This window comes from Bos mutus, chromosome 22 (genome assembly GCF_027580195.1).
Source record: "Bos mutus isolate GX-2022 chromosome 22, NWIPB_WYAK_1.1, whole genome shotgun sequence".
NCBI lineage: Eukaryota > Metazoa > Chordata > Mammalia > Artiodactyla > Bovidae > Bos > Bos mutus.
In genome coordinates, this window is record NC_091638.1 from 71108521 (window position 1) to 71252699 (window position 144179).

At 46.7% G+C, this 144179-nt stretch overlaps 1 protein-coding gene and 1 long non-coding RNA gene across 6 annotated transcripts; one reads left to right on the top strand and one right to left on the bottom strand.

The window, feature by feature from the left end:
• Positions 1-40118: 40118 nt before the first annotated feature.
• Positions 40119-71808, bottom strand: INCENP (inner centromere protein). Of its 2 annotated transcripts, XM_070359185.1 has the most exons (19): positions 71654-71808; positions 68283-68433; positions 67770-67883; positions 66159-66943; positions 57391-57442; positions 56465-56522; positions 56288-56381; positions 54939-54990; positions 54395-54512; positions 53939-54073; positions 53477-53488; positions 47939-48048; positions 47748-47868; positions 47327-47449; positions 46107-46285; positions 44282-44360; positions 43989-44096; positions 42017-42167; positions 40119-40601 (listed from the first exon to the last, which is right to left on the bottom strand). In XM_070359185.1, exons 2-19 carry the CDS (start codon positions 68420-68422, stop codon positions 40387-40389), a joined length of 2646 nt encoding a protein of 881 aa, XP_070215286.1. In that variant the 5' UTR covers positions 68423-68433; positions 71654-71808; the 3' UTR covers positions 40119-40386. The 2 variants fall into 2 exon arrangements, with proteins under 2 accessions (XP_070215286.1, XP_070215287.1); XM_070359186.1 differs by lacking the exon at positions 53477-53488.
• An 11750-nt stretch (positions 71809-83558) lies between these two features.
• Positions 83559-98109, top strand: LOC138984660 (uncharacterized). Of its 4 annotated transcripts, none has more exons than XR_011461906.1 (4): positions 83559-83698; positions 84400-84515; positions 96190-96314; positions 97138-98109. It is a non-coding gene; the product is annotated as an uncharacterized lncRNA (long non-coding RNA). The 4 variants fall into 4 exon arrangements; XR_011461907.1 differs by lacking the exon at positions 83559-83698 and adding an exon at positions 83726-84085; XR_011461904.1 differs by lacking the exon at positions 83559-83698 and having other exon boundaries at positions 83726-84515.
• The last annotated feature ends 46070 nt before the right edge of the window (positions 98110-144179 follow it).

The following is a 144179-nucleotide window of genomic DNA, read 5'->3' on the forward strand; positions in this document are numbered from 1 at the left end:
AGCATTTACACTATACCACTAATTAAGCCACTCCAACTCTCCACTTCTATTTCTTTCTATATTCTCGTTGCCTTCTAATATACCATATAGTCTACTTCAGCTAGGAGATCTGGACAGCACAGACTTATCTGCGGTACAGCTGCTGGGCACAGGATGGGTTTTCAACCTCTTTTTCTCATTTTCATGTGATACTTAGAACTTACAAGTCAGTTGACTACTAACGGACATATCAGTCATTTTTGTTTTACCCTGATTTTAATGGAAGTACCTTTAGCACTCATTGTTTTAAAGTCATGTTCGCTGTTGACTTTGAAAACTGACTATATTGGTTCAAAAGTTTTCTTCCCTTCTTACTTTGTTTGCTGTTCAGTCGCCAAGTCGTGTCCAACTCTTCATGACCCCAAGGACTGCAGCATGCCAGGCTTCCCTGTCCATCACCATCTCCCAGAGTTTGCCCAAGTTCATGTCCATTGCATTGGTGATGCCATCCAACTATCTCATCCTCTGTTGCCCTCTTCTCCTTCTGCCTTCAATCTTTCCCAGCATCCAGGTCTTTTCCAATAAGTCGGCTCTTTGCATCAGGTGGCCAAAGGATTGGAGCTTCAGCTTCAGCATCAGAATTTCCAGTGAGTATTCAGGGTTGATTTCCTTTAGGATTGACTGGTTTGATCTCCTTGCTGTCCCAAGGACTCAAGAGCCTTCTCCGGCACCACAGCTGGAAAGCATCAATTCTTTGGCACTCTGTCTTCTTTATGGTCCAGCTCTCACAACTGTATGTGACTACTGGAAAGACCATATATGTAGCCTTGATTATACGGACCTTTGTTAGCAAAGTAATGTCTTTTCTTTTAACACACTGTCTAGGTTTGCCATAGTTTTCCTGCCAAGAAGCAATCCTTTTTTAATTTCATGGCTACAGTTACAATCCACAATGATTTTGGAGCCCAAGAAGAGAAAATCTGTCACTGCTTCCACATCTTCCCCTTCTATTTGCCATGAAGTGATGGGGCCGAATGCCAATCTGAGTTTGTTTTTTTTTTTGTAATGTTTAGTTTTAAGCCATCTTTTCCACTCTCCTCCTTCACCTTCATCAAGGAACTTCTTTAGTTCCTCTTCTTACTTACAGTTTTACTAAGAAAGGTCACCAGAATTTATCCATAACTTTAATCTATTCATGTAATTAAGATGTTTTCTCCATTGTTAATTAAAATTTTTGATGTTATTTCTGGAATCCCCTATATATGCTTAACCTTTTGAGCCAGGACTCCTCTCTGGCCTTCATTTCATTGGCATACAGAGGGAAAAAATTACTATATATACACATATATTTACATATCATAGCAATTCCAGGCATGTTTGAGGAGACTCTAAGTCTCTTTCAGGGGATCTGAGAGAACAAAACTGTTTTAAAAGTAATGCAGGGAACCTCCCTTTGGTCCAGTTATTAAGAATCTGCCTTGCAACACAGGGGATGTGGGTTTGACCCCTGGTCAGGGAACTAATATCCCACTAATATGCCTTTGGGGGCAACTAAGACCTGATGTAGTCAAATAAATAGATATAAAAAATAATACAGTAATGTTATCTGCTCATATCAGTCTCATTCTCTAGCAAGTGTTCAGTGGAACTCTCCAGAGTCTAATGACGGGTGATACACGTGATGTCGCAATAGAGTAAAGACTGAAGCAAATATGTGAATTCAACTGCCTTCTATTGAGTCAGACACCAAAGAAACGTGGGAAAGTGTAAACAGTTCTATTCTCATGGAGAAAGTCATTTGGGTAAAGGCTAAAGAAGTAAGAAAAATTGAAGAGAGATTAAAACAGGATTTAAGAATTGCTGCACTTTGCATATTCTTACACGTTAAAAATGCAACTAAAAATGATTTTTAAAAACATTATTCAGTTGTCGGACTGTGTGTTTTGGAAAATACACTGCTCAGAGAAAGGACCAGGTGGGTAATTTATTTGATTAGGTGGCATTAGTTTTTCCTGAGTCTCTGATCTCCTTCCTTGACCTCCAAAACACATACATACCCCCATCTTTTTACTTATTTTTTTTAATCTCAGTGGTTTTAAAAATAATGGATTTTTAAATATTATTATTACATCTCATTCCTCTGTGATTGGCCAGGACAAGGGAGAAGCTACAAGATGAGCTGAAGTTCTGAGGGTGGGGCAGCGAGAGTATTCCCACAGGAAGTGGGAAAAATGGAGTGCCCCATCTGTGGAGAATTTGTAAATGATCATAAAGTGGAATTAAAGGTCAATTGCCTTATATTCCCCTTGAGTTCGTTTTTCTAATGAGAATCACTGATTACATACTCCTCCCTGACGGACAGTCTAAATAATTATTATGATCACCTGCAGCAGATTGCGCCCAGGGGCCTATCCAGGACACACCCTGACCACGTGGGGATCATTCAGGGATCCAGGCTTCTTCCACTGAGTGACTCCAGCATCTCTAAGGGCCTTAGGGCTCTCCCAAATCTCTGCATCCAGTGGCAGACATTCTGAAACAGTCAAAACAATGGAGACGTTAAAAACATCAGTGGCTGCCAGGTGCTGGGAGAGGGTGGATGAAGAGGAAAGCACAGAGGGCAGTGAGACTTCTATACTGTCGTGGCAGGAGGTGGTTGCTTAGTCGCTCAGTCGTGTCCCACTCTTTTGCGACCCCATGGACAGTATGTAGCCCACCAGACTCCTCTGTCCATGGGATTTCCCAGGCAAGAATTCTGGAGTGAGTTGTCATTTCCTTCTCCAGGGGATCTTCTCCACCCAGGGATCAAACTCATGTCCCCTGCATTGACAGATGGAGTCTTAGCACTGAGCCACCAGGGAAGTCCCAAATAATTGTAGGTACTTGTCATTATACGTTGCACAAAATGCATAAAATGTACAACACCAAGAATGAACCCTAGTGTAAACTATGGACTGCGGGTGATGACGATGCGTCCCTGTAGTAACAATTAGATGCACCACTCTGGTTGATGCTGCTAGTGGGGGAGGTTGTCCATGCCTATGAGGAGGAGGTATAAGGGAATACTCAGGACTTCCCTTGTAGCTTAGTCAGTAAACAATCTGCCCGCAGTGCAGGAGGCCAGGGTTCGATCCCTGGGTCGGGAAGATTCACTGGAGAAGGAAATGGCAATCCACTCCAGTATTCTTGCCTGGAGAATCCCATGGACAGAGGAGTCTGGCAGGCTACAGTCCATGGGGTCGCAAGAGTTGGACACGACTGAGCAACTAAACCACCACCACCTGCACTTTTAGCTCAACTTTGCTGTGAACCCAAAACCATGGTAAAAATAAGTTACATTAAATAAGGGGGAAAAGAGGAAATCATGCTACTACAAACATTCTCTTCAAACAAGGGGAAAAGCACATATTTTAAAAAATGCCAATGAACTAGACACTATTTACAGAGAGCTGATCAATAACCAGGTAAATCTGAGAATCCACTGTGGGGCAGAGGAAGCTATTAGAACTGATAAGAATTCATGAAGTTAGCTGAATATATGGACAGCATACAAAAATGGATTCCTTTTCTATGAATCAACCATTACCATTACAGACCATCATGGAAAATATGATAATTAGCAAAAGAAACAATAGCAGCAGCATAAATATTGATATATATCTACCAGAGCTATGCACACATTTAAGTACAAAAATCATGAAACTGTTTTCACTGATATAAATGGGATCTGAACCACAGAGGCACACACTTTGTTCCTAAAGGAAATTTTGAAAAATTAAAAGGTATCAACTATTTTCAAATGATTCTTAAAAAATACTGTTTGGATCTCTCAAAGTTAGAACGTACTCACTTACTCAGCTGAGGGGAGGGTCCTGACTTTGGCCCCAGGCTACCTGGGTTTGAGGTGCAAGTTCCAGCTCTGACACTTTCTACTGGTGGGGACACCAGCAAGGTGCTCACCCTCCCAGCCTCCCACCTCCCACCCTCCCAGCCCAGCTGTCCCAGGCTCAAGTGGTAAAGAATCCACCTGCAATGCAGGAGACTTAGAAGACGTGGGTTTGACCCCTGGGTTGGGAAGATCCCCCGGAGGAGGAAATGGCAACCCACTCTAATATTTTTGCCTGGAGAATCCCATGGACAGAGGTGCCTGATGGGCTACAGTCCATGGGGTCGCAAAGAGTCGGACACGACTGAATGAGCACACAATATAAGGTCATAATATAACATAATTTGTCTTAGATAAGTGAATTGATACAGGAAAGTATATCCAGCACAGTGTCTGGCAGTAAATATCAGCTATTACATTTACAAAACAAAAGGGGAAAAATGTCAAGTATTAAGATAAACAACGGAGAAGGCAATGGCACCCCACTCCAGTACTCTTGCCTGGAAAATCCCATGGATGGGGGAGCCTGGTAGGCCGCAGTCCATGGGGTCGCTAGAATCTGACACGACTGAGCGACTTCACTTTCACTTTTCACTTTCATTCATTGGAGAAGGAAATGGCAACCCACTCCAGTGTTCTTGCCTGGAGAATCCCAGGGATGGGGGAGCCTGGTGGGCTGCCGTCTGTGGGGTCGCACAGAGTCGGAAATGACTGAAGCGACTTAGCAGCAGCAGCAGCAGCAAGATAAACAAAGTGAGTCACCTTATTCCCCAAATCCAATATCAAACTGAGTCTACCTGACTCTGCCAATGAGGAATGTTTATTTACGTTAAATGTGAACAAAGAGTGCTTCCAAATTTGGCCCTCTGGCTCCATGGGAATTTCTCCCAGTTGAGATGAGATGGCTTATTTTCTTGTTTTATGGCCACATCTAAGTGACTGTTGTTGTGATTTTAAAGTCCTAGACGTTGAATTTTGTAACTAAGGGTGTAGGAGGGTGGTGGATAGGGACTGCTTTTACCTACCCCAAGGCATGCAGGGTCTCTGGATTCCTGTTCTCAGCAGTGCACTCTGGCCACATCTGTCCCTTTTGCTTGAGGTTGAAACCCCAGGGCTCCTCTATGGATTTGGTCTTCTGACTCATCAACACATACGAAGAGGATGAAAACTCTTAAGAGGTCACTTCTGGATCGTAATAGCCACACATCCTTCTACCATACAGACATGTGTGGTCACACTGACTCTCATGTCCTGCCTCCTCTTTCACAGTCACCGTTGCTCCATTTTACCAAAGACAGAAGACATGCTGTCATCCATCAGAGTCTTCCCACAGACCATTGATTCAGAGGTACAAATCTCCAGACTTTACACACACACACACAGAAATTTACTTTGTGGTACAGACATTTTCTTCTATAGAAGGTGGTTTCTAAACCCTTGCTCTTCAGAAAATCAAAGGAGGACCCAGTTTAGCCTGGATGACAAATCATTAAGAATAAATGTGAGAGAATTCCCTGGTGGTCCAGTGGTTAAGAATCCACCTGCCAATTAAGGAGATGTGGATTCTATCCCTGGTCCGGGATCTAAGATCCCACATGCTCAGGGCAACTAAGCCAGCGAACCGAAACTACTGGAGCCCACCCGCCCTAGAGTCTGTGCTCCAAGACAAGAGAAGCCACCACAATGAGAAACCTGTGTGCCACAGCTAGAGAGTAGGCCCTGGGGCTGGGGCAACTAGAGAAAGCCCACAAGCCACAAGAGAGATCCAGTGAAGCCATTAATTAAAAAAGAATAAATTAAAATATTTGAGTGATATATTATGACATATTTAACCTATAGCTCAAAGAAATTAAAAAAAATAATGACATCACTACCACAAATTTATTCTTTTCACATCTGCACATTCACGTGACACACATTTTCAGAGTTTACATCTAAAAAAAAAATGAAAAACACGAATAAAATTGCCTCATTTAGCAATAATTGATATTATCCTTGGGTCCAACGTCGTGCTCATGCTCACGTGTGTCTGATGCTTTCTGACCCCGTGGACTCTAGCCCACCAGACTCCTCTGTCTATGTGATTTCCCAGGCAAGAATCCTGGAGTGGGTTGCCATTTCCTCTTCCAGGGGATCCTCTGATCCAGGGATTAAACTCACATCTCCTGTGTCTCCTGCATGGCAGGTAGATTCTTTAGCTGCTGAGCCATCAGGGAAGCCATTATTATCCATGGATATACAAAATCAAAGAAGGTCTTCTCTCTGCTCATTGAGAGGCACTTGATAATAACATTTTATGTCATATATTTAAGAAGTATCAAAAATATATATGCCGGGTCTGTATCCCAAGTTATAAACTTCTCTGCTGGTACACAAAACACCAAAATGTTTTACCTGGTAAACTCCTCAAAGCCGTTTTTCACTTCTTCCCTCGCCACTGTGCAAGGTTGTCCCTACAAGTTTTATGCCCTGAGGTTCATCAAGGAGATGTGTGTGCTGAGGTAGCCCTACCTACTACTCCCACAGAACCCTGCCAGCCACCCTCCTACACTTAGGGCATCTCAGACTTACTGCTACAAGCTGTGAGCTGCAGAGGGAGGCCCAGGATACAGAAAAGGCCACTGGGCATCAGAGATGTCTTCCTTCACCTTATTCACCAACTCTTACCTTGAAGTGTGGTGCTCTCATGCATCTCTTTTCTGTGTCCTTATAAGTAGAAGAAGGTAGGTAAATATCAGAAATGCCTGGTTTGCTCCTGAATTCTCCAAAACAGTTTCTCATTGTGTGCACTGTGCTCACTGTGGGCCTCAAAATGCTGAGAATCCGGTCCAGGTACCAGTGGGACACAATCCAGAGCGTGGGGACTCTTCATCGGCTTGTAAATTGACCTCATACACTGTCACCCATCAATGGGGTACTCTCATGACCTAGCTCTATCAAGTACTCTCTCTCGACAGTTTAAGGCCTCCTCTTTCAAGAAGGCCTAAGTTGTTTTCATCCCGATACATTTTGCCTCTGGAATAAAAATTTTAACTTCATATTTGGAAATAATTCCAAGTTTACAGAAATGTTGCAGTGATGAATATGCTACTAACAGAAGAGCATCTGTATTCCTTTACCAGGATCTTATTGTTGACATGTTACTCTATTTCAGTTTCAGTTCAGTTGCTCGGTTGTGTCCGACTCTTTGTGACCCCATGGACTGCAGCACGCCAGGCCTCTCTGTCCATCACCAACTCCCGGAGTTTACTCAAACTCATGTCCATTGAGTCGGTGATACCATCCAACCATCTCATCCTCTGTCATCCCCTTCTCCTGCCTTCAATCTTTCCCAGCATCAGGGTCTTTTCAAATGAGTCAGCTCTTCGCATCAGGTGGCCAAAATATTGGAGTTTCAGCTTCAACATCAGTCCTTCCAATGAATATTCAGGACTGATTTCCTTTAGGATGGAGTGGTTGGATCTCCTTGCAGTCCAAGGGACTCTCAAGAGTCTTCTTCAACACCACAGTTCAAAAGCATCAATTCTTTGGTGCTCAGCTTTATTTATCTAGAACTAATGAAGAAGGAAACAGACAGAACAGGTTCCATCTTGAAAGCAGGACTCCATCTTGGGCCGGACTGTGGACTTTGAGCTATATGCCCAGTATCTATGGAAATGACATACCAACTGGAAAACCAGACCACCCCTGCCCCCCACCCCCACCCCCCGCCATGGAAGAGCCCCAGGGCTTGTACCTAGACTCTCTGTAGCCTAAAAGAATACCCTAATTATCTGTGTAACCGAATAGAATCATAAATTCTATTATGCTTATTAGGGTATGACCACAGGCCTATTGATAATTGTCCACTGTTAACCACCTAGGCTTAAGACATACGAATCATGGGTTTAAAGCATACAAATCTCGGGTTAACCTTGACTGTATCTTTATTTTCCTTTGTTCAGACTAGTTCCAGAGAATTTGGGGAGGTGGGTTTGGGCACGTACACTTAGGGTATATAAAGTGAAAGTGAAGTCGCTCAGTCGTGTCCAACTCTTTGCAACCCCATGGACTGTAGCCTACCAGGCTCCTCCATCCATGGGATTCTCCAGGCAGGAATACTGGAGTGGGTTGCCATTTCCTTCTCCAGGGGATCTTTCCAACCCAGGGATCAAACCCGGGTCTCCCGCATTCCAGGCAGACGCTTTGACCTCTGCGCCACCAGGGAGTGGTATATAAGGTTTTCACAAAAACTGGTGGGGTCCTTGGCTAAAAGGAGACTCTGCCTTGGGCCCGCCGGTGTAATAAACTGCGCTCCAGTATCTGCATTGCCCTTCTGAGTGAGTTTGTTTCTCGGAACGCGTGGCTACAACATTTGGTGCATTGGCTGGGAAACTCCTCACTTTGAGAAGACAAGTTCCATTTAGGACTACTCTGAGGCCTTGCGGCTCGAATTTTCTAGAAGCGGGAAGGCGCCTCCCCCTTCTGGAAGGATTCTGCTTCTCAATGCCTGGACCTTTCACGTTAGCAGGTAGTGAACGGCAGCAGCGGGACTGAGCACTCAGGTGAGGAGGAACCCATCCGGCAGGGTGGAAGAGGGGGCCTGATCACCCCCTGGGAGGAACTAGAAGGGGCACGGACCCACAGGAGCCTGGAATAGGCAGGTGGCAGCGATTGCTTGGTACACAGGTCGACGAGCGTGTTAGGGCTTAGGAAGGACATTTGTGAAGGTCATTTAGGAGGTGGTGTCCATGCCATCTTGGAGAAAATTATTACCAAGCAGTTGCCAAGGTATTGTTAGAAGAAACTTGGTCTTTGTGTGCTCATACTCTGCCCTCCCCAAGGAGGTGTCCCATCTGCTGTGAAATTCTTGACCCCCTTGGAATTGTCAGGCTAGAAGGAGGGGGATACATAAGTGAGTACGAATTGGCTTTTCCAGAGACAGCCTGGGACATGGGATATTTAACCCATCTGTGTTTTCATCTGCACTTGATCAAGCCCACCAAGGCAGAACGGACTTTAAAAGTTAAGGGAGACACAGTCTTGGACCACGTGGTGTTCTGGCTTGGCCACGCTGACTGGCAGGTGAAGACAGATCCCCCTTCTCCCTCTGGGATCTGGGAGGTAAGGCTCTTCTCACCCCAATTAGGAAGGAGTCAGAATGGCAATTTAAGTGAGTGGAAATATGAGAAGTACACAGGGTACCGAGAACTTCATAGACAGAACGAAAAGGAAAAGTAGAAGAAGGTCCAAGAAGGTAAGCAAGATGGGGGAAAGTGAATCTAAGGCAACTGTATTGGAGTGCATGATTAAAAATTTAAAGAAGGGATTTGGAGGAGACTGTGCTGTGAAGATGATGCCTAACCGCCTCCACATACTCTGTGAGGTTGAATGCCCCGCTGTGGGAGTAGGGTGGCCATCAGAGAACACCATGGACTTAAAAATAGTGGAAGCAGTCTATACAGTAGTCACAGGAGAGCCAGGACAACCAGATCAATATCCATATATTGACTCTGGCTAGGGTTAGCTCAAGACCCTCCTACTCGGACAAGGTTCTGTATCCAGAAGGGAAAGGGAAAAATATTAATGGCATAAAAATTGACTGATGATAAAAAAGGAAATTCTACAGAATTTGGACGGGGATGACCTGACCCCTCCCCCATACTGGATGATGACGCGCCCGCCGCCCAGTGCTCCCCCAGGACCGGAGGCCGCCTTAATGCCCGATCCAGGGCCAGGGGAAGTTCCTGCAGCAGCCGCTGCTCCTCCGCCAGCTCTCCTGGAGATCGTAGAGCCACCGTTTTGGCAGGCTCCAATCCCAGCGATGGGGACCTCTGGTCAATGCCCCCAGAATTCCACCTCAGCTGGACCTCCAAGATTGTATCCACCTCTCCCGGTGCATACCCATGGGAAAGGGGAAGAAAACACAGGAATTAGACAGAGGCTGTGCTCTGCAGGGAACAGGGGGAAAGAACTCCACTACAGATGCCCCTCAGAGAGCTACAACAGCCTCCGGTTCAGAACACATGTGGGCACTACCATCAGCCCCCTGTAGCCGATTATTACCAGCCATTTTCCTCTACCGATATATTAAACTGGCAGAGACACGCTCCACTGTACTCGGGGGAGCCACAAGCCATGATTAGGCTAATGGAGACTCTTTTTTTAACCCACCGCCCTACATGGGATGACATAATCCACCTACTAGTCTCCCTTTTCAGTACTGAGGAAAGACACAGGATCCTAATTGAGGTCAGAAAATGGTTAAGAGCAATGGCACTGCAAACCTGCAGCGGTGGGCGGAACGAGCCACCCCCGATGAGAGGGAGGCCCAGCTGGGACTGTAACACAGAGGAAGGGAGGGGCCACCTGGAGAGATATCGGGAGGCTATTTTACAAGGTTTCAAGAAGGGGGCCCGAAAACCTATGAGGATGGCAAAACCCTCCGAAGTGATTCAAAGGGAAAGTGAATCGCCCTCTGAGTTCTACGAAAGACTGTGCGAGCTCTGTAGACTTTATACACCAATAGATCCAGAGGCTCCTGGGTCTCAGATGGTGATAAATGCAGCCTTTGTGTCTCTAGCCCACCCCCAAAATGTCAGATGGGGGTGACACCAAATGACTCATGAATTTTTATACATCCCTGAATGGCCGGTACCTTTGTTGGGAAGAGACTTGCTGTCTAAATTGTGGGCACAAGTGACCTTCCCCCCAACAAAAGACCCACTCTTTGAGTGGGCTCAACCACCTATTTATTCTTCCTCTCAGTAACCTCTCAAGATGAATGGAAGTTGCACCATCTCCCAGAAGGGAAAGCGGATGGGCTAAACAGTTGAGAGAGAGAGTTAACTCAACAATTCCCTGAGGTCTGGGCAGAAGACAACACCCCCACCCCGCCCCAGGCTTGCAAAACAAGTCCCAGTGGTACTAGAACTCAAACCCGGTACAATGACGTCAGCACCCACCTTGGGCCTGCCAGACCTTGCTAAGCCATTGATTGAAAAGGACGAGGTGGCTATGGGAGTGTTGTCCCAGACTACGGGGACATGGGACAGACCCGTGGCTTATTTCCAGAAATGGCTGGACAATGTTGCCACTGGGTGGCCAGAATGCTTACGGGCAGGTGCTACAGTTGCCTTACTGGTCCGGGAGGCAACCAAGCTGACTTTGGGCCAAGATTTGATGGTAAAAGTCCCACATGAGGTCAACACTCTCCTGCGAGGGGACCCCATAAATGGCTGTCAACATCCCAGATTACTCAATAGCAGGGACTGGTATGTGAGAACCCCCATGTTACTCTTGAGCCTCGTCAGGCCCTGAATCTGGCCACTCTCTTTCTTGTGGGAGAAGGTGGGCCCTCACATGATTGCAAGGAAATATGCCAGCAGCCCTGACTTGAGAGACCAGCCAATCCCGGACCCAGATTGGGTCCTGTACACCAAGGGCACCAGCCTGGTGAAACAAGGACAATGACTGTCGGGATTCGAAGTAGCCATGGAAGAACCATTGTTGAGGCTAGCTCTCTGTCATCACACTGGTCTGCTCAACAGGCCGAACTATGTGCTCTAATCTGGGCCCTCCAGCTGTCAAAAGGTAAGAAGACAAACACTTACACAGACTCCAGGTATGCTTTTGCCATACTACATGTACACAGGGCTCTGTATAACGAGAGAGGCCTTTTGACAGCTAGTAAAAAAAAATATTAAAAATAAGGAGGAAACTAAGACCCTATTAATGCTGCCTGGGCGGAGAAGGCAATGGCACCCCACTCCAGTACTCTTGCTTGGAAAATCCCATGGACGGAGGAGCCTGGTAGGCTGCAGTCCATGGGGTCGCTGAGGGTCGGACACGACTGAGCGACTTCCCTTTCACTTTTCACTTTCATGCATTGGAGAAGGAAATGGCAACCCACTCCAGTGTTCTTGCCTGGAGAATCCCAGGGACGGCAGAGCCTGGCGGGCTGCTGTCTGTGGGATCGCACAGAGTCGGACACGACTGAAGCGACTTGGCAGCAATGCTGCCTGGGAACCAGAAAGGGTTGTAGTTCTACACTACCGAGGACATCAAAAAGAGGATACCCCCCAGGCTTGGGGAAACAGACTGGCAGATAAGACCACTAAACAAGAAGCTGAGGGCTTGAGGGTGACAAGTGAAGCCCCTATTAAAGCTCTTGTATTGGCGGAACTGCCTGAGCTAATGCTGGACTCTCCAAAATACACTGAAGCCCCAAACCAACTAGCCAAAGCGGAAGGGGCCATCAAGACTGAAAAGGGATGGTGGGGATTGCCAAGTGGCAAATTATTGGTACCGGAGGAGCTGGCACCCATTCTGGTAAGCCAAACACACCAAGCGACTCACCTAGGCCATGATAAACTGGAAGAGCTAATTCGAAAATATTTCTTGGTTCCCCACCTCTCTTCGCTATGCAGGACAGAATCTCAGGACTGCACGGCCTGCTCACAGGTCAATGCTGCCTTTCGGCACAGACAGAAATCTCCGGGGATTCAGCTAAAAGGCACACTGCCCTTTGAACACCTGGAAGTGGACTTCACTGAAATAAAACCTCACCGACACTACCATTACCTGCTGATATTGGTATGTATGCTTTTGGGATGGGTAGAAGCTTTTCTTACTCCGACTGAAAGAGCATCAGAAGTAGGCCGGTGCCTGCTTAGGGAGATAGTTCCCAGATTTGGATCTCCTACCAGCAGTGGATCAGACAATGGCCTGGGTTTTGTAGCTGATTTAGTACAACGAGTAAGCAAAACTTTAAACACCAGGTGGAAATTACATACAGCATATAGGCCCCAGAGTTCTGGGATGGTGGAAGGAACCAATCGGACACTTAAAGAGACACTCTCCAAGTGGATCATAGAGACTGACTTCTCCTGGGTGGACCTGTTTCCGACGGCTCTGCTCAGACTCAGGATGACCCCATGATCCCATGGCTCTTCTCCATATGAAATTGTGTATGGGAGACCCCCTCCCATAATAAAACAGGTGTCAACAAATTGGCCTCAGGTAAGGGGAGATGAGATTTCACAGCAGATGGAACCACTGGGTAAGGTAATAAATCAGGTAACTAAGTTTGTACAAGAAAGGGTGCCGTTCCCCCTTGGGGAACAGATTCACGAATTTGTGCCCAGGGATCAGGTGTGGTTCAAGTACTGGAAACACAACTCCTTGGCCCCACATTGGAAGGGTCCATATATTATTGTTCTAACCACCCCTGTGGCAGTTAAAGTTGCAGGTGTCACTCCCTGGATCCACCACATGAGGATGAAGAGAACATACCACGCAGACCCAGAAAATGCTGAGTGGACTATGCTGAGGGTCCCCACTAACCCTCGGGAGACTAAGATCATGCTTAAGAAGAAGAAGAAAAAGAAGATCCGGGATGAGCCCCTTCAGGATGAAACCACATAATCAACTCCTGCTGCTTGGCCTCATCAACGTGATGTTGAATTAAACTTCTGTTTCAACTCAGGACAATGTTTTCATCTCATGGGCACATTCCTACGTGGACTTGCACAACACCTCCAACTGCTGGGTATGTGGGGCTATGCCTCTGTCTGTGATGGATGGACTTCCTTGGTGGGTGTCACTGCTCCACCAAGGAGATTTTAAATCACTCTGCTCTTTTCTGGGATGGCAGAAAGAGACTTTCCTTTCTCTTGTCAATCATAATCTCTCCCTGCCCTCTTGGTGTAAGTCAGACCTCCAGTCAATAGACTCGGGTCATGGGGTTACATTTGATGTAAACACCAGTTTCATAGAAGTAACAAAAACCCATACCTCATACTTAAAGAACAAAAAGGAAAAAAGCTCCCTGACTGGCAAGGAAGGACAGGATTCTAGGTATGTTGAACAATTCTACCAAGTCTGGGATGAATATTTCTGGATGACCCCAGAAAAGGGTCAATCAATTACTCCCACCACTATATGCTGGGAACAAGAAGAACCAAGAGTAGAGTTTGGTGACCGTCCATTAGACCCAAAAGAACTAAAATATATGGGGTACCTGTAAGGTATAGTTTGGGCTGAGGCAGAAAAAGGAAAGACGACCTCAACAGAAGGAGGTTACCTTTATCCAGGCAAGGAGGGGCGACAGTTGGCCTAACGACCAGGCTGAGCACGGAGAGGCATCAGGGAGGCTCCATATTTATAGGGAGGTTCGTGGAAGCGATAATGGAAACGTTAATCAGGCGAGATGTTTTGGGTATTCTTTAGTTGAGATGGCATTTGTAGTTGGGCAGGGGGTGATAAGTCTTTTGGGCAGGTATTAGGGGGTGGAAGGTTTCTGGACAGGGGGTGATAAGTCTTCTGGGCAGGTGTAGGGGTGGAAGGTTTCTGGACAGGGGGTGATAAGTCCCAGATAGATACAACCGGCCTGGAACATCAAGGCAGGACCTAAAGTTCTGTTTTGTTTTCTCCAAAGTTAGATGATTCAGCAAGAGCCTTTGAGACTGTTGTTTTCTTTTCTAGGCCCAAAGACTCCTTCAGTACCTATCCCCCGAACAATGTAAACGAATATTCGAAGTCACATACCACCCCAACCAGTCCATCCATTGGCCAGGTTCTGATTGAAAATATAACCCTGGAATCCGCTGGGCGGCACCCAATGGAACCCAATGGCTTTGTGGGCCTAACCTTTGGCCTTGGTTACCAATTGGCTGGGTAAGCCGCTGCACACTGGGATTCGCTTTTGCCCATGGCAGCATAAAGCCTAACCTACAAAAAGCCCCGGTAAATCTACCTTATTTACATGCTAGGTGGGCTACGTCTGTGTTTCAATGGTATGAATATGTTGCTGCCTTATTCATACCTTCTATAGGGACAACAGATATTATGATTAAAGTAGAAGCCTTGACTAGTTTCACTAAACAAGCCCTCCTAGATAGTGCTAGAGCCATCCAAGTCTTAAATAAAGAACAAATCCAAATGAGAAAAGTGGTAATTCAAAATAGAATGGCTTTGGACATGCTCACAGCTGCTCAAGGAGGGACTTATGCCATAATTAAGGTTAATGTATCAGCTGCTTTAGATGACATGAAAAACCAGGTAAAAGCAATGTCAAATGAAGACATTCCTTTCTGGACTTCGGTCCCATCTTGGGTGAAGGGTGATTGGTGGAAAACTATATTCACCATTGTTACAGTTGCCTTGATAGTTCTGCTTTGTGGACCCTGCATTTTACAATGTATTATGAACTTTGTAACCCAAAGGTTGGTGTCATTCTCCCAAATTGGCTGTCAGAGGCCAGGGTGCAATATGTCCCTATGAGTGATGCTCATACTATGAGTTAAGAGCATCAAAAGGGGGGAATGAAGGAGGAAGCAGCATTCAAGAGCAGCTTGAAAGCATCTTGAAAGCAGGTCTCCATCTTGAGCCGGACTGTGGACTTTGAGCTATATGCCCAGTATCTATGGAAATGACATACCAACTGGAAAATCAGATCCCCGCCCTCCCCACAATGGAAAAGCCCCAGGGCTCGTACCTAGACTTTCTGAAGCCTAAAAGAATACCCTAATTATTTGTGTAACCGAATAGAATCATAAATTCTATTATGCTTATTGAGGTATGACTACAGGCCTATTGATAATTGTCCACTGTTAACTACCTAGGCTTAAGGCATACGAATCACAGGTTAACTTTGATGGTATCTTTCTTTTCCTTTGTTCAGACTAGTTTCAGAGAATTTGGGGAGGTGGGTTTGAGCATGTACACTTAGGGTAGGTAAGGTTTTCACAAAAACTGGTCGGGGTCCTTGGCTAAGAGGAGACTCTGCCTTGGGCCCGCCGGTGTAATAAACTGCACTCCACTATCTGCATTGTCCTTCTGAGTGAGTTTGTTTCCTGGAATGCGTGGCTACAACAGTAACACCCCCAAAAGATGTCCTTTCATTATAGGGGAGTGGAATGCAAAAATACGAAATCAAGAAACACCTGGAGTAACAGGCAAATTTGGCCTTGGAGTACAGAATGAAGCAGGGCAAAGGCTAACAGAGTTCTGCAAAGAGAATGCACTGGTCATAGCAAACACCCTCTTCCAACAACATAAGAGAAGGCTCTATCCATGGACATCACCTGATGACCAACACCAAAATCAGATTGATTATATTCTTTGCAGCCAAAGATGAAGAAGCTCTATACAGTCAGCAAAAACAAGACCAGGAGCTGACTGTGGCTCAGATCATGAACTCCTTATTGCCAAATTCAGACCTAAATTGAAGAAAGTAGGGAAAACCACTAGACCATTCAGGTATGACCTAAATTAAATCCCTAACAATTATACAGTGGGAGTGAGAAATAGATTTAAGGGACTAGATCTGATAGACAGACTGCCTGATGAACTATGGATGGAGGTTCGTGACATTGTACAGGAGACAGGGAGCAAGACCATCCCCAAGAAAAAGAAATGCAAAAAAGCAAAATGGCTGTCTGAGGAGGCCTTTCAAATAGCTGTGAAAAGAAGAGAAGTGGAAAATAAAAGAGAAAAGGAAAGATATACCCATTTGAAGGCAAAGTTACTCTATTTACATCAGAATAAAATCTCTTTCGGAGAATTCTACTCAACAATGTGGTTCCGTGGTAAAGAATCATCCTGCAAGGCAGGAGACGCTTGTTCAGTCCCTGAGTGGGAAAGATTCCCTGGAAAAGGAAATGGCAACCCACCCCAGTATTCTTGTCTTCACTTCACAGGGTCACAAAAGAGTTGGACACGATGTAGCGACTAAACAACAAAAACTCAGCAATGACTTGAGCCAAAGGTCTCAATTTATGGGAGAAACTTTCCAATAGGTATGCAAAGTCTTAAACATTCAGTTACATCATATATCCCATGCCAACTCCAGAGCCTTGGCACAGTCCTGTACAAATCCAGTGGCAAAACAAGGGATGAGAAAATTACATAAATCCCTCTCTGTCACAATGAACACGCAGGCTATATTTGAATGAATCTGGGGCTCTCTCCATATGGAACTGTCATGAGACCATGAGATTTCCAGGTGGTTACTCCAGCAATTTCCTTCCACTACTAGAGGACACTTAGATGTCAAGGACTCCCCTTCCGGCCTAAACTTCTTTTCAGCAGGAGTCAAGACTCTCAATCTTTACAAATAACGAATGCTGGAGAGGGTGTGGAGAAAAGGGAACTCTCCTACAGTATTGGTGGGAATGTAAATTGGTGTAACCACTATGGAAATAGGGCTTCCCAGGTGGCGCTGGTGGTAAAGAACCGGCCTGCCAATGCCGGAGACATGAGACACAGGTTCAATCTCTGAGTTGGGAAGATCCCTGGAGAAGGGTACAGCAACCCACTCCAGTATGCTTGCCTGGAGAATCCCATGGACAGAGGAGCCTGGCGGGCTACAATCCATAGGGTTGCAAAGACCAGGATATGACTGAAGCGACTTAGCATGCACAGACTATGGAAAACAGTATGAAGTTTTCTCAAAAAACTAAAAATAGAGTTGCTATATGATCCAGCAATCCCACTCCCAGGCATATACCCAGACAAAACTGTAATTCAAAAGATACACGCACCCCTGCGTTCATAGCAGCACCACGAGTGAATAGCCAAGACGTGGAAGCAGCCTAGAAGTCCATTGACAGATCAATGGACAAAGTGGATGGAATGGGATACTACTGAGCCATAAAAAGAACCAAATAATGCCATTTGCAGCAACACAAATGGGCCTAGAGATGATCATACTCAGTGAAGTACATCAGAAAGAGAAAAATAAATACCGTATTATATCACTTAACATGTGAAATCGAAAATATGACACACGTGAACTTATCTACAAAGCAGAAACAGACTCACAGGCATAGAGAACAGACTCATGGTTGCCAAGGGGGAGAGGTGGGAGGAGAAGGGAAGGACTGGCGGAGTGTGGGGTTAGCAGGTGCAAATTATTACATATAGACTGGATAAATGACAAGATCCTGCTGTATAGCACAGGGAACCATATTCAGTACCTTGTGATAAAGCATAATAGAATAGAATATAAAAAAGAATGTGCATGTATAATTGAATTGCTTTTATAGCAGAAACTAATCAACATTGTAAATCAACTGCACGTCAGTAAAATAAATCTAAAAAAATATTGACAGATCAAGGTGGGAATTGTTCAAACACATCTGTTCTTCCTGGGGAATGGATGTTACCGGAAGCAATTCCAGAGGGCGAGCTGCCTTGCAGGAATGGAGCCAGGTGCTAATGACGCTTCCTGTCCCTCCCACTGTCAGTAAGGGGAGCTGGCTTGTCCTTGAGGTATATGTCCCTCATTGAACAGGTGCAGGAGACCCCTGGGGACAGCAAGTCACCACCCCATCACAGGTCCCTCCCAAACAAGGGAGTTTGAGCCCTCTGCAAACACAGGTGTTAGTCTAGGGAGGAAAGCAGTTACCCTGTGGCATCAGCAACAGGCTGAGTAAAGTTGTTTATGAGTTGGAAGAAACTATGAGAATGGGCCAAGAATCGATCCTCTTATTCATTAAATTTATTTATCACATTGTGGGCAACAAGCCATCAGATGCAAACTCTTCTGAGGAGAGACAAGTGGCCTCCAAGTGGCTGAAAACCAGACGAAGACCAGATGAAGACTCTGCAGGTAACAGTCGCGGTGTACCAGACAGGGTGTCTCTGTTTTCTCAGGTCCAGAGTTGTTTGGCCTGCTCATCACTCTGTTGCTACAACTGAAGTTGACGAGTTATATATACAGATTCTCTTACCAACTGCCCTCTTGAGAGCTTTTCCAGTGGAAGACACTGATGGGAGTTTGCAGGTCAGAAGAGGGAAGATGTAATTTTTTTTCCAGTTTTGACATCATATCTTGCAGTGGTTGTAGAAGCAGTGTGCATGGTACCCACAGCAAGAAAGCCATGGCCCCGTCTGCAGCAGTGGCCGCTCTCATGTATGGGCTCCTGGTTTCTTGCTCTGGTAGCTTGCTTTCAAGTGAGCCTCAGCTTCACTTACAGTCATGAGATCTGGCAACACCACTTTTCTTTTTCCCTTCCAGTTCTAGGGCTGGTACTGTCTTCTAAGCAATCATCAATCATTGAGCACCCTTGTATTCTTCCTCCCTCCTCCTTTTTTTTTGGTTTCTCCAGCTCTTCAAAAGCCTTTATTATCAATTGCTTGATGAAATTCTTCCTGTTCAATATACCTAGAGTGTTTTCTATTTCTTTTATTGGTCACTTACTGACAAACACCAGAAAAAGATACATATAGCTCAGATGATTGTTGTTCAGTCACTCAGTCATGTCTGACTCTTTGTGACCCCACGGACTGTAGCCTGCCAGACTCCTCTGTCCATGGGACTTCCAAGGCAAGAATACTGGAGTGGGTTGCCATTTCCTTCTCCAGGGGATCTTTCAGACACAGGGATTGAACTGGTGTCTCCAGCATTGCAGGCAGATTCTTGATCACTGAGCCAGCTGGGAAGCCCGCTCAGATGATTGTATGTGTGAAAATCACAGCTTGCAGAGTTACAAAAGGGAAGCAAGAAGCCTCATCATGGATGGGACTGTGGGTCACATTGACTGCCAGATAAAACAAGTAAAGTGTCAACAAACTGTAAGGCCCTATAGTTTTGCAATCTCTGAGTAAATACTCTGGCATCTTCAAAAGCATGCTATTACCACCATTACCAATACTTTAGAAAATTTGCTAATCTATGGCTCATTTGATACTTGATACAATATGATATCTTGTGATAGTGTATCAATTCAATCTCATCTGGCATCCTTGTAACTTAACGTTCACAAAGGAAATAAATCAGTTGTGTAATTGTTTACTACTGTCTTCTATGGTGAAACACAGTTTTAGTGCTCCTAATTGGTATTAATATTTTTCTTCTAGTTTTATTGAGACATAACTGACCTACAGCGCTGTGTAAGTTTAAGGTGTAGAGCAGAATGATTTGACTCACATACATCATGAAATGATGACCACAGTAAGTTTAGGGAACATCATTTATCTCATACAGATGCAACTTTCAGTTCAGTTCAGTTCGGTCACTCAGTCGTGTCCAGCTGTTTGCGACCCCATGAATCGCAGCACGCCAGGCCTCCCTGTCCATCACCAACTCCCAGAGTTCACCCAAACCCACGTCCATCGAGTCGGTCATGCCATCCAGCCATCTCATCCTCTGTCGTCCCCTTCTCTTCCTGCCCCCAGTCCCTCCCAGCATCAGAGTCTTTTCCAATGAGTCAACTCTTCGCATGAGGTGGCCAAAGTACTGGAGTTTCAGCTTTAGCATCATTCCTTCCAAAGAAATCCCAGGGCTGATCTCCTTCAGAATGGACTGGTTGGATCTCCTTGCAGTCCAAGGCGCTCTCAAGAATCTTCTCCAACACCACAGTTCAAAAGCATCAATTCTTCGGTGCTCAGCTTTCTTCACAGTCCAACTCTCACATCCATACATGACTACTGGAAAAAGCATAGTCTTGACTAGACAGACCTTTGTTGGCAAAGTAATGTCTCTGTTTTTCAATATGCTGTCCAGGTTGGTCACAACTTTCCTTCCAAGGAGTAACATTAAAGCAATAGAAAAAATTTTTTCCTTGTGATGAGAACTCAAGATTTCCTCTTTTAACCACTTTTGTATATAACGTTGTTGTTTGGTTGCTAAGCTGTGTCTGACTCTTTGTGACCACATGGAATGTAGCCCACCACACTCCTCTGTCCATGGGGTTTTCCATGCAGGAATACTGGATGGGTTGCCATTTCCTTCTCCAGGGGATCTTCCCAACCCAGGGACTGAACTCGTGTCTGTTGCATCTCCTGCGTTGGCAGGCTGATTTTTTACCAATGAGCCTCCAGGGAAGCCCTCATATATAACATACAACAATGCTAATTATGTTTACCATGCTTTACCTTACATCCCTGGCTCATATTTGTCTTGTAACTAGAAGTTTGTACCTTTTGACTACCTTCAACTCCCTCCCTCCCAACGCTGCTTCTGGTAACCACAAAGTAGATCTCTTTTCTATAAGTTTGCACGTTTGTTTTTGAAATATGATTGACCTGCAACTCCATGTTAGTTCCTGGCACACACACAGTGTTTCAGCATTTCTGTGCATTTCAAAATGATCACTGTGATAAGTCTGGTTGTTGATTGTCACCCTCCAAAGACACTACCTGATTAATGACTATATTCCCCACTGCACATTTCATACCCATGACTTGTTTATGCTGTAACTGAAAGTTTGTACCTCTTAGAGAACAAACGGGTGGTTGCCAGAGGGGAGGAGGGTATGGGACGGACAGACACACACGAGGGTGACTAAGAGACACAAACTTGCAGTTATCCAGCACCACATATCGAGCAAAGACAGAATGGGGTGGGTAGCTGTCCCATTCTGGTTATGTGGTGTTTCTACTTTCATCCTTCACTGTTCTCAGCTTTAATATTTATCATCCTACCCTAAACCTCGATTCCTGTTTTGTACCCCAAATTCCTGTCTCCAAAGGATTGTCTCCAGCACATGACTGGACTTCAGTTTCCTCTAGATTTGTCTCTCAGTAGATTTCATCCTATCTGTCCTCTGCCTACCAGGAAATCTTAAACACTTGTCATTGACGCTTTTTCTACTCCACTCTTGAGTTTACTGCTTTGTCCTTTTGTTGTTGTTTTAATATCATTTTTGTTATGCTTGGGGATTTCCAAGAAGGTTGAGTAGAGGTTAAACTTACACTCTGTGTTCTTGATCCAATCTCAGATGTTGTGTTTAATTTTTACTGTGTTCAGGTGCTTTGACTGATACATAACAGATATTTGTGAACTTGTGGAGCAAAATGAAGGTCAGTGTTCTTTTAAAGCAACTATAACTCCCTCTGAATCTCCTTTTGACAACTGTTTCTGTACTGAGATGACCTAATTTCATGTGAGTGATGGTAGTGAGAAAGGTAAAGATAGTTCCAGAGAAGGAACTGTAGCAATAGCAGGGACGTAATACCAGTATTGTTAAAGGTGAAAATCAAGGCCAGCTCTCCACATTCTAATTTTGAATTTGTCTATCAGTAGAGCTTCCCTGGTGGCTTAGATGGTAAAGAATCTACCTGCCGATGTAGAAGACCCTGGTTCGATCCTGGGGTCAGGAAGATCCCTTGGAGAAGGGCTTGGCAACCTACTAGTATCCTTGCCTGGAGAATCCCATGGACAGGGGAACCTGGTGGGTTAAGTCCATAGGGTTGCAAAGAGACAGCAACTAAGCATGGACACATGCATGCAGGACACCACTAATCTTTTACTCATTTAATAAATGGAGATGCACTTTATTAACAAGGAAATCCTAGGAATTAAATAGTAGTATATATGTGAAACACTCAGCACAGTGCCTCATTCAGATGATCACTTTAGTGAGAACCATAAATCCAGATAGTGTCGTGTGTGGGTGCTATGTAGCTTCAGTTGTGTCTGATTCTGTGCATCCCTATGGACTGTAGCCTGCCAGGCTCCTCTGTCCATGGTATTCTCCAGGCAAGAATACTGGGGTGGGTTGCCATTTCCTCCTCCAGGGGATCTTCCCGACACAGGGATCAAACCTGCATCTCTTAGGTCTCCTGTATGGGCAGGCAGGTTTTTTACCACTAGCGCCACCTGGGAAGCCCCCAGACAGTGGCAGTCCTCTGCAAGTGAGGCACTTTTGATCTTCACTTCCTCTTTAGCTTCACCACCAACGTGATCATTTATCTGCCTCTCTACCCTCAATAGTCAACTCTTAGGCTCTACTCTGTTGTGTCTCATGATTTCATCAACCCATGTAGCCCTCAATTTCTCATCTTCTGCTCCATGGGTGTGAAATCTGAAGAGACAGGCTTAAATACACCCGGCATGGTCATGCAGCGCTCTCGAGAAGAGCCGGTCAGTTGTTTTATTTTGGCTGCATTTGGTCTTCGTTGCTGTGCACGGGCTTTCTCTACTTGCGGTGAGAGAGATTCTCATTGCAGTGGCTTCTCTTGTTGTAGAACACGGGCTCTAGGACATTTGAGCTCAGTGGTTGCAGCTCCTGGACCCTAAAGCACAGGCTCCAAGGTCGTATGGCATGGGATTAGTTGCTCAGAGGCATATGGAATCTTCCTGGACCAGGGATCAAACCCGTGTTCCCTGCATTGGCGGGCAGATTCTTATCCCCTGGGACTCCAGGGAAGTTCTGGTCAGTTGTTTTGAACAAGTACAAATCCAAGTGAAAGTTTTACTTCCTTTTAGTGACTTTGACCATTGCATTCAGGAATGTAACATAAAGGCTCTTTCTGGTGACCAGCAGTATACACACGGCAAGTGTTCAGGGAGATCCCAGATTTTACGTGAAATGGCGCCACCTGGAGGTTCAAAGCTTACAGTTGCAGAGACAACGAATCTGCCATTTAGTTCTATTAATTTATCATTGTTCAGTTCGGTTCAGCTGCTCCGCTGTGTCTGATTCTTTGAGACCCCATAGACTGCAGCACACCAGGCTTTCCTGTCCATCACCAACTCCCGGAGCTTACTCAAGCTCATGTCCATGCAAGTCGATGATGCCATCCAACCATCTCATCCTCTGTCATCTCCTTCTCCTCACGCCTTCAATCTTTTCCAGCATCAAGGTCTTTCCAGGGTCTTTTCCAATGAGTCAGTTCTTTGCATCAGGTGGCCAAAGTATTGGAGTTTCAGCTTCAACATCAGTCCTTCCAATGAATGTTCAGGACTAATTTCCTTTAGGGTTGACAGCTTGGATCTCCTTGCAGTCCAAGGGACTCTCAAGAGTCTTCTCCAAACCACAATTTAAAAGCATCAATTCTTCGGCACTCAGCTTTCTATACACCCCAACTCTCAAATCCATATGTGACTACTGGAAAAACCATAGCTTTGATTAGATGGACCTTTGTTGGCAAAGTAATGTCTCTGCTTTTTAATATGCTGTCTAGGTTTGCTATAACTTTTCTTCCAAGGAGCAAGTGTCTTTTAATTTCATGGCTGTAGTCACCATCTGCAGTGATTTTGGAGCCCAAGAAAATAAAGTCTCTCACTGTTTCCATTGTTTCCCCATCTATTTGCCATGAAGTGATGGGACTGGATGCCATGATCTTTTTTTGAATGTTGAATTTACCTTTTTTTGTTGTTGTTGAATTTACAATTTTTGAATGTTGAATTTCTCATGGATTGAGCCTAGAAACTGTGCTCACAAGGCAACAAAGGGAGAAAAATATCAAGCTTGCTGTTCTCAAGATGTGCAGCTGGAAGAAGAGTTAAAGCAAATGACAGGAGGGAACGTTGTTAATATTGGATGTTGTTGTTTTATTAGTTGCTCAGTTGTGTCCAACTCTTGGGATCCCATGGATGGTAGCCTGCCAGGCTTTTCTGTCCGTGGAATTCTCCAGGTAAGAATACTGGAGTGGGTTGCCATTTCCTTCTCCAGGGGATCTTCCCAACTCAGGGATCAAACCTGGGTCTCCCGAATTGCAGGCAGATTCTTTACCACCTAAGCCACCAGGGAAGCCCCTAACCTTGTTTATTTTACTAACATTGGATATATTTTAGTAAAATAAATGAGGTTTAAACCAACACTAAGCCATTTGTTTGGAAGGTTGGGGATGACAGGGTCTTTAATAAAATGATCTCCCTTTTGGCCAGGCAAATGCTTTCAGAATGGAAAAGAATGTTCCATCAGTGGTTTACTGAGGTTCAAATAAGTTGATAAGTAGAAGCTGTGTCTTTAGTTTACCGAAGTCAGCCAAGCCCCAAGGCTGGGCTTGGGGCCAAACCCCAAGCCTTCCAGAAGGAGATGGCAAGTTGCCTTAGAGCAGACCTTCTCAAAATATAATCCTCACTCCAGCAACATCAGGATCATCCGATGTTTGAAATGCAGCTTCTTGGACCTCACCTCAGAGTTACTGATGAAAAATCCCAAGGGCAAGCTCAACAAACTGTTTCATCAAGATCTCTAGGTGATTCTGATGCAAATTGTGTTTGAGAAACACAGCCCTGGAGCATCTCCCATGTCCTGGCCAACAGAACTTAATTGATTGTTTCCTGGAACACTGGTTCCTGGCAAGAGTCAAGACAAGACATACTTATGTAAAAACTAAAGAGAACATCACAACCAGACCCTGGAGCGCTCCACCTGGCTTGCCCATTGACCAGACACCTCGGGCTCTGTCCCTCACCTCCTTCATTTGGGCTGAAACGTTTCCTCTTGGTGAGGCCTTTCCTGTACATCCTAATAGTTTTATTGAAGTAAGGGAATGGCAACCCACTCCAGTATTCTTGCCTGGAGAATTCCATGGACAGAGGAGCCTGGCGGGCCCCAGTTCATGGGGTTGCCAAAAGTCAGACACGACTGAGCAACTAACACTACACTATTGCTATAGCTGATTTACAAAAAAATATTAGTTTTGGGGGCTGTCCATCCTAATTAAACCACAAAACCACCCTACCTCCTGCCTTATTTTTTCTCTACGGTATTTATCACCTTGTACTTTAAATTTTACCTCTTTGGTTGGCTGATTGTTTTGTTCCTCTCAATAACACAGAAGCTTTGTGAAGACAAGGATTTTAGTTTGTTTTCTTTACTGATGTATCCACTGTAGCTTACATGAAACACATGTTCAACAAGAGATTTTATGCATAAATGCCTGTGACTGCAGGGCGGAACCAGTCAAAGGATGACTGATGAGGGAAGCGGGCTCCTGGGCAAGTCCAAGTAGGAAATGATGAGGAAGTAGCAATGGAATTGAAGAGAAGATGGGTTCCAGAGTCCAGGTTCAAGAAAAGAACCATCAACAAAGAAAAGGGAACTCCAGTGTGACCCAACTTTCCCTGCACCATGTATGTACTCTCTAGGAGCTAGATTTACTGTGAAATGGGGAGGCAAAAATCAGAAGCACTGAGGTTTGGAGGCAAAGAAGTGATTCCCATCCCTGGGGCACAAAGCCTTCTCTGTGAGGGGACCCAGCATTCCCGCTGACCTTGAGGTACATAGGAATACCACTCCCAGAAGAACATGTGTTGCAAGTTCACATTCTTGTTCTTGTGACACCTTGGGACTGGCCTCCACACCCTACCTGTCCCCAAGGCGTGTCCAGGCTGCCTGCAGGAGCCCAGATTGCTGTGGCAGGTGGGCTCAGATGCTGGGACATAAGCAGTAGACACCAGAGACTCTCTGCTCTGGCCTTTAAACACCGGCCGCTGACAGTCTGAGCACGCAGGTGATCTCGGCCTTCCTGATTCTCAGTCTCACCCTCCAGGTCAGACGTCTCCTGCCAGCAGAACATGGGTGACCTTGACCTTCTCAGCTCCATTTGATCTCTGGAACAATTTCCAGGGGCATCACCCCCAGGAAATCCCTTATTGGATATAGAAGATGTGCTGTGCTTAGTTGCTCAGTCGTGTCCGACTCTTTGTGACCCCATGGACTACTGCTCCTCTGTTCCTGGGGATTCTTCAGGCAAGAATACTGAAGAGGGTTGCCATGCCTCCTCGAGGGGATCTTCTCAACCCAGGGATCAAACCCAGGTCTCCGGAATTGAGGGTGGATTCTTTACTGTCTGAGTCACCAGGGAAGCCAGGAGACCAAATATTAACCATGTGCCTGGGCTTTAGGGACAGAGACCTGAACTGGAATGTGACTACATCATCTACTTGCTGTGCGATTTTTAACCCTAAGCCTGTTTACTACTCTGTAAAATGGGCATATTTAACCTATATGCAGAAAGGTTGCTGAAAGATTATTGCTGAGCCATGAAAGACACCAGGATTCTTGGCTTCTGGAGGAGAGGAATTCAATCCGGGGTCAGTGACGAGGCTTGATCACTCAGAGCTTTTGTGTAATAGTTTTATTAAACTATAAGAGACATAGAGAAAGCTTCTGACATAGACATCAGAAGGGGGCAGAAAGAATGCCCCCCTGCTAATCTTTAGCTGGATGTTATATAGCTACTAGCCGTCTGCTAATTAGAGAAAGGAAATGTCTCAAAACTCAGAGACTGGCACCAGGCCCCTCACCTACAACATGCATTTTGAGATAACATTGACACAAGGTCAGGATGCCAGGCTTCAACAGTACGTTAATTGTGAACTTCCAGATGTTCAAGCTGGATTTAGAAAAGGCAGAGGAACCAGAGATCAAATTGGATCATTGGAAAAGCAAGAGAGTTCCAGAAAAACATCTACTTTTCCTTTATTGACTACGCCAAAACCTTTGACTGTGTGGATCACAACAAACTGTGGGAAATTCTTAGAGATGGGAATACCAAACCACCTGACCTGACTCTTGAGAAATCTGTATGCAGGTTAAGAAGCAACAATTAGAACTGGACATGGCACAACAGACTGGTTCCAAATTGGGAAAGGAGTACATCAAGGCTGCATATTGTCACTCTGCTTATTTAACTTATATGCAGAGTACATCATGCAAAATGCCAGGCTGGATGAAGCACAAGCTGGAATCAAGATTGCTGGGAGAAATATCAATAACCTCAGACATGCAGATAACACCACCTTTATGGCAGAAAGTGAAGAAGAACTAAAAGCCTCTTCATGAAAGTGAAAGAGGAGAATGAAAAAGTTGACTTAAAACTCAACATTAAGAAAACTAAGATCATGTCATCCGATCCCATCACTTCATGGCAAATAGATGGGGAAACAATGGAAACAGTGAGAGAGACTTTATTCTGGGGGGGCTCCAAAGTCACTGCAGATAGTGACCGCAGCCGTGAAATTAAAAGATATTTGCTTCTTGGAAGAAAAGCTATGCCCAACCTAGACTGCATATTAAAAAGCAGAGATATTACTTTGCCAACAAAGGTCCATCTAGTCAAAGCTGTGGTCTTTCCAGTAGTCATGTATGGATGTGAAAGTTGGACTATAAAGAAAGCTGAGCACTGAAGAACTGATGTTTTTGAACTATGGTGTTGGAGAAGACTCTTGAGAGTCCCTTGAACTGCAAGGAGGTCCAACCAGTCAATCCTAAAGGAAATCAGTCGTAAATATTCACTGGAAGGACTGATGCTGAAGCTGAAACTCCAATACTTTGGCCACCTGATGTGAAGAACTGACTCATTGGAAAAGACCCTGATGCTGGGAAAGATTGAAGGCAGGAGAAGGGGATGACAGAGGATGAGATGGTTGGATGGCATCACCGACTCAATGGACATGAGTTTGAGTAAACTCCAAGAGTTGGTGATAGACAGGGAGGCCTGGCATGCTGCAGTCCATGGGGTTGCAAAGAGTTGGACACGACTAAGCAACTGGACTGAACTGAAAATGGACATGACTGTCCTGCAGGGCTCTGAGAGGGTGAATGTGGATAATGCAGGTAAAGGACTCATCATAATTCCAGACATACACTAAGTTTTTATTAAACGGAACTGCTGGTGACATCATTCTTGATGACTTTTGTCATGCTTTATAACGTTTGCATTATAGTTATATGCATATGTTAGCATTATAATGCTTTTATAATGTTAAATGTTTGCCTCTACAGACATCCGTGGTTCCCTAACTAGAATCCCCTTGGGAACTTTTAGAGCTCCTGTGCTCCAGCTGTGCTTCCCTTGTGACTCAGCGGCAAAGAAAAGTGAAAGAAAGTGTTAGATGTTCAGTTGTGTCCGACTCTTTGCAACCCCATGGACTATAGACTGCCAGGCTTCTTTGTCCATGGAATTCTCTACGCAAGAATATTGGAGTGGGTTGCCATTTCCTTCTCCAGAGTATCTTCCTGACCCAGGTCTCCTGCATTGCAGGCAGTGGCAAAGAATCCACTTGCAAATGTGGGAGACACGGGTTTGATCCCTGGGTCGGGATCAAACAGAGAAGAAAACGGCAACCCACTCCAGTTGTCTTGCCTGGGAAATCTGGGAAGCCCAGGCAAAGACATACTTGCCAGTTTACTCAGCACAACCCCTCCCAGTCAGAGAATGCCATATGAGACAAATTTGAAATGCACTCTGTATTTGAATGAGTCCTAAAACACTTTTCTTTGCATGGATAGAATGTTTTAGACTAACGTGTACAGTGCATGCTAACTAATTTCTCTTTTTTTTGAAAGCCCTCCTGTATTTAGCCTTAATTTTGTTCTAAAGGTAGACAGCCATAGATATGAAGATACAGATGTAGATATAGATATGGATATAAAGATATATATATTAACATACACAACTTTATATATAGTAAGGGCACTATACTTTTAAGTCTCATTTGGGTGTAAGGTGATCAAGAGCTCCCAAAAGCCTGAGAAACTGATAATGAAAATTATTTGGAGATGATGATGAAAAAAAAAATACACACACACATACCATTATTGCGACATGTTTATGCACAGAAACTGCATTTTGACTTTCAAGGTGTCATGTATTATTGACATAAACTTTTCCTTGTTCCACTGATGTATTTTTCTATCTGTGAAAATAATTTGGGATATTTTTTCTGTCTGTGAAAATAATTTGGGAACGTTGGTTTGTAACGAAACACATCATCGTTTTTCCCATTAAAAATAACAGGAATGTTTTTCATTCAGTGAGCAGGGTTTTTAGGAATAAATGAAAGTTGTTATGCAAGGCACTGTGTAATGGACAGAGCACTCCTTAGAAATTTTGAAAAAAATGAAGAAAGTGCATGGAAGATGATGGAAGTCACTCAGATACGGCCAGTGTTAACCCGAGTCTTTTCCCCATCCATCCAGACATAGATGTCCATAGGCTGGTACCTTGCTTCACAGGTGGGGCCATGCTCCACACACAGTACTCCCCTGACCACACACAGCGCTGGCTTGCTGTCATGGTGAACCGGCCTAAGCCTTTTCCTCCAGCATCTGTGGGCAGAGCTGAATGTGTTTGTCAAAGCTTGCTTTGAAAGCTCATTTGCTGAGTTCTTGGCCGAGGAGAAAGCAGTGATAGCAGACATGGAGGTGAGCCCAGCTCTCCCAGCCCCTCTGCTCTCCTCTCACCCATCGTGAGTCAGGGCTCAGTCCTGGGCAGGACAACCCCAGAGGGACCTGGTCCAGAACCCAGACATGGAGGTCTGCTTCACCGTATTTCATCAATGTGCAGCCAGTGCTCCAGTGTGACAATCTGACTTTTAGATCCTCCCTCTGACCAACGGAGATCCCAACACCCAAAGTTACAAGGGTCCTTCGTGGGGCCACTGTGTGTCTGCGTGCATGCTCAAGGCACGTCTGACTCTTTGCCACCCCGTGGACTGTAACCTGCCAGGCTCCTCTGTCCATAGCAAGAACACTGGAGCGGGTTGCCATTTCCTACTCCTGGAGATCTTCCTGACCCAGGGATCGAACCCACATCTCTTGCATCTCCTGCACTGGCAGGCAGATTCCTTACCATGTCACTTAGAAAATAATAAAAATAAGGAAACTGTGTTTGGCCCTGATCTACTCTATTGCTCCCTTACTTCGCCAAGTCAGGGGATATCTATGCTGTGTATACCCGCTGTGCCCCTACCTCACCACGAGATGTCCCAAGGCCTCCCGGGAACCTGGCAAAAGGGACATGAGCCAGGACAGGTGTCAGGCAAATGGGCCTGATTGCATCAACCACCCCTCCATGCCCACCCAGTGTGGAGACACGGCAGTTGGCTGGGCAGTGGGACTTCTCCAGATGGGCTGTGTGGAGAAACGATGCCTCAGAAACCCCTGTGGGAGACAGGAAGGTGGCAGCTCCCTCCTACCTCCAGTTCCCCATTAGTCAAAATCCACCCCAGGAAGACTTCATTTCCTGGCACTTCTGTGTATGTCATCTGCCAGCCTCCTGGGTGATACATGATACCATGCCTGGCCACTAGGGGGCGTCAGGAAGTCTGGGTAAGTTACAGTAGCCTTGGATGACACTGCTGCTGCTGCTGCTAAGTCGCTTCAGTCGTGTCCGACTCTGTACGACCCCATAGACGGCAGCCCACCAGACTCCCCCGTCCCTGGGATTCTCCAGGCAATAACACTGGAGTGGGTTGCCATTTCCTTCTCCAATGCATGAAAGTGAAAAGTGAAAGGGAAGTCGCTCAGTCGTGTCCAACTCTTTGCGACCCCATGGACTGCAGCCTACCAGGCTCCTCCGTCCATGGGATTCTCCAGGCAAGAGTACTGGAGTGGGGTGCCATCGCCTTCTCCGGGATGAGGACACATGGCAGGCCAAACACTAGTAGTTGCCAGCGGCATCAGAAAAGTCTGGGTGCAAGTGAGAGACAATGGAGGGCCTCCTCTTACCTTCCTCATGTCTGGACAGCAGTACAGCAGAGCTGTACCTTCAGAGCAACACCTCCAGAGTCAAGAGATTCCAACCTGACCACATGCCCTGCATGAGCTTGGCACTGACATTGAGTCTCACTTTGCATAAACTTAAAATGAAGACGAAAATGATACCATTACCACCCCTCCCTTGGCTTGGAGTGAAGATGTGATTGAGGGCACAGACCCTCAGACCTTGCAAACTTGTACACGGTGGTGGTGGTTTAGTCGCTATGTTGTGTCTGACTTTTTGCGACCCTATGGACACAAAGGCTCCTCTGTCCATGGGATTCTCTAGGTAAGAATACTGGAGTGGGTTGCCATTTCCTTCTCCAGGGGGTCTTCCCAACCTAGGGATCGAACCTGTGTCTCCTGCATTGCAGATGGATTCTTTGCCAACTGAGCCACCAGGGAAGCCAACAGTCAGTGCTTTGTAATTGACAGTTATCATCCGTACTCCCAGATAGTTCCTGGGGGAAGCAGTTAACTCAGGTTGGATGACAAACCCCATGCCCTTGACCCTCACACAGTAAGTTTACTGCTGGGTTATGTTCTCTGCCTGAGCCACTCTTCTTGATCTGTTTCATCAAAACATGCGACACAACAGCGGAAGGGCCAGTGGGACCCAGTCCTGAGGCTGCAGCCCAGGAGACCATGCTCTTCCGAGCAGCGTCCCCCAGGCTGGACCAGAGTGGGGACACGTTCCAGCTCCTTTTTGAGTGTCACCATCTTTGTCTGGACCCCCCGTTGCTCCCACAATGCCACCTTCTTCTTGGCTTCACTCAATAAAAACACTGTGACTGCCTTGTGGTGAGGGTACAGGAAGTGATCCTGTACTTGTTTTGTTACAGAATCCCAGGGGCCCTTACCTCTTTGTTATTCTCAAGTCACAATCCAAGGACACAAATAGACCCCTCAAGTTCTCCTGCTCTGAGGGATGGATCCTCACCTGCACTGAGCCCTTCAGGCCAGAGGCAGAGCTGGGTAGGGACAACACAGAGGCCCAAAGAAATCTCACAGCTCTCATGGGTTGTTACCCCCTCTCCCTTGACATATAACCCTAGAATGGTTACCCTGAAATTAATCTGATATGACCTGCCTTCCTGTACCTTAACAGCAGAGGATGGGGAATGTTTGAAGAGGTAAATAATGTTGGCAGGTGTGTGTGTACACACGTGTGTGTATCTGTGGGCAAGTACGATTAAAGGCAACTAAATCCTAATGAAAGTGTCCACCTTTATGTCCACTTTTTCAGGCTTAATAAATTGCGATCAAGACAAGTCCAAATGAAGATGTGACTATTTTAGGGACTTTTCTGGTGGTCCCGTGGTTAAGACTATGTGCTCCCAATGCAGGGGGCCTGGGTTCAACCCCTGATCAGGGAACTAGATTCTGCGTGCTGCAACTAAGACCCGGTGAAGCCAAAGAAAAAGATATGACTATTTTAAAAGTCCCCCGCCTTCTCATTATAAGAAAATAAGTTCACTTCCTCCTTCCAGCATGCATGACAGATTGCATTGAGTGGAGCTTTGGTTGGGATGGGCCGTGGAATTTATTCTCTGTTTTGCTGGTTGGGGACAACTAAGCTTGTTCTCCTCAGTCAGGAAGGATACAAAGCTGGTGCCTTGGAGCTCAAGTGACTCAGCTTCTCTAGCACTAGGTGCTGCTGATTGCTCTCTAGATGTCCAAGGGAACTTCAGAACTGAGCTCCTAGTGGCTCAGACAGGACCATAACCTTAGGTTTGGTCAAGTTTGGAAGCCTTTGGAATACAGGCTATGGTCAGTTTCCCTTCTCATGCCTGCACTTCGTTCTTTCCTAAAGCTTCTGGAGGAGTGTTTGCATCAGGGAAATCCAGAGGAGCAGAGGCTGCTATAGCTCTTGCCCAAGCAGAGACTACCCAGCATTCACTGGTGCTCAGCTGACTTCAGAGCTGTGGGTACCCAGAGCATCACCACCCCAGAGGAAGCCAGAAAGCAGTCAGCCTTAGTCCACCTGAGGGAGACAAGGAAAGCTTCACAGAGCAGGTAGCCAGCTGGGGCCTGACCAGGGGAAGTGTCAGGTAGGTAAAAGAAGGTTACGATGAGGGGTGGGATGGGCACACATGAATAGGTCCTACCGAAGCAAGAGAGAGCCTAGTTGAACCCATTCCCAGCTTTATCCCTGGAAATACGGTGTGCTCAATTGCTCAGTCATGTCCCACTCTTTTTGGCCTCACGGACTGTAGCACGGCAGGCTCCTCTGTCCCTAGGACTTTCCAGGCAAGAATTCCGGAGCAGGTTGCCATTTCCTATTCCAGGGGGATCTTCCCAACCCAGGGATCAAACCTGAGTCTCCTGTGGTACTGCATTGGCAGGTGGATTCTTTACCACTAGCACCACCAGGGAACCCCCAGGAATATGGTTACAGGTTATTTGCATCACCCCAGTCGTACGGGTGGGGGAATGGTTAGCAACAGTGACTTTTTAAGACTTTATTTGGCTGTGCTGGGTCCTTCATTGCTCCATGTGGGCTTTCTCTAGTTGTGGCAAGCGGGGACTACTCTCTGCTGCAGTGCACGGGCGTCTCACTGCGGTGGCTTCTCTTGTTGCAGAGCACCAGCTCTAGAACATGGGCTCAGTAGTTGCGGTGTTCAGGCTTAGCTGTCCCTCGGCATGTGGGATCCTCTTGGACCAGGGATCGAACCTGTGTTCTCTGCATTGGTAGCCAGATTTTAAACCACTGGACCACCAGGGAAGTCCCAGCAGTGACTTTTAAAGGGGAAGAGTTTTAAATGTTTCCTTTATCAAACTGTTAGTCACTCAGTCGTGTCTGACCCTTTGCAGCCCCATGGATGGTAGCTCCTCTGTCCATGGAATTCTCCAGGCAAGAACACTGGAGAGGGTTGCCATTCCCTTCTCCAGGGGATCTTCCCAACCCATGGCTAGAACCTGGGTCTGCTGCATTTCAGGCAGATTCTTTACTGTCTGAGCCACCAGAGAATACTTTCGTTGTCATGTGTAAGAGAAATCTGTGCTGAACACAGATGCTAAGATTTTGTCCCATTTTTCCCCCTAGTTTCTTAGTTTTTACATTTAGCACTACAATCCATCATGAATTAATCTGGTAGATGGTATGAGTAGGGTTGGAGATTTTAAATATATCCAACGGTTAAAAAAAAAAAAATTATTCTCCTCGCACTAAATTGCTTTTCCACCTTTGTCCAAAACCATGTGACCATACATATGTATTTTAAACAACAAATTTCTCTCATAGATAGGGCTACTTAGGTTTTACATTTCTTTTTGCGGGACTGAGATAATTTGTATCTTCCAAGAAATCTGTGTTCATCTAGATTGTCTAACATCATAAACTGTCCATAATATTCTTTTAGTATCTGTAGGATCTGTAGTGTTTCCTCTTGTTCCTGACATTGGTCATTTGTTTATTCTTTTTCTCTTTATCAGTTTTGAAAGAGGTTTACATTTTTTTTTTTTTTTTTGAGCTTCTTAAAGAATCAGCTTTTGGTTTAATTAAACTTTTCTCTACTATTTTTTCTTTCCAATGTCATTGACTTCCACTCTACCTTTGTTATTTCCCTTCTGCCTGTATTTTGGGTTGCTCTTCTTTTTCTAGTTTCTTAAAGTGGAAGCTAGGGTCGTAGATTTGAGACTTCTTCTAATATAAGCATTTAGTGCTATAAATTTCCCTCTAAGTACTGCTTAACTTGCATTATAAGATACAAGGTCAACACACAAAAGTCAACTGGATTTCTATATACCAGCAATGAACAAGTAGAAACCAAAATCAGAAAGACAATACCATTTATAAAGGCTCCAAGAAAATACTTAGCTAGAAATCTAACCATACTTAACAGAATCTGCATGCTGAAACTACAAGATGCTGATAAAAGAAACTAAAGATGCGAATAAATGGAGAGCTATGTCACGTGACTCACCATCACTAACATGTCAACTCTCCCCAAGTTTATCTACAGGCTTAATATAATTTCAATCAATATCCCAGCAGCACTTTTATATAGATAAGTTGATTCTAAATTTTATACAGAAAGGCAACACTGATAGAAAAGCCAAGATAATTTTGAAAGGGAAGAATAAAAATGGAGAAACCACACTATCAGATTCTTAGTACTTTAAGCTACAGTAATCTCGACCATGCAACGTGGTCAAGACTACTGTAAAAGGAGAGACCCATAGACCAGTGAAGGAGAATATGAAGTCCAGAAACCGATACAGTCAAATACGGCTGACTGACTCTTGATAAAGACACAAAAGAAATTTAGTGAAAAAGAACAGTCATTTAAACAAATGGTCCTAAAACAACTGGGAGCATAAGATATGCTCCGAAAACAAAAACATAAACTTCACATTAAAAAAAATTAACACAAACTAGATCATAAACCTAAATGTAATATGTAAAACTATAAAATATTTAGGAGAAAACATAAGAGAAAGTCTTACAACTGGAGCTGGACAAAGATTTCTTAGACATGAAGCCAAAAAGGCATAATCCATAAAAGGAAAATGTTAATAAATTGAAATTTATCAAAAGTAAAATTTGTGCTTTATGAAAAATACTGGTAAGTGAATGAAAAGACAAGTTGCAGACTAGGACAAAATAGTGCAAAGCACGTATCTGACAACAGATTTATGTCTAGAATATACAGATTCTTTCACTGGTCATAACAAACACCCTCTTCCAACAACACAAGAGAAGACTCTATACATGGACATCACCAGATGGTCAACACCGAAATCAGACTGATTATATTCTTTGCAGCCAAAGATGGAGAAGCTCTATACAGTCAGCAAAAACAAGACCAGGAGCTGACTGTGGCTCAGACCACGAACTCCTTATTGCCAAATTCAGACTTAAATTGAAGAAAGTAGGGAAAACCACTAGACCATTCAGGTATGACCTAAATCAAATCCCTTATGATTATACAGTGGAAGTCAGAAATAGATGTAAGGGCCTAGATCTGATAGATAGAGTGCCTGATGAACTATGGAATGAGGTTCGTGACATTGTATAGGAGACAGGGATCAAGACCATCCCCATGGAAAAGAAATGCAAAAAAGCAAAATGGCTGTCTGGGGAGGCCTTACAAATAGCTGTGAAAAGAAGAGAAGCAAAAAGCAAAGGAGAAAAGGAAAGATATAAACATCTGAATGCAGAGTTCCAAAGAATAGCAAGAAGAGATAAGAAAGCCTTCTTCAGCAATCAATGCAAAGAAATAGAGGAAAACAAGAGAATGGGAAAGACTAGGGATCTCTTCAAGAAAATCAGAGATACCAAAGGAACATTTCATGCAAAGATGAGCTCGATAAAGGACAGAAATGGTATGGACCTAACAGAAGCAGAAGATAGTAAGAAGAGATGGCAAGAATACACAGAAGAACTGTACAAAAAAGATCTTCACGACCCAGATAATCACGATGGTGTGATCACTCACCTAGAGCCAGACATCCTGGAATGTGAAGTCAGATGGGCCTTAGAAAGCATCACTACGAACAAAGCTAGTGGAGGTGATGGAATTCCAGTTGAACTATTCCAAATCCTGAAAGATGATGCTGTGAAAGTGTTGCACTCAATATGCCAGCAAATTTGGAAAACTCAGCAGTGGCCACAGGACTGGAAAAGGTCAGTTTTCATTCCAATCCCAAAGAAAGGCAATGCCAAAGAATGCTCAAACTACCGCACAATTGCACTCATCTCACACGCTAGTAAAGTCATGCTCAAAATTCTCCAAGCCAAGCTTCAGCAATATGTGAACTGTGAACTTCCTGATGTTCAAGCTGGTTTTAGAAAAGGCAGAGGAACCAGAGATCAAATTGCCAACATCTGCTGGATCATGGAAAAAGCAAGAGAGTTCCAGAGAAACATCTATTTCTGCTTTATTGACTATGCCAAAGCCTTTGACTGTGTGGATCACAATAAACTGTGGAAAATTCTGAAAGAGATGGGAATACCAGACCACCTGATTTGCCTCTTGAGAAATCTGTATGCAGGTCAGGAAGCAACAGTTAGAACTGGACATGGAACAACAGACTGGTTCCAAATAGGAAAAGGAGTTCGTCAAGGCTGTATATTGTCACCCTGTTTATTTAACTTCTATGCAGAGTACGTCATGAGAAACGCTGGACTGGAAGAAACACAAGCTGGAATCAAGATTGCCGGGATAAATCTCAATCACCTCAGATATGCAGATGACACCACCCTTATGGCAGAAAGTGAAGAGGAACTCAAAAGCCTCTTGATGAAAGTGAAAGTGGAGAGTGAAAAAGTTGGCTTAAAGCTCAACATTCAGAAAACGAAGATCATGGTATCCGGTCCCATCACTTCATGGGAAATAGATGGGGAAACAGTGGAAACAGTGTCAGACTTTATTTTTCTGGGCTCCAAAATCACTACAGATGGTGCCTGCAGCCATGAAATTAAAAGACGCTTACTCCTTGGAAGGAAAGTTATGACCAACCTAGATAGCATATTGTAAAGCAGAGACATTACTTTGCCAACAAAGGTTCATCTAGTCAAGGCTATGGTTTTTCCTGTGGTCATGTATGGATGTGAGAGTTGGACTGTGAAGAAGGCTGAGCGCCAAAGAATTGATGCTTTTGAACTGTGGTGTTGGAGAAGACTCTTGAGAGTCCCTTGGACTGCAAGGACATCCAACCAGTCCATTCTGAAGGAGATCAGCCCTGGGATTTCTTTGGAAGGAATGATGCTAAAGCTGAAACTCCAGTACTTTGGCCACCTCATGTGAAGAGCTGACTCATTGGAAAAGACTCTGATGCTGGGAGGGATTGAGGGCAGGAGGAAAAGGGGATGACAGAGGATGAGATGGCTGGATGGCATCGCTGACTCGATGGACCTGAGTCTGAGTGAACTCCCGGAGTTGGTGATGGACAGGGAGGCCTGCTGTGCTGCGATTCATAGGGTTGCAAAGAGTCGGACACGACTGAGCGACTGATCTGATCTGAAACAGCAAGAAAACTAACAACTCAATTTAAAAATGAACAAATGAGTTGAACAGACACTTCGCCAAAGATACGAGATGGCAAGTAAGCACATGAGATGATGTTCAGCATGACCAGCTGTTAGGGAAATGCAAATTAAAACCATGAAGAGGGAATTCCCTGGTGATCCAGTGGTTAGGACTTAGACTCCAAGCTTCCAGTGCAGGGGGCACAGGTTTGATCCCTGATTGGGGAACCAAGATCCTGCAAGCCTCACAGTGCCGCCAAAGTAAAAAAAAAAAAAAATACAACAAACCACAACAAGAACTCACTCCACATCTATAAAAACAGCAAAAATAAGAAGCACCGAGAATATCAAGTGCTGGTGAAGACGCAGAGGAACTGTAACTACCCTTTTGCTGATTTAACCATTTCTTCTCAAACCCACCATACAAATAAGCTTACAAGAGGCCGTATTTTGACATTATGGCTTTGGGCAAACACACCCTCACCAGCAGACTCAACACAAGTTTTCTCATCCAAGAACATGTGTGTGCACGCATGTACACTGTGTCAGTCCTTTCTGTGACCCCATGGACTGTAGCCCGCCGGGTTCCTCTGTCCATGGGATTCTCCAGGCAAGAATATTGGATCTTCCCGACCCAGGGATTGAACCCACGTCTCTTAGGTCGCCTGCACTGGCAGGTGGTTCTTTACCACTAGCACCACCTGGGAAGCCCAGAGAACATATGCAACAAACTTAAATTGTTTAAATGAATAGTAAAATGTTTTCCTTTTCATGGGTGGAGTCTTCTAGATCTCAGCCTGTTATGTGTATTTGCTCTTTGCTCATTTAAAAAAATCTCTTATATTCAGCCTTGATTTTGTCCTGAAGTAGGGTCAGCGAACATTTTCTGTAAAGGTATAGAATAAATACTCTCTGAAGTAAGCCAGAAGGAAAAACACCAATACAGTATACTAACGCATATATATGGAATTTAGAAAGATGGTAACGATAACCCTGTATACGAGACAGCAAAAGAGACACTGATGTATAGAACAGGCTTATGGACTCTGTGGGAGAGGGAGAGGGTGGGAAGATTTGGGAGAATGGCATTGAAACATGTGAAATGTCATGTATGAAACGAGATGCCAGTCCAGGTTCAATGCACGATGCTGGATGCTTGGGGCTGGTGCACTGGGACGACCCAGAGGGATGGTATGGGGAGGGAGGAGGGAGGAGGGTTCAGGATGGGGAACACATGAGAAATAAAGGAATAAAAAATTAAAAAAAAAAGAATACATACTCTCACCTCTGGGAGACATTAGGCCTCTGCTGTAACTCCTTAACTCTGCCCTCAGCAGGGCGGATGGGGACAGTAGTTAATTCATGTCTACAGAGCGGGTTCCAATAAAACTTGAGAAAAACGGACTGTGACTTAATTTGCCCATAGGCCCAAGTTCACCAACCCCTGTCCCAGGAGCTGGAGAAGGAGATGGAGCTACGGCAGGTTTAGTACACAGCTGGCAGCAGTGGGGCAGAGCCAGCTTCCATGGAGAAGCATTTAATGAGGCGGCTAATGAGCACTGAACCTGGCGGCTGCCTGGTTTTGCTGGAGAAACATCCCAGCTGCTTGCATGTACTGGTCCCACGGCAGTTTCAAGAGACATCCCCTTCCTCACCCAGATCTGCTTCAGTGGCCTGTCCATGTTCTAAAGTCCTTTCAGCATCTGTGCGGCGAGGGTGGATGGAACCTGAGGCGTGGAGGGGCTGAGGGCCTGTGTTAAGTGGCAGAGCTGTGTCAAGAGCCCAACTCTGACCTCAACTCCAAGTCTGACCCACTGAACGAGCCCCTCTTTCCAGGCAGGGCGGTGCCCAGAAAAACAGGCTTTTAATGTCCCCTGCCTCAACACGAAAGTAACTGAAGTGTTTCTCAGGGTTGTTCAGGGCTGCCATCAGAATCACCTGCCCCATCCGCCTCTCTGGGGGTGGGATCCAGCTGACCTTGACACATACCTCCTCCTCCGGCCCCTCAGGTGGCCCAAGACAGAGCCAGGGTCCAGGGCTTTGTGCAGAGAAGCCCTGGTGCCATGATACCCACAGCAGGCTTAAAGGAATAGACTTTATTAACCTAGCTTTCAAACACTAGAGGCTAAAATTCAGCTGAACTCTAACAATCTATTTACAGAGTGCTGTCCACAGACCAGGTGGGGTTGGGCCACTCTTCACCCATGACACAGAGGACGTTTATATACACCTGACCAAACCCTCAGTGACAGGATACCAGGCAGGAGGGCAGTAGGTCAACAGAGAGATGGACAGACAGACACAGACAGAGGCCGAGATGGTCGAGCGGCCCGCGGGCTGGCTCAGCGCTTCTTCAGGCTGTAGGCCAGGCTGCCAGGGACCCTGGGGCCCTGCAGGGGTGGCGAGTTCCACACGGCGGAGCTAGTGCGCTTATGGTAGCGGGGCTTGCTCTTCTGAAAGATTTCCTCCAAGTCCAGTTGGAGGAGGCTTCCGAAGAGGTCCAGAAGGTCTGGGGGCTGGTAATACTGGCGGATGACGGCCTGGCTGAGCTGGGTGCCTGCAGGGGCACATGAAGGGCTGGCTCACTGCCCTGGGTTCCCCCTGAGCCTCCTCCCATCTCCCTGCCATCCCACAGAACCCCTGTCAACCTCTCCGCCTCATCACTCCCCCACCTCCTGCCACATCAACTCTCCTCAGAGTCTTCCTCCACAAAACAGCGATAACCCCTCACTACCCGCTCCTGCAGCCCTGCTCTGGCAGCTCACGTGAGCCAGGTACTCGGCCGAGGTCACTGCATGACCGCCTCATTGTGAGACCACCACGGCCACCTTGGTGAGACCTGCCCAAAGGCACACAGCTGGTGGCCGGCAGAGCTGGGGTCTGAAGACAAGTCCAGCTCGAGTAGCCATGCTCGACGGCCTTGATCGGCTACTCGTGACATCAACACTGCAGCCCCTATCATGTACAGTGCAGGCTGGGGCTGCTGGAGGCTCAGAGCCTAGAGTGAGGCTGAGGAGGAACCCAGGGGGTCAGGGTGGCAGAATGCGTGCCCAGCGCTTGCCTGGTACCAGGCCTTCCTGCACTAACGTGCTTCGTCATCAGTAGCCCTTCTCAGCTGGGTGCTCTCAGCACCCCCATTCCAGATGGGAAAACTGAGAGTTCAAGTGGGCTAGTCAAGGTCAACCACAATTAGCCTGCCATCCCAGCCACACTGACTCCTGCCAGCTGCCACCTCCAGAATGACTTACTATTAAGGAGATGGAGTCAGATTCCAGTTACTGTGGGGTTTAGATGAGGTGAGACTCACAGGGCCTGTGGTCTGTAGAGGGCTGAGCTTCCGGGGCTCTGGGCCCTTCCTCCGGGGAGTGAGGCCCACCCCGCCCCCAGCTCAGCCAGCTCTGTGAGATGGGCACCCACTGGCCTCGCTCACTCCCACAGGCTTTGGACCCAGGCCTAAGGCACCTTCAAACTCACCCACACTCCCGTTTAGAGACGTGTAAACTTGGGGACCAATCCTGCTCAAGGGCCCCCATCTCCACCCCCAACTCCTGCCACCAGCTGGCCAGAACCCCTGCTCCAGCTCTTCATGCACGGCCAAAGCCCTGCTACCTCTGAGCTCTATTCCCATCCCAGGCAACATATTTGGGTCTATCTGGCCTGCTGGGTGGGGCTCCCAGGGGGAGGCCAGTCTGAGACGGAATACCCAGCACCACGCCTGCCAGCAGTCAGCCAGGATCTAACACATCTGCTGAGAATGGAGGCACCCACCACCGTAGATCTGGTCTACAGGTGAGCCCACTGGTCACAGGGCACCCACCCTTCCCAGGAGCGTCCAGAGGTCCGATGCAGAGTTGGCTCAAGACTCAAGCTGCCAGCCCATGAGCACAATGGGCTCCTGACACCCACAGCTGCTGAGCCCTCGGAGTCACAAGTGGGTACCTGCCCTCCTGGGGGGCTCCAGGCCCTGCTCACCTCGGGCCCAGCTGGGGATGGGCTTCCGGGGATGGGCCTCGTCATCGGTGGAGTCATCACTGTTTAGATCCATCCCGTAGTCATCCGCATTGATCTTGGGGGGGGCCCTGTGCCCCTGAGGGGTCATCTGATACGAGGTACAAGCTGGAGACTGGAAAAGATGAACATGGCTACTGGCTGCCCGCCCTGCATGCTGGCCTCTCCTGAAGCTGAGAAGCACCAGGCTCTGGCCACCTCCCCTCATTTCACAGGGAAAAGAAAGAAAAAGGTTCAGGGGTCGCTTTTTGATTGGGGGAAAAAAAAAACCATGCCACATACATGACTCTTGTGTCTTCCTTTTTCATGTAAAAGTGTGTTACAAACGTTCTTCCGGGTCAGTGTGTGTGTGTGTGTATGTGTCCTTTGAATGGCTGCAGGGCGCTGCACTGGGAGCGCCATGGTTTGTAATTTAACCACCCGGTTCAGCGACTGTCCAAGTTTTCAGCATCCTAAACTATATTGCAACGAAAACCTTTCCTCACACTATATCCGTCTGTAACAGCATTAACAGCCTAAATGCTTGTCGGGAAGGGCTGATTAAAGAAACTCTGGTACCAACTAAGTGGAACACAGCCACCAAAGGAAATTAATAAATGGTGAAACAGGTGTGTACAATACATTAAACAAGCAAAAAAAGGAGGGGAAACAGGCGTGTACAACACATTAAACAAGCACAAAAAAGGAGGGGAAACAGGCGTGTACAACACATTAAACACGCAAAAAAAAAGGAGGGGAAACAGACGTGTACAACACATTAAACACGCAAAAAAAGGAGGGGAAACAGGCGTGTACAACACATTAAACAAGCAAAAAAAAGTAGGTGAAACAGGCGTGTACAACACATTAAACATGTAAAAAAAAAAGCAGGGAAACAGGTTGTGTACAATACATTAAACAAGCAAAAAAAAAGGAGGTGAAACAGGTGTGTACAATACATTAAACAAGCACAAAAAAGGAGGTGAAACAGGCGTGTACAACACATTAAACACGCAAAAAAAAAGGAGGAAAAGAAACAAATCAAGCTGCCAAAGGGTATGTGTTCTGGACTGAATGTTTGTATTCTTCTCCCACATTCCTATGATAAATCCTAATCCCCAGTGTGATGGTATCTGGAGGTGGGACCTTTGGGAGGCACAGCCCTCCTCAGTGGGTTCAGTTCCCTTAGAAAAGACCCCAGAGAGCGCCCTCTCCCCTCCAGCCATGTGAGGACACAGCAAGAAGACGGCCATCTGTGAACCAGAGGAGGCCCTCACCTGCCAGCGCCTTGACCCTGGACTTCCCAGTGCGTCTGCTGTTTAAGCCGCCCAGTCTAGGGTCATTTGTTGTAGCAGCACGAAGAGACTGAGACGGTATGTACAGTCTGGGCCCATTTAAAAAACTATACATATGTGTGCGTGAGAAAAAGTGTGTACAAAATATTTATGAATATTTAAATATAGAAAGAAATACACCAGACTTAGACTTTTCCTTTGAGGGCACCTTTCTTTTGCTTTGTATTCTTTTATAAAGTTCAACTTCTTTTTTTTTTTTTGAACTACTTTCTACTTTCAGAATAAAGAACAATACATATATCAAAAATAGTGGGAGGAGAAAAAAACACTTGGGCCAATTGTATCCTTCCTGTTTCTCATGAAGGAAAGTGAAGGTCGCTCAGTCGTGTTCAACTTTTTGCGACCCCATGGACTGTACAGTCCATGGAATTCTCCAGGCCAGAATACTGGAGTGGGTAGCCTTTCCCTTCTCCAGGGGATTTTCCCAACCCAGGGATCGAACCCAGGTCTCCCTCATTACAGGTGGATTCTTTACCAGTTGAGCCACAAGGGAAGCCCCCCTCTTTCTCATGGTCCTAATATACTCAGCCTGTGCCTCCAGCTCCTGGGAAGAGAATCATCAGAGACAGAGGGCCCTCTCCACCCTGACGCCCAGGGCTCACCTGCACGTCCACGGTCACATTCAGGCTATTGCTGGCAGCCGCGGCCTCCTTGGCCTTCTTCTCCTGTTCCTCCTGTAGCCGCTGCTCAGCCAGGCGCTGCTGCTCTTCCTGGGGCCCGGAGACAGCAGGAGGCAGGATGTCACAGATCAGGGGAGTGCACTCCCCTCCTCTGCGCCAACCCCAGCACAGCCAGGCGGGCACAGCAGCTCCTGCCCGAACCACTGGAGCCAGGTGGCCCCAGCCCAGAGCTCAGTGCAGAGCCCACGGGAGCCACACACCCAGCCCCCCGTTACCTTTCTCTTCTTCTCCTCCAGCTCCCGCTGCAGCCGCTCCTTCTGTAACCGCAAGGCCTTCTCTCTCTCCTGCAGCTCCCTGAGGACCAAGACAGAGCAGGTCAGGGCGGGAAGCCGAGCCCCTGTTCCGTCCCTGCCAGGGAAGCCAGGCCCCCTGGCCCACTGGAGGGGCGGGCACGCCAGCTGAGGGCCAGCAGCTACACTGGGGGCTGGCGTGCACACCCGACAGGGTGGGGGTGCTGGGCTTCGAGGCCACCAAGCTGGGCCCCCCTCCTCCACAGCCCTGCACCTCGCTCTTATCTGCCATACGATGGGAACTTAGCCCCTTTCCTCCAGAGTTGACGGGAGAGTGAAATGAGGTCTTCCGAGTCACTGCCACTCATCCTGACCGCAGGCCCACACCCGGGCCTGACGTGAAGCCGGGCGGGGCTGCTCACGGGCCACCTCCGTGTACTTGCTTGGATGACCCTGAACAAGTCACGGAACCTCTCTGAACCTGTATGCCCCTCTGGAGGTGGAGCTGCTGGTGTGCCGGCCACAGGTTTAAACAAGGAAATGGGTGGAAGGCGTGTAGCTGCCAACCATTACGACCACCAAACCATCGTCCGTCCCCTCGAAGCCCCTGGCGCTGCCCAGCACACATCCAATTCTAAAACCACACCAGCTACCACCCTCTGCTCCCTTCCTAGGCTTCTGTCTCTGACTCTGCCCACAGGTCAGAGGACACCTTTGTGCCAATCATCAAGCACGGGAGACAGCCCTGATGCAGTAAGCCCCCTGGCAGTGGACCCCCCACGCACGTGGACCCCCAACCAGGGGTACCCCACGTGGACACCTGATGTTTCCTAGGAAGTAGAGGCAGGGCCTGGGCTGAGGTCTGCCCGTGTGTTTACACAAGCACAGGCAGAGTTCTCTATGTCTACACACAGGCATAGGGCCCCATACAGCTCTGGGCCAACGGTGACTGGTTTATCCTCCCTGGCACCCCCAGGACCCAGCACAACCAGGCACAGGGATTGGCCTTGGATAAACAGCGGTGGAACTAAGTGTGGAAATCTTGCCTATCGCAGAGACCCCTGTCTCTGAAAGGGCTCATCCACCATGGTCCCCAATGGGGGTGGGGGGCAGCCAGGAAATGCTGATGGGGGGCAACCCAAGTCATCATCAGAACAGAGGAGCAGAGTGGTGGGCAAGAGCCAAGGACGCCAGAGGGCATCCTTCTTGGTGGGACGCTCCCACCCAAAGACCCTCAGCGACTGCTGAGAAATACTGGCTCGTCCTACAACCTCCCTGCCTCATGTCAGCTGAGAAAAAAACACACCAAAGGGCTCAGCTTATCCAGCTTGAGGCAGAATGAAGACAAAGTCCTGAGTGACTCTGCCCCGTACCCCTTGAATCTCCAGCAGCCAACACACCATGTTTGGGTAGTCTGCCTGGTTTGGAGCCAAGAGAAAAAAAGCCTCCCTGTTTTGCAAAGCATCAGTTTCTCAGTCATGTCTGACTCTCTGTGACCCCCATGGACTGCAGCCCACTAGGCTCCTCTGTCCACAGGGATTCTCCAGGCCAGAATACTGGAGTGGGTAGCCATTCCCTTTTCCAGGGGATCCTCCTGACCCAGGGATTGAACCCGGGTCTCCTGCACTGCAGGAAGATTCTTTCCCATCTGAGCCACCAGGGAAGGCTATAGGAAGAAGGGAAACCTTCTTTTCCAGACCCCCGAGTGAAGGTGGGAGCTGCCCCTGGGTCATGGCTACACCTGTGTCAACCACACGCACAGGAGGACAGTGTGGCCCCCGGGGGGCGGGCGGCCCGCGCGGCCGCTCACCTCTCGGCCTGCAGCCGCTCCTGCTCCCTCTTCCGCTCCTGCTCGCGCTGCTCTGCCAGCTGCCGCTCCTGCTCTCGCTGCTCCGCCAGCCTCCTGGCCTCGGCTGCCTTCCGCAGCCGCTCCTGCTCCTCCTCCCTCCTCTTCTGCAGCAGCTCCTGGTGCCGCCGCTCCTCTTCCTCCTGTCAACAGGGAGCGTGGTCAGGGCCCGCAGGCCAGCCTGGGCCGCAGGGGCCACAGAGCGTCCGGGGAGGAAGAGGGGCGTGAGCCCAGGACACCCCACCAAAGCCCCGTCCACAAGGAGCACCTGACCGGCCTGAGAGGCACCCCGCAACAACTTTTCCTGCTGCAGCATGTTTACAGACTGGAGCCAGACCCTGGACCTGGGGGACACCGGGCGGGTCACACGAGCCCTCTGGCCTGGTTTGTCCTTGTTGATAAAACATGGACAACAGTTATGCCCCACCTCATGAGACTGCTGGGCTTATATACACGTCGCACTTAGAACAGTGGCTGGCGCTATGTAAACGCTTCGTGCGTTTCAGCCACTAGTCTTGCAACCCCCTAATGCCAGATTTGCATCCCCTAGAGTCACGAGCGACTGAACTGACTGACTGACTGACTGAGTCATAAGACTGAGGTCTCAGCAACAGGCAGGCCTGTAACTTATGTGCCGTGCTTAGTTGCTCAGCCGTGTCCGACTCTTTGTGTCCCCACGGACTGTAGTTCGCCAGGCTCCTCTGTCCATGGGGATTCTCCAGGCACGAATACTGGAGTGGGTTGCTCCTGACCCAGGGATCAAACCCAGGTCTCCCACATTGCAGGTGGATTCTTTACCATCTGAGCCACCAGGGAAGCCCTGTAATCTTAATCCTAATCCTCACAATAACCCTATCAAGTAGATACCACTGTTACCTGAAGGAAATGAAGCACAGAGAGGTCAAGGAACCCACCCAAGGTCACACAGCTAACAGGGCAGAAATGAAATTGGAAGTCTGGCTCCCGAGGCCATGGACTTAGCCCTCAAACTGCTGCCTCTGCAGAAAACACAAGGCAGGTCGCCGTCACCATCCCCATCTCCACAGCCTCTGCTGTAGCGCCTTCCGAGCTCGAGGCGACAAGATCCACCAGGATCAACCTGGTGCAGCGGCGCATGCCCAGCGGTCCTCGGGGTCCTGCGGACTCCCCCACCTCTTCCCTGCGGCTGCGCCCGGCGTTCGCACCTGCTGCAGCCACTTGAGCCTCCGTGCCTCCTCCTCCTGCTTCCTGCGCGCCTCCACCTCCTCCATCTTCTTAGCTGCTGCCTTCTTTCTGGCCTTCTCCTCTGCCAGCCGCTCCTCCTTGGCCTGCGGAGCCCATGCCCAGATGCCCGTCGGAACAGCCCCCTCACTCAACCCTTTAGAGGGGGGCTCAGTACTCTGCGTGACGGATACTCCAAGTCCCCATGTATCTGGCTTGCTCTCACAGCCCCGGAGAGGGGGCAGCCAGGAGCGCAGGGCTGTGCTCGCTCCAGAGCAGACCTTCCACCCTCCACGTGGAACAGAATGCAGGGCCCATGACGGACAGGAAGATACGGGGCAGGAGACCAGTAAGGTCCCCATGGGTCCAGTCAACTGAGCTGCCGCCCACAGCCCAGGCCCGCACCTTCTCTGTCTTCTCGTCGATCTGAGCAAACTTCTGCTCGATCTGCTTCTTCTTCTCCTCCTTCATCTGCTCCACCCGCTCCCGGGCCTGTAGCACCTTGCGGAGGCGCTCCTCGCGCTTCCTGTGGGCACACAGGCTGGTCACGGGGGCCCAGCGAGGCTGGGTGGGCTGCAGGGCATGGGGGCACTTACAGCTTCACCTCCTCCAGCCGCCGGCGCTTGTCCTCCTCCACCTTCTGCCTGCGGAGCTGCTCGGCCTCCTCCTTCCGCCGCAGGTTCTCCAGGCGCTGCCGCTCCTTCTCCTGGGGTGGGGGGTAGGGAGTGAGCGAGCACAGCCTGGTGCTGGGCCAGGATGACCCCCAGACGTTGCCCTGGGACCCCCACAGCAACCCCCCCTCCCAACCCTGACAGACAGGCAGCAGCACCAGACTGCTTCTGAGAGTCAAAGTCACCCCAAACGGGCCTCCATTCCCACCCAGATGGAGGCCTGGGGCTTCGGTCTCTCTCCTGGGGGAATCCAAAGGCCTCCCAGGGGCCTGAGACACGCGTGCCCTCACCTGGGCCTGGTCAAGTCCTGGGCAACACAAAAGTCAGGCTCAACATTGGATGTGTGTTCTGAGTCTAGATACGCAAAAAGTATATTTGAAAATAGAATGAAGAACGGGATTGGGAAGGGACAGAAAGGCAGTTTTTAAAGTTCCTGTTAATGTTCTATTTAAGGGGATGGGTGGGTGAAACTCAAAGTCGTTCAGTCCTGTCCGACTCTTTGCAACCCCATGGACTATACAGTCCATGGAATTCTCCAAGCCAGAATACTAGAGTGGGTAGCCGTTCTCTTCTCTAGAGGATCTTCCCAACCCAGGGATTGAACCCAGGTCTCCCGCATTGCAGGTGGATTCTTTACCAGCTGAGCCACAAGGGAAGCCCCTGGGTGGGTACGTGTATTAATTTTTTATTATATGTGTAATAACTTTATGACCGTACACACATAGTTTTGTGTGTATTAACTATTTCCTAACAGTTGAAAAAAAAAAGAAAAGATAATACTGCCATATGCTAACAGAGGTTTACTACAGGCTGCAGAGGTAGATGAGAGATGCCATGTTTTCTCTGTGCTTTTCACACTTCTTATGATATGGCTACATAATAATTTCAAAAACAACTTTTTAAAAGTATTAGTTGTTTCAGGGCTTCCCTAGCGGTTCAGTGATGAAGAATCTGCCTGTCAGTGCAGGGGACACGGGTTCAATCCCTGCACTATCACACCTGAAACTTTGAGAACTAAAGCCACAGGCCCCCTGCCAGATCCCAGCCTGACCGCTGACTGGTGCACCTGGACAGGTCCAAACAGCACTGTGAAGGCTTGGAAATCTGAACTGACGCTGGAACCACAGGCCACAGAAAGCAGGCTGGAACCACAGCCGGGACCAGCAGATTGCCACTAAAGTAAACAATAACATTCTCCATAAGATTTAAACAAGACCCAGTCTTCTAACATAGGGCTTCCCTGGTGGCTCAGACAGTAAAGAATCTGCCTGCAATGTGGGAGACCCAGGTTTGATCCCTGGGTCAGGAAGATCCCCTGGAGAAGGGAATGGCAGCCCACTCCAGTATTCTTGCCTGGAGAATTCCATGGACAGAGAAGCCTGGCAGGCTACAGCCCATGGGGTTGGAAAGAGTTGGATATGACTGAGCAACTTTAACTCACTCCTAACATCATATTCAAAATGTCCAGGATGCAATCCCAAATTACTCAGCATAAAAGAACCAGGGAAATCTTAACTTTCATGGGAAAAGACAATCAACAGACACCAATGCCAAGATGACATGTTGGAATTACCTGACAAAGACTTTAACGCAGCTATGACAAAAATGCTTTAATAAGTCATCAGAGGATTCTTAAGAAACTGGAAAAATAGAAACTCTCAGCAAGTAAAAGATCTAAAGAAGAATCAAATGGAAATTTTGGAACTAAAAATACAGTAACTGAAAAAAAAATTCAGTGGATGGACCCAACAGCAGAATGGAGAAAACCTGAAGATAAATCAATAAAAAGGATCCAGTCTAAGCACAGAAAGAAAAGATATTGAAGAAAACTTAACACAGCCTGAAGGAACTGTGGGATGACAACAAAAGGTTTATGAAATGCTGGGGAGAAAAAAAAAAAAAAAACGAACCTTGAAGAAATAATGGCTGAAAATGCCCAGAGCTGCTGAAAGATATAAATCTACAGATTAAAGTGAAGTGAAGTCGCTCAGTCGTGTCCGACTCTTTTCGACCCCATGGACTGTAGCCCACCAGGCTCCTCAGTCCATGAAATTTTCCAGGCAAGAGTACTGGAGTAGGTTCTCATTTCCTTCTCCAGGGGATCTTCCCAACCCAGGGATCAAACCTGGGTCTCCTGCACTGCAGGCAGATGCTTTACCATCTGAACCACCAGGGAAGCTGAGGTCATCAAAACTTAAACAGGATAAACCCAAGGAAACACATACCCAGCCAGAAAAGAATCAAACTGCTAATAACTTAATAATACAGGGCTTCCCTGATGACTGAGTGGTAAAGAATCCACCTGCCAATATAGGAGACATGGGTTTGATCCCTGGGCTGGGAGGATCCCGAGTGCTGTGGATCAGATAAGCCCACACGCCACAACAACTAAGCCTGTGCTCCAGAGCCCGGAACCCCGTAACTACTGAGCCCACGTGCCACAACTGCTGAGGCCCACGCACCTAGAGCCCATGCTCCACAATTAGAGAAGCCATGGCAATGAGAAGCCAGCGCGCCACAACTAGAGAGGAGCCCCCACCTGCCACAGGAGAAAAGCCTGCATGCCGCAACGAAGATCCAGCATAGCTTGAAAAAACAAAACAAACAAACAAAAAACCCACTTAATACAAAGGGAAAAAATCTGAAAAGCAAGCACCGGAAAAAAAGACACATTATCTAACAGGGAGCAATCATTTGACTGACATCAGAAAGTGTGGAGGCCAGACAGAAATGGCACATTTTAAGATTGCTAAAAGGAAAGAACTGTTACTTGAGAATTCCACTTATTCAGTGACAATATCCTTCATAAATGAACTTTCTCAAAGGAAAACTAGAGAATTTGCTGCCAGCAGACTTGTTCTCAAAAAATTGCTAAAGTGTGTTTTCCAGATGGAAGAGAAATGATAGCAGAAGAAAACATCAAAAATGCAGAACAGAAATGATTAACATCTGGGTAAATATCAACAGACTTCCTTTCCTCTCGAGTTTCTTTAAAATGTTTGACAGTTGAAAGCAAAAATTATTCTGCCAGGGCTGTCGATGTATGGAGATGAAACACGTAAGACAAGGTTCACACACAGCGGGGAGTCAAGGCGCCTACAGGTAACTGATAAGATACAGATGCTAAAGCGATTGTGAAAGTTAAGTATGTAATGGCTCAGAACAAACACCAAAAAACACTCAAAATGATACAGTCCAAATCGTGGAAGACAAATTAAAATGGAATACTAAAAAATGTTCAAGGGACCCCCAAAAGAAGGCAAGAAAGGGAAACAGAAGGAAAAAAATAACGTAACAGCCGACAATAATAAAACAGTAGACTTAAATCCTTAAATCCAAACATACAACAAAATAAATCAAAGACACTGTTAGATTTTAAAAAGAAAAGACAAAACAAAACCACCATGACTCAACTATATGCTGTCTACCAGAAAGTGACTTCAAATGTAATGGCTGAGATGCCAATCTCAAGAGGTATCGCCTGTCATGATTCCCCTCGTGACTCTCAAAAAGCCAGAACTATAGTGATGGAGAACATGGGTTGTGGGTAGGGGAGAGAGTTTTGGGGGGTGGAATGGAACTGCTCTGCACCCCAATTGTGGCAGGGGGTTACATAACCTATACTTTCACAAAGTATAGATTTTACTGTATGATCATTTTTAACATAAATTTTACTGTAAAGTTTTTTTTAGAAGATGGAAAGAGAAATGGAAACAGAGATGACCCTGAGCCTAGGAGCCAGGCTGGAGGAGGACGCTGGCCTTCAGGAGGCCCCCCAGGGAAGGAGCGGATGGCCTTTTGCTCTCCAACCACCCAGACCCAGAGGAACCCAGCGAGAAGCCACCCGCCTGCTGGCCTGTGAGGAAGCAGCGGGGAAACAAAGGCCACGCGGCACCCAGAGCGCCCACCCTCGCTTCCTGCCCCACCCTCCCCATGCGCCAGACTCCCGCTCCCAGCAGGGCTCAGAAAAACAGGCTCTTGTCCTGAAGTTCAGGTGTTAGGGTTTCCAGTCCAGGTCACAGAATTTATCCTGTTGCACTGTGAATCTCACAGAAGGAAAACAAGAGTTACTTATGCCATAGAACCTGTGCTTCCTCTCTGCCCCAACCCTGAGAGGTGGGCTGCTCCCCAGAGGCCCCCGTCAAGGCCAGGGCAGAGAGCAGGAAGAATCCAAAAGCTTGCACAGCCCCTTCCGCCTCCAGGGGCCTCAACTGAGCAGCGTCTCTGCCGTTCATCAGACTACCACTCCGTGCCGAGCCCTGTGCTGACACACAGTACTCTCTGGTTCACTGGGTCTGCACGAATGGACCATTGTCTCCACACTTCATAGCCAAGGAAATGCAGGCCCAAAGGTTAGGAAACCAGTCCAAGGCCACAGAGACCTGTGTAGGTCCCTTGGTCTCTTTGAGGACTGTCCTACCCACCAGATGCCCCGTGCAGAGACCTGGGCTCCCCACAGCTGGGAAGGGCAGCTTCCTGGATCCCTTGGTCATCCCCACAGGCCCTGTGAGGCTCCAAGCAGTCTGGGTGGGGCACAGGTAGTTCCTTGTAGGAGGAACAAGCCCAGGGCTGGTTCACTGCTGTGGGCACAGATGCCCAGCAGGGCCCTGGCACAAAAACAGGTGCATAAGGATGCCCCGGCCCTGTCCACTCAGATGGGACCAACCTTCTTGCAGGAGAGGCACAAGTTCAGGGCCTGCCTGTCCAGCTGTGGGGAAGCCCCTTGACTGCCAAGCTGAGGCCCTAAGACCCTCGGCTGGAGGCAGAAAGCCCTCCTGGTAGGAGACCCTTTAAAGCTCCAGTGGACACTAAAGGACTGCGGGGACTGTAGCTCTGCAGCTGCGCAAGAGACCCCGGGAGCCAGGACCGTGGCCCAAGCCAGTCCCAGTGCCCTACGGCTCCTTGCACACGGCCGGTAGTCCAGCCTAGCTCTGGGACATCTGAGAAGAGAACAGCTCCTGTGGCTTTCTTTCTGAAGGGATGACACTGACCGTTCCAGAAAGTGTCACCCGGCGGACCCGGCCCTCCTTTCCCCGCACTGCCCTGCCCCTCAAGGCAGCAGCTTAGGTCTGCGACCCAGTAAATCTCGGTGGCCTGGGATCAGAGAAGCCTTGTCTGTTCTCTTCACAGCCCCAGACCCTGAGGATGAGCCCAGCAACAGGGAAGAGGCAGGGAGGGAGGCCGGAAGGAGGTGGCCGGGGGGGTGGGGGGACACTGCAAGATGCGGCCCCGGGGACAGGCTGCAGGCCACACCCCCTCTGCTGCCTGCTGCCTCAGGGAGGCTCTGAGACTCCTCCTCCCAGCCTGCCAGCACCTTGGCTTCACCTCCCTCCTTTGGCCCCCCTTAACGCTCCCACCAATGATGTTAGTGCCTCTACAGGTGCTGTCAGTTTCAGAGACGGGGCCACAGCGGATAAGTGCTGCGTGGAGCTAGGTTACGAAGGAGGGGAAGGCCTTACTTACAACGAAGCTGCTCTGTGGAGGAGAGGAGACAGGGAAAAAGCCAAGAGTTAATGCCAGGTTGGGGGAGACCTAGAAGGCAGACCACCCTCCTGGTGATGCCAGCAAGTCTGCTTGGGGCCTGCCCACCTCTCACCAGCGTCTCCGTCACCTCCTCTGGCATCACCCAGCCCTCATCCCCAGCAAATCAGTGTCCACATGTGTCCTTCACTTTAACTACTCAGGCCACCGGGAGGGAATGGTGTGTGTGTGGGGATGGACAGTCATGGTGGTGGCCGGCCCAGGCCAGTTCTGTAACTTCCTGGCCCAGGACCCAGGGCCTGGGAGGCCACCCGGAGCCGGCCAAGCCTTGAGGTGGCCAGGCAGAGCCCAAGGGGATGGGACAGTCCCCAGAGGCTAGAGCTGGCCCCTGACCAGTGGGCCAGGCCACAGCCTGCCTTGGCCCAGACCCTGGCAGCTCCTCACCTTGGGGTCCACACGCAGAGGAGTGTTGCGCTTGATGAAGGATTTCATGATGTTGCCATGGGGGGTTGAGGTCGGGGTCATGAGCATCTGGTTCCTCTGCACCGTGTGCAGGAAGGTCCGGAGGGGCCGCACCACCTGCAGACGGGACCAGAGTCAGGCCCCGGGGGCAGGACAGACAGACCAGGGTCAGACCTCAGGGGGCGGGACAGACAGACCACAGACAGACAGACCAGAGTCAGACCCCGGGGGCAGAACAGACAGACCAGGGTCAGACCCCGGGGGGTGGGACAGACAGACCAGGGTCAGACCCCGGGGGCAGGACAGACAGACCAGGGTCAGACCCCAGGGGGCGGGACAGACAGATCAGGGTCAGACCCCAGAGGGCGGGACAGACAGACCAGGGTCAGACCCCGGGGGCGGGGCAGGGGCGCAGAGGGAGGACAGACGTGCACTCACCTTGCTGGCAGGACAGGGCGGGGAGGGGGTCTTGCTCCTGGGGGGCTGCAGCTCCTCATCCTCCAGCTGCTGCTCTTCGTCCAGCTCATTCACCGCCTGCTTGTAGCTGCGCTTCCTCCTGCCGAGGCATGGAGGCAGCAGTGTCAGGGGGCCGGCCCTGGTGTCCTCCCCAGCGCCCCCGCCACGCCCCAGAAAAGGTGCCTCCCAGTGAACAGAACTGGGCCCAGCCCCCAAGACTCCAGCCTGAAAGGTACCGCAGAGGTGAGTCTCCCTGACTGACCCTCTGCTGCCTGGTCAGAGGAGGGGAAATGAACCAGTCTAAGGTCATGTGGCCAGGAAGATGGGGTCTGGGATTCCGTCACCCACCCCCAGGCCAGGCTCACCCCGCAGCACGAAGCTGTCTCCTTTATTAAGTGAGAGCACCAGGCCCCACCTCTGCCGAGAGGAAACACAGGTGCCCACCCTCCCCAGCCAAGGACTCAGGGTTCATGCCCCTCTGGGTCCCTCTGAATGGTGGCCCGCATGCCCCTTCCCGGATGCAAACCTGACACTGTGGGGTGGCTCCTTGGGGCCATCTGCCTGGTCAGTCTCGGCCTCTGTGGAGAGAGCAGGTTCAGGGGGATGGCAGGGAGGGTGGGGAGGGGTCCAGGGAAGGGGCCCACAGGCAGCAGCCCTGGCAGGGGCAAAGCTCTCTTCCCAGCATATCTCGGGGTGGCCAGGGGCAGGAGCATCCGCCTTAGCACCGTCTGGTCCTGACATATCTTGGGACGTGCAGAGCCAGCATGCTGCCCCCAGTCCACAGAGCCCTTGTCCCCAGGCCTGGCCTCCGGGGTGAAAACAGTGAGACAGTCCCATCGAGGTGGCCCCAAGCATGTCCCACCTGCCTTTAATACTGAGAGCCCAGTTGTCCCCTCTCCCCAGCCTAACACTAACATGGGGTGACTTTCATGGGAAGAATTGGAAGCTGCTAGCTCTAACAGGCCCCTGGGCTGGCTTCAAAACCTGACCTCTCCGGCCCTTTCCGCTGGGGGTGGCACAGGGGTGGGAGTGGGGTGCTCCCGAGCAGGGTCAACATGTGGGGTGCGAGTCAGGTTTTGTTTCCCTGGCAAGAGAAGGGGCCGATCCCTCCCTTGGTTCTTCAACACTATTACAGTTTTACATTTCTATTTTTTGGGGGCGGCCACACCATGTGGCATGCAGGATCTTGGTTCCCCAGCCAGGGATTGAACCCATGCCCCCTGCAGTAGAAGTGTGGTGTCTTAGCCACTGGACTGTCAGGGAAGTCCCTCACAACACTCTCTACTCCAAAGGGTTCTGGCAGCGACCCCTGAGGTCTGTGGGGCTGGCGTGGCTGTTGTCCCTAACCCAGTCATGAAGCCAGGGAGCCACGTTCAAGCCCCCTCAGTTACTGCACTTTGAACCAGGGGAGCTGCGGGCGGGGCTCCAGAGCCCTCAGTGCTCCTGCCCTTTCAGCCGGGAGACCCAGAGGTGAGAAGTGAGCCAGCGGCAGACAAAACACAAGGCCATGTGCTCACACCCCAGCACCCAGCCCTCCCTGTTCCCCACCCTGGAGGGAGGCTCGAGGCTTTGACCTGGCATGTTCACAGTTACTGCCCTACTTCAGGTCCCCCCACCCCAGCCTCCTGGACCAACTGGCCACGGCCACCCAATTGCACCCAGCAGCAGCTTCAGCCAAAAGGTGGGAGATGAAACATGTAGACTCAAGGAGATTTCTGCACCCCAGGTCTCATGTACCCTCAGCCTGTCAGCCCAGAAACCCAGCCTTGCCCCTCTTTGGAGAGAAAGCCAGGCAGAGGCTACCAAGGCCTGCACAGCCCTGAGCGTCCCTCACCAGCAGGTCAGGAGACTCACCCTGCCACCCTTCACACTCACCCTGGCTGCTGGCTGCAGGCTGTGAGCTGGGTGGGCTAAGGGTGATGTTGGTGGTGCTGCGGAGCTGCAAGGCCCCGCCATTGTTCTTGGGGACCTAAGGGAAGAACCAAGGCTTCAGGAGTCTGCCCCTGGGACTCGGAGACCTCGAGCCCACCCCTCCCTGGCCTGCCCACTTACCTCTGGCTCGGCTGCCTCCTTAGGCTCAGCTTCCTTGCTGGGTTCCTCCTCTTTTGGGCTGGAAGCAGAGCAGGGGGCACTGTGGGACCCACCATGCCCAAGCCTCCCCATGGGAGCCCCTCTCCCCTGCCCTGGGGGAGCGAGCCAGGAGGGGTCCATCAGATGCCCCAGACTGGACTACAGCCCCACAGCCTCAGGCGGGCAGGGCAGCCAGAGCCACATGCTGGATGCTTTAAGTCTGCGGCCTGGGCAGACGAGGGGTGTTAGCTTCTGAGTCTGGCTTCACTTAGATCCCATCGGGGCCTGGGTTCTGGATGTCAGCCCTTTCCCAGCTCCCTGTCAACCTGGTTGGCCAGAATGAGCCACGTCTCATTGAGGTCTCTCCTCCATTCACCATGGGACCGGCAAAGCCAGTGGGTCTGCCCATCCCCAGCACCAACCCTCTGCTCCAGAGCACGGGCCGCGGGGGTTGGGGGACTGCGGTAGTTTCAGGGATGGCAGGACGTGGCCTCCTGGAAAAGGGGCGCTGGCCCCAAGCGCTGCCGGGGTATAAATGGAGCAGCTCCGATCCCCACGCCGCACACTCCAGGAGGAAGTGACTCCTCATGACTGTGCTGGCTCACCCTCAGGGCTTTGGATTTGACAACCTATGGAGCCCTGGCCCCAGGGTAAGGCTTGGAGGGGCCAGGGCTGATGAGGGATGTTGACAAGCAATGTGGGAAGACCTGGCACCGGTGGGGCACTTCCTGGTAAAACTGGGGCAGGGGCAGGGGGCAGTGGTGGGCCGCTCAGGAGTGGTTCCCAAGGAAAGGGAAGGCTCAGGCACAGGAAACGCCTTCACCCCGGGGGGCTCACCTGGAAAGGGCCTGCAGTGTGTGTGCCGGGCCAGCCCCGGGAAGGTCCCCAAGCCCCAGAACTCAACTCACCTGACTTTCTGGGGCACCTCAACATTCAGGAGCCTCTCCAGGTAACTGTGGCCTGACGGGAAAGTAAAGGGACAAAAAGACGCCCTCAGAACCGGCCTGGTCTGTCCAAGAAGTCCAGGGCAGCCAGGCTCTGCTGGGGGCTCGCTGCGTCTCTCTGCAGCAGACACCATCACCTGCTGACCCATCCCCTTCACTCGACTCAGACCCCCTCACCCCACAGACCCCTTCCTTCACTCGTCACAGGCCCCCTTACCCCGAAGACCCTCCCTTCACTAGTCATAGACCCCTCCCTTCACTAGTCACAGACCTCATTCATCGGCAGACCTCTCCCTTCACTAGTTACAGACCCCTTCACCCCACAGACCCCTCCCATCACTAGTCACAAACCCCTTCCACCCGCAGACCCCTCTCTTCACTAGTCACAGACCTCATTCACCTGCAGACCCCTCCCTTCACTAGTCAGACCCCTCCCTTCACTAGTCACAGACCCCTCCACCCCACAGACCCCTCCCTTCACTTCAGACCCTCTCTTCACCCCACCGACCCCCCTGTCTTCACTAGTCACAGACCCCCTCGCCCCACAGACCCCTCCCTTCACTAGTCACAGACCCCCTCACCCCACAGACCCCTCTCTTCACTCCACAGACCCCTGTCTTGACTAGTCAGAGACCCCCTCACCCCACAGACCCCTCCCTTCACTAGTCAGAGACCCCCTCACCCCACAGACCCCTCTGTTCACCCCATAGACCCCTCTTCACCCCACAGACCCCTGTCTTCACTAGCCACAGACCCCCTCACCCCACAGACCCCTCCAATCACCCCACAGATCCCTCCCTTCACTAGTCACAGACCCCCCTCCACCTCCAGACCCCTCCCTTCACTAGTCACAGATCCCTTTACCCCACAGACCCCTCCCTTCACTAGTCACAGACCCCTTCACCTGCAGACTCCTCCCTTCACTAGTCAGACCCCTCCCTTCACTAGTCACAGACCCCCTCCACCCCACAGACCCCTCCCTTCACTAGTCACAGACCGCCTCCACCTGCAGACCCCTCCCTTCACTAGTCACAGACCCCTCCACCCCACAGACCCCTCCCTTCACTAGTCACAGACCGCCTCCACCTGCAGACCCCTCCCTTCACTAGTCACAGACCCCCTCAGACCTCCTTACCCCAAGACCCCTCCCTTCACTAGTCATGGACCCCCTCACCCTACAGACCCCTCCCATCACTAGTCATGACCCCTCACCCCTGCAGACCCCTCCCTTCACTAGTCCCGGACCCCTCAGACCCCTCCACCTGCAGACCCTCCTTCACTAGTCATGGACCCCTCACCCTAGACCCTCCCACCCTCCCCCCGCGGACCCTTCCTTCACTGGACCCATCACCCCTACCCCCTCCACCTGCCTCCCACACTAGTCACAGACCCCTCCACCCCACAGACCCCTCCCTTCACTAGTCACAGACCCCCTCCACCTGCAGACCCCTCCCTTCACTAGTCCTGGACCCCCTCAGACCCCCCTTACCCCCACCTGCAGACCCCTCCCTTCACTAGTCACCCCAGACCCCCCCCAGAAACCCCCCCTTCACTAGTCACAGACCCCCTCCACCCCAGACCCCTCCCTTCACTAGTCACAGACCCCTCCACCTTCCCCTCCTTCACTAGTCACAGACCCCTCCCTTCACTAGTCACAGACCCCCCTCCACCTGCAGACCCCTCCCTTCACTAGTCCCGGACCCCCTGAGAACCCCTCACCCTACAGACCCCTCCCTTCACTAGTCACGGAACCTCTCACCCTACAGACCCCTCCCATCACTAGTCACAGACCCCTCCATCCTGCAGACCCCTCCCTTCACTAGTCACGGACCCCCTCACACCCCCTTATCCTAACCCCTGCCTTCACTAGTCACCCTCACCTACCCCCCTCCCCACTACAGACCCCCACCCCACAGCCCTCCTTCACTAGACACAGACCCCTCCACCCCACAGATCCCTCCCTTCACTAGACACAGACCCCCTCCACCTGCAGACCCCTCTCTTCACTAGTCACAGACCCCTTCACCCCACAGACCTGTCCCTTCACTAGTCACAGACCCCCTCCACCTGCAAACCCCTCTTCACTAGTCACAGACCCCTCCTGCAGACCCCTCCCATCACTAGTCACAGACCCCCTCCACCTGCAGACCCCTCCCTCACTAGTCACAGACCCCCTCCACCTGCAGACCCCTCCCATCACTAGTCACAGACCCCCTCCACCTGCAGACCCCTCCCTCACTAGTCACAGACCACCCCCAACCTACAGACCCCTCCCATCACTAGTCACAGACCCCCTCCACCCGCAGACCCCTCCCTTCACTAGTCACAGATCCCCTCAGCCCACAGACCCCTCCCTTCACTAGTCACAGACCCCCTCAGCCCACAGACCCCTCCCTTCACTACCACAGGTCCTCCCCATCCTGTAGACCCCTCCCTTCACTAGACCCAGACCCCCTCCAACCCACAGACTTCTCCCCGTTCCCGGGGTGCATAGCCCTTCAGTCAGCACTCCCTTGACTCCTCACACCTTCCACAGAGCTGCTGCCTGAATGTCTCCTGCTACTCCATAGCTGGTAACAAGCCCCTCCAAGGACAAAGTTCACTGGGCTGGGAGTCTCTGGAGAGAGGGACAATGCCGGGCTTCGGGCCTCCACCTTCCAGCACAGGCTGAACACAAAGCCTCAGATGCATTCAGCAAACACACGTCGAGGGCCTACTATGCACCAGGCCCTGGGGACCCAAGAGAGCACACCAGACGGGCCACAAGCTGGTCTAGACAATCACCAGATAATCCTGTGGCTGACATGTGCATGTGTCACAACAGGAAAGAGGAGAGGACTTGGAAAGCCTATGATGGGGAGACAAGCTGGTCTGGAGGCTGGGAAGTGAAGTGCAAGAAAGCTGCAAAGGAGGGGCGGGGGGGATGTCTGGGCCAGTAGTTCTGAGTGTAGTCTGAGAGCTGAGGGCCCAAGAGTACTCTTTCGGGGGCACTCACAAGGTCTTAACTATTTTCACCATAATACCAAAACTGCAACTAAAGATCCCGCATGCTGCCACAAAGATCAAAGATCCCGCGTGGCCCAAGTAAGACGTGGCACAGTCAAATAAGTAAGCATTAAAAAAAAAAAAAAAAAAAAAAACCACCTCACAGCCAAATAAATAGTAAATAAAATATTTTTAAAATAAATAAACTCGGAGAAGGCACTGGCGACCCACTCCAGTACTCTTGCCTGGAAACTCCCATGGACGGAGGAGCCTGGTGGGCTGCAGTCGGACACGACTGAGCGACTTCACTTTCACTTTTCACTTTCATGCATTGGAGAAGGAAATGGCAACCCACTCCAGTGTTCTTGCCTGGAGAATCCCAGGGACGGGGGAGCCTGGTGGGCTGCTGTCTATGGGGTCACACAGAGTCGGACACGACTGACGTGACTTAGCAGCAGCAGCAGGTAAAATGTTAATGGGTAATTTGAGAGTAGGTGAATGAGCCACAACGGCCTAAACCATTGATGTCATCTTGGCATCACCGAAAGAACCACCAACCAGACTTAGATGCCTGTGTTCGAACAGAGCAGGAAGGACACGGCACCACTGGTGGAGCATTCTCATCCAGACAAAAACCTCGTGTGAATAGGCATTCTCTAGACTGTACTACTAACTGACAGGAAATGTGGAAGATAAACGATCTAAAGGACACAGAAAGAAAACATTCTTGAATCTAAAATGGGGTCTTTCTACTTGAAAAAAAAAAATGAACCAGTTTTCTGGAACAAATCAAAGGAATGAAAAGGAAACCAGGGTAATAATAGTGAGACATAAAAGACAAGGTGTGAAATCTAAAAGACAAATTAACAAACAAAACAGAAACATGAGTTATAGAGAGAGAGCCGGACAGGATGGGGTAGGAAAAGGAGAGAAATAGGTGAGGGAGATTGCAAGGAATCAATTTCCAGTTCAAAACTGAAGTGAGTCACAGATATAAGATGTACAGTGTGGGAAACAATCAATAATAATGTAACCTCTTTGTATCATGACATTAACAACTGTACTTATCACGCATTTTGAAATGTACAGAAACATTGAATCACTATATTGTGTAACAGGAAATGTTATATGATTCTGTTGCAGATAAAATATAACTCAAAAACAAACTCATAGAAAAAGAGAACAGATTTAGGGTTACCAGAGGCATGAGGTGGAGGGAGGGGGATGGAGGAAGGATGTCAAAAGGTACAAACTTCCAGCTACAAGATAGCTAAGTACTAGGGGTATAATGTACAAAATGATAAATATAATCCATGCTACTCATGTACAGTCAAAGCTATGGTTTCTCCAGTGGTCATGTATGGATGTGAGAGTTGGACCATAAAGAAGGCTGAGCATCAAAGAATTGACACTTTTGAACCGTGATGTTGGAGAACACTCTTGAGAGTCCCTTGGACTGCAAGGAGATCAAACCAGTCAATCCTAAAGGAAAATAATCCTGAATATTCATTGAAAGGACTGTTGCTGAAGCTCCAATACTTTGGCCATCTGATGCAAAGAGCTGACTCACTGGAAAAGACCCTGATGCTGGGCAAGACTGAGGGCAGGAGGAGAAGGGGATGACAGAGGAAGAGATGGTTGGATGGCATCACCGACTCAATGGACATGAGTTTGGGTAAACTCTGGGAGTTGGTGATGGACAGGGAGGCCTGGCGTGCTGCGGTTCATGCGCAGGGGTCACAAAGAGTCAGACATGACTGAGCGACTGAACTGAACTGATCTCAATAAAATTAGGAAAAAAACTAAAAATAAATAAATAAACTTAAGTACATATCTTTTTAATACACTATGTCATAAAGTAGAATGTATGCAAAATGCCCTTGGGCTGCACAGCCAAATCTCTAAAAAGCACAGGGGTCTGAGGGCTCACCTGAACTGGTCCCACCCCCTCCCTTTTCTTTTTAAACAGAATGCTGTTTTTAAGTCAAAGAACAACTGACAACCTATGGCTCAACAAGCTTGGGTGTCTGGCAGATACTGTCTTAGAAATGAACAAAGGGAGCCTGTCCCTTCAAATCAAATGAACAGGATTTGTTGCCAAGAATAAAAAACTGAGCCCCACAAAAAGTCAAAACCGCCATGAACTTCACAGCTTCCTGATACCTAAAAACCTTTCTGATGAGACCAGAACACAAACGTGCTCCTTTAAGACAATATATAATAGAGTGTGTCAACACCTGGAAGATATGCGTAACTCCACACGCTTGAGAGTACGCACAAATTAATTGGAAGAAAAAAGAGAATACACAACAAAACGCTTTCTAAGTCCTCTTCCCTTTTCCAACTAGATTTCTGTGTGAGGCCAGATTTTCGTCACAGACTTGAACCCAAATAGCACAGTGCAACAGACTGAACGCAGCACCCAGCCGCCTTCTTCTAAGCCACCCATAAATGGGATTTACAACATGAGAACAATGCCAGTCTCCTCACCACATTTGTTTGGGAAACAGTTATTTTTAAAAAAAAAAAAAAGAAAGAAAAACTAACCTTAATAGGTTTGTTACTCTTAAAGTATTAAGTAACTACCCACAGATAAGAGTCCTCATAATCAAAAGCTCTCCTGAGGCCACAAATTGAGAGATGCCAGTCTAGGCAGAAGGAACAGCATCTGCAAAGGCCATGAGGCAGGAAGAAGCAGGCTTTGCGGAGCATCTGAGCCACGGGGGCATGGCCAGACGTTAAGGCAGAGGATGGGAGGCCGGAAGCAGGGACCTTCCTTCTGTGAGGTTTCCAGGTGGCTCAGACGATAGAGAATCTGTCTGCAGTGCAGTAGACCAGGGTTTGATCCCTGGGTTGGGAGGATCCCCTGGAGAAGGGAACGGCAACCCACTCCAGTATTCTTGCCTGGAAAATTTCATGGACAGAGGAGCCTGGCAGACTATAGTCCATGGGGTCGCAGAGTCAGACAGACTGAGCGACTTTTACTAGTGGGGAGGCAGGCCTGGGGGAGTCGGGTGGAGAACAGGGGCAGGCTCCTATTTGCGGTGTCCGCAGCCAGGAGACTCCTCCCACCCCCTGCCTCCCATCCCAGCTCAGGGCTTGCTGATGAGGGGGCTGAAAGGTGAGAAGACGCCCATGTGACCACACAGAAGTGTGCAAAGACTTCTCTGGAATGTTAAGTGCTGACTCAAGCCATTAGGGCTTTAGAACAGGTCTGGTGGCAGGGCGAAGGCCTAGAGAGGGGCCGAGGGGCTGTTTCCCCATGCAGAGCTGGGCGGGGCACCTGGGGAGAAGCCCGGCCTGTAAAAGCCCTGCAGAAACCGGGGGCAGTGGCCCTGGCCCCACCCGACCACTTTAGAGACCACTTCTTTGCCCAGTGAATTGTGGCCAACCGTGCTCCGTGCCAGGAGTTCAGGGGTTAATGCCTCCACCCAGCAGCCCCTCCCAAGGGCTCCACACTGGCTCCAGAGGCGCCAGTCCCGTTACTGGTGGCCCCTGCTGCAGGTGCTTCCTCTCCCTCCCATAGTAACAGGCTCTTCTCAAATCCTGACATTGAGGGCTGCTTCCGGGGAACCCAAACTAAGACCCCCACCTCTAAGCTGCCCACCCAGCTAAGTCCCAGGGCCCGGGTGTCAGGAAGGCCTCCAGGAAGCCCTCTCGCCCTTCCCTGCTCCACATCCTTGAGCGCCCTAGGAGGCTCAGCTAGGCCACTCCTCGGTTGAGCTGTAGGGACACAGGCTGACTGTGGTTTTATCATCTAGTTTTGTTTTGCATGAATGAGCTGTACCATACCCAACCACTAAGATGGGTCTTCTACCCACACTCAAGGCAGGCATTCTTACCATTTAACAGATGGGAAAACTGAGGTTCTGAGAAGGGTATGCCCCAGGTCCTGCAGGCTCTAGTGTCTCCAGGGCTTAACCACCTTGTCTGACTGTCTTCCTTCCATAGGACTGAAGCCCACCTGTGTTTAGGGCGGGGGCCAAGTTGTTCAGTCACTAAGTCATGTCCAACTTCTTTGCGACCCCATGGACTGCAGCCCACCAGGCTTCCCCTCCATGGGATTCCCCAGGCAAGAATACTGAAGTGGGTTGCCATTTCCTTCTCCAGGGAAAAGACTGGCTTAAGAGTATCCAGATGTCTGAACCAGAAGCGTGGGGAGGGCCTTGAGGGTCTCTCCCTGACCCTCCCTCTAGAATTCCAGGTCTGCTCTCCCCCTTGGGCCCAGGATGAGATTCACACCTAAGGAAATCCCCATCCCCAAGACAGGTCAGAACCATCTGGGCCCTTCTGAGAATCCAAGTATGGTCAGTGTGTCAGACCACAGGTCTGCATGGGCTGCCGGCTATGTGTCCCTGAGCCCCAGACCCTGGAGCAAGCCCTTCCCCAGGCAGGGAAGAAACTGGGCCAGGCCCTCACCTGCCTGATGCCCGCCCTGAGGTTTTCCACCTGGCCTCCTTGGCAAGTGGCCCGCCATCCTAGAAAGGACGAAACACAGGGGGCTCTAACCCCAGCTTCCCAACTTAACAGACTCAGTGGCCTCCTCAAGCCTCAGTTTCATTAATGTAAAAGCCTGGCTTGTCCCTCCACCACCCCAGGACCTCATCGCCCTCCTGCTGGACCCTGCAGCCTCCTCCCTGGACTCTCTGCCCTGTTCCTTCTCTTCTTGGTTGTTTTTCACACAGTGCTGAAACCTTCCAACAACCATTGAGGGGCCACATCCTTCGTGCGGTCAAGCTCGAGTCCCAGATACCCCACCACTGGCCAGTTCAGGCCTCAGGGTCTCCATACAAGATGTTCCCTCTGCCAGGAATACCTTTTCCTGAATTTTTCCACTAGGCAAAAGCCCAGGAAGCCTTCGCAACCCTCCCAGCTCAGACCCCACCTCCTCCATGCAGACAGCCCTGACTCTTAGAGCTGCCTGTCCTTCTCTGTGGCCCACGACACCTGCTCCCACCTGGGACAAGGATCCCTGGAGCTGGGATCAGATGATGACAAAGCAGCTAACGTCACAGCCCCTTCTCCATGCAGCCACTGTTCTAAGCATCCTATGTGCGTTAACAAGAAAACCTCCCAAGGACCCTTTGAGGTGATGCTATTATTATCAGCCGACACACGAGAAACTGAAGCTCGTGAAGGAATTCCTGTAACTTGCCCGAGGTCACGGGGCGGGTAAAGGGTCAACCTGGCACTCAAACCCAGCCATGTGTCCCTCCCAGAATTCATCTCTCTTCACCTCGGTATCTCCAGGCCCTACAATTATGCCAACAGGAGGTGGTCCATAAGCAGGCTGAATCTAAGAGAGTCTGGGCAGGAGGGAAGGGGAACACGCCGGCCCTGGGGGACAGGCCCAGGTCTGAGCTCAGCATGGCATTAACCATGGGGACACTGGAAAACAGCGCTGGACCTCAATTTTCTCTTTCGGAAAACAAAAGCGCTGGATCGAATCTGCTCTGTCCAACATGGCAGCCACGAGCTTTGTGTGGCAACTTAAATCAGAAATAAATAAAACGTAATAAAACTAAAAATTCAGCTCCTCGATCAAAGGAGCCACATTTTGAAGGCTCTATAGCCACACGTGGCTAGCTAGTGGCTACTGTGTGGGATGGCACAGATCTGGGACAGTCACATCATCACAGAAAGTTCTGTGGACAGCTCCTTACTTAGAGGGCCCCCGACACCCTCCGCTGAGCCAGGCACAAAGGACCACCCTCTGCAGTTTTGCCCCACGCCGAGCCACGACTCACAGATGATGCGGGCGGAGGCAGTTGGCTCTTTGGCAGCCTTCCTGGCGATCCTTCTGCTTGATCGTCGGACGGTGCTCTCTTCTTTGGAAACTGGGGAGCGATTCTGGGCCAGGGAGGCCTGGGGGCCCGGGGAGGATGGGGCGATCAGGCTGCGCCGCACGGACTGCCGGTCCACACGGGCTCCCACTGGGGTGGAGAAGTTATCTGGCTGGAGGGGAGCCAGCACCCGCTCCCGCCATGGGGAGGCGGGAGAGCTGGGTGAGTCCTGCGGGCCTGGGGCGGCCGCCGCAATCCGGAGCTTGGAGGCAGACCTTCCTGCCCCGGCCCCTCGGCCCTTGGGGTCCCGAGGTGTAGTCATCAGGGAGCTCACGGTGACAGACTCCAGCCTTCCCGCCTCTGCCTTCTGGGGTGTTGAATCCTCATCCGAGCTCGAGGGGATGTGGGAGGCCGGGGCCAGGGTAGAGGTCGGAGCCAGGGCAGACTGGAGGTGATCGAGGTACTGCTCGGCGCTCCTGCGCTCACTGGCACCGATCTCTACCGCAGGCACCAGCTGGCACTGGGTTGGGCTCTCCTTGGGATTCTTTGTCAGGACAGTGGGAGACCTGCAGGTGGGTGAAGGAGGGGCGGTAGCCACAGAGGCGGCCGCCGCTGCAGCGGCAGCCCGGGTCACGCGCTGCAGGACAGAGCCGTTCTCGCCCACCATCGTGGCCAGCTTCTCCACCTTGTCCTTGCTGCGGAGGTGCCGGGAGATCCGCTGGCTGCTCCGCGTCTTTCTGCGGGACAACCTGGTAGAGGGGGCGGAGCAGAAGCTGAGGCGACCCAGTGAAGCGGGGAGGCTGCCCACAATTCCAGCTGGAGGAGCTGCCAACTCCAGGGGCCTCTGAAGCTTGGAGGCAGAAGACTGGGGTTCCAATTCAGGCTCTGCCACCTGTAGCCAAGACACCCCAGGTGCTCTTCTCTGAGCCTCAGTCTCCCTATCTGTGAACTGGGATGATGCCAGTCCTCACAAGACCGCTGGGAAGATTAAATTCCCATAAACCTCCTGCTGACTGGGTCAGACTGGGCCAAGCACCCTGCTGGCGGAATCGCTCCTTCTGTCGCTTAATCCACCAGACAGTCCCCGGGAGGCAGGGACCCTCATCCTCACTTTAGATTTCAGAAACTTGAGGTTCAGAAAGGTGGAACATTAACCCAAGGACACACAGTTGCTACGCAGCAGAGCTGAGGTGTACACCCAGGACCATCTGACTCCAAGACCCAGCCTCTTTCCCCTGGTACTCTGAAACCCACGGTCGTTACAGGGGCAGTTAGAACCAGCATAGCAACAGGGAGCTGGGAGACAGCCAGCCCCCAGTCTACACCTCTGGTCACTCTCCCCCAAGCAGAAAGTCAGATTCTCTTGCTTCTCCCACCTCCAGAAACCCTCCCCATCCTCCGAGGCCCAGATCAAACACCACCCCTACCTAACGCACACAAGCTCTGGACTCCACAGTCTCCAGCCCTGCTTCATTTCCCTCAGCATGGCGCACGCAGTGCCCACTGCTCCTGATCTCAGTTAACACCTTTGAATCAAACTCTCCTTGTGGCCACCAAGCCTCCCGCCCCTCCTACCTTTTCCGGACGGGGTCTCTGTTTTCGTCCTGAGTGGAAGAAATTCGTCTCTTCTTCCGTCGGTTCTTCTGCGAAGGCGTTCTGGGCATCAGCTCAGGCTCTTTGCTGAATTCTCTGTTTGGTACGAAGACAGTGATGGTCGAGGCTGCCTGGAAACCACTGCCCCTCCCCCACCCAGCCAGACAGCTGCCCCTTTCCTGACAGCTGCTGGTCAAGCTGGGGTGACCAGTACCAAGCAAGCGCTCCAAGGCTGCGTAAGAGTCACCGCCAGGCACCTGGGGCTTCCTCAGGTAGACAAAGCAGGGGAGCAAGGTTGCCAGGCAGCCCTACCTTCTGAGGCGCAGGCCAACCCCTCTCCCTAGCCCGAGCATCTGGGGCACTCAGGAAGGACCCCTGGCAGCCTGTCTTGCCCGGCAGGTGGGGAAGTGCCCTAAAGCCGCAGCAGCCAGGCAGCGGTGCGTCCTGCCAGGGCGCCCCCCTCTTGCCGCCGCCCCCGCCCCCCCAGCCCCGCACCTGGTGAACATGCGCTGGGCCTCTTCCTCGATCTCCTCCAGCCACACCATGTCCTTATTGTCCACATTGCAGACAAACTCCAGGAGCTTCTGGTCACATAGCTCCAGCAAGTGAATGGGCCCCTGGGCTGTTGTCCCCATGGTGGCTCTGCCTGGAGAAAGCAGAGACAAGAGACATGGGGGCTCAGGCTGGAATCTTCACATTGTTCAAACACCAACCCCTCCCCAGCCCCATACGACACTTTCCACAGAAGTCCATGCTGCCCAGGCAATTCTGGGATCAATGGACCTCATTACAAATGGCCTTCCTGGGTTCAGGAGAAACTGCAGTCCCACCAGGTAGGACCCCTTGACCTGCCCACACACAGGCCTGCTCTTACCCACTCCTCTTACTGCCTGAAGGTGATTGAGGGCCACCTTAAGGGACACCTAGGGGCTTCCCTGGTGGCCCAGACAGTAAAGAATCTGCCTGCAGTGCATAGGGATCGATCCCTGCATAGGGAAGATCCCCTGGAGAAGGGAATGGTAACCCACTCCAGTATTCTTGCCTGGAGAATCCCATGGACAAAGGAGCCTGGCAGGCTACATTCCAAGGGACTGCAAAGAGTTGGACACGACTGAGTGACTAACACTTGAGGTACACACAAGCTAACCCCAGGTGTCAGGTCAAAGAACATCGAATCCAACTGCCTCTCGTGGATGCTAGTAAATGACAGATCTGCATTCCAAAGGAGTGGGTAAGAAAGTGGTGGTCCAGAGACAGGCTCTTCTCTAAGGAGCCCCTATAACTCTCTCCCTCGAACTGAAACGCCTTCGGATGGATGAGGGAGCATGAGGAAAGTGGATAAGCAATGTCTTGTTTTTTAGAAAACTTAGTCTAGAAATATCAGGCAGTATAAAATACAAAATTAGTTTTCCCCTAATTTTTTAAAAATAATTTTTACTGACGTATAGCTGATTTGCACGTGGCAAAGTGATTCAGTTTACAGATACATATATATCTATTCTTTTTCATTACAGGTTATTAAAAGATACTGAGTAGAGTTCCCTGGGCTATACAGTAGGTTCTTGTTGGTTTCTATTTTGTATATCATAGTGTGTATATTTTAATCCCAAGCTCCTAATTTATCTCTTCCCCCCTTTCCCCTTTGGTAACCATAAGCTTGCTTTCTATGTCTTAATTTCTTAAGAAACTAGCAACTCAAACAAACAAAAACAAACAACTAGAAACTCAGATATTCTCCTCAAAACTCAGTTATAAAATTATCACCAAAGCCTCAGGCAAAGAAAAGATGTTCTATTCTGGTTCATAGCAGGGGCTCAATAAATATCTCAACTGAGGCAATGAATGGAGGAACGAATTAATAGGTGGCAGTCACAAGCCATAACAACAGACTGCATGTCTCATGCCATGGCAGTGACCCACCACCCCGATCGACACCTGCAAAATCAAGAACCACACACAGCTCGGCCTCTACCTAAGACAGGAAGTTCTTGACAGAGGGGCTAAGTCACCGACCCCTATAAAGGGCTTAACGCCAGGTGCTGTTGCAGCCTCATAGGACTGCCTTCCCGGGGCCTGATTTCCAGGGCACACTGGCCTGGGTTCTTCGAGCAAGCTCTGCCCTCTGCCTGGAACCTTCTGTCTATTTGGTACAGCTCACTCCTCAGCACTTGGCTCTCAGCAACGCAGGGAGGACCTGACTACCAGCCACCATCCTATCCACCAATTTCAATACTTTGCACGACACTCAGGTGACGACGTATCTGCTTTCGGACTACCTGTCTCTGTCCACTAAGCATTTGTTCCCTGAGGGCAAGCCCTGATCTGTCTTGCTCGTAGCTTTGAAGCCCAGAGCTTGGCAGGGTGCCTGGCACAAAAAGAATACCTGTTGAATGAACAGATCCATCTATGAACTGTACACCTAGAAATAAACATTCTACAGCCACTCTAACTCCCTCCCAAAAGACACACACACACAGGGACACCAAATGAGGCCATTCTACACAGGTTAGAGCACGCCTTTCTCACCCAAAGCTCTACTGAGAGGAGCCAAGAGCAGCACCCATCAGGGCAGGATCAACTGGGCAGGATGGCAGAGGCTTTGGGCAGAGACAGGTGTGCAGATTGCAGTCACAGCACAGCCTCTTGGCTGCCATCCCTCTGACTGCCCCCAGTCCCTCTGTCCCAGCGCTCAGCCCTGGCTAACGACAGGAATCCAGTTTAAGGCTAGGAAAGAGACCTGTTTAAGGAACACAAAACACTTTGTGCTATGGAAAGCAAGGATTTGCTCTTTTATTTAAAAAAGTAAATGGCAAAGTGGGTCAGGGCTTCTTACACAAAGTGCAAAAAAGTGTTTGAGCTCCTTCCATAAGGAGGTTTGTTTTCAGCAGCCTCAGCCTATTTAAAAAGGGTCACTGCCATTACATCAGAGATGATCCTGAGAAAGGTGATCAGTGTTGAGAATGAGGGTCCCCGGAAAAGCAATAAAAATCTTCTCAGTCCCCTCTAAGAACCTGGATAAAAACCCAAAGCACCTTACATCCCACCAAGGGTGAAGGAGGCTCATCTTCCTCTCCCAATACTTTTCTCACGTCATACATTAAGAGCCCCACGGCCCTCCTTCACAATGCCTGTTCTTTTGAAGGTGCGGGAAGTCCACCAGCCAACCCTGACCACACCTCAGTGAAGGAGGTTCGTAATAGCTGCTTTCTGTAAAGACACCTGCTCCATGCTCGGGTGGAGCATCATCTCATTTTATTCTCGCCACAACCCCAAGGAGATCCTGGTGCAGATGAGCAAATTGAGGCAGACTGAAGTTAAGGCCAAGTCTTCGGGCAAGTCAAGGGAGGGGCCCGGATTTAAACTGTGCTCTTAACCTCAAGCTTTGCCGCCTACTCCATTTCAATCGGAAAGGTAGGCCCTAAGTTCTGACTGGGCGCCCCAGAGAAGGCCACTGTCAGTAAACGGGCCTGGGGAGTGACAAGTCAGCACTGGCCTCCGGAAATGGGTCAATTTAAAATGCTGCTCAGCCGATAAGGGAGGTGGTGAGCCAGGGTTAACTGTACAGAAATGCCATCTGGTACAATGCCGCCAAACACCCGGTCGGTGGGTGCTTCTTGTCCAGGTCAATAAAAGGCACCTGGAGGGGGAGGGGACGGGGTTATTTTCTTGGACAGGGAGTGAGGGGGGTGGGGTCATCTTGGGCCCCAGGACCAAGGCAGGGCACCTCGTCACTTGGAAGAGGTGACCCATCCCCTGCAGGCCGCAACGGGGGATAAGGGAGGTCATGTCCCCCAGTCCAGGGCTTGCGGAGGGATAACAAATTGCTAACGACCCCCCAGCCCCGCCGGCCGCCCGCGCAGACTCACTTGACTGCACCGCGTCTCCTTAACTGCTGTTGCGATCCAAGTCCGCCGACCCTCCCAACACAAATCCCAGCCGGCCCAAGCCCCACGGCTCCCGGCCTCCAAGGCTTGCGGCTGCAGTGAACAAACGGGGCGGTACAGCGCGGGCCAAACCTACGATTTTCAAAACTGAAGGTTCGACCAATCCCCGTCAAGTTTGTCTGGGCGGCTGCAAAACTCTAAGCCAATCAAGTAAAAGGAAGCACCAGTCAGGCCATCGATTGGCTACGTGGATTGGCAGTCTACCGGACTAAGAGGAAGGGAGAGGAAGCGTTGAAACTTTAACCTGTACAGCTTCCGGGAACAGCGGCGCGAGGCCTAGAGAGGAGATCGCTCGAGGTGGGGGTTGCGCGCGCAAGACCTCACACGCCAGAACTACAAGTCCCAGCGTGCATTGCGAGTGCCCTGAGGGACCTGGAAGATCGGTGAGGGAGGCCTTATTTGTGGATAGTGCTCTTTTCGGGAGTCTTCACTTTGCCATTTCTTCACCCAACTGTGTCCTCAATATGGGCCGACCTCAGCCATTTTACAGAAATAATATATACGATGATGTTTCTTAATGATTTCAACTTAAAATTACAAAGCAAGACAGCAAGATTTATAATACAGAGAAATTGTTTCCATAACAATTAACACTGTCTGAGTCACAAGTGAAGCCAAATTGCTTATATGCTTTCCATGCTGTCAAAGGTTAAATTAAGAATCCACATTTCCATTTCCACACAAATTGCCAACCTCAAACTGCAGTTCCAGCATACTTTTTCAGACTTTGATGCAAATGCAGAGGAAATTTCCATTATTTCATAATCCATTTAACTCTGTTATTCAGGACTTTCCACTTAATCTCCAACTGGAAGTCATTAATCTGCAATGCGATGACCTGCTAAAAGGCAAATATCAAGAGAAGAAGCTAACAATTCTACACATACCTTTCTGGTGATAGTTAAGTCGTTAAGTCGTGTTGGACTCTCCTGAGACTCCATGGACTATAGCTGACCCTGTGGACTGTAGCTCACCAGGCTCCTCTGTCCATGGGATTCTCCAGGCAAGAATACTGGAGTGGGTTGCCATTTCCTTCTCCAGGGGACATTCCCCACCCAGTGATGGAACCCTGGCCCACCACTGAAGGCAGATTCCTTACTAACTGAGCCACTCAGTTCAGTTCAGTCACTCAGTCGTGTCCGACTCTTTGCGACCCGCTGGACTGCAGCACGCCAGGCCTTCCTGTCCATCACTAACTCCTGGAGTTTACCCAAACTCATGTCCATTGAGTTGGTGATGCCATCCAACCACCTCATCCTCTGTCGTCCCCTTCTCCTCCTGCCCTCAATCTTACCCAGCATGAGGGTCTTTTCTAATGAGTCAGCCCTTTGCATCAGGTGGCCAAAGTACTGGAGTTTCAGCTTCAACATCAGTCCTTCCAGTGAACATTCAGGAATGATTTCCTTTAGGATGTACTGGTTGGATCTCCTTGAAGTCCAAGGGACTCTCAAGAGTCTCCTCTAACACTACAGTTCAAAAGAATAAAATCTTGGACTCTCATCGTTCTTTACAGTCCAACTCTCACATCCATAGATGACTACTGGAAAATCCATAGCCTTGACTAGACCGACCTTTGTTGGCAAAGCAATGTCTCTGCATTTTAAATGTTGTCGAGGTTGGTCATAACTTTCCTTCCAAGGAGCAAGCATCTTTTAATTTCATGGCTGCAGTCACCATCTGCAGTGATTTTAGAGCCCCCCAAAATTAAGTCTTCCACTGTTTCCACTGTTTCCCCATCTATTTGCCAGGAAGTAATGGGATCATAAAGCTCAACATTCAGAAAACTAAGATCATGGAATCTGGTCCCATCACTTCATGGGAAATAGATGGGGAAACAGTGGAAACAGTGTCAGACTTTATTTTTTGGGGCTCCAAAATCACTGCAGATGGTGACTGCAGCCATGAAATTAAAAGATGCTTACTCCTTGGAAGGAAAGTTATGACCAACCTAGATAGCATATTTAAAAGCAGAGACATTACTTTGCCAACAAAGGTCTGTTTAGTCAAGGCTATGGTTTTTCCAGTAGTCATGTATGGATGTGAGAGTTGGACTGTGAAGAAAGCTGAGCGCCGAAGAATTGATGCTTTTGAACTGTGGTGTTGGAGAAGACTCTTGAGAGTCCCTTGGACTGCAAGGAGATCCAACCAGTCCATTCTAAAGGAGATCAGCCCAGGGATTTCTTTGGAAGGAATGATGCTAAAGCTGAAACTCCAGTACTTGGGCCACCTCATGCGAAGAGGTGACTCATTGGAAAAGACTCTGATGCTGGGAGGGATTGGGGACAGGAGGAGAAGGGGACGACAGAGGATGAGATGGCTGGATGGCATCACCGACTCGATGGACATGAGTTTCAGTGAACTCCGGGAGTTGGTGATGGATAGGGAGGCCTGGCGTGCTGCAGTTCATGGGGTCGCAAAGAGTCGGACACGACTGAGCGACTGAACTGAACTGACCAATGGGATCAGATGCCACAATCTTAGTTTTCTGAATGTTGAGCTTTAAGCCAACTTTTTCACTCTCCTCTTTCACTTTCATCAAGAGGCTCTTTAATTCTTCTTCACTTTCTGCCATAAAGGTGGTGTCATATGCATATCTGAGGTGATTGATATTTCTCCCAGCAATCTTGACTCCAGCTTGTGCTTCATCCAATCCAGCGTTTCTCATGATGTACTCTGCATATAAGTTAAATAAGCAGGGTGACAATATACAGCCTTGAGATACTCCTTTTCCTACTTGGAACCAGTCTGTTATTCCATGTCCAGTTCTAACTGTTGCTTCCTGACCTGCAAACAGATTTCTCAAGAGGCAGGTCAGGTGGTCTGGTATTCCCATCTCTTTCAGAATTTTCCACAGTTTATTGTGATCCACACCGTCAAAGGCTTTGGCATAATCAATAAAGCAGAGTAGATGTTTTTCTGGAACTCTCTTGCTTTTTTGATAATCCAATGGATGTTAGCAATTTAATCTCTGGTTCCTCTGCCTTTTCTAAAACCAGCTTGAACATCTGGAAATTCAACGTTCATGTATTGCCGAAGCCTGGCTTGGAGAATTTTGAGCATTACTTTGCTAGCATATGAGATAAGTGCAATTGTGCAGTAGTTAGAGCATTCTTTGGCGTTGCCTTTCTTTGGGATTGGAATGAAAACTGACCTTTTCAAGTCCCATGGCCACTGCTGAGTTTTCCAAATTTGCTGGCATATTGAGTGCAGCACTTTCACAGCATCATCTTTCAGGATTTGAAATAGCTCAACTGGAATTCCATCACCTCCACTAGCTTTGTTTGTAGTCATGCTTCCTAAGGCCCACCTGACTTCACATTCCAGGATGTCTGGCTCTAGGTGAGTGATCAGACCATTGTGATTATCTGGGTAGTGAAGATCTTTTTTGTACAGTTCTTCTGTGTATTCTTGCCACCTCTTCTTAATATCTTCTGCTTCTGTTAGGTCTATACCATTTCTGTCCTTTATTGAGCCCATCTTTGCATGAAATGTTCCTTGGTATCTCTAATTTTCTTGAAGAGATCTCTAGTCTTTCCCATTCTATTATTTTCCTCTATTTCTTTGCACTTATCACTAAGGAAGGCTTTCTAATCTCTCTACTTGCTATTCTTTGGAACTCTGCATTCAAATGGGTATATCTTTCCTTTCCTCCTTTGGGTTTTGCTTCTCTTCTTTTCACAGCTATTTGTAAGGCCTCCTCAGACAGCCATTTTGCTTTTTTGCATTTCTTTTTCTTGGGGATGGTCTTGATCCCTGTCTCCTGTACAGTGTCACGAACCTCATTCCATAGTTCATCAGGCACTCTATCAGATCTAGACCCTTAAATCTATTTCTCACTTCCACTGTATAATCATAAGGGATTTGATTTAGGTCATACCTGAATGGTCTAGTGGTTTTCCCCACTTTCTTCAATTTAAGTCTAAATTTGGCAGTAAGGAGCTTGCTTATTGCTTATTTTAGTTCGCTGATTCCTAGATTGTCAGTGTTCACTCTTGCCATCTCCTGTTTGACCACTTCCAATTTGCCTTGATCCATGACGAGAGGAGTTACCCCGCGTCTGAGGTCAGGGGCGGCGACGAGAGGAGTTACCCCACGTCCGAGGTCAGGGACGGCAGCAGGGAGGGATGGTGACGAGAGGAGCAACCCCACACCCGAGGAGCCGTGGCTGCGCGGGTGCAGGAGGGCCTAGAGGAGCTATCCCACGTTGAAGGTCAGGAAGGGCAGCGGTGAGGAGATACCCCTCGTAAGGTAAGGAGCAATGGCTGTGCTTTGCTGGAGCAGCCGTGAAGAGATACCCCACGCCCAAGGTAAGAGAAACCCAAGTAAGATGGTAGGTGTTGCAAGAGGGCATCAGAGGGCAAACACACTGAAACCATACTCACAGAAACTAGTCAATCTAATCACACTAGGACCACAGCCTTGTCTAACTCAATGAAACTAAGCCATGCCTGTGGGGCAACCCAAGACGGGCTGGTCATGGGGAGAGATCTGACAGAATGTGGTCCACTAGAGAAGGGAATGGCAAACCACTTCAGTATTCTTGCCTTGAGAACCCCATGAACAGTATGACAAGGCAAAATGATAGGATACTGAAAGAGAAACTCCCCAGGTCAGTAGGTGCCCAATATGCTACTGGAGATCAGTGGAGAAATAACTCCAGAAAGAATGAAGGGATGGAGCCAAAGCAAAAAGAATACCCAGATGTGGATGTGACTGGTGATAGAAGCAAGGTCCAATGCTGTAAAGAGCAATATTGCATAGGAACCTGGAATGTCAGGTCCATGAATCAAGGCAAATTGGAAGTGGTCAAACAAGAGATGGCAAGAGTGAATGTCGAAATTCTAGGAATCAGCTAACTGAAATGGGCTGGAATGGGTGAATTTAACTCAGATGATCATTATATCTACTACTGCGGGCAGGAATCCCTCAGAAGAAACGGAGTGGCCATCATGGTCAACAAAAGAGTCCGAAATGCAGTACTTAGGTGCAATCTCAAAAACGACAGAATGATCTCTGTTCATTTCCAAGGCAAACCATTCAATATCACAGTAATCCAAGTCTGTGCTCCAACCAGTAATGCTGAAGAAGCTGAAGTTGAATGGTTCTATGAAGACCTACAAGACCTTTTAGAACTAACACCCCCAAAAATGTCCTTTTCATTATAGGGGACTGGAATGCAAAAGTAGGAAGTCAAGAAACACCTGGAGTAACAGGCAAATTTGGCCTTGGAATACGGAATGAAGCAGGGAAAAGACTAATAGAGTTTTGCCAAGAAAATGCACTGGTCATAGAAAACACTCTCTTCCAACAACACAAGAGAAGACTCTATACATGGACATCACCAGATGGTCAACACCGAAATCAGATTGATTATATTCTTTGCAGCCAAAGATGGAGAAGCTCTATACAGTCAGCAAAAACAAGACCAGGAGCTGACTGTGGCTCAGACCATGAACTCCTTATTGCCAAATTCATACGGAAATTGAAGAAAGTAGGAAAACCACTAGACCATTCAGGTATGACCTAAATCAAATCCTTATGATTATACAGTGAAAGTGAGAAATAGATTTAAGGGCCTAGATCTGATAGATACAGTGCCTGATGAACTATGGAATGAGGTTCGTGACATTGTACAGGAGACAGGGATCAAGACCATCCCCATGGAAAAGAAATGCAAAAAAACAAAATGGCTGTCTGGGGAGGCCTTACAAATAGCTGTGAAAAGAAGAGAAGTGAAAAGCAAAGGAGAAAAGGAAAGATATAAACATCTGAATGCAGAGTTCCAAAGAATAGCAAGAAGAGATAAGAAAGCCTTCTTCAGCAATCAATGCAAAGAAATAGAGGAAAACAACAGAATGGGAAAGACTAGGGATCTCTTCAAGATAATCAGAGATACCAAAGGAACATTTCATGCAAAGATGGGCTTGATAAAGGACAGAAATGGTATGGACCTAACAGAAGCAGAAGATAGTAAGAAGAGATGGCAAGAATACACAGAAGAACTGTACAAAAAAGATCTTCATGACCCAGATAATCACGATGGTGTGATCACTCACCTAGAGCCAGACATCCTGGAATGTGAAGTCAAGTGGGCCTTAGAAAGCATCACTACGAACAAAGCTAGTGGAGGTGATGGAATTCCAGTGGAGCTATTCCAAATCCTGAAAGATGATGCTGTGAAAGTGCTGCACTCAATATGCCAGCAAATTTGGAAAACTCAGCAGTGGCCACAGGACTGGAAAAGGTCAGTTTTCTTTCCAATCCCAAAGAAAGGCAATGCCAAAGAATGCTCAAACTACTGCACATTTGCACTCATCTCACACGCTAGTAAAGTAATGCTCAAAATTCTCCAAGCCAGGCTTCAACAGTACCTGAACCGTGAACTTCCAGATGTTCAAGCTGGTTTTAGAAAAGGCAGAGGAACCAGAGATCAAATTGTCAACATCTGCTGGATCATGGAAAAAGCAAGAGAGTTCCAGAAAAGCATCTATTTCTGCTTTATTGACTATGTCAAAGCCTTTGACTGTGTGGATCACAATAAACTGTGGAAAATTCTGAAAGAGATGGGAATACCAGACCACCTGACCTGCCTCTTGAGAAATCTGTATGCAGGTCAGGAAGCAACAGTTAGAACTGGACATGGAACAACAGACTAGTTCCAAATAGGAAAAGGAGTTCGTCAAGGCTGTATATTGTCACCCTGTTTATTTAACTTATATGCAGAGTACGTCATGAGAAACGCTGGACTGGAAGAAACACAAGCTAGAATCAAGAGTGCTGGGAGAAATATCAATCACCTCAGATATGCATATGACACCACCCTTATGGCAGAAAGTGAAGAGGAACTAAAGAGCCTCTTGATGAAAGTGAAAGAGGAGAGTGAAAAAGTTGGCTTAAAGCTCAACATTCAGAAAATGAAGATCATGGCATCTGGTCCCATCTGTTCATGGGAAATAGATGGGGAAACAGTGGAAACAATGTCAGACTTTATTTTTTGGGGCTCCAAAATCACTGCAGATGGTGACTGCAGCCATGAAATTAAAAGACGCTTACTCCTTGGAAGGAAAGTTATGACCAACCTAGATAGCATATTTAAAAGCAGAGACATTACTTTGCCAACACATGTCTGTCTAGTCAAGGCTATGGTTTTTCCTGTGGTCATGTATGGATGTGAGAGTTGGACTGTGAAGAAGGCTGAGTGCCGAAGAATTGATGCTTTTGAACTGTGGTGTTGGAGAAGACTCTTGAGAGTCCCTTGGACTGCAAGGAGATCCAACCAGTCCATTCTGAAGGAGATCAGCCCTGGGATTTCTTTGGAAGGAATGATGCTAAAGCTGAAACTCCAGTACTTTGGCCACCTCATGCGAAGAGTTGACTCATTGGAAAAGACTCTGATGCTGGGAGGGATTGGGGGCAAGAGGAGAAGGGGACGACAGAGGATGAGATGGCTGGATGGCATCACTGACTCGATGGACGTGAGTCTGAGTGAACTCCGGGAGTTGGTGATGGACAGAGAGGCCTGGAGTGCTGCGATTCATGGGGTTGCAAAGAGTTGGACATGACTGAGCGACTGATCTGATCTGATGGACCTAACATTCCAGGTTCCTATGCAATATTGCTCTTTACAGCATCAGACCTTGCTTTTATCACCAGTCACATCCACAACTGGGTGTTGTTTTTGCTTTGGCTCCGTCCCTTCATTCTTTCTAGAGTTATTGTCCACTGATCTCCAGTAGCATACTGGGCACCTACCAACCTGTGGAACTGATCCACTAGGGAAGCCCATTTTCTGGTGATGAATATGGTCAACTGAAATCATCTCAGATTATCAATATCTGGCATTACATATCTGTGTGAAAAGACACTTTAAAAAGGAATGGGTAAAAATCTCACTGTATCTGCATTTACAGGTGAACATCATATTTGAATTTTAATGATTATTGTTGTTCAGCCATTCAGTCGTGTCGGACTCTTTGTGACCCCATGGACAGCAGCACTCCAGGCTTCCCTGTCCTTCACTATCTCCTGGCATTCGCTCAAACTTAACTATGAGCCACAATTAAGAAAATATTATCCTCCACGTCCCAACCTCAAACTACAATTCTATTAGTAGGCCTGTTCCCTTAAATTTTTTAATCTTTATTGCTTTATATTGAATTACATCAATTTTAGCTGTAGATAAGTTTTTCTTTGCTTACTAAAGTACCTGTGTAATATAGGAGATTTTGCCTCATAGCCCACAAAGCCTAAACTATTTACTGTCAATCCTCTATAGAAGTTTGCTGATCCCTATTTTAGAATCCTGGTGGCTCAGACAGTAAAGAATCCGCCTGCAATTCACAAGACCTGGGTTCCACCCCTGGATTGGGAAGATCCCATGGAGAAGGGCATGGCAACCCACTCTAGTATTCTTGCCTGGAGAATCCCCATGGACAGAGGAGCCTGGCGGGCTACAGTCCATGGGGTCGCAAAGAGTTGGACACAACAGTGACTAAGCACAGCACAAGTTAGAACATTTCTGGAACTAAACATGGGTACCCCTTTAGTAGCCTGCAACTCGGTTCAGCGGACATGCAACTGCACCTCCTGGCCAAATACTAATACTCTGCCCACAGGCCAGCTACCAACGATTCCCTTGCTCCAGCTGCCCCTGGACGAGTTAAAGCCCAGCAGCGCAGACTGCGCAGGCGTAACCGAGTCTGCCGCAGGCGCCTCTGCGCAGGCGCAGGTGATTAGAAGCCGCTGATTGGCAGTTCAGAGTGCTGCACTGCCAAGCGCCGTTCTAGGCATTTTACTTTGTAGACAGTTTGTGCCAGAGGATCCGGCGACCAGCGAAGGTCACGCTACCCAGGCTGGGACTTCATGCTGCGGGTGGTGTATGGACCTGGGGGCAAATCCTGGCTTCTTGGACCCCTAAAATTATCCTGAATGAGGATGTCCCTTCATTCCTCCCTTCCAACAGTTTAATTGTGAAATAGAGCACACGTCTAGAAAAAGGCACAAAACAGAGATATACAGCTTATTATTTTGTTAAAATCATTCCTTAAAAAGCACGTCCCAGGTTAAGAAATAGAGCTTCGCTAGCCTCCCGGAAGCCCACTTGCTCCCTTTCCCAAAGTAAAGCCTTTAAAAAAATATATGGTAATCATTGATTGCTTGTACAGTAGTCTCTCCTTATCCATGGTTTCGTTTTACAAGATCTCAGTAATTCGGGGTCAGATGCAGTCTAAAAATATTACATGGAAAATTCCGGAAGTAAATAATTCATAAGTTTTAAATTGTGCTGTGTTCAGAATGGGGTGTTGAAATCTTGCACCACCTGCTGTATCCATCTGGTGCCAAGATTCATCCCTTTCCCGTGTACCCCACCCATTTAGCTACTTACTGTCTTGGTTGATTGGATTAATTGTCCAGGCATCAAAGTGCTCAGTGTTCAAGTGGCCCTAATTTTACTTAATAATGGCCTCAAGGCACCAGAGTAGTGATGCTGGCAATTCAGATACGACAAAGAAAAGCCACAAAGTGCTTCCTTTAAGTGAAAATGTGAAAGTTCTTAATAAAGAAAAAAAAAATACACAGGTTACTAAGATCTTTGGTAAGAATGACTCTTCTATCTGTGAAATTGTGAAGAAGAAAAAAGAAACTCGTGCTAGTTCGCTGTCACACCTCAAACTGTAAACGTTTCAGCCTACAGTGCCCAAGAACTGCTTAGTTACGATGGAAAAGGCATTACATTTGTACAATAAGATATTTTGAGAGAGAAAGACCATATTCATATAGCTTTATTAGAATAGATTGCTGTAATTGTTCTATTATTGTTGTCAAACCATTACTGTGCTTAATTTATAATTTAATCTTTATCATAGGTATGTGTGTGTAGAAAAAAACCTGGTATATGCTTTGGTACTGTCTGAGATTTTAGACCTCCACTGGTGGTCTTGGAAACTATCCCCCACAGATAAGGAGGACTACTGTATAGATTTACCACCGAAACACCTGCATCTCTCAACATACTTTTTGTTTTTTAAAAAATAAAAGTTTGTGTTTTTTAAAAAATAAAGTGTTATACAGTTTGCTCTTGTGTCTGGCATCTTTTGCTCAATATTATGTGAGATTCATCCATGCTGTTATTTGTGGCTCTGGTTCCTTCATTCTTACTACTGCTGTATAAAAGTATTAATACAACTTACGAATATTTTGCAATCTTAATTCTGCTGATGGGGATATTTGGGATACGACTTTTCCATATGTCTGTTATTATGAAAATGCTGAGGCATATAGCCAGTGTATGTATAACTTTATAAAATACAGTTTTCCAGAGTGCTTGCACCATTTCACCCTCCCAAAACTGATTCTAATTTCACTTGCTCCACATCTTCCCTACCTTGTAGAGGACCACACAAATGTCTGCCCATGCTCTGAAATTCCAGTCACCCCACCTGCTCCTAGATCTGATATCTGCTTCCTCAACTACTTAAGGTGCCAGCTGGCAGCACCCCAGGAAGACAGAGTGGTCCTGGGGCTCAACCCCAGGTGTGCCCCTTCCCTTCAGGACAACAGTCTGCCTCCTCCTGTGGTCTAATGCCTAAAAAGAGTTGCTCATATGTTTCACTCCAGCTTTACTGCTGTTTACCATAGGAGGGCTTATTCTGTACTAGTTCCATCACAGCTGGTAGCCAAAGTTCTCCACAACTGTGTTTTATTTGGGCGGCCTGTATATTGAAGTCTCAAAGAATCACTCTTTTTGTTGTCACCTTCTGATCATAATGGCTGAGAAACTCATTTATATGAACTAGGAAGTGTGCAAAGGAAATTTATTACAAGAATGCTTCTTGATCCTCATGCAGTAAAGAATAAAGCTCACCAAACTAAATCCCTGAGTAAGTGTTTTCTGTGTAGTCTCCCTCAGGCAGTGAATGAAATCACAATCAGAAGCTCGTTTATTGACGATTTAGTTTGAGGAATCCTAGTTTTTGGGCAGCCAGTTTTAGGCTGGATACAATCAAGTGCATTTCTCTCTCTCAGTTCAGGTCAGTCGCTCAGTTGTGTCCGACTCTTTGCGACCCCATGAATTGCAGCACGCCAGGCCTCCCTGTCCATCACCAACTCCTGGAGTTCACTCAGACTCACGTCCATCGAGTCAGTGATGCCATCCAGCCCTCTCATCCTCTGTCGTCCTCTTCTCCTCCTGCCCCCAATCCCTCCCAGCATCAGAGTCTTTTCCGATGAGTCAACTCTTTGCATGAGGTGGCCAAAGTTTGGTCATTGGAGTTTCAGCTTTAGCATCATTCCTTCTAAAGAAATCCCAGGGCTGATATCCTTTAGAATGGACTGGTTGGATGTCCTTGCAGTCCAAGGGACTCTCAAGAGTCTTCTCCAACACCACAGTTCAAAAGCATCAATTCTTCAGCGGTGAGCTTTCTGCACAGTCCAACTCTCACATCCATACATGACCACTGGAAAAACCATAGCCTTGACTAGACGGACCTGTGTTGGCAAAGTAATGTCTCTGCTTTTCAATATGCTATCTAGGTTGGTCATAACTTTTCTTCCAAGGAGTAAGCGTCTTTTAATTTCTCTCTCTAATGTACAGCAAAAGCCACGCTGTAGTCCCATGTGCTGCTAATTAGCATGGGGATTTGGATGAATGGTTAATGGCAGCCAGCTACGACAGCCTGATGCATCCAGCTTATAACAGAGAGACTCTTGCCAATGGAGTCAGAAATAGGTAAAGTCTGTCATGTTCCCTGAGTACATACCTAAGAGATTAAAAAGTTACTCTTAATAGATACCTCAGTTAAATAGAGTTGGGAGACCAGCAGGGGGAGCTCTCACACCCTGCAAGAACAGCAGAGCCGAACAGAAAGAAAAGACTCCTCCCAGGCAAGAATCCTGGAGCACCCGTTGCCATTTCCTTCTCCACGGGAAATTTCTAGACCCAGGGATCAGACCCAGGGATCATCCCAGGTCTCCCGCATTGCAGTAGGAATCTTTACTGGCTGAGCCACCAGGGAAACCCACCAACTTCCTTTTCTTCTCCATAAAAAATTATCTCCTTTCCCTTACCATGTGGGGACTTGCATATAGCTCACCATAGTGGCTGACCCTAAATTGCAATTCTCTGCTGGTCCTGAGTAAACCATCCTAGCTGGAAAAATACCTCTTTGGAACAGGAACTGCTTAAAGTTGGTGACTAAAACTCATCCTTCCCCGTATAGCCCTTGGACAGGAAGCGTTTGCTTCCTGATGTTCCTTTTGCTTTGCTCGGGGGACTTGGCTTGTCTCTGCTTTAGTCCCTTATACATGATCGTAGAGTCAAGCTCATGGATGGCAACCCCAGTTACCTCATTTAAGGTTCATAAGGAGCTCCTCTGTAGCTTCAAGTATGGAAGGTGGTTGAGTGTGCTAATCCTTTGCTGAGTTCTAAGGCGACATCTCTATTCTATTACAGAATATCTCATCTGGACTGTTCTGCCTTTTTTGTGCCCTAGGGATACAGTGTTCTTGCCTGGAGAATCCCAGGGACGGGGGAGCCTGGTGGGCTGCTGTCTATGGGGTTGCACAGAGTCAGACAGGACTGAAGCAACTTAGCAGCAGCAGCAGCAGGGATACAGAAGTCTTTTTTTTTTTCTTTTAATTTTACTTATTTATTATTTTTGATCCGGAAGATTCCCTGGAGAAGGAAATGGCAACCCATTCCACTATTCTTGGCTGGAAAATCCAATGGATGGCGGAGCCTGGTCAGCTACAGTCCATGGGGTCTCGAAGAGTCGGACACGACTGAGTGAGTTCTCTTTCTTTCTTTTCTTTCTTTTGGCTGTGCTGGGTCTTTGTTGCTGTGCGCGGGCTTTCTCTAGTTGTGGAAAGTGGGAGTTACTCTTCATTGCAGTGTGTGGGCTTCTCATTGCGGGGGGCTCTCTTATGGTGGAGCACTGGCTCTAGAGATTGGGCTCAGTAGTTATGGCTCACTGGCTCAGTTGCCCTGAGATACGTGGGATCTTCCCAGATCGGGGATCGAATCTGTGTCTGCTTTATTGCCAGATGGATTCTTAACCACTGGACCAGCAGGGGCATCCTGGGATACAGGATTCTTTTCTGTCCCTGGCTGAAGGAGATACTGTAGAAGGATTCCTACTCATTCTGTCATTAGACTATGTTCCTTCCAACTAATTATTCTTTTCTAGAAAATATTTATTTTTATTTATTTATTGGGCTGCTCCGTGTCTTAGTTTCAGCACATGGGATCTTTGATCTTCATTGCGGCATGCAGGCTCTTTAGTTGAGGCATTCAAAGTCTTACTTGAGGCATTTGAACTCTTCGTTGAGGCATGTGGGAATCTAGTTTCCTGACCAGGGATCGAACCCAAGCCCCTGCATTGGGAGTGCTGAGCCTGGTAGCACTTGGTAGCCATTGGGCCACCACGGAAGTCCCGCAATGAATGATTCTGAAATTCTAAGTACACACGACCTTTCCATGATTTGAAATTTCAATCATTGGATACTTTGGAGAAAAGGCAGCTTCGTCTAGTCCTGCAAAATCAAAGTCTATTTGACAGCTGGAAGGTGTTTGATGGCGAAAGCTCTGCAAAATCTGTTATGAATTTGCTAGCACTGCCATAACAAAGTACCACAAACCGAGTGGCTTAAATGACAAAAATGTATTGTCTCATCATTCTGGAGGCCTGAAGTTCAAGATGGGCTTGGCAGCATTGGCCCCTTCTCAGGGCTTTGAGGGAGAAGCTGTTACCTGCTGCTCTCCTGATGTCTGGTGGTTTGCTGGGCATCCTGGCACATCCCATCTCTGCCTTCATGTTCCATGACCTTCTCCCTCTGTGTTAGCCTTATCAGGCCTGAGAAATGGAATAATTCCTGCTATATCAGTAAACAAAGGATGTCACAGTCATCAGCAATTGTAACCATTATGGATGGTAAGCTGGTGAGTCCTGAGGGAACTCAGGAAGGAAAGAATACCTGCCATCTAGCAGCCATCAGACTGCAGCCACTCCCCATGGTGAGCCCTGAGGAAACTCGGGATGGGAAAACACAGTTTACTGGCCCCAGATAGGTGACATATAGGGAATATCCTACATAGGTGCATATCCCAGGAATGAGTTAAGTGAACAGAGACTCTTGTGTGTGTGTGTGTGTTATTTGGTCAGTCGTGTCCACCTCTTTGTGACTCCATGGACTATAGCCCACCAGGCTCCTCTGTCCATGGGATTCTCCAGACAAGAATCCTGGAGTAGGTTGCCATTTCCTTCTCCAACAGAAACCCTTGATTTTTCCCATACATAGGAAAGCACTAAATTCCTTAACTTGAGATATCTGGTATTTTGCTGCTTTGTGTGTGTGTGTTTGCTCTGTTGCATCTAACTATTTGCAACCCCATGGACTGTAGCCTGTCAGGTTCCTCTGTCCATGGGATTTCTCAGGGAATAATATTGGAGTGGGTTGCCATTTCCTCCTTCAGAGGATCTTCCCTACCCAGGGATCGAATGAGTCTTTTGCATCTCCTGCATTGGCAGGTTGGTTTTCCTTTAATTCACAACAATCTTTTAATGTTCAGACTACTGCCCTTTGTTGCAGAACTTCTATGCAACCTGGCTCCTCCCTTGCCTCCTCAGAGCAGTTCTCTTAGGGCTACTTGAGATGCTGTCTCCTGGATCTGAAGTCCTAAAAATTCCCATTGAATAAACATAACTCTCACCTTTTAGGCTGTGAATATTTTTCAGGTCCACAGGTCACATGGCTGTGTCTGAGGCATCCTCCTCCTGTTTCAGTGGGAGACCAATTGACATAGAGAGGTATCTTTCTTTTCCTGCCAAAGGTAGTTCCCCAACACTCAAGATGTTTACAGAAATAGGCAGAGTTTGTGCAGCCCTTTGAAGCTGCCATGTGATGCAGGGGGATGGTCCCTGGACTTGAGACAAAAAACCCTGGGCCCCACCATGTGACTTCAAGTGTCAACATCCCCATCGCAAAGTAAAGGAAGTGAAACAGCCAGCTGTTTAAGGCCCCTCCAGCCTTAACGATTCTTACAGCTGCTGGGCAACTGAGTTGAAATCTCTGAATCTAGAGATGAACCCCACTCTGTGTGTCCACTAAGAGGCAGTGACTGCATTTGGATCCACTGCCCTTTGAAAACAATGCCTCACTTATTTTGTTTTAGTTGCTAAGTCCTGTCTGACTCTTCAGGATTACCAAGTGGCTCAGTGGTAAAGAATCCGCCTGCAATGCAGGAGACACAGAAGATACAGGTTCCATCCCTGAGTTGGGACGATCCCCTGGAGGAGGGCATGGCAACCTACTTCAGTATTCTTGCCTGGAGAATCCCATGGACAGAGGAGCCTGGCAAGCTACAGTCCATGGGGTTGCAAAGAGTTGGACACGACTGAAGCGACTTAACACGCATGCATGTCTGACTCTTTGTGACCCCATGGAGTGTAACCTGAGAGGACCCTCTGTCCATGGGATTTCTCACTTACTAGAAGTCAGTGAATAGGGAGAGGGGAGGGGATGGGGTAGGAATATCTTCTTAGTTTTCCTCTCAATACCAAACCACTCTAGAATAACAACTTATAAGTCATGACCATTTAGGGCAATAAGAAAAATTGTGTGTTTCCAGTTTTTAGTTTCACTGAGTATATTGCTGCTTTCTATAATTAGTTTGAATTTCCCCAGCATTGATCCCTTACCCAGGAGGAATCCTCTGTTTTTCTTAATATGTTGAACTTGCAGATCATTAACTTATTAAGTTACAGAATTTAAGATCTGGAAAGGACTCTTTGCAGCCTGAGGAAATGGACCAGACCTGTAAGTGGCTAGTTCAAGGTTATATGTCAAGTTAGTGGTAGGGCCAGGACTAGAAAGCATCAAAGTCAACTTTCTCAGCTATATGAGAGGTGATCTCTGAAGATTTAAAGCTTTAGGCTTAAGAAACTGGTGTTCTGGTCTTGACCAGAGATCTCTGCTCCCCCACAGCGGCTGTAACTAATCATTAATTTTGCTTGGTAAGTTGACTTTTTTAAAAGAGACTTTATTCTTAAGTGAATTTTTAGGTTCACAACAAACTTGAGTGAAAAATATAGAGATTTCCCATATACCTTCTGCCCCTCCATATGCTTAGCCTTCCCAGTTATTAATATCCCTGATCAAATGGTCCACTTATTATAATTAATGAACTTACACTGACACACCATTATCACCAGAAGTCTATAGACTTCTATATTTAAAAAAGAAGTCTATAGAAGAAAAAAAAAAGAAGTCTATAGACTTCTAAGCTTAGAAGTCTATAGCTTAGACATTAGGGTTCACTCTTGGTGTTGTAGGGTTTAGCTAAAATTGTAATGATATGTATCAAAATGATACATATCAAACAGAGTACTAAGAATCCTCATGCTTTGCCTAGTCATTACCCCTGCCTACAACCCCCAACAACCACGATTATTTTTATCATCTTCAAAGTTTTGCCTTTACCAGAAGTCATATAGTTGGAGGCCCAGAATACACAGACTTTTCCGATTGGCTTCTTTCAGCTCATAATATGGATTTAAGTTTCCTCCATGTCTTTTCATGCCCTGATAGTTCATTTCTTTTTAGTACTGAATAAACCATTTTCTGATGGACTGCAGAAAATGGAATTTATCTATTATTTATCTATTCATCTGCTGAAGGACACCGTGGTTGCTTCCAAGTAGGTTGACTTTTTGAGTGTACAAAGACAGGTTATTCAGAACTTTCCTCATTGGAATGAAATGCTATTAAGTCTCATTAAATACCATTATCTCATATTAAATCTTTGATGAAATCCATGAAAGCAATTGTTCTCTGGACTTTTGGATTTCACAAAATTGTAAATTAACAAAAAATGTACATTGTATTGATTTTACTGAGCAAATACGCATGTCTTTTAAAAAAATCTATCACTTATTATGACCCTACTATTATAAAAAACATTTTAACTCAAAAAATAAAAGAGTATGCAATCTCAGAATCCATCACAGCTAGATAAATTCCTTTTTGAAAAACACTTGCCTTGTTCTTATTTTTATCATTTTGCCCAAATCAATAGAATCCTTGTCACTCACCAAACCCAGCCCACACATCAGCCTTGGAAACCACTGCCTTAAGGAACTAGCCAATGTGACTGAAGTTCCTCTACAAAAGAACTCTTCTGCCTGTGACTGGCTCCCCTCAAGAGATGCTGGAGGTTGAACACATTTCTGGGCTGCTAGAGAAAATAGTGAGAGTGGAGAAGTAGGTCTTCTAAAGCTGAACTTGCAAAGAACTTCCTAGGAGAAGATTTGTAACTTGGATTTCTAGATGATAAAACATTCTGGAGGCTTAGGAGTCAAGTGGGGGTGGGAAAGAGAAAATTTTTCCTTCTGTGAATGTTAACCTGCTGTACCAGTAAGAGGTAGGTTAAATCCTACAGGATGGTGTAGGCAGCTACTCTGTGGGCTCATGAGTCAGTGTGCTCAGAATCAGCAAATGCAGAGAGCGCAGTTAAGGGAGAGGTAATCATAAACCCTGAGTATTCATTGGAAGAACTGATGCTGAAACTGAAGCTCCAATACCTTGGCCACCTGATGCAAAGAGCTGATTCATTGGAAAAGATTCTGATGCTGGGAAAGATTGAGGGCAGGAGGAGAAGGGGGCGACAGAGGATAATATGATTGGATGGCATCACTGACTCAAAGGACATGAGTTTGAGCAAACTCTGGGAGATAGTGAAGGACAGGGAAGCCTGGTGTACTGCAGTCCATGGAGTAGCAAAGAGTCGGACATGACTGAGTGACTGAAAAACAACAAAAATCATCCCCAGGAGAAACCCGAGACACTGGAATTCCTGTTTTTATTTACTCAGTGGCTCTTTGGCAAAGGGACTAATCCCTGTGTGCAGTTTTAAAGGACATTGTATGACTATTAGCAATAGTCACTCAGATAATGCTGGCTTTTCTTTTCTTCTCTTTAAACAAGATTCCAGCTTTTTTTGGTTTTGTTTTACTGTACTACATGGTATGTGGGATCTTAGTTCCCTCACCAGGGATGGGACCTATGACCCCTGCACTGAGGGCATGGAGTCTTAACCACCGGACCACCAGGGAAGTCCCTCCAGCTTTTTCTCTTTTTAAAATATTTATTCATTTATTTATTTAGCTGCACCAGGTCTTAGTTGTGGCATGTGGGATCTTTTTCGCCACTGGACTCCCAAGGAAGTCCCAAGATTCCAGTTTTAACAAGCAACATGTTCCTGACAGCAGTTAGCATTCTTCACTTTATCTGTCTCTTATATTATATTGTCTGAAAAAAAGACATACTTAAAAAAAAACAAAAAACTTCATCCTCTTGCAAGATTTACTGGGTATATACAAGTCAGAGTATGATTTCCAACACCTTTCAGTCATAAGACTGTACTTATATTCTGTTTTACCAATAATGACCCATTTTGCTCTCTCTTGTAGACTCTGCCTCTTTTCTTCAAAGAGCCAAATAAAAGTGAATCTTGGACTCTTCCCAGAGAGTAGGGGCATTCCGGGCACTCCCTGGGCACTGTGTGTGCTCTGGAATAAAGTAGGAGCCCAGGGAATTTCTACCTACAAGGACCAGGAAAGCACGAGCACCTGAAGGGGAAGGGGTTTGTGCCATGACGTCTCTCCAGAACTTGGAGTTATGCCTGAAAATCTCATTTCCTCGGAAAAGTTTAACCAGGGGGAGAGGGTGAAATAAGGAAAAAAAAAAAAACTGTTTGAACTTTCCTGGTGATCCTGTGGTTAAGCATCCACGTTGCAAAGCAGGGGACATGGGTTCAATGCCTGGTCAGGAAACTTAAGATCCCACATGCTGCGGAGCCACTAAGCCTGCACAAGGAAAGATCCCAACTAAGACCTGATGCAGCCAAATAAATGAATTTTTTTAAAAAAAGAAAAAACTTTAAGATTATAAAGTTTCTGCTACACTAAGAAGCTCTGGTGGGTTAGTACATATTTTCCCAAAGATAAGTACATATTACTCGCAAAACCTTTTTCACCAGGTAGGCTGTTAGGAATGTTCTATAATCTTTCAGGAGAATGGTAGAGTCATTCTACTATTCCTGCAACCCGAGTTTTTGTCACCTTGAGAGCTGTGATTTTTTCCACTCACATAGGAACTGGGGACTGAGAGCTCTGATGTTTGACCACGAGGTTTTTACATAATTAAAATAAAAATTTTAAGATAAACTATAAAGTGAAAGAAAATATTTACAAATAGGGCACATTCATTGTAGGAACTTTGAGACAAACAGAAATAGGAAGTGATCGCTAACCTCACCACCTCATCACACTGTGGCTGTATTTCTTCCTACGACTCCTTCTGGGTTTTTTTTTTTAGGCACAACTGTAACCATGGCATCCTTCAGTTCCGTTCAGTCACTCAGTCATGTCCGACTCTCTGCGACCCCATGGACTGCAGCACGCCAGGCTTCCCTGTCCATCACCAACTCCTGGAGCTTGCTCAAACTTATGTCCATCGAGTCAGTGATGCCATCCAACCATCTCATTCTCTGTCGTCCCCTTCTCCTTCAATCTCTCCCAGCATCAGGGTCTTTTCTAGTGAGTCAGCTCTTTGCATCAGGTGGCCAAAGTATTGGAGTTTCAGCTTCAGCATCAGTCCTTCCAATGAATATTCAAGACTGATCTCCTTTAGGATTGGCTAGTTTGATCTCCTTGCAGTCCAAAGGACTCTCAAGAGTCTTCTCCAACATCACAGTTCAAAAGCATCAATTCTTCGGTGCTCAGTTTTGTTTATAGTCCAGCTCTCACATCCATACGTGACTCCTGGAAAAACCATTCCTAACCACCTCATATTCTTTCATCAAGTGTGTGTGTGTGTGTGTATTTTACCATGTCACCACTCCATGAGCCTCACTTTTACTGCCTATGAAATTGCTTCCTGTGAGTGGCACATGTCAGTTAATATTTCCTTGTTGAGCTTGAGAACAATACAGTTTTTATTGTTGTTACTCACTGGAAACTCCTGAAAGGATTCATTCTGCCAGGCCCTTGCCTATGTTGCTGCTGCTGCTGCTGCTAAGTCGCTTCACTCGTGTCCGACTCTGTGCGACCCCATAGACGGCAGCCCACCAGGCTCCCCCGTCCCTGGGATTCTCCAGGCAAGAACACTGGAGTGGGTTGCCATTTCTGTGTTAGTCGTTGTTATACTCAAAGTCTTCAGTAATTGAATTAAAATAAGAGCTTGTATTTAATACATGTTTCTTTGATTATCAGTAAAGTTGAACACTTTTCCATATTCTTTTGTTTGCATCTTCTGTTTTGGGGACATCCTGGTTAAATCCTTCAGGCAGAACCAAGTAGAAGGATGTTTCCCATTGGTAACCATTTAGAGATTAGCAGTACATGTTCAGAGGGGCAGCATTCCACCGAGTGTGGGAGTGAGAGGGCTAAACTTTGTAGTATAATTATCAAATATTCTATTTTAAATTAGATATAGGTTAGCCTGGTTAACAATTATAAATAGGTCACATAGCATCACCAACTCAGTGGACATGAATTTGCGGAGATTCCGTGAGATAGTGGAGGACAGAGGAGCCTGGCATGCTGCAGTTACATGGGGTCGCAAAGGGTCGGACATGACTCAGTGACTAGACAACTAGGACAATAAATAGATGAAATGTTATTTTAAAACCAAAGACTAGTAAGTCAGACAGAGAAAGACAAGTATCATATGATATCACTTATATGTGGAATTTAAAAATAATGATGCAAATGGGGACTTCCCTGGTGGCCCAGTGGTTGAGAATTCGCCTGCCAGTGAAGGGGACATGGGTTCGATCCTTGGTCCAGGAGGACCCCACATGCCTCAGAGAAACTGAGCCCATGTGCCACAACTACTGAGCCCACACTCTGATCCTGAAGCGCTGCAACCAGAGAAAGCCCACACACAGCAACAGAGACCCAGAGTGGCCAAAAATAAATTAAAAAAAAAGATACAAATGAACTTATTTACAAAACAGAAATAGACGCATGGACATAGAAAACAAACTTATGGTTACCAAAGGGGAAAGGTAGGAGGAGGGACATATTAGGAATTAACATATACATACGACTAGGTATAAAATAGACAATCAGCAAAGACCTGATGTGCGGGAACTCTACTCAATATTCTATAATAATCTAAGTGGAAAAAGAATCTGAAAAAGAGTGGATATATGTTTATGTGTAACTGAATCACGTTGCTGTGCACCTGAAATTAACACAACATTGTAAACCAACTATCAGTTCAGTTCAGTTCAGTCACTCAGTCGTGTCCGACTCTTTTCGACCCCATGAATCGCAGCACACCTGGCCTCTCTGTCCATCACCAACTCCCGGAGTTCACTCAGACTCACGTCCATCAAGTCAGTGATGCCATCCAGCCATCTCATCCTCTGTCGTCCCCTTCTCCTCCTGCCCTCAATCCCTCCCAGCATCAGAGTCTTTTCCAATGAGTCAACTCTTCGCATGAGGTGGCCAAAGTACTGGAGTTTCAGCTTTAGCATCATTCCTTCTAAAGAAATCCCAGGGCTGATCTCCTTCAGAATGGACTGGTTGGATCTCCTTGCAGTCCAAGGGACTCTCAAGAGTCTTCTCCAACACCACAGTTCAAAAGCATCAATTCTTCGGCACTCAGCCTTCTTCACAGTCCAACTCTCACATCCATACATGACCACTGGAAAAACCATAGCCTTGACTAGACAGACATTTGTTGGGAAAGTAATGTCTCTGCTTTTGAATATGCTATCTAGGTTGGTCATAACTTTTCTTCCAAGGAGTAAGCGTCTTTTAATTTCATGGCTGCAGTCACCATCTGTAGTGATTTTGGAGCCCCAAAAAATAAAGTCTGACACTGTTTCCAACTGTTTCTCCATCTATTTCCCATAAAGTGATGGGACCGGATGCCATGATCTTCGTTTTCTGAATGTTGAGCTTTAAGCCAACTTTTTCACTCTCCACTGTCACTTTCATCAAGAGGCTTTTTAGTTCCTCTTCACTTTCTGCCATAAGGGTGACAATATACAGCCTTACGTACTCCTTTTCTTATTTGGAACCAGTCTGTTGTTCCATGTCCACTTCTAACTATTGCTTCGTGACCTGCATACAAATTTCTCAAGAGGCAGATCAGGTGGTCTGGTATTCCCATCTCTTTCAGAATTTTCCACAGTTTATTGTGATCCACACAGTCAAAGGCTTTGACATAGTCAATAAAGCAGAAATAGATGCTTTTCTGGAACTCTTTTGCTTTTTCCATGATCCAGCAGATGTTGGCAATTTGATCTCTGGTTCCTCTGCCTTTTCTAAAACCAGCTTGAACATTAGGAAGTTCACGGTTCACATATTGCTGAAGCCTGGCTTGGGGAATTTTGAGCATTACTTTACTAGTGTGTGAGATGAGTGCAATTGTGCAGTAGTTTGAGCATTCTTTGGCATTGCCTTTCTTTGGGATTGGAATGAAAACTGACCTTTTCCAGTCCTGTGGCCACTACTGAGTTTTCCAAATTTGCTGGCATATTGAGTGCAGCACTTTCACAGCATCATCTTTCAGGATTTGGAATAGCTCCACTGGAATTCCATCACCTCCACTAGCTTTGTTCATAGTGATGCTTTCTAAGGCCCACTTGACTTCACATTCCAGGATGTCTGGCTCTAGGTCAGTGATCACACCATCGTGATTATCTGGGTCATGAAGATCTTTTTTGTACAGTTCTTCTGTGTATTCTTGCCATCTCTTCTTAATATCTTCTGCCTCTGTTAGGTCCATACCATTTCTGTCCTTTATCGAGCCCATCTTAGCCCAATGTAAAATAAAAATTAAATTTAAAAATAAAATGAAACACTGAAACACCTCCCCTTCTTTATTCTCAGAGTAGTTTTAATTTGGTTCAGTACATGTTGGATCTTCCCTGTAGCTCAGATGGTAAAGAATCTGCCTTCAATGCAGGAGACCTGGGTTCGATCCCTGGGTTGGGAAGATTCTCTGGAGAAGGGAATGGCAATCCACTCCAGTATTCTTGCCTGAAGAATCCCATGGACAGAGGAGCCTGGTGGGCTACAGTTTGCGGGGTCACAAAGAGTCGGACACGACTGAGCGACTAACACTACTACACGTACTTGACATTGTTTAACACGTTTAACGTGTCTCCACGTGAACTGAACTGGTTAGCTTTTGTCTGCTTCCTCCCATGGTCAGTGAAGACCAGAAAGCAGTGACACACAGTGCTGTTAATTGAAGGCTTCTCAGAATAAAAGATTCACATATTGAAATACTCCAAGTATAACTCCTTTTCTACTGCTGTTGAGATGTCCTTCCTGTGGTTTGAAGGCTTTCTGACTGACTTTCCCTTCAGATTTCTGACCTCACACTTCCGTCACATTGTGCCCTTTCTTTGCAACTTTTCAGCTTATCAGTACCATAAACTCTTTCTCAGACACTGTATATTTGCTTTATATTACTAACATCTCCTGATACTGCCTGTACCAGGCATGGGGCTTAGTACTTTTCAGGCATTACTCAATCCTTACAACACCCTATATGGTAGTTACTAGCATCATCTCCATTTTACAAATATGCGCAGGGTCTCAAAGAGATGAGCCAACTAGCCCTGGACCCAGAGGAGGTGGTTGGGGAGCAGTCAGGATTTGAACTCAGGTCCTGATTCTAGAAAGTGTTAAGTCACTCAGCTGTGTCTGACTCTTTGCGATCCCATGGATTATAGTCTGTCAGCTTCCTCTGTCCAGGCAGGAATTCTGCAGTGGGGATCCGTTTCCTTCTCCAGGGGATCTTCCCAATCCAGGGATCTGAGCTGGGTCTCCCACTTTGCAGGAGGATTCTTGCCATCTGAGTCACAAGAGATGCCTGATTCTAGGGCCCTTACAAAATGTCACCTCAAACTTGCAGTTTAACCTCAAAGGTCCTGGAAAAGTACTGCATTATGAAATCTCATGCAATACGGCCAAAGATTTGTACAGAGTAGATGCTCATTAAAATCCTTGCCAAGAGGCCACACGCGCCCTCTGGGATGGCCCGCACTCTGTCTGTGGAGCGTGTTTCTCTCTCAAAAAAGTACACTTCTTCCCTATTTAAAAAAGAAATCCTTACTGAGTAAAAAGAGGATCTTCCTGTTTAAAAGATTTGATGTCTTCAAACGAGGCAGTTTCTCTGCCTCTCTACAAACTATAAATTCATAGTTGAGAATTCATGGGACCATTCCCTGGGGCTACAGTGGACGAGAGCATTTGAGTCTTTGGAATGCCCTGCAAGACAATAGAACAGAACTTTTGACCTGAGAAACTTTACTATGGAAAAACTAATAAGCTGTGGATAAACTGTAAAGTGGGAATAGAGAAGGGTTGAACATTTCACACCCCTCTGACTTTCAAAGACAAAATTTTGTCCTGTTTTCCAAATGAAATTTGTACCAGATACATCTGGATTCTCTCTGTGGGTGACGTGGCCTCTCAAGACATGTTTATACACTTGACAAAGAAACCATTTCGAGCTTGGACCTTGACATTCCAGCGAGATCTTCCTGACAATGGCCTCCACGGTAAGGACCTCCCCATTTTCCTAACAAAGTCCAGACTGTAGTGTTGGTAACCTTCTCCCAAATTCAAACAGGACCTCAGCATCCTAGGACTCCCCTGGAACCATTTTGTCTATCTTTGGGCAAATTGAGCATGCTTAGCGTGTAGTGAAGCTCACCACTGTCCTTTGTTTTGGAGAGTCTTATTTTTGCCTAAGTTGTCTATCCTATACAGGTTGCTAACTGTGCATTCCCCTTGCCCCTACAGCTGCTGGTGTAAATAGCCTGCATCTCCCCATTGGTAAACAATAATAATAAACATAATTTTTAAAAGTGTAAAACAAAACTAAACAGGCTCAGTTTAAAGTCTTTGTCAGATTATTTTATTGACTAATTTCATCTAAAACTCATATTCTAATTTCTGATTTTATTGACTGCCTTAGTATTACATCTTTTCAGGGTTTCATAATGTTGGTTTATGGGCCATGTTCAGGGTTTGTATGTTTCTCCTGTCTCTCTCCTTTCATGCTCAACCCACTAGGTCTTATGCTTTTGCATTTGCCTTCCTACCATCCTCAAGGCTCTAGCTCAGAACTGGCTCTCATTATGATGGTTGAGCTGCCCCACTGAGTGATGTAGGAGGACACAGATCCAGGCATGAAGCCAGCAGGCAGCCTGGCTCACTCCCTGGGCTGCAAGATGAGTCTCTGGATTTGCAGCCTGTTATACACCTTAGCCCAGGCAGGTTTCAGCAGCAGTTTAGTTCAGCAGCCCCTAGCCTGGCCTGGTTCAGCCCACAACTTTGGGCAGGGTTCCAACTCCATCCCATCTAATTTGAGACTTTTAGTTCCCAGGACCCCTCAGGAATGAATCTGGGGCTTTCGCTGAATGTCTGAGCCTGGAGCTCTGCAGCCTACTCACCATGGTGCATTTCATCCTGCTTCTCATCTGTGGTTCTGAGGACACCCATCCCCCACCCCCCACCATGCAGAATAATGGCTCATAGAGATGTCTACATTCTAATTCCAGGAACCTGTGAATATGTTATTTTACATGCCAAAAAGGAATTTACAGGTGGGATTGAGTTCAAGATCTTGACAATGGAAACAGTGGATGTCACAGAAAGAAAGGTTTGAAGATGCTACACTGCTGGCTTTGAAGAGGAAGGAAGGGGCCATGAGCCAAGGAATGCAGGCGGCCTGTAGCATTTCCTCTGAGTCATCTATCTCCCCCTTTCCCTTATAAGGACTCTTGTGATCACATCAACTCATTTGCAGAATCCTAGATAATCTCCCCATGTCAAGATCCTGAACTCAGCCCCATCTGTGTGAAACAGATTTCCCCTGGACTCTTCAGAATAAATTCAGGCCTGGTGACACCTTGATTTTGAGCTCAGTGAAACCTATTTTTGGCCTTTTTATGGCTGTGTAATATTATATTGTATATATGTACCACATCTTCTTTTGAAAATTTTTTTTTTAATTTATAGTTTATTTTTTGAATGTGCTGCACAGTTTGCAGGATCTTGGTTCCCTGACCAAGGATTGAACCTGGGCCCTCTGCAGTGAAAACACCATGTCCTAACCACTGGACCATGGGGGAAGTCAGTGTTTGTTACAACTTCCATCAGTTCATTTCAGTCGCTCAGTCATGTCCGATTCTTTGCGACCCCATGAATTGCAGCATGCCAGGCCTCCCTGTCCATCACCAACTCCCAGAGTTCACACAAACTCACGTCCATCAAGTCGATGATGCCATCCAGCGATCTCATCCTCTGTCGTCCCCTTTTCCTCCTAAGAAACTATCTTTTTGTTTTTTTGTGTTTTGGTTCTGTTTTCTTTTTGAATATTTTAAATCTCCCCTCCTTTTCTGTATGTGGAGTGGGAAAAGACTATCAAACATGAATTTGCCCACAAATTGATACTTTCTCTAGGAATGAATGGTGACCATTTATTAAAGTGGGAAAAACAGATCAGTAATAACAGGAGTGTGTAGAGTAGTAGCTAGCATATTTTTAGTACTTTATGAAGCTGCAAAACTTTTTTCTAAATCACATATATACCATGTATGTATCTATAAACCTAACATTGTAAGGCTTAAATGAGTTGCCAGGCTGTTTTCATTTTTTAAAAATATTTATTTATTTGGCAGGGCCAGGTCTTAGAAGAAGGCAATGGCAACCCACTCCAGTACTCTTGCCTGGAAAATCCCATGGATGGAGGAGCCTGGTGGGCTGCCATCTATGGGGTCACACAGAGTCGGACACGACTGAAGCGACTTCACTTTCACTTTTCACTTTCATGCATTGGAGAAGGAAATGGCAACCCACTCTAGTGTTCTTGCCTGGAGAATCCCAGGGACGGGGGAGCCTGGTGGGCTGCCATCTATGGGGTCACACAGAGTCGGACACGACTGAAGCGACTTAGCAGCAGCAGCAGCAGCCAGATCTTAGTTACATGGGAACGTTTAGCTGTGGCGTGAAAACTCTTGGTTGTGGCATGCAGGATCTTAGTTTCCTGGCCAGGAATCGAACCCAGGTCCTCTGCACTGGGAACAAGGGTGTTAGCGAAGAAGTCCCCAGAATGTTTTTAAAATAGCTATAACTTGAGAGTGCAAGTACTGCACTGTGCATTGAAATCTGAAATATCTTTTTATCCCTGTCATCTATCCCTCTGAATTAAAGAAATAGTTCACCTTCTCTAAGACTTCCCTTTCACCATCTGCCTTTCTCAGAGTTTGTGGGAGTAATAACAATCATTAAAGACTTTTGAGCAATTAGAATTTTTTGTTGTTATTAGACTGGTGATTATAAGAAAACCATTGTACAAGTTATCTATTGCTGCAAAACAAATTACATCAAAGCTTAGTAACTTTAAAAAAAGGACAAATATTTATTATCTCACATTGCTTCTGTGGGTCAGGAATTCAAGAGCAGCTTGTCTGGGTAGATCTGGCCCCAAGTCCCCCACGAGGCTGTGGTCATGATGTCAGACATGATGCAGCTGATCTGAAGTTGATTAGGGCCAGAGGATCTGTGCCCGCCCTGCCTTACTCACGTGGATGATGAGTCAGTGCTGACTGTTAGTAGGAAGTCACAGCTTCTCTCAAGGATCTCCCCATAGGGCTGCCTGAGTGTGTTTACCACTCGGCAGCTGACTTTCCACAGGGCAAGTAGTTCAAGAGAGAACAAGGAAGAAGCTTCAGTGCCTTTTTCGACCTAGCTCAGAAGTCTCAAGGTATCCTGTCCACAGCATCCCACTGGCTACACAAGTCAACCCTACTCAGCATGGAGGGGACCATGCAAGGGCACAAGGAGCAGGAGACAAGGATCACCAGGGCTAGCTTAGAGGCTGCCTACCATGACCTAGAAGAAGGTTCTATTATTTAGTCTTCTGCCATAAAGCTTTCCTTATCTCATAAAGCCCTAGAGAGGCAGAGTAGGAAAGAAGTGCCAGGGTCAGTTAGTCCCCAACATCTAGCTCACAGCAATCACTTCCTTTTTTCTTTTTAGCACTTTAAAAAAAATTAGGTTTCCTTTAAAAAAAAAAAAATTATTTGCTGCTCTCAGGCTTTCTCCAGTTGCAGTGCTCAGGTTTCTCACTGTGGTGGCTTCCGGAGTGTCAGAGCGTGAGCTGTAGGGCACAAGGGCTTCAGTAGTTGCAGCGCACGGGCTTAGTTGCTCTGAGGCATGTGGAATCTTCCCAAGCCAGAGACTGAACCCATGTCCCCTGCATTGGCAGGCGGATTCGTAACCACTGGACCCCCAGGGAAATCCAGGAATCACTTCTTTAAAATCATATCACTTAAAAATCTCTACTGATAATTTAAAACTGAGTTGTATAAGCCTTGCCTCATTTGCATGAGAACCCCCAGATCTCCGAAGAGCAGAAAACCTGCCTTATGCTTCAGAAACTCTTCAAACATGTTGCCTGCTCCTTGGCACAGAGTTAGGGATACATACACTCTTGTAAACTTGACAGACTGTCAACAGGCATTTGAAGAGTAACTCACTGGTTAATGGGCTTCCCAGATGGCGCTAGTGATGAAGAATCTGCCTGCCAGTGTCGGAAATGCAAGAGCCGCAGGATCGAACCTTAGGTCAGGAAGATCCCCTGGAGGAGGAAATGGCACCCCACTTCACTATTCTTGCTGCCTGGAAAATTCCATGAGCAGAGCAACCTGGTGGGCTACAGCCCGTGGGGCCACAGAGTCAGACACAACTGAGCACATCATTGGTTAATACCCAGCCACCACCTCCTGACTCCTAACTTCTTAATTTGATATTTCTGTGTGTTTTGAAAGCTTGGGCTTATGGGAGTGACTGACTCCAGAATTTAAGGAGAAGTTAGCTTTAGGGTGAATCTGTCCACACTGAGGTTGAATTTAGAGTCCAAATAGTAGCCAAACTGGGTATATACAGAACCAGAAATATTGCCAGTGTCCTTCCTTGTCCAGGGATCCTAGTGAGGCACATTGGATAGAAAAAGTATGTGTAAACTGAGAGGCAGGATGTCAGAGGTGGTGGAGATGCAGCTGCATCTGCTGCATGATTTTTAGGCAAGTCCTCAGATCACTGAGGGGCTTCCCTGGTGGCTCAGTGGCAAAGAATCCGTCTCCAATGCAGGAGACACGGGAAACATGGGTTCGATCCCTGGGTCAGGAAGATCCCCTGGTGAAGGAAATGGCAACCTGATCCAGTATTCTTGCCTGCAAAACCTCTATGGGCAGAGGAGCCTGGCAGGCTACAGTCCAAAGGGTTGCAAAGAGCTGGACACAATTAAGCACGCAGGCAGATCACTGAAGCAACAGCACACACGTGCCAGATCACCTAAACTCTCTGGGTGTGGTTTCCTTATCACTTAATTGGGATAATAATGGCCATGTGTTTTCAAAGATGTGAAGCAATTGGATCTCTCCTACTGGAAGGACCATAAATAGTTATAATCACTTTATAGAGCACTGGCAATATCCAGTAGAGCTTACAATGTAATACCACACCTCAGCAATTCTATCCTTGGTCTGACCTTCTAGCAAAAGTTCTCAACCCTGGTTGCATGTTAGAACCACCTGAAAGAGTTGCATTTTTGTTTTTTTTTAATCCTAATGTCTCAGTTCTATCCTCAGGGATTAAGATTTTATCAGTTCTGGGATGAGGCCCAGAAATTGTTTTTTTTTAAAAGCTCCCAAGGCTATTCTAGTGTGCATTTTGCCAGCGAGAAGCTCACAGGGACAAAGAGCTATCCATCTGGTGCACCAAATACGTAAAGCCACAGGGATTAAGCATCTAATTGAAAAGCCAATCTTTAAAATTCTTTTAAAAAGATAGAAAACTAACACATGACCTTGGGATCTGGAAGGAATTCAGAAGATTCAAAATGCACTCACCAGAACGGATAAGACAGATATATATTTGTCTTTGATGTGTAAAAATCATGTATTTGAAAGGATGCCATAAACAAAGAGAACAGAGAAGCCACCAGGTGAAAGAAGTAATCAGAGAATCAGATAAGCAAGGGATCTGTGTTCATACCATAAAAGAATTCAAATGTGTCAGTAAGAAAAAGAGGAAAAAAAAGATGAATTATCTAATAGCCATTACTTTATTGTAAGGAGAATAGACAAGTAAAATACCAGAGTTATACAAAGAACTTTTCAGCAGGAAAATAATGAATCAACTATGAATTAATATATATACTCAGGGACTTCCCTGGCGGTTCAGTGGTTAACACTTGAAGCTTCCAAGGGGCATCAGTTCAATCCCTGGTCAGGAAAGTAAGATCCTGCAGGTTGCATGATGCAGCCAAAAGAAAAACTCAAACAAAAATATGGTGGTGGTGGTTTAAATCATGTCCGATTCTTGCGACCCCATGGACTATTGTAGCCTGCCAGACTCCTCTGTCCATGGAATTCTCCAGGCAAGAATACTGGAGTGGGTTGCCATTTCCTTTTCCAAGGGATCTTCCCAACCCAGGAATCAAACCCAGGTCTCCTGAATTGCAGGCAGATGATTAACTGACTAAGTTATGAGGGAGGCCCTATAAACAAACAAACAAACAAACAATATATATATATTTACATATTTCATACATGTGTATTAACCAGGGCACTGGACATGTCATTCTGCTACATGGCGTGGCCTGTCAGGCCTAGTCAGGGTCTGACAAAATGTGGTCCACGGGAGAAAGGAATCCAAACCACTGCAGTATTCTTGCCTGGAGAACCCCATGAACACAATGAAAAGGCAGATGAGCCCCCCAGCCTGGTAGGTGTCCCATATGCTGGGGGAATAGTGGAGAAACAGCTCCAGAAAGAATGAAAAGGCTGGGTTAAAGCAGAAAAGTCACTCAGTTGTGGATGTGTCTGGTGGTGAAAGTAAAGTCCGATGCTATAAAGAACAACATTGTATAGGAATCTGAAATCTTAGGTCCACGAACCAAGGTAAATTGGATGTGGTCAAACAGGAGATGGAAAGAGTGAACATTGACATTTTAGGAATCAGTGAACTAAAGTGGATCGAACCCAGGTCTCCTGCATTGCAGGCAGATTCTTTACCAGCTGAGTGACAAAGGAAGCCCAAGAATACTGGAATGGATAGACTATCCCTTCTCCAGTGGATCTTCTCAACTCAGGAATCGAGTCGGGGTCTCCTGCATTGCAGGTGGCTTCTTTACCAGCTGAGCTATCAGGGAAGCCCAGAACTAAAATGGATGGGAATGAGCAAATATAATTCTGATGACCGTTATATCTACCACTGTGGGCAAGAATCCCTTAGTAGAAATGGAGTAGCCCTCATAGTCAACCTAAAGAGTCTGAAATGCAGTACTGGGTGCAATCTCAAAAATGACAGAATGATCTCGGTTCGTTTCCAAGGTAACCCATTCAATATCACAATAATCTAAGTCTATGCTCCGGCCACTAATGCCAAAGAAACTGAAGTTGAACTGTTCTATGAAGACCTACAAGACCTAACACCAAAGCAGGTCTAACACCATTAACTAGAGCTAACACCAAAAACAGATGTGCTTTTCATCTTAGGGGAGTGGAATGCAAAAGTAGGCAGTCAAGAGATACTTGGAATAACAGGCAAGTTTGATCCTGGAGTACAAAATGCAGCAGGACAAAGGCTAACAGAGTTCTGCAAAGAGAACGCACCAGTCATAGCAAACACTCTTTTCCACAAGAGACGACTCAACACATGGACAGCACCAGATGGTCAATACCGAAATCAGATTGATTATATTCTTTGCAGCCAAACATGGAGAAGCTCTATACAGTCAGGAAAAGCAAGACCTGGAGCTAACCATGGCTCAGAACATCAGCTCCTTATTGAAAAATTCAGGGTTAAATTGAAAAAAGTAGGGAAAACCACTAGGCTATTCAGGTACGACCTAAATCAAAGCCCTTACAACTATACAGTGGAGGTGATGAATAGATTCAAGGGATTAGATCTGTTAGACAGAGTGCCTGAAGAACTATGGATGGAGGTTCGTAACACTCTACAGGAGGTGGTGACTAAAACCATCCCCAAGGAAAAGAAATGCAAGAAGACAAAGCTGAGGAGTCCTGACAAATAACTGAGAAGAGAAGCAAAAGGCAAAGCAGAAAGGGAAAAATATACCCATCTGAATGCAGAGTTCCAGAAAGTAGCAAGGAGAGATAAGAAAGCCTTCTTCTGTGAACAATTCAAAGAAGTACAGAGAAACAACAGAATTGGAAGGACTAGAGATCTCTTCAAGAAAATTGGAGACAGCAAGGGAACATTTCATGCAAAGACATTCACAGTGAAGGATAGAACGGCAAGGACCTAACAGAAGCAGAAGAGATTAAGAAGAGGTGGCAAGAATACATAGAGTATACAAAAAAGGTCTTATTGACCCAGAAAACCACACTGTCCTAGAGCCAGACATCCTGGAGTATGAAGTCAAATGAGGAAGCGTTACCACAAACAAAGCTAGTGGAGGTGATGGAATTCCAGCTGTCACCATGTCAGCAAATTTGGAAAACTCAGCAGTGGCCGCAGGACTGGAAAAGGTCACTTTTCATCCCAATCCCAAAGAAAAGCAATGCCAAAAAATGTTCAAATTACCATACAATTGCACTTATTTCACCTGCTAGCAAGGTAATGCTCAGAATCCTTCAAGCTAGGCTTCAGCAGTACCTGAACTTCCAGATGTACAAGCTGGATTTAGAGAAGGCAGAGGAGTCTGAGATCAAATTGCCAACATCCCCTGGATCATAGAAAAAGCAAGGGAGTTCCAGAAAAAAAAATCTACTTTTGCTTCACTGACTATGCCAAAGCCTTTGACTGTGTGGATCACAACAAACTATAGAAAATTCTTAAGGAAATGCAAATACCAGACCTTACCTGTTTCCTGATAAACCTGTAAGCAGGACAAGAAGCAACAGCTAGAACCAGACATGGAACAATGGACTAGTTCAAAATTGGGAAAGGAGTACGTCAAGGCTGTTTATAGTCACCCTGCTTATTTAACTTTTCTGCAGAGGACATCATGTGAAATGCCAGGCTGGATGACTCACAAGCTGGAATCAAGAGTGACAGGAGAAATATCAACAACCTCAAATACACAGATTTCATTTTAATGGTAGAAAGTGGAGAGGAACTAATGAGCCACTTGATGAAGGTGAAATAGGAGAGTGAAAAAGCTGGCTTAAAACTTAACATTCAAAAAACTAAGATCATGACATCTGATCCCATTACTTCACAGCAAACAGAAGGGGAAAAAGTGGAAACAGTGACAGATTTTATACTCTTGGACTCCAAAATCACTGCTGAAGATGACTACAGCCATGAAATTGAAAGACACTTGCTCTTTGAAAGAAAAACTATGACAAACCTACACAGCATATTAAAAAGTAGAGACATCACTTTGCCAAAAAGATCCATATAGTCAAAGCTATATGGATCTTTCTTCAGTAGTCATGTACAGATATGAAAGTTGAACCATAATAAAGAAGGCTGAGTGCCGAAGATTTGATGGTTTTGAATTGGGTGCTGGAGAAGACTCTTGAGAGTTCTTTGTACTGCAAAAAGATCAAGCCAGTCAATTCTAAAGGAAATCAGTCCTGAATATTCATTGGAAGGACTGATGCTGAAGCTGAAGCTCCAGTACTTTGGCCACCTGAGGCAAAGAACTGACTCATTGGAAAAGCCCCTGATGCTGGGAAAAATGGAGGGTAAGAGGAGAAGAGGATGACAGACAATGAGATGGTTGGACAGCATCAATGACTCAATGAACGTGAGTTTAAGCAAACTCTGAGCGATAGTGAAGGATAGGGAAGCCTAGTGTGCTGTGTAACAGAGATCAGTTCATGGGGACATGACTTAGTGACTGAACAACAACAACAACAAAACAAAAATAATGTTGATCAATAAAAACAAAACCTTCAAAAAAAAAAAAAAAAACCTTCGGTTGATACAGTATGACACCAATTTTCTGAGAAAATTTGAAACACAAATCAATACCGTACTAGTAAAGGTTCAGATCAGACCAGATCAGATCAGTCGCTCAGTCATGTCCGACTCTTTGCAACCCCATGAATCGCAGCACTCCAGGCCTCTCTGTCCATCACCAACTCCCGGAGTTCACTTAGACTCACATCCATCGAGTCAGTGATGCCATCCAGCCATCTCATCCTCTGTCGTCCCCTTCTCCTCTTGCCCCCAATCCCTCCCAGCATCAGAGTCTTTTCCAGTGAGTCAACTCTTCACATGAGGTGGCCAAAGTACTGGAGTTTCAGCTTTAGCATCATTCCTTCCAAAGAAATCCCAGGGCTGATCTCCTTCAGAATGGACTGGTTGGATCTCCTTGCAGTCCAAGGGACTCTCAAGAGTCTTCTCCAACACCACAGTTCAGTAGCATCAATTCTTTGGCACTCAGCCTTCTTCACAGTCCAACTCTCACATCCATACATGACCACTGGAAAAACCATAGCCTTGACTAGACGAACCTCTGTTGGCAAAGTCATGTCTCTGCTTTTGAATATACTATCTAGGTTAGTCATAACTTTCCTTCCAAGGAGTAAGCGTCTTTTAATTTCATGGCTGCAGTCACCATCTGCAGTGATTTTGGAGCCCAGAAAAATAAAGTCTGACACTGTTTCCACTGTTTCCCCATCTATTTCCCATGAAGTGATGGGACCGGATGCCATGATCTTCATTTTCTGAATGTTGAGCTTTAAGCCAACTTTTTCACTCTCCACTTTCACTTTCATCAAGAGGCTTTTGAGTTCCTCTTCACTTTCTGCCATAAGGGTGGTGTCACCTGCATATGTGAGGTTATTGAGATTTATCCCGGCAATCTTGATTCCAGCTTGTGTTTCTTCCAGTCCAGCGTTTCTCATGATGTACTCTGCATAGAAGTTAAATAAATGGGGTGACAATGTACAGCCTTGATGTACTCCTTTTCCTATTTGGAACCAGTCTGTTGTTCCATGTCCAGTTCTACCTGTTGCTTCCTGACCTGCATACAGATTTCTCAAGAGGCAGATCAGGTGGTCTGGTATTCCCATCTCTTTCAGAATTTTCCACAGTTTATTGTGATCCACACAGTCAAAGGCTTTGACATAGTCAATAAAGCAGAAATAGATGTTTTTCTGGAACTCTTTTGCTTTTTCCATGATCCAGCAGATGTTGGCAATTTGATCTCTGGTTCCTCTGCCTTTTCTAAAACCAGCTTGAACATCAGGAAGTTCACGGTTCACATATTGCTGAAGCCTGGCTTGGAGAATTTTGAGCATTACTTTACTAGCGTATGAGATGAGTACAATTGTGCGGTAGTTTGAGCATTCTTTGGCATTGCCTTTCTTTGGGATTGGAAAGAAAACTGACCTTTTCCAGTCCTGTGGCCACTGCTGAGTTTTCCAAATTTGCTGGCATATTGAGTGCAGCACTTTCACAGCATCATCTTTCAGGATTTGGAATAGCTCAACTGGAATTCTGTCACCTCCACTAGCTTTGTTCGTAGTGATGCTTTCTAAGGCCCACTTGACTTCACATTCCAGGATGTCTGGCTCTAGGTCAGTGATCACACCATCGTGATTATCTGGGTCATGAAGATCTTTTTTGTACAGTTCTTCTGTGTATTCTTGCCATCTCTTCTTAATATCTTCTGTTTCTGTTAGGTCCATACCATTTCTGTCCTTTATCGAGCCCATCTTCGCATGAAATGTTCCTTTGGTATCTCTGATTTTCTTGAAGAGATCCCTAGTCTTTCCCATTCTGTTGTTTTCCTCTATTTCTTTGCATTGATTGCTGAAGAAGGCTTTCTTATCTCTTCTTGCTATTCTTTGGAACTCTGCATTCAGATGTTTATATCTTTCCTTTTCTCCTTTGCTTTTCGCTTCTCTTCTTTTCACAGCTATTTGTAAGACCTCCCCAGACAGCCATTTTGCTTTTTTGCATTTCTTTTCCATAGGGATGGTCTTGATCCCTGTCTCCTGTACAGTGTCACGAACCTCATTCCATAGTTCATCAGACACTCTATTTATTAGATCTGGGCCCTTAAATCTATTTCTCACTTCCACTGTATAATCATAAGGGATTTGATTTAGGTCATACCTGAATGGTCTATTGGTTTTCCCTACTTTCTTCAATTTAAGTCTGAATTTGGCAATAAGGCCATAGTCAGCTCCTGGTCTTGTTTTTGCTGACTGTATAGAGCTTCTCCATCTTTGGCTGCAAAGAATATAATCAATCTGATTTCGGTGTTGACCATCTGGTGATGTCCATGTATAGAGTCTTCTCTTTTGGTGTTGGAAGAGGGTGTTTGTTATGACCAGTGCATTTTCTTGGCAAGGTTGTACAAGTGTAAATACATATATAGGTCTGGAAAACACTATCCTGAGTTTTATTTTTACCTCCAAGAAGGAAGGGAAATAGGATTGAGGTTTTGGATAAGTCTGTAATATTTTAGGTGTTAATTGGATTGGTAAAAACATGAATGTGTTGTATCGTATTTTGTTTGCTTTACAATACTATAAAAATTATTGGAAAATTAGTTCTAGCATCTTTAAGGGCTAATCCTCTAGAACCACAATAATTTTTCTGGTGTGAAATCCTGATCTGATTATCCTGGCTTTGTCATTTTGAAGGCAAGGTACATGAACTTGTAGAGAACCCAAGGCAGAAAGTCTTTATTTCGCCATAAGGAGTCATGATAGCTCAGAATCCGCCTGCAATGCAGGAGACTCCGGTTCGATTCCTGGGTCGGGAAGATCCGCTGGAGAATGGATAGGCTACCCACTCCAATATTCTTGGGCTTCCCTGGTGGGATGGTAAAGAATCTTCCCGAAATACGGGAGATTTGGGTTCGATCCCTAGGTTGGGAAGATCTCCTGGAGAAGGGAACGGCTATTCTTGCCTGGAGAATTCCATGAACTATATAGCCCATGCTAAGTCGCTTCAGTCGTGTCCGACTCAGTGTGACTCCATGGACAGCAGCCCACCAGGCTCCTCCGTTCACAGGATTCTCCAGGCAAGAATACTGGAGTGGGGTGTCATTTCCTTCTCCATGGTCTCAAAGAGTCAGACAGAACAGAGCGTTCACAAGGAGTAATGTTGGTGTTTTAGCTTCCTATATGTGATAAACCCTAAGCACCCGTTTGGGGGCGCCAGAGGACAGCACAAGCCCGAGGATCCCGGGTTCTCCAGGGGGAATGGAATGGGCGGGTTCACACTCGTTAATAATCAAAGCTCCCCTGGGCTCTTACCTCCTGAAGTGTCTCGCGATGACAGTAGCACACGCTGTTTTTAACGCCCTGGGCTTGATATAGTAAGGGTTTGCGGAGCCCCTGAAATGCAGCTTATTTTTGATCTGAATACTTAGATCAAAGCATTCTTGATCTTTGATCAAGAACTTTGAGAACTGAGTCAGTTGGCAGTGTTTCTTTCATTGGGTAGATGGCAAACCACTCCAGTATTCTTGTCTGGAGAATCCCCAGGACGGAGGAGCCTGGTAGGCTACAGTCCACTGGGTCCCAAAGAGTTGGACACAACTGAACGACTGCACTTTTTTTCTTTTCTTTCTTATGGAAAATTGATCTGACTGAGCCTTGGTCTTTCTGATGCCCCCAGAATCCTCATAAGCAGGAAATGAGGCTGCTTGATAAATGTGTTTTTCTCATCTCTTGCAAAATTGTCATATATTAAAAAATAATTGGAAAGAAATAAAGGTTGATCAAGGTTGTTACCAAATATTATAACAAAAATTACATTTAGGTAAGTTGATGCCTGGTGAAAATGAAGACTGAATGGCTTAAGGAGGGTCTTCTGAGAAGTCCTGTTAAAATCATCCGAGCAAGTTAGGAGGAAGCCTTCCCATTGGATAGCAAAAGAAAAGATCACCCGAAAGTCCCCTCCCCTTGGTCCCCTTGACCGGTGATGGAACTGCTCACATCTGTGACGTACAATGAAGTAGCCACTAGCCACGTGTGGCTGCAGAGCGCTGAACTATTGTTGGAACCAAGAACAAAATTTTACTTTTTATTTAATTTTAGTTCTTTTCAATTTCAGTAACCACATGTGGCTACTGAATTGGGCAGTCAGCGCAGGTCATTTTTAAATGTCTATTTTTGTGTTGCACCACTAATATATGCACTAAAGAAAATGAGATGCATGTTAAATTCAAATTGGGGTGTATATACGTCTATATTTTCCCCTACTGATGTCAAATGTACTTATAAATACACACATTTTTTCCTTTCCAAAAATGAAATCACACTTAACATATTCTTTTAATGTTTTAAAAAAGTAATATACAGGGAACATATCCCCATGCCAGAACTTTATATAATTTTTAATAGTTGGAACATCCTCTGTTGAGTGGCTAATAGTGGACAGTTACTCTTCTAAGCACACTGGCCGCGTTATCTCATGTGATCCTCACCACCTTGTGGGGTAGATATGACCCCATTTTGCATATGTGTGCGCTCAGTTGCCTAGTCATGTCTGACTCTTTGTGACCCCATCGACTGTAGCCTGCCAGGCTCCTCTATCCATGGAATTTTCCAAGCAAGAATACTGAAGTGGGTTGTCATTTCCTTCTCCAAATTTTACAGACGACTTCTCTGAAATATGTAAAGATGAGCATGTACTTTGTGAAACTCAAGCAGAGGAAGTGGAGGAATCAGGGTTCTAAGGCCCCCAACCAGCTGGGCTGACTTCCGAGCCTGCTTTTGAATCTCTCTGCTTCAAATAAATTTTTTTAAATCGACATATAGTTCATTAACAATGCCATGTTAGTTTCAAGTGTAGAGCAAAATGATTCAGATAGATATACATATATTCTTTTTCAGATTATAGGTTGTTACAAGATACTGAGTGTAGTTCCCTGTGCTTTACACCAGGTCTTTGTTGTTCACCTAGTTAATACATAGCGCATAGAGTCGGACCCGACTGAAGCGACTTAGCAGCAGCAGCAACAGAGTGAGGTACGGAGAAAACAAAGCTTATTTTAAGCTGAATTAGTTTAGGTAGGGGAGATAAATTAGGAGTTTGAGATTACCATATACACACTGCTGCTGCTAAGTCCCTTCAGTTGTGTCCAACTCTGTGCGACCCCATAGACGGCAGCCCACCAGGCTCTGCCGTCCCTGGGATTCTCCAGGCAAGAACACTGGAGTGGGCTGCCATTTCCTTCTCCAACGCAGGAAAGTGAAAAGTGAAAATGAAGTCGCTCAGTCGTGTCCTACTCTTCGCGACCCCATGAACTGCAGCCTACCAGGCTCCTCCATCCATGGGATTTTCCAGGCAAGAGTACTGGAGTGGGGTGACATTGCCTTCTCCTAATTTCCCCCAAATCTTTTTTTAGAAAAGTAAAACTCCTAACTGTAGGTTTATGCACATTAGTCATTTTACCGACATGATCCTCTTTGGGGCATTTTCCTCAGAGCTTGATGTGTGACCCCTAAAGAGACAGATAGCTCTCTGTTTAAGGTTAAGGTCTCTTTGGAAACGAGGCCACTCAGACCCTTCAGCTTCGCCCTTCCCCCTCCCCCTCTGCAGGTCTCTGCAAGGCATCTGCTTCCTCTGGGGTTTCACTTGACAGCATCAGCTCTCTTATCCTTCAGCCAACCTTTCTGTAACTGATATCCCCTGTGGATGAGACGGAGCAAAGCCTCAGGTCACTGTCAAAAGGACCGTAACCCTTGCTTCAGCCAGAAGTGTGTGCTTGGGGGCAGCAGGGGGATGGAGTAACAGGGCCTTGGTTCTAACGAGGGTCGAGGGGAAGTCGCTAATCAGCGCCATGCCCAGGACTTTTCCTAGGCTCTGCTGAGGTAAAATCAACAGAAAAACAAAGCATGACACCATATGCCTTGTGCCCAGGAGCCCACTGGAAAGGAGGAAACGGGAGCAACCATCAGAAACAGTGGCGCTGACTGCCAAGGAACTCCATGCTCTTGCTTTCCACAGAATCTGATGAATACTTGGATTGTTTAGTGCAGAAAACACACACCCCCTCAAAGTCCTAGAAGTGGATAGAAGTGATGTTTGCACAATATTGTGGCTCTACTTGCTGTTCAGTCTCTAAATCGTGTCGGACCTTTGCAATCCCATGGACTGCAGCACGTCAGGCTTCCCTGTCCCTCACTATCTCCTGGAGTTTGCTCAAACTCATGTCCATTGAGTCAGTGAGGCTATCCAACCATCTCACCCCCTGCCACCCTCTTCTCCTTCTGCCTTCAGTCTTTACCAACATCAGGGTATTTTCCATTGAGTCGACTCTGCCTCAGGTGGCCAAAGTACTGGAGTTTCAGCTTCAGCATCAGTCCTTCTAATGAATATTCAGGGTTGATTTCATCTAGGATTGACTAGTTTGATCTCCTTGCTGTCCAAGGCTGTACTTAATGGCACTGACTTGTACATGAAGTGGTTCAAATGGTAAATTTTACATTATGTGGGTTTGATCACAATTAAAAAGAAAAATAAAAACCAGAAGCTCAGTTCAGTTCAGTTCAGTCACTCAGTCATGTCTGACTCTTTGTGACCCCATGAATCGCAGCACGCCAGGCCTCCCTGTCCATCACCAACTCCCAGAGTTTACTCAAACTCACGTCCATCGAGTCGGTGATGCCATCCAGCCATCTCATCCTCTGTCATCCCCTTCTCCTCTTGCCCCCAATCCTTCCCAGCATCAGGGTCTTTTTCAATGAATCAACTCTTCACATGAGGTGGCCAAAGTACTGGAGTTTCAGCTTTAGCATCATTCCTTCCAAAGAAATCCCAGGGCTGATCTCCTTCAGAATGGACTGGTTGGATCTCCTTGCAGTCCAAGGGACTCTCAAGAGTCTTCTCCAACACCACAGTTCAAAAGCATCAATTCTTCGGCACTCAACTTTCTTCACAGTCCAACTCTCACATCCATACATTACTGCTGGAAAAACCATAGCCTTGACTAGATGGACCTTTGTTGGGAAAGTAATGTCTCTGCTTTTCAATATGCTATCTAGGTTGGTCATAACTTTTCTTCCAAGGAGTAAGCATCTTTTCATTTCATGGCTGCAGTCACCATCTGCAGTGATTTTGGAGCCCAGAAAAATAAAGTCTGACACTGCTTCCACTGTTTCCCCATCTATTTCCCATGAAGTGATGGGACCGGATGCCATGATCTTCATTTTCTGAATGTTGAGCTTTAAGCCAACTTTTTCACTCTCCACTTTCACTTTCATCAAGAGGCTTTTGAGTTCCTCTTCACTTTCTGCCATAAGGGTGGTGTCATCTGCATATCTGAGGTTATTGAGATTTCTCCCGGCAATCTTGATTCCAGCTAGTGTTTCTTCCAGTCCAGCGTTTCTCATGATGTACTCTGAACATAAGTTAAATAAGCAGGGTGACAATATACAGCCTTGACGTACTCCTTTTCCTATTTGGAACCAGTCTGTTGTTCCATGTCCAGTTCTAACTGTTGCTTCCTGACCTGCATATAGGTTTCTCAAGAGACAGGTCAGGTGGTCTGGTATTCCCATCTCTTTCAGAATTTTCCACAGTTTATTGTGATCCACACAGTCAAAGGCTTTGGCATAGTCAGTAAAGCAGAAATAGATGTTTTTCTGGAACTCTCTTGCTTTTTCCATGATCCAGCAGATGTTGGCAATTTGATCTCTGGTTCCTCTGCCTTTTCTAAAACCAGCTTGAACATCTGGAAGTTCATGGTTCATGTATTGCTAAAGCCTGGGTTGAAGAATTTTGAGCATTACTTAACTAGTGTGTGAGATGAGTGCAATTGTGCGGTAGTTTGAGCATTCTTTGGCATTGCCTTTCTTTGGGATTGGAATGAAAACTGACCTTTTCCAGTCCTGTGGCCACTGCTGAGTTTTCCAAATTTGCTGGCATATTGAGTGCAGCACTTTCACAGCATCATCTTTCAGGATTTGAAATAGCTCAACTGGAATTCCATCACCTCCACTAGCTTTGTTTGTAGTGAAGCTTTCTAAGGCCCACTTAACTTTGCATTCCAGGATGTCTGGCTCTAGGTCAGTGACCACACCATCGTGATTATCTGGGTTGTGATGGTCTTTTTTGTACAGTTCTTCTGTGCATTCTTGCCACCTCTTCTTAATATCTTCTGCTTCTGTTAGGTCCATACCATTTCTGACCTTTATTGAGCCCATCTATTCATGAAATGTTCCCTTGGTATCTCTAATTTTCTTGAAGAGATCTCTAGTCTTTCCCATTCTGTTGTTTTCCTCTATGTCTTTGCACTGATCGCTGAGGAAGGCTTTCTTATCTCTTCTTGCTATTCTTTGGAACTCTGCATTCAGATGCTTATATCTTTCCTTTTCTCCTTTGCTTTTCGCTTCTCTTCTTTTCACAGCTATTTGTAAGGCCTCTCCAGACAGCCATTTTGCTTTTTTGCATTTCTTTTCCATGGGGATAGTCTTGATCCCTGTCTCCTGTACAAAGTCATGAAGCTCAGTTACTTGCATCTGAAACCTAATATCCATTCCTTTTATTTTTCGTTGAGTATGTTGACTTTTTTTGTCTTGAAATATAATTGACATACAACAATTAGCTTCAGATGTACCTTGCAAAATGATCACCAGGCTACGTCTAAGATCTATTTTTTATCTTAATTTTTGTACTGAAGTATCGAACTTTTTGTATTTTTTTGTATTGTATTCTTTATAATGAAGTATGTTGCGTTAGTTTCAGATGTACAGTATAGTGGTTCCGTTACACGTATATATGTATCTATTCTTTTCTCAGATTCTTTTCCCTTACAGATTGTTACAAAATATTGAGCATAAAGTTCCTTATGCTATACAGTAGGTTCTTGTTGATTATCAATTCTATGTATAGTGTTATGTATGTATGAATCCCATATTCCTACTTTATGCCTTCCCCTCTTTTCCCTTTCACAACCGTAAGTTTGTTTTCTATGTCTGTTGGTCTATTTCTGTTTTGTAACTAAGTTCTTTCGTGTCATTTTTTTAAGACAACACACATAAACAGTTACATATAATATTTGTCTTTCTTGGTCTATCTTACTTCATTTAGCATAACCTCGAGGTCCATCCATGTTGCTACGAATGGCATTATCTCATTATTTTTTATGGCTGAGTAATATTCCACTGTATGTATTTACCACATCATTTTGTTTTTAATTTTTTAAATTTACTTTTTGGCTACACCTCTTAGTTGGCAGGATCTTAGTTCCCTGACCAGGGGTCGAACCCAGCCCCCCTGCAGTGGAAGTGTGGAGTCCTAACCACTGGACCCTCAGAGAAGTTCCTGCACCACATCTTCTTTATCCACTCATCTGTGGATGGACATTTAGGTTGCGTCCATGTCTTGGCTGCTAAAATCCATTCTCGATTCTGTCCTTTACTTACCTCATCTGACCAACCTATCGGGAAGTCTTGTACCTCCAGGAGACTTCCAGAATTTGTCCTCTCTGTCTCTGCATCCACACTTGGTCCAAGCTACCATCCATACCTTTAATTATGACACCAGTAACCTCCTAATTCCTAACTCATCCCCCTGATGGACTCTTGCCCTCCTGCAGCCCATTGTCTCCTAAGCAGCCAGATCATAACTTAGCTCATCGTGTTCTCCTTGCTCAAACCAAATGGCTTACTCCTGGCTCTTAGGATAAAAGCCAAGCTCCCCACCTGGTCTCTGGTCACAATCGCCTCTCCAGCCCCATCTCTGACCACGTCCTCTGGCTTACCTCTTTCTTTCTGCTCCTTGAGTGTGCTAAGCTGGCTCCCACATCAGGGCTTTGCTCCTGCTGTTTTCTCTGCCTGGTCTTCTTCCTGGCACCCAGACCTCAGCTTCCTGTCACCTCTGCAGAAAGGCCTTTCTCTTCTGAGTCTAAACTAGTCGCCATTAAAATGTACAGATTACTATATATAAAATCAATAACTGGATGATGCAGGGAACCCAAAGCTGGTGCTCTGTGACAACCTAGAGGGGTGGGAGGTCTGTTTAAGAGGGAGAGGACATGGGTATCCCTGTGGCTGATTCATGTAGATATGTGGCAGAAACCATCACAATATTGTAAAGTAATTATCCTCCAATTAAAAATCAAATTAAAAAAATAGATAACCAACAACGTCCTACTGCCCAGCACAGGGAACTATACCTAATATCTTGTATTAACCTTTAAGGGAAGAGAATGCAAATAAAGCAAGTATGTATATCTGATCTAGAGAAGGAAATGGCAGCCCACTCCAGTATTCTTGCCTTGAGAATCCCATGGACAGAGAAGCCTGGTGGGCTACAGTCCATGGGCTCACAAAGAGTCAGACACGACTGAGCAACTAACACACACACACACACACACGTATATCTGAATCACTTTGCTGTACACCTGCAGCTAACACAAGATTGTTAACAAACTATATTGCAATAAATTTTTTTAAATGGTCTTTGCAGATATAATTAAGTTGAGGATCTTATGATGAGATCATCCCAGATCCCAGCTGAACCTTAAATCCAAGGACAAGTGTCCTCAGAAGGCATGGAGGAGATGGCCACATGCAGACAGAGGCCGAGACTGGAGTGATGGTGACACAAACCAGATTTCCTGGAGCCACCAGAACCTGAAAGATGTAGGGAGGGATCTTCCCATGTAGAGCCTTCGGAGGGGGCACGACCCCGCCAACACCTTGATTTCAGACTTCTGGCCTCCAGAACTTTCAGAGAAGACATTTTTTGTTGCTTGAAGCCACCCAGGTTATGGTGACTTGTTACAGCTGCCCTAGGACACTAATCTTCTGAACTCTTTTGGCAAAAATTAACTGTGTGTTCCCTTTGATATTAAATTAACCACAAATAACAGTATGCAATTCTTTCCCATGTGTGTGTCCTTTTTCTACCACTTGATAACTAAGGGAAGGATAACTAAAGGAAGTTCTGCTTCTTGGCATTGCCCACAGAGTGTTTGCAGAGTGTTAGGGTCAGAGCGGGCACTTGGCAAGTCAGTATTGATTGAACAGCAGGGAATATTGATACACTCCCTCTCAGATTGAGGTTACAAAGCAGACTCTGGCATCATCAGGGGTCCAGGGAACTTTGCTGCCTGTTGCCATCACTTCATGGCAAATAGATGGGAAAACAGTGGAAACAGTGACAGACTTTATTTTTTGGAGCTCCAAAATCACTGCAGATGGTGACTGCAGCCATGAAATTAAAAGATGCTTGCTCCTTGGAAGAAAACCAAGACAGCATATTGAAAAGCAGAGACATTACTTTGCAAACAAAGGTCCGTCTAGTTAAGCCTATGATTTTCCCAGTAGTCATGCACGGACATTAGAGTTGGATTATAAAGAAAGCTGAGAGCCGAAGGATTGATGTTTTTGAACTGTGGTATTGGAGAAGACTCTTGAGAGTCCTTCGGACTGCAAGGAGATCAAACCAGTCAATCCTAAAAGAAATCAGTCCTGAATATTCACTGGAAGGACTGACGTTGAAGTTGAAGCTCCAATACTTTGGCCACCTGATGTGAAGAACTGACTCATTTGAAAAGACCCTGATGCTGGAAAAGATTGAAGACAGGAGGAGAAGGGGACAACAAAGGATGAGGTGGCTGGATGGCATCACTGACTCAATGAACATGAGTTTGAGCAAGCTCCGGGAGTTGGTGATGGACAGGGAAGCCTGGCGTGCTGCAGTCCATGGAGTCGAAAAGAGTCAGACACTACTGAGTGACTGAACTGAACTGAACTAAAGCCTTGAGTTGATACCAGTTTGGGTATAATTTCGGCTTTGTCCACACTGATCTGCCGTCTCTCAAACTCAGCCTTGATATGACATCCACTATCGTTGTTGTTCAGTCTCTAAGTTGTGTCTGACTCTTTGCGACTCTGTGAAGCGTAGCACGCCAGGATCCTCTGTCTAATGGGATTCCCCAGGCAAGAATACTGCAGTGTGTTGCCATTTCCTTCTCCAGGGTATCTTCCCGGAGCAGGGATCAAACCCATGTCTTCTGCATTGACAGGTGGATCCTTTACCACTGAGCCACCAGGGAAACCCACATCAACTATACTTCAACTAAAAACAACAACAACAGCTTATAACTCCTGTTACCTCAGTCCCCCCAGGCCTGACTACTATGGAAGATGTGTTCTCTGACTGGGACTTGTAGGCTTGTCGAAGTAACTGAGCTCCGTGCTTCCCTGGTGGTCCAGCAGCTAGGACTCCGTTCTCCGAATGCAGGATGCCCATGCGCCACCACTAAGACCTGGCACACCAGATACATACATAAATAAATATATTTTTTAAAAAGTGACCGAGTTCTGGGAGGGGGACCTCCCAGATGGTGGAGGAGGTGGTTCATGACTTTGTCCTTGATCCTCATTTGCTCCCTCTGTGGGCACACACCCAAGTCTGGTGGTCTTCGCTGGGGGCCTTCTCAGATGACAGAGGAAGTGACAATGGAGAGAAAATCAAAGTGGAAAAAATAACTCACAAGAAAGCAGGAGAAGTAGCAGGCCCCAGGGAAAAGCAAGGACCTCAGAGTCACTGGAAGCTGGTTCTGGACAAATAAAGACTAGGCTCTGATCTGCGGGCCCCTCAGGCGCAGGCAGCCACGCTGGGGAGTGGTGGACGCTGGCCTTTTCCTAAGAGGATGCCTCTGTTTGTCTTTCCTTTTCTGACTTGGGATTTTTCCACTTTGTCTTTCCTGCCCAGGCTTCTCTGGGGATCCTTGCCCTCCTTCTGAACTTGCTGGTGAGAAGGGCTTCGATAAATGCTCCATGGGGTGCTCAGGAACCCCTCTCTGAAGAAGGCGTCTGGACCCTCCTCCGTCCCCTACTCCCCCTGTTCCTGTTTGAGGGTTGAGGGCAGGGATGGTTGACCTTCCTGCACTGAGGCAGCAGAGGGCGGGTGTGGCCACATGGGCAGCGTCTGGGACAGAGAGGCTGGGAAGTGTGTCTATTTTCCATTCCTCTCCACTTCCTTTTATGGATCCCTCTCCTCCCTCCCCCCAACTCCCCTCGCCCAACACCATTTTCTTTCCAAACACAGAAAGGAGCAAAAATCAGTGTGAAGCAGGAAGTAAAGGGAAAGAGAGGGAAAGAGCAGAGAGAGATGGGAAGGTGGTACCCCGAGGTCGCAAGGTGAGGCTTACTTGATGAGCAAAGTCGATGCAAGTGATTTATTTAAGAAAGGGTTGTTCAAGAGGCAAATCAGCAGTGCTAAGTACCTTCTAGAGAGCTAAGACTTAGGTTGGATTCCTCCAAGGGTAGAGTGGCTCAACTTTGGACTATGAAGATTGAAAATGGCCCCTGAATGGACTTCTCTGGTGGTCCAGTGGTTGAGAATCTGCCTTCCAATATGCAGGGGACACAGCTCAATGCTTACTTGGGGAACTAAGATCCACAGGCTGCAGGGCAACTAAGCCTGTGAGACTCAACTAGATAAGCCTGGACGCCGAAACGAAGACCCAGTGTGGCCAAAAAGCAATCAAACAAACCAACCAAAAATGGCCACTGAAAAAAATGTAGATGAAAGGAGAGAGGCGTCCACCTGCCCCACCAGGTACAATCTGTGAAATGAGGGGTGATACATATGATGGGGTCACACAGACACACATGTTTCTGCACGTACACACACACATACACACACTCTTTGGCTTAGAGTAAATCTATCTGGTCCTTGCAAAGATGGGCTCGATAAAGGACAGAAATGGTATGGACCTAACAGAAGCAGAAGATATTAAGAAGAGATGGCAAGAATACACAGAAGAACTCTACAAAAAAGATCTTCACAACCCAGATAATCACAATGGTGTGATCACTGACCTAGAGCCAGACATCCTGGAATGTGAAGTCAAGTGGGCCTTCGAAAGCATCACTACAAACAAAGCTAGTGGAGGTGATGGAATTCCAGTTGAGTTATTTCAAATCCTGAAAGATGATGCTGTGAAAGTGCTGCACTCAATATGCCAGCAAATTTGGAAAACTCAGCAGTGGCCACAGGACTAGAAAAGGTCAGTTTTCATTCCAATTCCAAAGAAAGGCAATGCCAAAGAATGCTCAAACTACTGCACAATTGCACTCATCTCACACACTAGTAAAGTAATGCTCAAAATTCTCCAAGCCAGGCTTCAGCAATATGTGAACCGTGAACTTCCTGATGTTCAAGCTGGTTTTAGAAAAGGCAGAGGAACCAGAGATCAAATTGCCAACATCTGCTGGATCATGGAAAAAGCAAGAGAGTTCCAGAAAAACATCAATTTCTGCTTTATTGACTATGTCAAAGCCTTTGACTGTGTGGATCACAATAAACTGTGGAAAATTCTGAAAGAGATGGGAATACCAGACCACCTGATCTGCCTCTTGAGAAATCTGTATGCAGGTCAGGAAGCAACAGGTAGAACTGGACATGGAACAACAGACTGGTTCCAAATAGGAAAAGGAATACATCAAGGCTGTATATTGTCACCCTGTTTATTTAACTTCTATGCAGAGTACATCATGAGAAATGCTGGACTGGAAAAAACACAAACTAGAATCAAGATTGCCGGGAGAAATCTCAATCACCTCAGATATGCAGATGACACCACCCTTATGGCAGAAAGTGAAGAGGAACTCAAAAACCTCTTGATGAAAGTGAAAGTGAAGAGTGAAAAAGTTGGCTTAAAGCTCAACAGTCAGAAAACGAAGATCATGGCATCCGGTCCCATCACTTCATGGGAAATAGATGGGGAAACAGTGGAAGCAGTGTCAGACTTTATTTTTTGGGGCTCCAAAATCACTGCAGATGGTGACTGCAGCCGTGAAATTAAAAGACGCTTACTTCTTGGAAGGAAAATTATGACCAATCTAGACAGCATATTCAAAAGCAGAGACATGACTTTGCCAACAAAGGTCCATCTAGTCAAGGCTATGGTTTTTCCAGTGATCATGTATGGATGTGAGAGTTGGACTGTGAAGAAGGCTGAGTGCCGAAGAATTGATGCTTTTGAACTGTGGTGTTGGAGAAGACTCTTGAGAGTCCCTTGGACTGCATGGAGATCCAACCAGTCCATTCTGAAGGAGATCAGCCCTGGGATATCTTTGGAAGGAATGATGCTAAAGCTGAAACTCCAGTACTTTGGCCACCTCATGTGAAGAGTTGACTCATTGGAAAAGACGCTGATGCTGGGAGGGATTGGGGGCAAGAGGAGAAGGGGATGACAGAGGATGAGATGGCTGGATGGCATCACTGACTCGATGGACGTGAGTCTCAGTGAACTCCGGGAGTTGGGAGGCCTGGCGTGCTTCGATTCATGGGGTTGCAAAGAGTCGGACATGACTGAGTGACTGATCTGGTCTGATCTGATCTGGTCCTTGGCTTGTCTTAGAAAAGTTCTCAATGGCTCACGATGGTGACAAAGACAGGATGGGACATCGAACCCTGGAAGGTGGTTTTTGTGTGATGGCACCAGGACTAGACCTAGGGTATGATTTTTAAAGTTATTTTATTGTTAACTAAAACATAATATACACACGATAATAAAAGAAATTTAAAAATAAAGTATAGGTACAGAGCACCATGCGAAACATAGGTATAACTCTAATGAGTGATTCTAAGGTGAACTTCTTTATAACTACTACCCAAGTCTGAAGGGAGACTCTTCCAGCCACCCCCAGAAGTCCCTTCTGCATCCCCTCCTAAGCCACGTCCTTCCTTCCCCAACAGTAGCCTCTCTCCCAACTTTTATAGGAATCACAAGCTTGAGCTTTTTACAGTTTTATCGCCCAGGTGTGCATCACTATGACATCATGTTTATTTAGTCTTGTTCATTTTTAAAAAATATTTATTTATTTGGCTCTAGCGGTCTTAGTTGCAGCATGTGGCATCTTTAATTGCTGCACAGGAACACTTAGTTGCAGCATGTGGGATCTAGTTCCTTGACCAGGAATTGAACCTGGGCCTCCTGCATTGGGAGCATGGAGTCTTAGCCACTGAACCACCAGGGAAGTCCCAGTCTTGCTCATGTTTTATTTGAATGTGTCTTTTCAGTCTTTTTAAATTCTGAATATTGTTATGAACGTTATTGTTATCAATGTTGCCAGGTCCAAACTTGTGTGTTCACTGCATGACAGGCAATAAATCAAGGGATGAATTGTTGGAGGGAAGGGAATAGCAACTTTATTCAGAAAGCCAGCAGACTGAGAAGATGGTAGTCTAGCGTCCCAGAGAACCACCTTCCCCAAGTGAGAACACAGGCTTCTTTCATACTAAAAGGGACAGGGGCTAAAAGTACTGGTTCCAGCCAGACTGCAGAGGGACTATGTTCATTTCTTCTTCCCTGCGGCCACTCACAGGTGGGCCTGCTCAGGATGTTTCCTGCGAGCTAAAAAAAGTGTATTTTAGCTTAAGGCTCATTGCTTGGGAGGCAGGGTTCCCAGTGGGCCATTATGTATAATTTAAGCTTATAGGAAACCTTCCATTAGTGACTAACTTGTAATAGAATAAAAAGTTCTTTCCACACTAAGAATGATTTTGGGAGGATCAGATGACCTCCTCAGGCTGGTCATCCAAAGAATGACCCATTCTTTTTTGTCCCACAGGTAAAAATACATGCCTTTAAAAACATGTCTTAATAAGTTGAAATATGTGTCTGCTTTCCTTCTTCCTACAAGGCTTCTCCTCTTCTCTGTTTGCTTTGGCGTTTGAATGTGTCACCGACAAGTGAGTCAGTTTAGATGAGGTCTTCAGTTTGCTTGAACCAGACGTGTGTCACCCCTCCTCTGGGGAGGGAGCGGGAAGTGCGCATTTCATACCTCACATAGGACACCCTGGCTGAAATAACCTCAAAACATGTCCTGCCTTCCCTGAGGGTCTGATTTTTAATTTTTGGAAGTATAGCTGGTTTATAATGTTGTGTTAATTTCTGCTGTACAGCAGTGATTCAGTTATACATGTATATATACATATATACACACACACATTCTATTTTGTATTCTTTTCTATTATGACTATCATAGGATGCTGAGTATAGTTCTCTGTGCTATACAATAGGACCTTGTTCATCAGCACAAAAACAGGTCTGCTTTGAGGTTGAAACAAGATGATGAAAGTGAAAAATTTGCTCAGTCGTGTCCGACTCTTTGCGACCCCTAAACAGTCCATGGAATTTTCAGGCTAGAATACTGGAGTAGGTAGCCGGTCCCTTCTTCAGGGGATCTTCCCAACCCTGGGATCGAACCCAGGTATCCCACATTGCAGGCAGGTTCTTTGCCATGTACTTCAAATCCCTTTAACTGTGGAAGCACTGACCAGGGGCTAGTGGTGTTTTTATGTATTACTTTCTTACAGACCAGGAGCACAGGAAATGGCTCATCCTCATGCCTGGCTAGTGCCTCACGTTCTGGGACCAGAACCCAGGTCCTGACCCCCGTCTGGGGTAAAGCCTGCCTGACTGCATGCTTAGCTGGGCCCCATGTCTTGCAGTTCCTTCAACTAAAAGCAGTTAAACTGGGACGCAACACGGGAATCTCCACATAGCCAGGCCTCCTCTTCATCAGTTATCAACAGTTTGGTTTGAGAAGTTGTAGAAGGTAAGGTGGATAGGACTTGGTGATTGATTGGATGGTGGGGAAGGGGGTGGGGATGGAGAGGAAAAGAGAAGGAGGGATCTAGAATGATCCCGGGCCTCTGGCCTGGTTCGGGGAGACAAGGGAAGAGGCTGAGCCGGCCTGGAGGGAGTCGTGGGCTGAGTGAGCAGAGGCTCTCTGGAGCGTGGGGGCTGGCTGTTTGCAACCCCCAGCCTTCCGGTTCCTTACACTTGGACCTACTAAATGAATGACCAAGGACACTGGGTAGCGGGGTCCACGGACGGCTTGCCTGAGGGCTGAGCTGGGGGGAGCTGGCGGAGTCTTTGCTTTCTTTCCTCTCTAATCCTTAAACCTTGGTTTGACCCTGTGAGAATGAAAATGACCGTCTGAAAATGAAAAATAACCAGCCGTTTCCCCGCACCCCCTCCACTGCCCCAAAAAGAGAAGTTTTGCATATGAACAGAAAGATGTAAGAGGGTATTCTAGAAAGCCTGGGCTGATGGTTCCACTTTCTGGGGAGCTGCCCAGACTCTGCCCCACGTGACCCTTTTCTGGGAATGAGAATTCAGCTTGATCTCAATATGGCCCGCATTCACTCTCCTCTGTGCCTGTCTTGGAGTACATTTAGGGTGCACAGTGGTGGGGACAGGAAGTGTCCCAGGGTGGGTCACGCCAACCTACAGAGGATCTGGGCTGGGAAGCAGACCCCTCCTCATGTTCCTGACCCAGATAGTCTCACTTTTTAGGTCAGGATAACACTGCCGGGTCCTGCTTTTGGAGGTTCCAGCTTGTCCACCACTGTTTGCAGCCAGGGATGGTATCACCCTGCGGGGCTGATCGTCATAATTCCATGTGACTTATCGCCATTCACGGTATTATGAGCTATAGCAAGGGTGCCCTTGAGTCTGGCTTTATCGCCCCTGGGTGTCCACGACTCTGAGACGCAGACCTGAGTCATCTTGTGTGCGTTTGTTACCCAGGAAGCCCTCCGAAATGCTGGCCAGTCTGAGGCTGCCGCAGTCTTTGTCTTCTAGCCAAAAAGCCAAACAAATAAACCACTCCCTCTCTATTAAACTTCTACCAGCTTTCTAGACCCAGCACAGTCTTCAAAGAGGCCTCTCTTTGCACAGTAATGTATTCCATTAACCTGAAATCCTGGATATGCTGATCTGCGCACATGTGACACTCTACCTGGAGCCATGATCACGCTGTCGTCTGGCAAGTTGGGTGCTGTGCCATCTCCCCAGCTCGATTTGGGGGACATGCTTCTTCCCCTCCCTCCAGAGGTGGCTGTGTAGAGTTCCCCAAGTTTGATTCTTTCAGAGGCAGATCATCTGGTTTTATTCGGCCCCAAATATCGAGATGGAAGCGTAAGGTAGCGAAGGTCCCCAGCACAATCCAGGATTTTTGAGTTGACTTCAACATCAGTGATGCCCACAGGGATCATGAGGGTGGTCCAGGAGGCATGTGCTGCTGCTTTGGGTATGTGTGGCCCCAGGGTCAACCTCTCTGAGAGTCACATTTTGGTTACTACTACTTTCAATATTTAAGCACTTCAGACTCAGTGAACTCAAATCTCCTCTCAGTGCCATGAAAAAGCAATGGCTAGGTCTTGGAGGGTGTAGGTGGAAGTGAGCAAGGAGGGTTGTCTTCTTCCTCACACCCTTTTGCTCTTGTGTTTTCTTCTTCTTCTTAATTGGAATATAGTTGATTTACAAGGCTGTGTTAGTTTCAGATGTACAGCAAAGGGGCTCAGTTATATATCTATATCTATATATCTATTCTTTTCCATTATAGGCTATTACAATATATAGAATCTAGTTCCCTGTGCTCTGCAGTAGGTCCTTGTTTCTTGTGCTTATTCTTTTCGTGTTGACGGTGGAACCAGGGAGAGGAAACCTGACGTTTCTCTGACTGCCCGTGGCAAGCCATCCTCTTTCTCTTTTTTTTTGTAACAGTGCCCATCCCCGGTTGTGGCTGCTTTTCTGTCTAGCTCTGGTCATTCCTCTTCTTTGAGCATCAACAGCCCCCCTCTGCAGGGGGGCTCAGTTCTCGGTTCTTCAAAGGACCCTAAGAAGCCTCTCTGCACTGTCCCCCACGGGACCAGCTGAGGCCCAGCCTCTTCCCTCTGGACCTCCCCTCGATGGGCTCAGTGCTGCTCAAAGCCTCTAGGCTGCAGGACAGGGTTGTTTTTCTTTGTGGCCAATATGTCACAGATCACGCATTCTGTTGTTGTTCAGTGGCTCAACTGTGTCCGACTCTTTGCGACCCCATGGACCGTAGCACACCAGACTACCATCACCATCTCCCAAAGTTTGCTCAAACTCATGTCCATTGAGTCAGTCATGCCATCCAACCATCTCATCCTCTGTCGCCCCCTTCTCCACTTGTGTTCAGTCTTTCCCAGGATCAGGGTCTTTTCCAATGAGTTGGCTCTTCGCATCAGGTGGCCAAAGTGTTGGGTCTTCAGCTTCAGCATCAGTCCTTCCAAGGAATATTCAGGGTCGATTTCCTTTAGGATTGACTACTTCTGTAAAATACATTAAAAATTCCTAGGGAAGGGTGGCAGAGTATGCCGTTCTAAAATATGCTGCCTTGGGACTTCCCTTGTGGTACAGTGGATAAGAACTTGCCTGCCAATGCAGGGGACATGGGTTCAGTCCCTGAACCAGAATGATTCTGCACGCTGAGGAGCAACCAAGCCCCTGCGACAGAACTACTGAGCCTGAGATCTAGAGCACGTGCTCTTCAACAAGAGAAACCATTGCAAGGAGAAGCCCGTGAACTGCAATGAAGAGTAGCCTCTGCATGCCACAGCTAGAGAAAGCCTGTGGGCAGCAACAAAGACCCAGGGCAACCCCTCCCCCCACAAAAAAAATTGGCTTTGGCATAAAGATTCGCTTAAGCTAAATACATTTTTAACAAAGCAGGTGTAAGAAGGGTATTCTGATTCTCCCCTTTTTCTCCTTAAGAGCAGGAGATAAAACCCCCAGATGGAAGATGTCTTCCCTATACTGGGAGAAAAGTAATATTGTTATTATCAAGGCCAGGAAGTTGAACCCAGAATTCTGTACAAACAGACCTTGCTGAAATAATTCTCATCTTCCATTAGCCTCCCTTATGTTTTTGTTTCTTTTCTACAATTGTCTCTCTTTGTTCAATCAACTATAAAAACCACTGAGGGTTTATCACTTTCTTTGGGTCTGCATTTTCTTACAAGCATTTTCACACATGCTCTTGTGTCATATAAGACTTGTTTTAAATAAAGGTGTGTGCTTTTCTCCTGTTAATCTGTTTTATGTCAATTTAATCCTCAGGCCCAGCCAAAAACCCTAAAAGGGCAGAGGTAAAAATTGCCTCCCTTACACTAAGAATTGGAGAAGCAAACGGCAACCCACTCCAGTACTCTTGCCTGGAAAATTCCATGGACAGCGGAGCCTTGTAGGCTACGGTCCACAGGGTCGCAAAGAGTCGGACACAACTGAGCGACTTCACTTCACTACACTAAGAATATGATATTTTGAAAATAAATCCAGAAAACCAAGTCCTGTTTTGATTATTAGGCTCAACGTTCAGAAAATTACTCTGCAAAATTGCTATAAAACTTGCTTAACGATTTCTCTTGCCTTCTGTACTTATTACTTCTTGGACCAGCCACACAGTTCATGGATCAGCCCCTGTCTCTGGAACACAGTGTGTATAGTCCTGGTCTAACCCACCTTGAAAGAGTTTGCTGTGTTTTAATAAAACACATTCTTTACTATTGTGTGTGTGCTAATTGCTTAGTACTGTCCGACTGTTTGCAACCCCATGGACTATAGCCCACCAGGCTCCTCTCTCCATGGGATCTCTCAGGCAAGAATACTGGAGAGGGTTGCCATTTCCTTCTTCAAGGGATCTTCCTCACTCAGGAATCAAACTCGCTTCTCCTGCATTGCCCTTAGGATTCTTAACCGCTGAGCCACCAGAGAAGCCCAATATCCTAATCACTTTACAAAAAAAAAGCCCAGTATTTATTCTTTCCCCATTTTCTCACCTCTCCCCAGCAGGCCAGCTCCCCCTCCTACTTCCTTTTCTCCTCCTTCTACATTTCGTTTTCCCAGCCCCAGCAGCCAACTAGTTGGATGATTTGACCTTTTGTTGCGAGTTCATTTCTCTCTGTGGGTGGCAACTTCTCTGGCGGACCTGGCAGGGATGGAGTCAAGAACTCACACTGAGTACAAGCAGTGCCTTGGGTCATGTCTGGGGGCAGAGGTGCTGTAACAACCACTGATGTTGTAGGTGAGATAAAAGAACTAATCAGTTGGTTGCTCTGGGATCCATCTGAGGGAGGTTCTGGCTCTGGGCACCTCCACCTTTGCTCCTTCTGGCACAGTGAGGTTCCAGAAGACACTTTCTTGGTACTTCAAGGAGCCCACATCCCTGTGGGCTCCAGTTCTGGCTTGGCCACTTTACCAAGCTGTCTTTCTCCCAGTGACCCAGCCTGTGGGTTCATCCTTGGGATCCTTGGTTTCCTAATCACCCCAGCCAGGATTACAGCTGCTGGCGGTGGGTGCCAGACAATGGATCCAGCTCCACACTCTTGTTTCAGTGTGCTTTCGCTGGCCATGCACAGAATGCAAAACGATTTGAACATAAGAGTCCTCTGAAGTTCAGTGAGGAAACAGGGCTTCACATTTATCACACAGGGTTATCACATTTATCACACTGAGGGTTATCACATTTATCATTACATCAGATGAAGTGGAGCCAGATGTTTTTGGGGGCAGGGAGCAGCCAGGGAAGATTTGTAGTGGGAACTGTGTTCCCTGGGTTAGAGGATTGCAGAAATGGGATATGGGACCTCTCCGGCAGTCCAGTGGTTAATAACCTGATCCCTGGTTGGGGAACTAAGATCCCACAGGTCAAAGGGCAACTGTTGTGTTTGAGCATGGAAAAAATTCCATGTGCCGCAACTAAGACCCAACACGACCAAAAAGAGATAAATAATTTTTTTTAGAAAAATGAAATGGGGTACGGGATGTGCAAGGGGATAAGAGCAGGGTGGCTGGAGCTGTGGGTGTGAAGTATGGGTGTGTGGATGTAAAGGAGGCGCATCCATGGGGCCCCCGACTACCGCCCCCCCAGCTCTCACGAGACTCCTGCAGTCAGGTCCCTACCTTCTGATCTCCCTTCCTCCTCACTTGTCCCTTAAAAATCCACTCTCTGCAGCCAAAGTGATTCTTTTAAAATGTAGTTCCAACTTGTCACAACCCTGCTCCGTTCTGTCCACTGGTTTTCAAATAAAATCCAAACTCGCCACCTAGCCTCAATGCCTGATGTGAGACTCTGTCTAGCACCACCCTCCCTGGTGCCCTCTGACAGGTACCAGCTTAATAGTGGCACAGCTCAGCATCACCTGGACAGGGAGAGGAGACGCTGGAGTGGCAGAGCCCTCCAGCCCCAGAGGACCACAGGAATGCCGTTTTCTTTCTGCAGCAGGCTCTCACGGGCTCATTTGCTTGGGGAGATGGGATTTCCATTTTCCACATGCTGAATATAAAACTAGGCAGTATTGGGGCTCCCCTGATGGCTCAGTGGCAAAGCATCTGCCTGCCAATGCAAGAAACACAAGTTCGATCCCTGATCCAGGAAGATCCCACATGCCACGAAACAGCTAAGCCCATGTGCCACAACTATTGAACCTGTGCTCTAGAGCCCAGGAGCTGCAACTACTGAGCTCAGGTGCCCTAGAGCCTATGCCCTGCAACAAGAGAAGTAACTTCAATGAGAAGCCCGAGCACTGCAACTAGAGAAAAAACCTAGGCAGCAATGAAGACCGAGCACAGTCAAAAATTAATAAATAAAATTACACACACACACACACACACACACACACACACACACACAAAGACTGGCATTATTCAGTGAGGGTACAGATGTGTGAACCCTACAACCAGCGATGACATTCCTACAGAAATATTTATGTACATGTATGCGGATCGCAGAGGGTAGAGGGCAACGATAAGCTACAGCCCACTGCCCAATCCTGCCCCCGTCTGATTTTGTACAGCTCGTGAGCTAAGAACTATTTTACAATTTTTAGAATGACTTTTCCTTTTTTCCATATTTTAAATTTTATTTCAAAATAAGGAAGAATGTTTGACAAATGTGAAGTCAAGTGGGCCTTAGAAAGCATCACTACAAACAAAGCTAGTGGAGGTGATAGAATTCCAGTTGAGCTATTCCAAATCCTGAAAGATGATGCTGTGAAAGTGCTGCATCAATATGCCAGCAAATTTGGAAAACTCAGCAGTGGCCAAGGACTAGAAAAGGTCAGTTTTCTTTCCAATCCCAAAGACAGGCAATGCCAAAGAATGCTCAAACTACCGCACAATTGCACTCATCTCACACACTAGTAAAGTAATGCTCAAAATTCTCCAAGCCAGGCTTCAGCAATATGTGAACCGTGAACTTCCTGATGTTCAAGCTGGTTTTAGAAAACGTAGAGGAACCAGAGATCAAATTGCCAACATCCACGGGATCACGGAAAAAGCAAGAGAGTTCCAGAAAAACATCTATTTCTGCTTTACTGACTATGCCAAAGCCTTTGACTGTGTGGATCACAATAAACTGTGGAAAATTCTGAAAGAGATGGGAATACCAGACCACCTGATCTGCCTCTTGAGAAATCTGTATGCAGGTCAGGAAGCAACAGTTAGAACTGGACATGGAACAACAGACTGGTTCCAAATAGGAAAAGGAGTTCGTCAAGGCTGTATATTGTCACCCTATTTATTTAACTTATATGCAGAGTACATAATGAGAAACCCTGGGCTGGAAGAAGCACAAGCTGGAATCAAGATTGCCGGGAGAAATCTCAATCACCTCAGATATGCAGATGACACCACCCTTATGGCAGAAAGTGAAGAGGAACTAAAAAGCCTCTTGATGAAAGTGAAAGAGGAGAGCGAAAAAGTTGGCTTAAAGCTCAACATTCAGAAAACGAAGATCATGGCATCTGGTCCCATCACTTCATGGGAAATAGATGGGGAAACAGTGGAAATAGTGTCAGACTTTATTTCTGGGGGTTCCAAAATCACTGCAGATGGTGACTGCAGCCATGAAATTAAAAGATGCTTACTTCCACAGTTTATTGTGATCCACACAGTCAAAGGCTTTGGCATAGTCAATAAAGCAGAAATAGATGTTTTTCTGGAACTCTCTTGCTTTTTCCATGTCCAGCAGATGTTGACAATTTGATCTCTGGTTCCTCTGCCTTTTCTAAAACCAGCTTGAACATCAGGAAATTCATGGTTCACATATTGCTGAAGCCTGGCTTGGAGAACTTTGAGCATTACTTTACTAGCATGTTAGCTGAGTGCAATTGTACGGTAGTTTGAGCATTCTTTGGCATTGCCTTTCTTTGGGATTGGAATGAAAACTGACCTTTTCCAGTCCTGTGGCCACTGTTGAGTTTTCCAAATGTGCTGGCATATTGAGTGCAGCACTTTCACAGCATCATCTTTCAGGATTTGGAATAGCTCAACTGGAATTCCATCACCTCCACTAGCTTTGTTCGTAGTGATGCTTTCTAAGGCCCACTTGACTTCACATTCCAGGATGTCTGGCTCTAGGTCAGTGATCACACCATCGTGATTATCTGGGTCGTGATGATCTTTTTTGTAGAGTTCTTCTGTGTATTCTTGCCATCTCTTCTTAATATCTTCTGCTTCTGTTAGGTCCATACCATTTCTGTCCTTTATTGAGCCCATCTTTGCATGAAATGTTCCTTTGGTATCTCTGATTTTCTTGAAGAGATCCCTAGTCTTTCCCATTCTGTTGTTTTCCTCTATTTCTTTGCATTGATCGCTGAAGAAGGCTTTCTTATCTCTTCTTGCTATTCTTTGGAACTCTGTATTCAGATGTTTATATCTTTCCTTTTCTCCTTTGCTTTTTGCTTCTCTTCTTTTCACAGCTATTTGTAAGGCCTCCCCAGACAGCCATTTTGCTTTTTTGCATTTCTTTTCCATGGGGATGGTCTTGATCCCTGTCTCCTGTACAATGTCATGAACCTCATTTCATAGCTCATCAGGCACTCTATATATCAGATCTAGGCCCTTAAATCTATTTCTGACTTCCACTGTATATTCATAAGGGATTTGATTTAGGTCATACCTGAATGGTCTAGTGGTTTTCCCTACTTTCTTCAATTTCAGTCTGAATTTGGCATAAGGAGTTCATGGTCTGAGCCACAGTCAGCCCCTGGTCTTGTTTTTGCTGACTGTATAGAGCTTCTCCATCTTTGGCTGCAAAGAATATAATCAATCTGATTTCGGTGTTGACCATCTGGTGATGTCCATGTATAGTCTTCTCAGTCTCCATAGTAGGAATCCTTTTTTGTGCTTAATTTAATGCATCTTTCCTGAATATGTCCCCTAAGCAGGACTTAAGCAAGCCACATGCTCTGAAAGATACAGCAAACTAGTGGATGTAACAAAAAAGAAGTCAACTCACAGATATAAAGTGCTGGTTACCAGTGGACGGGAGGGACAGTCTAGAGGATTAAGAGGCACAAACTATTAGGTATAAAATAAGCTATGAGGATATATTGTACAACACAGGAAATATAGTCAGTATTCTAACTATAAACAGAGTATAACCTTGAAGAATTATGAGTCAATATATTGTACATCTGTAGCTTAAATAATATTGTACAGCAAATATGCTTCAGGAAAGAAAATAAACAACTGCATGTGGGTTCCACTTTGGGGAGCTTAACCAATACTGATTCCCATGCTCAAATCCCAGAAGTTCTGGTTTCACTGGAAAGGTGCAGCCCAGGCATTGTGCTCAGTCACTCAGTTGCGTCTGACTCTTTGCAACCTCATGGACTGTAGCCCACCAGGCTCCTCTGTCCATGGGATTTTATAGGCAAGGATACTGCAGTGGGTAACCATTCCCTTCTCCAGGGGATCTTCCCAACTCAGGGATGGAACCCGAGTTTCTTGCGTCTCCTATTTAGCAGGCAGATTCTTTACCATTAGCGCCATCTGGGAAGCCCAACCCAGGCACTAGGATTTTTAAAAACTCTCCAGGTGATTCTAAGATGCAACTAAGGTTGAATATTCTCCAGTTCAAACAGTAAGACTATGGTCTCGGTGAATGAGGAAGGAGCTGCAGCAGCAGCATATTAAAAAAAATCCAGGGAAACTCAGGTACCACTGAGTGAAGTTTTCACGAGGGAGGACCATGGATGGGCAATATTCCACTATTTCTTTTTTTAAAGATATTTATTTTTATTTATTTGGCTGTGCCAGGTTTAGTTGAGGGATCTTCTGTCTTTGTTGCAGCATGCAGGATCTTTAGTTGTGGCATGCAGGCTCTTGTTTGTGGCATGTGGGATCTAGTTCCCTGACCAGGGATTGAACCCAGGCCCCATGCATTGGGAACATGGAGTCTTAGCCATTGGACTTTCTGGGAAGTCCTTCCTATTCCGCTGTTTCAGATTGTCAGAAGCCATTAACCTGAAGCTGGTTTGGTCTGTGCACACATAGCAACGTGAAGACCTTGCTTTCTGCATTGAAAACATCGTTTCGTAAAATGTAAATTAATTACCCCAAACGGTCACTTGCCGGGGTCCAGCCCTGGTGGATCCAGGGAATTCGAAGCGGGGACGGTGTTGGTGAGGATCAGGAAACAATTGCTTAATTAAACATTAATTAAGGATATAAAAAGTGGTGAAATAAGGATAGTTCAGTGAGGAAATTCAGTGGAGAAAAGAGGCTGAATAACTTGGTTTACATGGAAAGCTAATAAAATTCCAAAGCAAGGAATTTATGTCACCTACGTAGGCCGCAGGCATCCTCCCGTTCTCCCGAAGGAGAGGAGACACTAAGGCCTCCCCGGTTAGATCTTAGAAGCCCAGGCATAATTAGTAGGCTTGATGAGCCTCCACGCTCTAGATGGGAATTCAGCCAGAAAGTGAGAGAAAGAACGACATGGGGAGACCAAGTTTCGGTGAACAAGGCCCGCACTTTATTTTCCAAAGTAGTTTTTATACCTTAAGTTGTGTGTAGGGGATAATGGGGAAAGGAGTAGAGTCAGCAGTAAGCCAGGCTTTCTTCCTGCAAACTTATTCACATGCAAAAGTTTAGGTGATTTACGTCATCTTCTGGCCCGGAGGCCTGTTAACATTTTAAGACCCTTTCTTCAGAAAACTTATTTTTCTCTAAAGGTGATTAGTCAGGTGCCACTCTCCAAAAGCATTAGATAAAGTTGCATTCCTATAGGGCAAAGGTGTGGTGGGCTATAACAAGAAAAAGAATTAACTCAAGGGTCCAAGGTTACAAACATGAAAGCTACTACTTACATTCCTATACACCAATTATATTAATCAATACACTGCCAGGGACATAGTAGGTAAGGGATATGGAAACTTAGCAGCAAACATTGGCCCAACAAGTGAAAAACCCTTCACCAATACAATTTCTAATCAATCTTTTAACTGCTCAAAGGAATCTGTATTTAGACAGTTTAGAACATCTCATGCCTCTCACGGTTGGGGGGCTGTGAAGAATCACATGTGGCCGGAAGAACATATTCAGGCAGGCTAGAGGACTTCCAAAGGAGTTTGTAGGTTGAAACACTCTTGTCAAGCCCAGGAACTGTATTAACTGGAGCTGTAAGTTAACTCTTTTACAGCACCCCGTAAAGTCAGAGGTGTAGGTGAGAGCACAAAGTAGTAAAGTAGGCAGACTCTGGTTTTGGGGGTAGATGCTCGAGAATTTCCAGGGGGACTCCTGAGGCTCGATCCCGCCTTTGCGAATGCCGAGCCTCCTTCCTCATGACCTTTGCCATGGGCGGAGTTCCTCATGCTGGCTCTCGGCAGTCACTTTTCTGCCAGTCATGGTGTCTGGGCTTTTCTGTTTGGCATGTACCGTAACTGCTGAGAGAGGTGTGGTCAAAACACATCCACATCCTGTGGGTATCTGCTGAGTTCAGCTTTCTTGATGTCATAACAGAACTGTCTGATGAATTTCTTCATGGGGTGAAGTCTGCTGTCTCTTCTGTTTTGAAATCCACGAGTGGCAAGACTCTGACTCACTCCCCTTAACCTATGGAGTTCTATGGCTTCCTGGGTCACAAACACTGCGGCCACGGGAATTCCTGGAATGGGTGAAAACTATCAGGTCTAACTGCAAGGGCCTTGAGTTCAAGTTCCAACTCTCCCACCATTGTCAGGGGAGGCGTGGGGACTTTATATGGACAACTGCGTGACATTTCTGGGCTTCGAGATGTTTTTAGGGAAGGAGAGGTATAAATATAAAACGTGGTGAACCCTAATTCAGACATTTGAGGGGAGGATGGGAAGGTTTCTCTCAGTTTGTGGGTGACTCTGACACCAACTAGCTTTTGTTCAATCTTTCAAGAGATATTTCTTGGACTTTCCTGGTGGTCCAGTGGCTAAGACTCTGAGCTCCCAATGTAGGAGTCGGATCCCTGTTTGGGGAACTAGATCCCACATGCCACATGTAAAAATCCTGTGTGCCACAATAAGACTTGGTACAGCCAAATAAATAAGTAAAAATAAATACTTTTACAAAAGACTTATTCACTGCCAGAAACTGTTCTAGGCTCCTAAAAAGAATGGCTGGTGGGGGGAACCTTTATTTTTTAGAACAAATAAACATTTACAACAAAATTTAGAGGAAGATGCAGAGATTTCCATGCATTCCCTTCCCTTCATTGCTCTCCCTGTTGTCAACATCACTCACCAGAATAGTACGTTTCTTACCAAAGATGAACCTACACTGATACATCATAATCGCCTAAAGTCCATAGTTTACCTTAGGGTTCACTCTTAATGTTACATATTCTATGGGATTAGGCAAATGTGCTGAAGAATTGATGCTTTTGAACTGTGGTATTGGAGAAGACTCTTGAGAGTCCCTTTGACTGCAAGGACATCCAACCAGTCCATTCTGAAGGAGATCAGCCCTGGGATTTCTTTGGAAGGACTGATGCTAAAGCTGAAACTCCAGTACTTTGGCCACCTCATGCGAAGAGTTGACTCGTTGGAAAAGACTCTGATGCTGGGAGGGATTGGGGGCAGGAGGAGAAGGGGACGACAGAGGATGAGATGGCTGGATACCATCACGGACTCAATGGATGTGAGTCTCAGTGAACTCTGGGAGTTGGTGATGGACAGGGAGGCCTGGTGTGCTGCGATTCATGGGGTCACAAAGAGTCGGACATGACTGAGCAACTGAACTGACTGACTGACTGACTGAGGCAAAGGTATAATGACATACATCCATCATTATAGTATCACAGAGAGTATCTTCACTGTTCTAAAATTTCTCTGTACCCTGTATTCATTTCCATTCCACTCTCCCAACCCTAGGCAATCACCAATCTTTTTATTATCTCCATAGTTTTGTCTTTTCCAGAATGTCATAAAGTTGGAATCACACAGTCTGTAGCCTTTTCATATTGGCTTCTTTCACTTAGTAATATGTATTAAATTTCCTCCATGTCTTGTCATGGCTTGATAGCTTGTTCTTTTTAAATCTAAATAATATTCCATTGTCTGGAATATAGTTTATTCACTCACCTACTGAAGGATATCTTGGTTGCTTCCAAGTTCTGGCTATTATGAATAAAGCTGCTATAAACATCCTGTGCAGGTTTTTGTGTGAAAGTGTTATCAACCTCTGGGATAAATACCAAGGAGCAGATTGCTGGATCTTATGGTAAAAGTATGTTAATTGTGTTTAGTTCAGTTCAGTCGCTCAGTCGTGTCTGACTCTTTGCAACCCCATGGACTGCAGCACGCCAGGCTTCCCTGTCCATCACCAACTCCCGAAGCTTGCTGAAACTCATGCCCATCAAGTCGGTGATGCCATCCAACCATCTCATCCTCTGTCGTCCCCTTCTCCTCCTGCCTTCAACCTTTCCCAGCATCAGGGTCTTTTCCAATGAATCATTTCTTCTCATCAGGTGGCCGAAGTATTGGAGTTTCAGCTTCAGCATCAGTCCTTCTAATGAATATTCAGGACTGATTTCCTTTAGGATTGACTGGTTGCATCTCCTTGCAGTCCAAGGGACTCTCAAGAGTCTTCTCCAACACCACAGTTCAAAAGCATCAATTCTTTGGTGCTCAACTTTCTTTATAGTCCAGCTCTCACATCCATACATGACTACTGGAAAAACCATAGCTTTGACTAGATGGACTTCTGTTGGCAAAGTAATGTCTCTCCTCTTCAATATGCTGTCTAGGTTGGTCATAGCTTTTCTTCCAAGGAGCAAGCATCTTTTCATTTCATGGCTGAAGTCACCATCTGCAGTGATTTTGGAGCCCCCCAAAATAAAGTCTGTCACTGTTTCCATTGTTTCCCTACCTATTTGCCATGAAGTGATGGGACCAGATGCCATGATCTTAGTTTTCTGAATGTTGAATTTTAAGCCAACTTTTTCACTCTCGTATTTCAACGCTCTTTAGTTCTTCAGTTTCTGCCATAAGGGTGGTGTCATCTGCATATCTGAGGTTATTGATGTTTCTCCTGGCAAACTTGATTCCAGGTTGTGCTTCATCCAGCCCTGCATTTTGCATGATATACTCTGCATATAAGTTAAATAAGCATGGTGACAATGTACAGCCTTGTCCCTTTGGAACCAGTCTGTTGTTCCATGTCTGGTTCTAACTGTTGTTTCTTGACCTGCACACAGATTTCTCAGGAAGCAGGTAAGGTAGTCTGGTATTCCCATCTCTTGAAGAGTTTTCCACAGTTTGTTGTGATCCACACAGTCAAAGGCTTTGGCATAGTCAATAAAGCAGAAGTAGATGTTTTTCTGGTACTTTCCTGCTTTCTCAATGATCCAATGGATGTTGGCAATTCGATCTCTGGTTCCTCTGCCTCTTCTAAATCCAGCTTGAACATCTGGAAGTTCATGGTTCACATACTGTTGAAGCCTGGCTGGGAGAATTTTCAGCATTACCTTGCTAGTGTGTGAGATAAGGGCAATTGTGCAGTGGTTTGAACACTCTTTGGCATTGCCTTTCTTTGGGATTGGAATGAAAACTGACCTTTTCCAGTCCTGTGACCATTGCTGAGTTTTCCAAATTTCCTGGCATATTGAGTACAGCTCCTTAACAGCATCATCTTTTTAGAATATGAAATAGCTTAATTGGAATTCCATCACCTCCACTAGTTTTGTTCATAGTGATGCTTCCTAAGGCCCACTTGACTTCACATTCCAGGATGTCTGGCTCTAGGTGAGTGATCACACCATCGTGATTATCTGGGTCATGAAGATCTTTTTTGTACAGTTCTTCTGTGTATTTTTGCCACCTCTTCTTAATATCTTCTGCTTCTGTTAGGTCTGTACCATCTCTGTCCTTTATTGAGCCCATCTTTGCATGAAATGTTCCCTTGGTATCTCTAATTTTCTTGAAGAGACCTCTAGTCTTTCCCATTCTATTGTTTTCCTCTATTTCTTTGCATTGATCACTGAGAAAGGCTTTCTTATCTCTCCTTGCTATTTTTTGGAACTCATCATTCAAATGGGTATATCTTTCTTTTTCTCTTTTGCCTTTCACTTCTCTTCTTTTCTCAGCTATTTCTCAACTATTTGTTAATTGTGTTAGAAACTGCCAAAATATCTTCCAAAATAGTTGCACCTTTTTGCATTCCCACTGGTAATGAATTTGAGTTTCTATTGCCCTACATCTTCACCAGCATTTGGTGTAGTCAGTGTTCTGGATTTGGGCCATTCTGTTAGGTTTGTAGTAGTATCTTATTTTATTTTAATTTGCATTTCCCTGATGACATATGATGTGGAGTTTTTGGTATGCTAATTTGTCATCTATGTATTTTCTTTGGTGAGATACCTGTTAAGGTCTTAGCCTATTTTTTAAATAAGTTTTTGTTTTCTTATGGTTGCTTTTTAAAGGTTCTTTGTGTATTTTGGATAATAGTCCTTTTTTTAAAGATTTTTTTGATGTGAATCATTTTTAAATTCTTTATTGAATTTGTTACAATATTGCTTCTGTTTCACGTTGCAGTTTTTTGGCCTTGGATTGAGGCCTGCCCCCGCCATCACCCCATCCACAGCCCTGCCCTCTACTGCCCTGCCCTGCCCCCCACCCCACCATCAACCCTCTACTATGATGAGCATCCTCATGTAGGTGTCCTTAGGTCCCTGCATGAGAGACTTCAGGGTGTATCTATATGTAAATTCCCAGGAGTGGATTATTGATTATGTGGTATAGATACAGGTGGTCTGGCTGAGGAAGGCTACACCACCTACCCATGACCTCCAGTAATGTAGGAAGCTTATAGCCGCACATCCTAACCCGCTCGGCATTCCTCAGTTTTTTAATTTTTGCCAAACAGATGGCAAGTAGTATCTCATTGGTTTAATTTTCAATTACCCTGTAACCAGTGAACGTCTCCCCATATATTTGCCCTTCCAGTTTCTTACTCTGAAAATGGCCTGTTCCTCTTCTTGGCCCGTTTTCCCACGAGTTTCTTCTCTCTGTCTTGTTGATATGCAGGAGGTCCTGTACCATTCAGATACTAGTCATTTTGGGCTTGCGGTACTGCAGTACCTTTGCCCAATCTGTTATCTGGTCATTATCTTCTTTTTTAACTTTTTATTTTGTATTGGGGCACAGCAGATTTTCAGTGTTGTGATAGTTTCAGGTGAACATCGAAGGGACTCAGCCATACACACGCATGTATCCAGTCTCCTCCTAGTCATTATCTTTGACCATTGTGTCTTTGTTTTCCTGTAGTTGGAGGGATCACGTTAATCTTGAGCCTTACGATTGCGCTTTTGGCATTTTTAAAGAAGTCCTTTGCCTCTAGTCCATAAAGACACTGTTTACAGTTCTATTACCAGCAGTTTGGATTTCACAGGTAGGGCTGCAGTTTTTCTGCACACTAGCTCTGTAAGTGATGTTTATCGGGGATCCAGTTGTATTTGTTTTTGCTTACTCTACTCGCTGGATCTTTATAACAGCTCACTGAGGGAGGGGAGGAAACTGGGGGCAAAGGTCAAAATGCTGGCAGGTGGCAAATTCAAAATCTGACTTTGTTTCTTCAAGTGTCAGGTGGCTGTACCGTATTACAGATCTCCGGGGCTAGGGTGCAATGAAGCCTGAGGCTCAGCACACATTTAGATATACATATAGGTACATATAGATATACCCTGAAGTCTCTCATTTGGGGACCTAGAATTATTATTACCCGCTTGATGGACAGATGAGGCCCTCGGTTCCCTCTCTTGGACCTAGCTCAATCAGAAATGGCAGCAAACCCTCATGAAGGGCCACACTCAAACCCCTAGTTTCAGTTGGAAGCCCCTTCCCATCTCTCTGACCCTTGCACTGTGTAAGCTGCACAAGCCCACTCCAAACTAACCTCTCCTCCCTTAACCTAGGACCATCTACTTCTTGTCTTCATATTTTGTTCTTATGAACGCTGCTGCTGCTGCTGCTAAGTCACTTCAGTTGTGTCTGACTCTGCGCGACCCTATAGATGGCAGCCCACCAGGCGCCTCTGTCCCTGGGATTCTCCAGGCAAGAATACTGGAGTGGGTTGCCATTTCCTTCTCCAATGCATGAAGGTGAAAAGTGAAAGTGAAGTCGCTCAGTTTTGTCCGACTCTTAGCGATCCCATGGACTGTAGCCTACCAGGCTCCTCCGTCCATGGGGTTCTCCAGGCAAGAATAGTGGCGTGGGTTGCCATTTCCTTCTCCACTTATGATCGCTAAGCGGTCATGATCACTGAGATGTAGAGAGTACTTTCCATGTGCCAGGCACTATTCTAAGCACTTAACATGTAGACAGTCATTTACTATTCACAACAACCCTATGAGGTGGGTGTTCTCAATGTACCCATTTTACAGATCATAAAATTGAGCCCACAGTTCTCAGTGTGTAGCAAAGTGTGTAGCAAAGCAGGGATATGAATCCAGGCCACTAAGCATAGAGCCTGCATTCCAACCACTGTGTCACATGTCCGTTGTAAGATACCATACCCTCCTATCCAGATTGGGTAAAACTCCCAAAACTATAAAATACAGGTAACAGGACAAGGCTCTGACTTTATTTTTTTAATTAAAAATATTTCTTGGACTTCTCTGGTGGTCCACTGGTTAAGAATCTGCCTGCCAATGCAGAGGACATGGGTTCAATACCTAGTCCGGGACGATTCCACATGCTGCGGAGCAACTGAACTCACGCACCTTACCTACCGAAGCCCTCACGCTCAAAAGCTCCCCAACAAGAGAAGCGATTGCAACGAGAAGTCCACTCACTGCAACTAGAGAAAGCCCTCTTGAAGCAATGAAAACCCAGACGCAGTCAAAAATATATAAAATAAAAATTTTTACTGAAGTATAGTTGACTTACAACATTGTGTTTATTTCTGGCATAGAATGATTCACTTATATTAATACATACATATATATATATATGTATGTGATATATATATTCTTTTTCACATTCTTTTCCATTATGGTTAATTACCAGATACCAGACTATAGTTCCGGAGAAGGCGATGGCACCCCATTCCAGTACTCTTGCCTGGAAAATCCCATGGACGGAGGAGCCTGGAAGGCTGCAGTCCATGGGGTCGCTGAGGGTCGGACACAACTGAGCGACTTCCCTTTCACTTCTCACTTTCATGCATTGGAGAAGGAAATGGCAACCCACTCCAGTGTTCTTGCCTGGAGAATCCTGGGGATGGGGGAGCCTGGTGGGCTTCCGTCTATGGGGTCGCACAGAGTCGGACACGACTGAAGCGACTTAGCAGCAGCAGCAGACTACAGTTCCCTGTGCTATACAGTAAGATCTTGTTGTTTATCTATCCTATATATATAATAGTTTGCATCTGCTAACCCCAAACTCCCAGTCCTCCTTCCCCCACTCCCCTTCCCCCTGGCAACCACAAGTCTGACTTTTAGTTTGAGCATCCTTGTAACAATGATCTGGATTGTTGGTAAGAAGGTAGAATAAGGTGGCTGCCCTTGGCAAGGTCAAGCTTGCCTGGAGATTGAGGGGCTCAGGAATCAGTAGATAATCTACTGCATTTGACCTTCTAGCGTTCAGAACCTCCTGGATTTATAGTCGTCACAGTGATGTGGTGTGAGTGAAAGACCCTGAATATCTTGATAAGAAAGCCCACCTGACTCGTTAGGGCTTTCAGTACAGCGAAATGTGAAATGTTTTGTTAAGCAAACATTCAACGAACTGTAGAGCTGCAGGTCCAGCCCAGCCACACAGCAGGGTGCTTATCTGTTTCTGGCAGAATCTCTTAGTCCCCTTTGTGTAACCAAATCCGTGGGCTGCAGTATGAAGGCCTCCAGGCCTGTGCTGGCTCTGTCCTGGCCTTTGTTCTCCTCTGCCGTGGCCCATTGTTCTCAGATACTTGGCTTTCTGCATTGTCATCTTGTTTTTACCCCATCTTGGCTCTGTTCATCGTCGCCCTGTTTTCCTCCATCCTTCACTCTTGCCTCCAGCTTTCATCTCTTCTCTCTACCTCTTTCTATCTCGTGTTCAGAATGACATCTTATCTACCTGTCCTTTCGCCCTTCTTTCTTCCCAACTCTTTTGTCCTAAACCCACATTGGAGCTGCTTCTGGGCAGTCACTTTTTCCTGCCCTGTCCCCACCTCCCTTCTCCATACTGACTCCTGAGCCCCCCATTCTCCGGGCAAGCTCAGCCTTGCCAAGGGCAGCCCCCTTATTCTACCTTCTTACCGACAGTCCAGAGAACCAAGGGAGGAGGGCAGTCCCCCTGACTGTGCGATAGTGGCTCCAAATCGTCTTTTGGTCAGATTTGAATGTAATCAATAAGATAGATCGGGCTGTTCCTTGCTGTGGTTCTGATCAATTTCTCTTCTGCAGAGAAGGTGACTGGTCATGAATCCTTACAGTTGTCACTCTCATTTCCAGGGAACAATCTCCTTTACTCAGCTCTTCCAGTTAACCCCGTCACTTCAACCCCTCCTGGCTGACCCCTAGTTAGTCCTCCACCTGACGATGTCTCTGAGCACATTGAATTATGACTCCCACCTTATCAAGCATGTCCTCCTTACCCTTTTTGTTCAGGGCACCTGCTCTGACCACATGTTCTGGAACACTTGAAGTCCTGCATTGCCCCAACAGACTCACCAGTGAAGTTCCTTCAGGGGCATTGATAAACCACTAAAGGCACGCCTGGGTTAGTCTAGCATACACAGATTATTTCCCAACACAAGAGTTAACGCTGGGTACTCCTGACCCCCTCCCAACTGTGAACACCTTTTGCTGTCAGCATGTTCTTAGCTTAGCTCATTCTGTCCTTTCCCTCGCAACACTCTCCTACGGCAACCCCCACAGCTGAGACTGCCTCCACGGCTTTCCCAGCACAATCCTGAGCGTCTTCTGGAATCTGACTTGAGTCCCTCCCTGCTCTCTCTTGTCTGAGACTCCACAGCTGTTCCAGGAATACCAGGGCATTCACATCCTTCCTGATTGCTGTTTTTCAGTTGCTAAGTTGTATTCAACTCTTTGAGACCCCATGGACTGCACCATACCAGGCTTCCCTGTCCTTCACTATCTCTTGGGGTTTGTGTAAACTCTTGTCCATTGAGTCAGTGATGCCATCCAACCACCTCATCCTCTGTCACCATCTTCTCTTCTTGCCCTCAATCTTTCCCGGCATCAGGGTCTTTTCCAATGAGTCAGCTCTTCACATCAGGTGGCCAAAGTATTGGAGCTTCAGCTATTACTAGGAAATTTTTTTATCTGCTTCTGTTTTTGTCTCTGTAGGAAGATATTTTGCACCTTCACAGCAAAGGATCACATTTTCAGCCTTTAGAGTCCAGATGGGCCGAAGGGAAATGATTTGGGAGCCTTAACGAGTATCTGAATGAACAAACGTGGACTCTCAGATCCCTCCCTCCTGCTATAGTCACAGGGCACCTTGGTCTGTAGCTGTCCAGTACATGTCATAGTTTCCCCTACTAGACCATAAACTCCTAAGGTGATTGGAGTAGGGGGGTCTCTGAAAAGACCTCACCCCATTCTCCCCCACCCAGAATTTGGCATTGCTGCAGACTAAGCAATAGCCAAAAGTTGTTGAATGGGCATGAGGTCAGAAGACACAGTTCTCTGCCCAGGGCAGCAGGGGAACAAGGAAGTTCAGGGATCAGGGGGACCGATCAGAAGCACTTGGGTGTCCATCAACTGGAAAATCCATCTTTTCATGTGCAAGACCCAGAAGGGAAGGCCTAGGCAGTTAATTCCCAGACCAGGAGTACCTAGTATCTTGGTCCTGGGGGGCCCAGGAGGAACCGAGTATTTGAGGCCCTGGGAGTGTTAATGCTGACCACGCAGGTCAGGGCTCTTGACTCCATGAGCCTTTGGCTTCCCTGATTTCCTGCTGAAGTTAGATAGTGCTGAGTGGACTCTAGGGAAACCCAGGACCGGGGATTCAGGAACCCAGGGAGGCCAGCTGTGCCATCCTGAGTGGGATGGAAGGGCACGGCCCTTTCCGGAACTCTTGTTCCTGCTTTGAGAAACTGTATCACAACCAATTGGTATAGTTGCTGACCATGTCCAGATTCATTTCCTACTGCTGCTGCAACAAATTGCCACACGCTTGGTGGCTTCAAAAAACACAAGATCATTCACAGTTATGGAGGTCAGAAATCTCCAATGAGTCTCTCAGGGGCCAGAAACAATCCTTCTGGAGAGTTGGAGAGAAATGTTTCCCTGACTTTGCCAGTTTCTAAAGGCTTCCCACTTGGAGGAGGAAATGGCAACCCACTCCAGTATTCTTGCCCAGAAAATCCCATGGACAGAGGAGCCTGGCAGACTACTCCATGGAGTCACAAAGAGTTGGACATGACT

Excerpts from the sequence above, each read along its gene's own strand:
- INCENP (XM_070359185.1), bottom strand. The coding sequence starts at position 68,422 with ATGGGGACAACAGCCCAGGGGCCCATTCACTTGCTGGAGCTATGTGAC. Across the intron at positions 67,884-68,282 it reads GCCCAGCGCATGTTCACCAG|AGAATTCAGCAAAGAGCCTG; the intron begins GTGCGGGGCTGG and ends CGTACCAAACAG. Across the intron at positions 42,168-43,988 it reads ATGTGACCGTGGACGTGCAG|TCTCCAGCTTGTACCTCGTA; the intron begins GTGAGCCCTGGG and ends CATCTTTTCCAG.